Here is a 144,179-nt window from a genome sequence, read left to right as displayed (position 1 = left end):
TCAACGTGTTAAAAAATAAATAAGTACTGTAATATAATAAAAGTTTAGTCCAATAACAAAGAAGACCAGACCCCTCGATGCCTGTGAAACTTTTCTCCCTCGAACAGCACGCTAACGTTACTTCTACACTACAGGCTACACACAGCAATATAAACAACATATCTGCATGTTCTCACATCTAGGGCTGTCGCGATAACCGCAATATTGTAATACCGCGCTATTGACAAGCAAACCGCAGAGGAAAGATAGCAACCGCAGAAACCACGGCAACCGCAGTGTTTTTTTGAGGCTGTGGCCTTCTTGTTTTTTCAATTTGTCACTGTGCATTCAATGTAAAATAAATTAATGATACAATATGGTTACAACTGTAATTTTCTCGCGAGCCGTTGTAGCTTTATGGTGCTTTGTTTGTTTTGAATAGGCCGGCTGAAATGATGGGAGGCACTCGATCTCGTCCCAAAACCTAATGTCACGTCGCCAGTTTGGGAACATTTTGGCTTTCAACCTAATGAAAAGGGTGAGCCAGCTAATTTAGATAAGCCGATATGCAAAAGTTGCTGCAAAAAGGTTCCTGTGACGCAGCAATACATCTAATTTGAGGTCATCGGGACATTCTAAAACGTTTATTTGCGCATCTTCTCAGTTAACAACGGCTCTGTGTAGTAACAGCTGCTCTATGTGAAATCACGCACCTGATGGAATTTACCGCTGTTTAGAGAGCCGGCTTTACTGACGAGATGCGCATAACGATCGGCCGATCGTGATCGGAGCAACCCTAGTACTAATACAGTGATATTAACAGACCAAACTCACTAAACATCATATTAATAAAGTATACTATCTACAAAAAATCAGATGATCCCTGAATATGATTTCAACGCGTTTAATAACACGTTAAGGCCTAAAAAAACAATTTGTTTGGTTCCGGTTTCCGACCGACCCTGTCAATTTATGTGCGACCCAAATTTATTTTATGAGACTGGGGAAGAACGGTCTTTCACACATCGTTAATTAAACTACAGTTTCCTTTAAATGCTGTTTTACACTTAAGTAATCCGTTAAAAACCATTAAGTATTGCATCAAAACCCTTTAACTGTCAATTCCTAAAGTGAGCTATAACTTAAGGTTTGGAAATCGTAACATTAAGAGAAACACGGGGGGAGGGGGGAGTAAACAATATATCGCGGAACAGAGAGGGCACTGACAACATGCTGACAGACAGGACATTAACATTACCAGCTTACTTTTAATATGAAACAAAGTCTCATTTGGTTATTTCACCTTTCAAATGTGGTCATTTTCTAAAGAAATGTAAACAATAAATACCGTTTTGTGGCTCTTGAATGTGTCGAACAGATCGCTGTAAGTTAGATCATCAGTTAAAACTAACTGATCGTCTCTTGCTTCTAGTTAATTTATAGCATCAAAATCAAATAAACCACATAAATGAACATAACAAAGAATGTTGTTTGACTACAAAAAGATGTCTGTACACTCCGTTTTTCAAGTTCAAATCCTCCATGTTAATCTACTATGAGATCGCCTGTCAAACTCCCGCGAAGGCTTTTTGTGTGTGTGTGTGTGTGTGCGTTTTGCGTGTCTATGGCAACAACAGACTTTAAACGGGAATACAGAATCACTGTCGTAAAAGTACCGGTACACACATTTAAAATCAGCGCGCGTGTGTGTGTGTGTGTGTGTGTAAAACTGCCACTGGAGAAAAAAAAATTTAATTAAAAAAAATAAATAAATCCCTACCGACCAATGACCTCAACTGACAACCAACCGGAACCAAACTTTTTTTTTTTTTTAGGCCTAAGCCTTTTCCTCCCATAGAAAACCATCATAAGGCTTAACGTGTTATCAAACAACTTGCATTCATATTCAGGGCTCATCTGTTTTTTTGTTTTGTTTTTTTTTATACATCGAATACTTTATTAGTATAATGTTTAGTGAGTTTGGTTTTTAAAAATCACTGTCTTAGTACATTAAGCCACATTAAGCGTTTTCTTATGACGGTTTTCTATGGGAGGAAAAGGCTTAACGTGTTATTAAACGAGTTGCATTCATATTCAGGGCTCATGTGATTTTTTTATAGATAGTATACTTTATTAGTATGATTTTTAGTGAGTTTGGTCTGTTAATATCACTGTCTTAGTACATTAAGCCATGTTAAGTGTTTTTCACGGTAAGCGTCCAGCACAGCTGCCCCCTCAAGCATCAGGTCGCGGAGCAACATCAAAAAGAACAGCTGAGACCTGCCGGCAGTTAGGAGTAGTTGAAGCCTTTGCGAAATCTGTAAAATACAGCCGTGAAAGTAAAAGGCATAGCGTCAGTGCCCATACCCAAGAGAGCGTGAGCAGATAAAACAGCAGAATGAAGAGGCTGCAAAAAATCATCGGCTGAAATTCATTTTTCCCACTGTCCCACTGCAGTACAGCCCCAATCTTTTTTGTGTTACCGTCATTTTACTGACGACTGCTTCTGTAATCTCAGGGAGTTCAACAAAGGATTCAAAAACACTTGCTCTTGAAAGATTAGCTCAGTGCCCAGTTTATTTGACCAGCTGACTCCATTGAATCACAACCTGTAAGCATGGGCAACATTGGGGTGTGGGGACGGGCAATTGTTAGTCATTGAATCCCTGATCTCAGCCCCACTGCAATTGGAGCACTTTGCCAAGCACTAACTAATCACAGACATATCTGTTGATTTCTTGAAAGCAATGGCCAATCAGAAATATTTTGTCAGAATTCACAAAAGAATTCAGAACTATGGCAATGGGCATATCATTTCTGACACACGCTGAATGCGGTAGACCAATCACAGCAGACTGGGCCATCTGACCAATCAGAGCAGAGTAGACTCAGGAAAGGAGGGGTTTAGAGAGAATGAATCTTAAAACTGCTTCGAACAAATCCTTCGATTTTTTGCAAATCCTTTGCAAATCCTTGCATATTTTGAAAAAACAAAAACATTATTTGAGCTTGCATGTATGTAAAACTTTTGTAGGAGACTCCCAAACAATATTAGGAACCTTAAAGATGGCATAAAAGGGGCACTTTAAAGACACAAGCCACTCTTTTGATCAGTAGTTAGCTAAACTAAAATCTACAAAATATATAAATTTAAGGAGACAATTTATAAATACTTTTTAAACCATAATATAATCAAAAACTAAATGAATAATTTCTTAATGTATGTGATGAACTTAAAAGTCTGTTTTTGTTCCAGGTCATTGACATAAACCGACCGAAAGAACACAATGACTGGACCCAATATAAAAGAGAGGACATTTTAGGAGAAAGGGTTTTCATCTCTGTTCGCTCAACTGTAAAGCTCTGTGTGGACAATACAACAGGACAAAAACAGCCGTGATATATAGCACTCCTGGCATGCTTCACCATTTTCCTGCTGGAAAAAGTAGAGTGTTACTGGAAGCAAGCAACTTTGGTTAGCTCTCAACACTGAGATCTGTGCTCTGTAAAAGGAAGACGCTGAAACAGGACGATCAGCAGAGGAAAACCAGAAGTGGCTACTGGATGCGTTGAGGAACGTCTCTGGCCCTGAACACCATAAACAGTTTCAGACCACATGCAGCGCTGCTTTCATCCTGGCTGTGAAACGGACCTTCACACACCTTCAGAGCCAACTCTTTCCAAAACAAACCACAGTGACTAAACAACGGGCAAAACAACTGTCCTTAACAGTAAATGACCATACTTCACTCTGAATTCAACACAAAGAGCAGTGGGTTCAGTCCCCTAACCTCGCATTTCAACTTCACTTTTGGACAGGAAAATATAGAAGTGTGACTTGCAAGCGTTATTTGATAAAGGGAAGTGTAAAACTAGATTTTCTGAGTTTTCTGAGATAATGTGTTACTAAGAATTTTTTTTAGCACTTTAGGTGTTTTTTTGTTTTGTTTTTTACTGAGGAATGAGTTACACTACCGTTCAAACATTTGAGGTCAGTAAGATTAGGCTATTTCTCAAAGAAATTAATTTTTATTCTGCAAAAACACACGAAATTGATCAAAAATGACAATTCTAAAGTTAAAGATTTCTATATCAAATAAATACTTTATTATTTTACCAAAGAATCCTTTCCATAAAAATATTAAGCAGCAAAAAGGCAAAGCATGTTTATTTATATAGCAAATTTCATACACTATAAATATTTTATAAAAATAAAAAACAAAAAATGTATTATGATATATTTATATATTATGATATATAACTGTATATACACATTATATTCTAATAGAAAACGGTTATTATAAATTGCAATAATATTTCATAATAATAATGTTTCATTTTTGATCAAATAAATGCAGCCTTGGTGAGCAGAAGAGGCATACAACCAAATTTAGATCTTTAGTGTACACGCCAAAGGTTGTTGTTTTGTATGAAAGATAATAATGATGTCTAACATGAAATGACACAGTAAAACAGCATTGTTTTACAACCTAACAAACACTAATGTTTTGTAAGCGACAATCCGCTGATAATAATCTGTAACGGCTCAGCCTGCCACTGCGCTAAACAACTCGACATTACCTCTGTCTGGTTAACATTCAACAGCACCAACCACCCTGCTATGGAAAAACTGAATCAGAGTACAGCCTGAGTCATAACAGGGCTTCAAAACGGCCAGAAATTCATTGTAGTAAAGACAGCCATCAGTGGCATCTCCCAAAACACTGACTCCAGATGCATTCACACCTGTAATAACACCCAATGCTCTTTCACTGCCTTGCTACCAAGTGACAAAAAATGGCTACTAATAACAATAAAGTATCTAATTCTCATTTTTGGAAACCAAGTTTCAAGCAAAATGAGACTGAATGGCATTTCAGGAGACTACTTTAGTGTATTTCTGTCATTCTTAAAGCACACAAACCATCTCGGAGCTGCTAAGTATCTCATTTCATCTTCCACATAAGAAAGTCATTGGGTTTTGGAACAGACACAGGGGTGAGTAAATAATGACAAAACCACAATTTGAGAGATTTAATATGATGAAACGAACAATATAATTTTAAACAGCTGAGCATTATATGGTAGCCTGGCTGCCGTTTTGTGTTTGATGCAAACAGCACATGTCCATGCGCTCGTCTCTGTCGGAGGATCTAATCTGAGCCGCCCACACTGGCAGGAATGAGGAGGTTGACATCATCAGCTCCCACTCCATCCCAAGATAAAACAGACCCTCTTCCTCCTTCAGCAACATTCCCAACATGAAGACATGGGCATTATCGTTGTTTGTTCATTAGAATTGTGAAATTCCCCAAACAAAGAAAAATAAAAGTTAATTATATTATTCTCATACACCGCCTTAAAGGAACCCAAAAATAAAAAATAGCTAAAAATAGTTAGGCAAATTAAAACTAAAGAAAAACGTTATGTAACTTAAGCTTTGAAAAGACAGACAACGAAAAACAATAAATTATAAGAGCTGCATCACACGCATATCAAGAGCATCTCTTATTGCATGTTCGCCATTCCCCATTCAGAAGAAAAAACTAAATTGAAAGGATTTCAGGGTTATAATGGGAATTGTATTGGATAGAACAACAGTAATTCCTATTGGAATAATGCCAAAAACAAAAAGGAACTTTGTAATGGTTTTATGGATAGTATGATACTCATACTGTGCTGCACATTATTTGACAATATTGAGCTGAAGCATGACTTTGCACATTTAAAATCGCAAATCAAAATCGCAATATCTGTCAAAAAAATATATATATATATTTTCCCCATATCGCACAGCCCTAGTACTCACCCTCAGATCATCCAAAATGTAGATGAGTTTGCTTCTTCAACAGAACAGATTTGGAGAAATGCAGCATTACATCACTTGCTCAGCAGTGGATGGTCTGCAGTGAATGGGTGCCGTCAGAATGAGAGTCTAAAGAGCTGATAAATTATTTGTTTACAATGATTTCTGACTTTTTTCACTTAAAATTGCTCTTGATCTGTGCATATTTCTCTCCTGACTCAGATTAAATGGCTTTTCAAGTTAAAAAAATCTTGATGATGGGTTTGTCTCTTTCAAACAAACAGATTTTGGCTTCACAAGAGGTTAATTGATGGACTGGAGTGGTTATTGTTATCATCTGTTTTGACTCATTCTGACGGCACCCATTCACTACAGAGGATCCATTGGTGAACAAGTGATGTTAAACAATTTTTCCAAATCTCTGAAAAATCCGATTAAGAAACACTCATCTACATCTGGGATGGTCAGAGGATGCACACATTTTGGGGTGAACTATTCCTTTGATTGCCGTTTTTGTGAATTCTGAGCACATATTGTGCAAGTAACTATTAATTTCATGTTTAATTTGCTGTATTCTGTATAACTGTATTCTTTTAACAAAAGATGCATTAACTTGCTCAGTCGTGACAGTAAAGACATTTATAATGTTACAAACGATTTCCAATATTTCCAATAAATGCTTTATTTATATTCATCAAAGAATCATGCAAAAATGTTGAGTAAATATTGTGCAAAATAACTATTAATTTTGTAAAGCTTCATTTGCTGTAATTAAACTGTATTATTTATGTATCAGACACCCTGCTCTATCGTCATCAGCCATTGAAAAAACACCAATAACATCTATGATTCAAACAATGTGTCAGCAATCTAAAATTCTATTCATGAGCTATTCAGGAAAATAGCAGACTGAAAAACACAGGAAACAATTCAGGCTAGCACAGTGATCTTAACTATGGCATTCCCTTGCCTTTGGAAAGCATTGCGTTTGCCAAATCCGGCCACAGAGGGAGTCTCTCAGCCTGCTGCCTGCACGCGGGTAACATGTCTACCATCTGCCAGGATCTTCTGCGTAAAGACCTACAGCAGGAGTCTGGAAGACGAGCCGATGTACAAAATGGTGGTGAAGTGCAAACAAAGAAAGAAAGAAGTCAATGCCAGGAAGAGAATTTGGAAAACAGCAAATAACATATTGCAATACTAATGGCCCATCCAAGAGATCACATTCCCAAGAGACAAGTGCCTGTTGTGTTCATTAAACAACACATGAATTCAAAAATTCTCTATCACATTTCAAACAGTTACAGCTACATTGATTTTGTGTTCCCGTTTATTTCCAAGTGAATCCACAGATTGATGCCAACACGCTACTGCAATATGCTAATGCAAAATCAAAGTCTTATACTTGGACGTCCCGCAAGGTTCAGTCTGGTATGAGGCTTCAAAGACAGATATCAAAGAGGCATGTGCATGTACATTTAAATAAACTGTGTCTTTGTCTTTCAAAGGTCGCTAGTAAACTGAATCAAAGGTGCCACACTGGAATAAAATAATCATTATTGATCTGGCCATCAACTAAAATCATTCAATAACAACTCCAATAAGCATTGCTGAACCCACACATAATTTCCACAAAAACTACACTGCAAACATGAGACAGATCTGTTGTGGTGTGGATTTGCCTCGTATCCACAGTGTTACTTGACATATTTCTGATGTGTGAGGTCCAGAGAGCTGGTTTTAATGAAAACACAGAGAGGGCACAGGTCAAGGCAGCCCTGCAGCTCGGCCTGGGAACCACTGCTCTCCAGGAGATCTTCACACTTGGCTTCATTTCTGCTTCGTAATGTCTCATACCAATAGTGCTCCAGGGACATATGCTGCTGCTGTGGTTAAACACTTGTTTTTCCAAGAGTCTATTGGAGAAGTCATGCGAAATCCTGGCCGAATGGACAGAAGGGATCTGGAATGAGGAAAAATCATGAAAAAGTCTGATGTTCCTAAAACATACTCAAAACACTGCAATCTTTTCCCCTGTACTGATGATTGAGCAACAGCTGCTATAAATAAGTCACTATAGGATTTTCTTGACTTTTTTCCAAAATGTACATCAGCGGTCTCAATTCTGTTCACCCCCAAAACTTATGACAGATATGAACTGAAAATTCAGGAATTGCTTTAAGAAGAAAAGCATTGGCTGCTTTTATAGGCTATAAAACATATCCCATAAATATTCGTGATGGCAAACTTACAGCAAACTCACTGATTCTATTTTAAGCCACAATCAACATCCCTTTGTCATTCAGTCCATGCAACTCACCGCACACTTATTCTGAATGTAGTTTTTGCTGACAGTACCAAGTCCAGCCAATAAGCAGCATCAAGATCATAATCGTACATGGACGGTAAACAACTGTCAGGTTATGTTCATTCTTTAATATGCTCCTGCTTCAAAGTGAAAGTCCTTCAGATAACAGAGGTCTTTTCAGGGCACTGAAGTCAGTACGATTAAACTATGCAAAGCATTTCTGGCAGTAGAAGGCCAGCAAAGTTAAACAGTTCAACCTAAAAATCTGAAAGTGGAGGTTTGGAAGATTTCGGGAGATTTTCCCCACCCCGTTACAATGAATAGTGTGTAATAAATAAATAAATAAAAACACGTCAATTTATGGTTTAAAAAAAATAGAGAGAGAATGAAATTGCCGTTGCCAGAAACTAAAAAGAAAAAATAATCCAAAAACAATGTTTCAAGGTTTTACAGGATGGTATATTGGAGTCTATTTGTTTACAACTTATTACTGTGAACTTCATTGTGATATAATGCTAATATACCGATCTAAAATCTGCTTTTACCTTCAAATGTGCTGATTAACCACCATCATTAGCCACATGATTAATCATCATAGTTCATTTTAAACCACCCGTTCATAAAAACATGGCTAATACTCGTATACAGATCATACACATGAAGTCAAAACATCCTCAGGGACAAACACAACACTAAACAAATGCAAAAACATAAAACAGAACGGATCACAAAATTAATGTCATGCAGGGAATACCCTTTCACTGTTTTTTTACAGGTTTTGTTTCCCCTTTTTTGTTAGCTTTTACTTTTTTTCTGTAAAAAAAAAATATATATAGTTTTTAAGTGTACAAAAATAAAGCACCACCACATTTTCATTTCTATGCTGCTTTTTTGATATTTTTGGAGCAGACGCTAAATGCATTAAATACTTTTCAAAGGATCTCCTTTTGTTTTCCATGCAAAAAGGAAAGTTTTGTAGATAAGGATAAGTAAAAGATGACAGATGTTCATTTGTGAGTGGACTTACTATACTAGAAAAATTTGAATCCACTGAAATGCTGAAATATTACAAACACATCTCAGTCCATTTGTGAATGTTATTATTTATCAAATCAAAATGACCATCCATTCACAGTTGATTCTGATTATGAAGTAGAAGAAGAGCATATTAAGACTCAATGCTGAAAGCACAGCTACTGAGTGCATGAGAAAGAGGAAACGGCTTTTCTAAATCGGTCACTACACAAATCTAGAATGAAGCACCAGAGGTTGGATGGATTCAAACTTCAAAGCGAAACAAAGGAGTCTTGTGCACATTTCTGCTGGCCACATAAACACAGCATGATATACAACATACATGCATGGCCATGGTGCTTGAAAAAGTGCAGCTGTGAAGGAGGAAGGACAGAAACTGCAGCGATTGCTCCATCTGACAATCATTTACTTCTGCTCTAGTTCCTCCCGGGTCCTTTTATCGGCCTCTTGTGCGTTAAAGATTTACTGTCAGTACACACACATACGAGCACACCGGACGCTGTAACAGGATTACCGTGGTGAACCCTTGAGAAGTAACACTGAACCAAGCAATATATCTGCCTTGCATCTTGTTTTAAGAATGCAGAACTGTGGAGATTGTCTTAAAGATCTTACTTGCTGCAGAAGAGAGGATTTTGAAATTTGATTAATAGACAAGATAATGAGCATCACGTCACTGACCCACATAGATGTGAGGTAAAAACAGAAAGCCGGCCTTTCAACCGGAACCCAGCTAACTCCATAGTGGTTTCACACGCTGAAGCAAACGTTAGCATAAACCACAAAGCCCTTTCATAACAGAGGAGAACGCACATGCCGCTCAATCTTAAATCCGTGTTTACAGTCATAAAAGTGAGATGGTCACATTAGCTTTTATTTGCTTGTGTTGAATGGCGTTAAAAGAGGCTGACAATAAGCAGGATTTGAGTTTGATGCTAAAACAGCCGCGAGGTAGGAAAAAGAGAGGCAGATGTTGGGGTAAGTGGGTCACAGATACAGGCGTATCGACGGAGTAAAGCTGTCGGCACAGATGTGAGATCTGCCGGACAGACTTAAATGTCAAATGTTACACAAACTGATGTCGCCCAGTAAAGGCTACGGGCCTCCCGCAATATAAACAACCAATCAGCAGGTCTGGAAGCAGAGGAAGCTTATTTGCTTCTAAAATGGTTTCCACACAGTGGCTTTCCAAAAAACAAGAACCATAAAACATTACTAGCTCAAATGAAGGACATTTAGCAACACTGAGATCTAAAAACAACTGTTTGCAAGCAAGAATATAGCTTTGCGGGATTTAATGTATGGTATTTTTCAGACTATAAGTCGCATCAGTCCAAAAATACGTCATGACGAGGAAAAAAACATATACAAGTCGCACTGGAGTAGAAGTCGCATTTATTTAGAACCAAGAACCATATATATATATATATATATATGGGAGGGTTATTGTGTTTAAAACATCGACAACAACCTGTTATCTTTAGTAGCTAAGCTTTACATCATCTGATGTATCACTGATTATTTTCATTCTCTGAATATCCACTGTAACACACAGCAGCACTTCTCAGAAGTGACCGCTGCAGGCAGAAACCACGTCCACAGTATTAACAGTCACTAAAAGCTCTTGATGAAAAACTATTTCTTGTTCTGAATTAAATGTTAAGCCATTCATTGTAAATGAGAGGTGTGAGTCATTTCACAGAGAAATCACATGACGCTCATCGTGGGAACAAAGTCTGTGGCGCAGCAGAAGTGTTGGTGCTATAAAGGGCTATGAACAGGAGCGAATGTGCAGAAACACTCACACAAGAGATTCCTGCTCCTGCACTCGCCTGATTTTAATGGAAACATTCCATAGCACTCTCTCTCTCTCTCACACACACACACAGACACACAGGCACACACCAGTGAAATGTATCTAGAAGATCAGTCTAAATATTTTCTCTCTAGCAGCACATATTTTTTGAGGATGAAAACACGGGTTACGTGGAAGACGCGATAAATTTTTAATTGTGCAGTTTGGCATGAGGAGAATGAGTTTGACTGGAGTGCTTTATTTTCCATTGTTAAATCTTTGTCATATGATCTAACTCGATTGAGCTCAACAGCACTACTCAAGCGATACAAGAAGCTGGAGAAGATTTATTTTTGTTCTCAGTCCACAAATAATTATTTTGAAAGATTTAATTGAACCGGTCCACAATGCTTATGAATCACTTTATTTTTTTCCAAGTAAAACTGTGAGGTGAGTGAATAATAACAATAGAAAAGGTACCGTGGCACTATGGTATCAAATGGTAAATCATTACACAGTACTCCCAAGTAGAGATCGACCGATATGGGTTTTTCTATAACCGATGCTGGTGCCGATGTTTTGAGGTCAGGGTCAGCCGATGGCCGATATGTGCTGCCGATTTTTAGGGCCGATATCTTGAAGTTTTCCCCTTCATTTGCATGCTAAAATGTCACACTAATAATAAGTGGATGCACAACATTTTTAAACTTATCATCATTTATTGAGCACAGACAGAAGTCAATCAGAAAGTCAATCATTTACAAAAAAGTTTAAGAGCATTTATCAAGCAGAAGTTTTCAAGTTTGTTGGAACATAAATGTAAACTTAAATTTAAATAAAATAAATAATATGTTATAAATATGTCATTATTAAAATAAATAAAGTACAGTCAACCAAACATATAAAAGATTACACTGGACAGTTTAAATAGACCGTAGTATACCGGTCCACTCTGCTGTTAAGCCAAGGATGTTGTTGCTCATGTGAAGAGGATGATCTTCTATAAAAAATATTATAGTTTAACATTCAGATACATTGCGAATGTGGAAACATTTGGATATGCGCAGAACAAGACCTGAGCAGTAACCTCCAAATACATCTAGACAAACCTGCGCTGACTCATCCTCGTATGCACGCACGCATGCACGCACTCATGCGTCTCGATCTAATGCTCTGTAAATGCAGGTTTTTTTAAACAAATAGGCCTAGCGGAACACAAAAATTCTAAATCGAATATTTTGCAGAACAGGATCAAACAAAAAAAGTACTGGTCATAATACTTGCATAAAATGTTTTATGTGAAAAGGCGGTTCACTGACTGCGCAGCACAGCCACAAGCACCACAGTTACGTTTGGGATCATTTTATTTTTAATACTAGTGTCATTTGAAAACATTGCAATTGCGTTTTAAAATACAACAACGAGCTCCACGAAACCATTTAAAGAGGCGCATTTAGCGGTCTCCTTGACGGGAAACAGTCAACAAAGTAACATGATCTAAAACGTATGGCGCACTCTCTTCATTTTATCAAATGATCATAATCACATCTATTCATTTTACAGTCCTGCTACTAGCATTTTATTCAGACTAAAACCCCTTTAATTCGGGGGAGCAAAGCTTTTTTTTTCCAAGTGGCTTTGCACATAAAAATAATAATACTGCTGCAGACGCATTTTGCAGTATTAAGGTTATTAACTGATCGTTAATTAAACATCGATCGATCATGGAAATTATCGAATATTGACATCCCTAAATGCAAATGAGTTGTATGGAAACCTGGCTATTGTCTGCATCAACCATTCTTCCGTACAAATGTGATTCACCGTTCTGGGCAGCTCCAGGACAGCTGTCTCTCCGAGCACGGTGCTGTCTGTGTGTGGGGCGGAGTAACGTAGCCCTCATTCACGCTGCAGTGTTTGTGGGAGCCGCTAACTTCTCCACCCCATTTACAGAGAGAAATTCTCTGACTACCTTTATCTCCCAAGGACTGTTGTTGAATCTTCCAAAAGTTTTGGCTTGGGGTCCTTCACATGCGCAGCAGCACTTTCCACCGCACCAATAACACGGGGCTGCCCGCTGACGTGCCTGACTTTAAATCGCCGCTACTAAACACGGATATCGGCCGATGCCGATATATTAAAAAATGACAAATATCGGCCCGATATATCGGTTGACCTCTACTCCCAAGTATTTCAAAGAATAGCATGGTATGACTGTGCTACATGAACCCCCCAAAAAAACTATGGTAATTACAGAGTAGGGATGGATATTGTTTACATTTGATCAAAACTGATACCAATACTGCTTACCGATACCGGTACTGTTATCGATACTATTTGGTGCAAAAACATATGAAGTTGTTGAAATGTCAAGTTATTTTATTACTGCTGAACTTTAGCAACTGTATTAATGTTCTTCAGTCAAGAGCAGTGAGTTATCTTTCTCTGTGCGTTTTATTTTATTAACATTAAAGGAACAGTCACCCGAAAATGAAAATTGTGTCATCATTTTCTCACTCTCAAGTTGTTTTAATTTGTTTGTATATTAAGTTTTTTACGCCATGTTAGCATCATGTCTATTTACATGGCAAACAAGTTCAGTATCATCCATAAGATTTACATTATATAAAACATTTCAACTTAACATAAGATAGAAAATCTAAAATACATTTAAGTGGTACAATTTTTAAATATTCCATGCAAGCATGTTTCTGAATAAAAGCGTTTTCTAGCAGTATCATAAAAATTACAATTCAACAAAATATACTTAATAGTCAAAGGAACTTAACATGAAAGACATAAAGGAGGAACTTCGTCTATTAATAAAAACCCATTAATAAAAACCCAAGTCTTGAATGCCCCAGTATACACCTAGTGAACACAACTTGATCATGTCTTGATTTAAAATTATAGAAGCGACTTCTTTTTTATACTAGGGTTTATTTCATACAGTTAATTATTTTTATTTCCATCCCATTCTTACTGCCACTTATTAGTTATATATAAATTAATTACTGGTTTAAAATTAGAAGGTGGTATTTGACAGGCAGATATTTCCAGGTCAAGTGCATCCCTGGCAGCAGTGTCCACTCTCTCATTTCCAGTAAGTCCAATGTGACTTGGAACTAGGGGTGTGCACGGATAGTCGAACATTCGAATATTCGTTCTGCTCTAATTTTTCGATAAATAAAAATGATATTAGAATTTCGCAAAAAAAAAAAAAAAAAAAAAAAAAAGTTCACTATAAAACCTAATTTGGTCACTTTCTGTGATTTTTTGAAGATGTATGCAAGCAAAAAATAATTAATAATTATTTAATGAATAAGGGGCCGTTCACATATCGCGCCTAAAAACGCGTGGAAAACGCTAGGCGCGCCGCTTTCTCCTTTCCAAAGCGCTCGGGCAGAAGCGCTCCTGAGGCGTCTGCCGTTGCTAAGCAACAATGACGCGCTCTCTCCATGAAGATGCGGAAATTTCAGCAAAGGATAAATGGATTTGCAGCACAAAAAAAAATGCTTTCAGTAGCTCTGCTACTAAATTTATTTCAAAATGGCAATCCATATACAGCTATGATCAGCTGTTCCTTCATCTTGGCTGAGCTTTCAACGTTGTTACGGGAAAGGATGAAGCTGAATGTTTAGTTCTTGTCACATGACCTCGCGGCATTCTGAAAAGTTGAGATGTTTTTAACTCGATGCGGTGTGGACGCTGATTCAATGATTCATTATCAAAGTTGGAAACAGTTCTGCTGCTTACTATTTTTTCAAAACATGTGATACTTTTATAGGATACTTTGATGAATAAAAAGTAAAAAAAAAAAAAAAGAAGCTATTTTTTTAAAATATAAATATTTTGTAATAACAATATACACTACTGGTCAGTAATTTGGGGTCAGTAATTTTTTTTTTCTTTCTTTTTTTAAAATAAAATCAATACTTTTATTCAGCAAGGATGTGTTAATTTGATAAAAAGTGATAGTAAAGAAAATATATTATTAGAATATATATTATTAGAATTTTTTTTTTTTGAATAAATGCAGTTCTTTTTAACCTTTTATTCATCAAATATATTAGACAGCAGAACTGTTTCCAGCACTCATAATAAATCAGAATATTAGAATGATTTCTAATTGATCATGTGATAGACTGGATGTTACATGTGACACTGAAGGCTGGAGTAATGATGCTGAAAATTCAGCTTTGCATCACAGGAATAAATTATTTTTTTTACATACATACATCCATCCATCATCTTCCGCTTATCCGGGGCCGGGTCGCGGGGGCAGCAGTCTAAGCAGAGAACCCCAGACTTCCCTCTCCCTAGACACTTCCTCCAGCTCTTCTGGGGGGACACCCAGCCGGGAGACATAGTCTCTCCAGCGTGTCCTAGGTCTTCCCCGTGGACTCCTCCCAGTGGGACGCGCCCGGAACACCTTCCCGGGAAGGCGTCCAGGAGGCATCCGGAACAGATGCCCGAGCCACCTCAGCTGACCCCTCTCGATGTGGAGGAGCAGCGGCTCTACTCTGAGCTCCTCCCGGGTGACTGAGCTTCTCACCCTATCTCTAAGGGATCGCCCAGCCACCCTGCGGAGAAAGCTCATTTCGGCCGCCTGTATCCGGGATCTTGTCCTTTCGGTCATGACCCAAAGCTCATGACCATAGGTGAGAGTAGGAACGTAGATTGACCGGTAAATCTTTCTTCACCACGACAGACCGGTACATCGACCGCATTACTGCAGAAGCTGCACCAATCCGTCTGTCAATCTCCCGTTCCATCCTTCCCTCACTCGTGAACAAGACCCCAAGATACTTAAACTCCTCCACTTGAGGCAGGAACTCTCCACCAACCTGAAGAGGGCAAGCCACCCTTTTCCGACTGAGGACCATGGCCTCGGATTCGGAGGTGCTGATTCTCATCCCAGCTGCTTCACACTCGGCTGCAAACCGTCCCAGTGCATGCTGAAGGTCCTGGCTTGATGAGGCCAACACGACAACATCATCAGCAAAGAGCAGAGACGAAATCGTGTTGTCACCAAACCTGACCCCCTCCGGCCCCTGGCTGCGCCTAGAAATTCTGTCCATAAAAATCATGAACAGAACCGGCGACAAAGGGCAGCCCTGCCGGAGTCCAACACGCACCGGGAACAAGTCTGACTTACTGCTGGCAATACGAACCAAGCTCCTGCTCCGGTCGTACAGGGACCGGATAGCCCTTAGCAAAGGGCCCCGGACCCCATACTCCCGGAGCACCCTCCACAGGCCGCCGCGAGGGACACAGTCGAATGCCTTCTCCAAATCCACAAAGCACATGTGGACTGGTTGGGCAAACTCCCATGAACCCTCCAGCACCCTGTAGAGGGTATAGAGCTGGTCCAGTGTTCCACGGCCTGGACGAAAACCACACTGTTCCTCCTGAATCCGAGGTTCTACTATCGGCCGGATTCTCCTCTCCAGTACCCTGGCATAGACTTTCCCAGGGAGGCTGAGAAGTGTGATCCCCCTGTAGTTGGAACACACCCTCCGGTCCCCCTTCTTAAAAAGAGGGACCACCACCCCGGTCTGCCATCCCAGAGGCACCGTCCCCGACTGCCACGTGATGCTGCAGAGGCGTGTCAGCCAAGACAGCCCCACAACATCCAGAGACTTGAGGTACTCAGGGCGGATCTAATCCACCCCCGGTGCCTTGCCACCGAGGAGTTTCTTGACTACCTCGGTGACTTCAGCTTGGGTGATGGACGAGTCCACATCTGAGCCCTCAGCCTCTGCTTCTCAATGGAAGACGTGACAGCGGGATTGCTTAGAAAGGTGCTTAGAAAATCGGGCGGCAGTCGAAGGCGGGGGCCTTGACAGCCCGATCCCTGGACACGGAAACTAGCTCTAGGGACGTGGAACGTCACCTCACTGGCGGGGAAGGAGCCCGAGATTGTGCGTGAGGTTGAGAGGTTCCGACTAACGATAGTCGGGCTCACCTCTACGCACAGCTTGGGCTCTGGAACCACACTCCTCGAGAGAGGATGGACTCTTCACCACTCTGGAGTTGCCCATGGTGAGAGGCGGCGGGCTGGTGTGGGTTTGCTTATAGCCCCCCAGCTCAGCTGCCATGTGTTGGAGTTTACCCCGGTGAACGAGAGGGTCGCTTCCCTGCGCCTTCGGGTCGGGGATAGGTCTCTCACTGTCGTTTGTGCCTACGGGCCGAACGGCAGTGCAGAGTACTCGGCCTTCTTGGAGTCTCTGGGAGGGGTGCTGGAAAGTGCTCCGACTGGGGACTCCGTGGTTTTACTGGGGGACTTCAACGCCCACGTGGGCAACGACAGTGACACCTGGAGGGGCATGATTGGGAGGAACGGCCCCCCTGATCTGAACCCGAGCGGTGTTCAGTTATTGGACTTCTGTGCTAGTTACAGCTTGTCCATAACGAACACCATGTTCAAGCATAAGGGTGTCCATCAGTACACGTGGCACCAGGACACCCTAGGCCGTAGGTCGATGATCGACTTTGTGGTCGTTTCATCCGACCTCCGGCCGTATGTCTTGGACACTCGGGTGAAGAGAGGGGCGGAGCTGTCAACTGATCACCACCTGGTGGTGAGTTGGATCCGATGGCGGGAGAGGAAGCTGGACAGACTCGGCAGACCCAAACGTACTGTGAGGGTCTGCTGGGAACGTTTGGCCGAGTCTCCTGTCAGAGAGATCTTCAACTCCCACCTCCGGCAGAGCTTCGACCGGATCCCGAGGGAGGTTGGAGATATTGAGTCCGAGTGGACCATGTTCTCCACCTCCATTGTCGAAGCGGCCGCTCAGAGCTGTGGCCGTAAGGTCTCCGGTGCCTGTCGAGGCGGCAATCCCCGAACCCGGTGGTGGACACCAGAAGTAAGGGATGCCGTCAAGCTGAAGAAGGAGTCCTATCGGGCCTGGTTGGCTTGTGGGACTCCTGAGGCAGCTGACAGGTACCGACAGGCCAAGCGGACTGCAGCCCGGGTGGTTGTGGAGGCAAAAACTCTGGCCTGGGAGGAGTTCGGTGAGGCCATGGAGAAGGACTATCGGTTGGCCTTGAAGAGATTCTGGCAAACCGTCCGGCGCCTCAGGAGAGGGAAGCAGTGCCCTACCAACAACAACCCCGAGCGTTCTTATTTTTTTTAAGTATATTCAAATAGAAAACTATTATTTTAAGTTGTAATAATATTTCACAATATTACTGTTTTTTCTGTATTTTTGATCAAATAAATGCAGGCTTGATGAGCAGAAGAAACTTTTTTCAAAAACATTAAAAATAGTAATGTTTCCAAACTTTTGGTCTGTACTGTATATATAATATCAATTTCACTGGTAGTCCACAGTATGAAGAATATTTGGGTATAATATTTCACAGTTCGCTGTATTTTGCCATACTCGCTCACATAAATGAACTAGTGTCCTGCACCCACCAGTAAAACAATATAATCAATTATACCTGATTTTTAGTTTGACTGTGGATAAATTCTCGTTAAAACTACAAAGTAATTCAATCAAGAGCAGTGAGTGATTAACTTTCATTTTCTTGGATTAACATTAAAGGGGGGGGTGAAATGCTCATTTTCACTCAATCTCTTGTTAATCTTGAGTACCTATAGAGTAGTACTGCATCCTTCATATCTCCAAAAAGTCTTTAGTTTTATTATATTTATAAGAGAAAAATAGTCGGTGCCGATTTTTTTCGGAAAAACACGAACTTCTGGAGGCGTGACGTGTGGGCGGAGCTAAAGAATCACGAGCGCGAGTAGGCTTTTGCGTTTAGAGCGTTTGGAAGTTGTGACATTACCGTGAGGAAAAAAAAAACATCATCCAAAACAAACCATGGCTAACAGTCAGATTCAGCCGTTTTTTTATGATCCAGAATCAGATCACGAGGCTGAAACTGAACGAGAGCAGCAGCAGCAATGACTACAGCAGGACGTCTCTATGTGGTATGTATTGAAACTGTATATATTTGCTTAGCGGTTTTGGAAAATGACTAAGTTCCACTTTGTCATCTTTTTTTTTTTCTTTAAAGGTGTACAAGGTTTACTTGATGTGCTTACGCGCCGATAGCTAAGTCAACAACACAAAAATATTTGAAGCAGTTTTACTCACCGCCTGCGGTTCCAACACACGATCGTGACCCTTTTTCGTTGGGATTGCATCATCCTTAAGAAATAAACGATATGCAAATCCGGCGTCAAACTGGGCCTTGTTTGTAAAACAAGCATCTTCGAAATGCAGGGAACAAACAAAAACACTTTCACAACTCCGTCGATGCTCTGTAAAAATAAACTCCGTCCACTGGTCCCTTAATGTTTTTTTTTTTTTTTTTGGTAATCTGTGCAGGGTTGTCTTGCCCTCGCAACCAAAAACACACTTCTTGACATTTCGCGACGCTCTCGCTCTGATCAGTGAATGTCTCTGCTCCGCTCTGCTCTATGGGAGCGCGCGCTCTTCCGGCAGAAGTGCCCTTAGGACCCATATAAGGAAATTCCGCTCCATCTAACGTCACACAGACCCATACTCAAAAAAAACTTTCCGAAACTTGTGACAAACGTACAACTTAATTTTTTGAAACTTTGTTCATGTTTATCATGGGAATCCAACTCTTTAACAGTGTAAAAAACTCAGTATGCATGAAACAGTATGCATGAAATGCATGAAATAGCGGCTCTCTTGTGCGCACGAACACAGCGCGCGAGTAACCAGCTACTCAATCGAGCTTTCCCGCATCGCGGGGCTGAAGCCAACTTGATGTGTTGAATGCTCAGAGCACGTTATAAAACGTATTTTTAAAATACACATTTCTGTTTTAATAAATGCTCATAGTAAATCATAGCATATTGCCTAAAACATAAGGTAGATACAAAAATAACCAGTGATACATTTGCGACCTCATAAAAATTAGGGTCGCAATGTCATTTCAAAAGGTCGCAGGTTTTTGGTCGCAGTGTAGTTCCCTGGCATACCCACATTCTTCAAAATATATTTTTTGTATATATTTTTTTGAACACAAAATATATATTTTGTGTTCAGCACAAAAATAAATACAAATGAATACATGTTTGGTACAACATGACAGAATTTTATTTTTTGGGTGAACTATCCCTTTAATGACAAGAGGCAGTATATTTAGTACTGTCCCTTTAAGAGATGCATGCACCATTTATCTCTTGCCTGTTTACTTTCACTTTAAACATACTTAACCGTGTTTATATGTAAACCTTTTGACAGGGATTAGCACAATCAGATGATAACTAATATAACTAAATAATCAGGTGCTGTTTGACCACCGTATCAGTGTATGAATGCTTCGGGTGGACGCGCTCTGAATAAGCACATATTAGAACAGCACGTGAATAAAACGTTTCACCGGCAAGGCATTAAAGCACACGCAAATAATGTACTTTTGTGATTGCAAATAAATGCGGTGTCTCGTGAGTGTAACTCTACCGCTGAATTGACATTTGATGTGAATGTGTCTCACGAGTTGCGGTTGGAGCCGCGTGACTTAATACAGTGCATTGATTGAGATGTTGGGTTTTGTTAGTAAATGTTTCATTATATCACTTGTGTTGCCTCCTTCGTTCACAATTACACTACTGCATATATTGCATCTGACACTGGTGTCGCTTAGATTTGTAACGAGAGCCCACACTTTCGAAAGTTTCACTTTTGCTGCGATGACTGACTGCGCACACACACACACACACACACACACGTGCTGGATATCACAAGCACGTCGAGCAAACGTCGGCCACATATTTCAGTGAAGTGAAATGACAAAGCAGCAGCTTATAGTTCATTAACACTGAAGTACTGAAGTAAAACAACGCAAGTATTGGTAACAGTATCGTTTTTCCTGAAGCTTATCGGTACTCCGGTATCGACCCAATTACGTACCGGTTCTCGGTACCCATCCAATACCACAGTACGGGTCAATAAACCACAGTAGGGTCATGGTACTTTTTTGTTAGTGAACACAATTTTTGAGACTGTCTGTATAACTAGAAACACTGTGATAAGCGTTTTTTCCCCATTAGTTAACATTGGTTTATGTATTGACTAACATTTAGCAACATGCTTGTTAAAGTTTAAAGTCACATTTAGCATCAATTTAACATAAAACAACTGTTAATTCTTAAACAAAACTGTAATTTTAAAACAACTTATTTTTTCTGTTAGCTCATGCCCATCACATTTTTAAATTGACAACAGCTAAAAGTAACCTTCCAGTGAAGTGTCACCACACAACGGGTTATTATTCAGCTCTAAAAATAAGCGTATAAAATGCTGCAGGGAGAACACTTTTTGCATGATGACTGAGATGAATGAGTGGATCATGTGTAGAGCAGTGGTATGAATAGCAAGAGATCTGAAAATGATTTCTCGTGTTGTCTGTAAATCATCAGTGTGCTGGCTGAATTCAACGGCTCTGATGTTTGGTTTGGACCTCAAACGCATGCGATACAAAGACATCCACACTGTTTAACGCTCTGATTACAGCGATCATGGTTTGATTCAGAAGCACCTCGGCGCTACTTGAACCGGAAACAGCTCTTATGTGTCGGCTCTGACCAGATTGAAACACAGTTTCTTCTTTTAATGGTTCAGTAACATTCTTAGTAATCAATCCATGTCTAATTAATGGAAATGTTGAATAAAAATGTATCAAAAATAAATAATTATGGTCCTTATGATTTTTTTCAGGATTTACAACTTTATTTCGAAAAATGTTTGTAATCAAACGAATGCATAGTACACAAATTAATATTTTAAAATGTAAATACAACAATTCCCTTTAAATGATGCACTACAGAGGTTTACTGTTAAAATAGGAAATGCAAAAAATAAATGAAAACAAGCATTATGACACTAATGACATACTGTAGTGTAGTACACAGTTGTCAGTCACCTAACCTTACCACTAAAGCGAGCTGTGGTTATTATATGGGAAATAAATATATGTATTTTTATTTATTTTTGAGCCCAAACCCCAAGCTGGTTGAAAAAAGGAGATGTTCTCAGAAGGAATAAAATCACAGTTGATATCGCTGGTTTATTTGTCACACTGCAAAAGGAAGGTCATGTGGAGTGCATTGCATTGTGGGATTCTATATTTTGCATACTTTGCTCAATATGGCTATTGTGACAGCTTGCATTAAAAAGATTCTAGCCAACCCTATGAGATGACAAACACCCTCTCACAAGACTTACAAGAAACAGTTTTTCCAAATGAACAGACGTTCAGGTTTTATATTAAACTGAACACTAACCTTTACACGTTGCACAAGACTATCAGATCTGGTTCTTGAATAAAGAGCCATCTGAGGTGCACATTTGTTATTCTTTATTTAGACGAGAGACTGGACTAAGCGTCCAGCAGATCACAACACATCAGAAAAGAGCAGGGATTCTCACAATGTGATGAACGCTTGGGTCTGTTAAATAACCGAATCCTAGCTACTCATTCAGAGACCTCTTTAACTGAAAAGCTCAAAACCATCCGGTGTAACCTACAGACAAACCCTGAGCAGAATCTTTCCTGATTAAAGCCACACTTGCTGGATCCGTTCCAATCGGTTTGCTCCTGGATGCAGTTAACAGGGATTAGCCACAGAGGAGATGAGCTGAGCAAGTGGCAATAATCTCCCTGAAGCCTTCTTATCCCATTAGCTCCATTAATCACCTGCTAAAACGATCCACTGGACCATCAGCAATCAAACCTGAACCCTGGTGATTTTCTGGGAAAAACCTATGGAAATGCCCACAGGAACCAGAAACCACGAAGGAGCTCTTATATCTTAACTGTTTCTCCTCAACAGCAATGATGTTAAATGGCATTACTTTGTATTTTTCCGAATAATATAATATTTAGGTGGAGAAAAAAGCTTTTAAGATTTTGTGTTTTTCTTAAAACTATAAACATTTTTTCTTTTTTAAGACAAGAAGCCTTTTTTTTATTTAAGGGGAAAACAAGAAAAGAAATCCACGATTTGGCAAGTTTGGAAATCACATTTTTATTTATTCATTCATTTAATAATAAAAACACAATCGGGATCCCCAAACGTCTCCCAGAGTTTTAGAAGAGATCACAAGGTCTCGAATTGTGCTCAGATTTTTCAAGATACCAGTGTCTGCAATCTAATATCAGAGATTTCAGTTAGCCCTGTCACGATAACAACTTTTTGTTGTGTGATATATTACCCTAGAAATAACTGCGATAAGCGATATTATTGTCATTTTAAAATCCATTTTATGCCACTGAATATATAATCATAATGTAAGAGCATAATAATGCAAGGCGGCCTACGTACACACTTCCAAATGACTACAAACTTTACATTTTTAAGAATATTTAGATCATGGAAATTAAGTATTGAAATATTAGATACCTTAAAAAACTGAATAAATAGTAATTATTAGTATTAGTATAAATAGTAATTAAAAAAATAGTCATTCTTCTCAGGCCGCCCACAATCACGGTATAAAAGGTTTTCACAGAAAACTCTAAAGTATAAGAGACTCCTCTAAGGAAATAAAAGTTTTTCTATTTCAAAATTTCATAACGCGTCACTTGGCATTTCTTTGCAATTTTTCAGCGTAACATTTGGATTTAAAATTGTTTCTACACCAAGAAATGTTTTCAGTGTAGTCCATCGAGTGAAATTCTCGGTGTCACTTCTCATTGACATCACTGGATTTCGCTTTGTAGAGCGACAATAAATCTGGCCACATCTAATCAACGGTTTATATTTCTCCTCCATCATCTCTACAAGGTGAAACACCACTGAAACAATGAGAGCTATTTGAGAGAGCAACCTCTGAGTAATAACAGTTTCCTCTGGGTCATTTCTGACGGCATTTCTCAGCATCCCATGACAGAAGACAGCAGTGCACCCATTCATTCCTTCAGCATGATCAGCTTGAATGGGGCCTAAAATGAGAAGAAACCCACAGCAGAGCCTCAAGACTCGTGTGTCCGGACTGATTCAGATCACTACTCTCTCAAAGCCTGTAACAGCACTCAAACACTAATCTGATCTCTCAGTGAAAGGATCCTCTCAGTAATCGCGCAGGTATCAACACAAACCCTGTTTTCACCCACAGAACCGGTTCAGAGCAGGAAGTGATTGTGAAACAAAGACATGCAACGCTGATGAGTCCGAGTGATGTTAAGAGACACAATGACAGTAATTTACTAATTAAACACGATGTGTGAGCAGATATCACGCGTTAAACACAGTGTCCTATTAAAAGGGAGACGGAAATGAAAACATTATGTTTATGAGAGATGGTGGCTAATTTAACGTTATATGCACCCGAACGTTTAAACCTCATATTCGTCAATAATGTTAAATTAATACATCGTGTGTTCATTCAGAAACATTAAAATGTGATGTTTATATATACACACAGTTTTAAACCGAGCATAGTAAACATAACGTTACTCGTCTGGTCAGTCAAGTCTGAGATTAGTTACACGTTATATGGTAAAAATCTGGAGGTGAATGAATATGTACAAAAACAAAACAAAGACAAAGCCTGGATTATGTAATGCTGCAGAAAAACAGTAAAATTGACAGGCGGTGAGAATTAGAAACAAAACAAATAAAAAACCGTCCTCCACGGTTCTTAGCATGATCTGGCTAACAGTGAGGAAGACGCTGAAGGACAAATACAATGTCTTGTACTCACCTTATACTGAACTTGTCCGTTATTTTCCTTTCATTTACGAGGGGAAAAAACCATACAGCTAATCCATGAGGGTTAGTTCACGACTGGAGATACGGAAAAACATTACAAACCTCCCCGAAATGCAGCGCTAGATGCTGGAGAGCCGAAGAAAGCTGCTGCTAGCTGAGCGAGCTAATACATTCTTCACCTCACAGCGACGGAGAGTTTCCCGCAGCTGCTCGGAAGTTTACTCGCTGATACAAAACAAAGAGGTTTCGACGAGACGAGGGAGTTACACAAAAGAGTCCGGGTAATAAAAAAAAAGGGTCATAACAATCAAAAGGGTCGCGGAGATCATTAATTTACATTGAGACGCGGAGGAGCAGAGACTGAAGTGATGGAGCACTCAAGCACTGGACTCTACAGTTGTGCTGATGGGGATGTTCGATTCGCCAGAGAGTCGCTCTTTTGAATCGGTTCTTTTGAATGATTCAACCGAGCTGATTCTCCAGATCGTTCGACATTAAAATGAGATCTTTTATTAAAACTTTGTAGAGATCGTAATTGGTGTAGATTAAACATCTCATGTACAAACTGGCATTACTATTTCGGTAATATTTTTTATATATTATTACAATATATATCATTTTTTTTTAGAACACAACACTAGACCCAGTCACAGTAAGGACACACGGTCAAAATGTAATATTTATTCACTACTCGGTGAATCGCATTCGAATTGTTGAAACGAATCATTTAAACGAACCGACTCGCTCAAATGAATCTTACTTCTCGGCGCTAGTGCTAAAGCTGGGGGAAAAGCACCTGGTCTATTTGGCACCAATGAAGCCCCATCTCAGAGAAAAAAGTAGCAATCAGTCTTTAGTTCGGATATATTTTATATATATATGTTATATATGGACAAAAAACGAACTTCAATATCTAGAACAATTTAATTTACCAGATTAACTAACGCTGACTCATATAGAGTCAAAAGTTGATGTTTGTCTCCATCTAGTGTTCACCTGTTGTCACTGTCGCTTTAAATCGCCTATGACTTTTCAGCGCAAGGATCTTTTGTTGATACGGCCTATTACATACAGCACAAACTGAAGAATTTAGATTTTACCCCTACTGGAATTTTTCGTCTAGTCTATAATAGCATGCGTGTAGTACCATATCAATGTATTTATATACTTTTATTGCATAACGTTGTGGTATATTTAAATAAAAAAAATGAGGCCAAGATAGTACAGCTGCATAAAAGCAAATATTTACATTTATTCAAATCTGTATTTGATTACATAACATGGTAAGTAAGGTTAGAAAGAAAACTAATGATACAAGTGTCATTATTACAACTATATATTCAGAAGTTCATTTTCAGTCCAAAGTTACTGTGAGTTTTGTTCTGTAATAGTTTGTGCGAGTCCTTTACACTGAAAAAACGCATCCTGGCAGGGTTCTCGACCCAGGAACGTCTTCAACATATCCATGCCATCCACTGAACCTCCAGCTTCCAGAACCACACGCCTGTATTCCCTGCCCACCTGTGCATCACAACACACACAAACCCCTTAATTTAAGAGATGACACAAAATCATCAAAAATATGAATACATAATGACAAGATGGTGTCATTTATATCTGTGATTTTTAAATCTAAGAGTACCAGTGTAATCAACTTCCTCTAAACGCAGTGCAGAATCATCCTTCACTATACTACTATGACTAACTATGACACACACTCATTTGCACAACAATTGTATGAACAATTTTGCTCACAGTTAGTTCTATTCCTGTGGAATCTGTTGTTAAAATGAACATGTATTTGTTTTTAGCAGATAATCACTGTCATCAGCAGTTTCACATAACAAACTAACATGTGTATCACCCTTGATTGGAGTCTTGCTACATGTCGTAAACCGAATATGAATGTAGTAACACTGGTAAATCAGTCATGTGGTAACCATCGTCTGCTATTATGACTCAGTTATTGATGATGGATCTCTATTACAATTCACTTTGTCATGTTGTGACAAAAAAATCAAGTGTGAATCAAGAGTTTCTTTAGTCACGCGTAACAATAAAAAGTAAAAAAAAAAAAAACTCAAACCTCTGGATTCAAGATTCCTTCTCTTTTGAAGCGACTGAAGAAGATGTCCATGGAGTAGACTTCACTCCAGAGGTAGCTGTAGTACTGACCGTCATATCCTCCGGCTAAATGACTGAAACTAGCCGTCATATTTGTGCCTGCAGAGGAATTCATGTTGAAATTATGTTAATATTAAAATATTGTAAACACATTATGAACTGACATTAGAACATAACATTTATTTGATGCCATAACATATTTTAAATTACATGAATGAATAAATAAAGCTAAGACAATTTTAACTATATATAGTAAAAGTCTGTGTAAGAATGTAGTTTTTATGACCATTTTCCATCCTCTCTCAGACTTTTAGAATTGAAGAGTCAGATTTTACTGCTGTATCTAAGGGGCTGTTCACACAAAATGTGTTTTTTTTTAATGAAATGCAGAATCAAAGTAGTAATTTCAATAGTTGTGTTTCTTTTTTTAACCTGATCATCATGTTTTTTTTCTAAAAAGTAAAAAAAAAAAGCTGAAAAAAAAGAAGTTGAAATGTCTTTTAGTGAGACATTGCAAAAGATGTGAGTGCAATGGTCAACACAATCGGCTAGACTTTTAGTCTTCTGTACCTTTAAGGGGATCTAGTAGAATGCATTTTTGGGTTTAAAAATGTGAGACACGGCAGTAGAATGAGCAGATAGACTCAATATCTAGAGATGCAGTTTTCTTTTAACTTGATCATCATGTTTACAAAGAAAAACTTTAGAAAAGCAGCACATTGGATTGCAAAAAGGCATTCTGGGTCTGAATGCTCCCTATGTGGAATGAAAAAAAATCGAAGCTCTAGAAAGAATATATTTTATAAGTTAAATGTCTTTTAACTTGAGCACCGTGTTTTCAGAACACCGTGACTAAACGTCTTTTAACTCGAGCGCCGTGTTTTCAGAACACTGTGACTAAACGTCTTTCAATTTGAGCGCCGTGTTTTTAGAACACTGCAACTAAACGTCTTTTAAATTGAGCACTGTGTTTTTAGAACACTGACTAAATGTCTTTTAACTCGAGCGCCGTGTTTTTAGAACGCTGCGAATAAACGTCTTTTAACTTTAGCACCGTGTCTTCAGAACACTGTGACTAAACATCTTTTAATTTGAGCGCCGTGTTTTTAGAACACTGCAACTAAACTTTAGCGCCGTGTTTTTAGAACACTGTGACTAAATGTCTTTTAACTTGAGCACTGTGTTTTTAGAACACTGCAACTAAACTTGAGTGCCGTGTTTTTAGAACACTGTGACTAAATGTCTTTTAATTTGAGCGCCATGTTTTTAGAACACTGGGACTAAACGTCTTTTAATTTGAGCGCCGTGTTTTTAGAACACTGTAACTAAACGTCTTTTAACTCAAGCGAGTTGTTTTTAGAACACTGCAACTAAACTTGAGTGCTGTGTTTTTAGAACACTGTGACTAAACATCTTTAAACTCGAGCACCGTGTTTTTAGAACGCTGCGACCAAACATCTTTTAACTCGAGGGCCGTGTTTTTAGAAGGCTGCGACTAAACGTCTTTTAACTTGAGCGCCGTGTTTTCAGAACACTGCGACCAAACGTCTTTTAACTCGAGCGCCGTGTTTTTAGAACACTGTGACTAAATGTCTTTTAATTTGAACGCCATGTTTTTAGAACACTGTGACTAAACGTCTTTTAATTTGAGAGCCTTGTTTTTAGAACTCTGCGACCAAACGTCTTTTAACTCGAGCGCTGTGTTTTTAGAACACTGCAACTAAACGTCTTTTAACTTGAGCGTCGTGTTTTTAGAACGCTGCATATAAACGTCTTTTAATTTGAGCGCCGTGTTTTTAGAACACTGCAACTAAACTTGAGCACCGTGTTTTTAGAACACTGTGACTAAACATCTTTTAACTCGAGCACCGTGTTTTTAGATCGCTGCGACCAAACATCTTTTAACTCGAGCGCCGTGTTTTTAGAACGCTGTGACTTAACGTCTTTTAACTTGAGCGCCGTGTTTTCAGAACACTGTAACTAAACGTCTTTTAACTCAAGCAAGTTGTTTTTAGAACACTGCAACTAAACTTGAGCACCGTGTTTTTAGAACACTGCAACTAAACTTGAGCGCCGTGCTTTTAGAACACTGTGACTAAATGTCTTTTAATTTGAGCGCCATGTTTTTAGAACACTGTGACTAAACGTCTTTTAATTTGAGCGCCGTGTTTTTAGAACACCGACTAAACGTCTTTTAACTCGAGTGCCGTGTTTTTAGAACACTGCAACTAAACGTCTTTTAACTTGAGCGTCGTGTTTTTAGAACGCTGCGAATAAACGTCTTTTAATTTGAGCGCTGTGTTTTTAGAACACTGAAACTAAACTTGAGCACCGTGTTTTTAGAACACTGTGACTAAACGTCTTTTAATTTGAGCGCCTTGTTTTTAGAACACTGTGACTAAACGTCTTTTAACTTGAGCGCCGTGTTTTTAGAACACTGTAACTAAACGTCTTTTAACTCAAGCAAGTTGTTTTTAGAACACTGCAACTAAACTTGAGTGCCGTGTTTTTAGAACACTGTGACTAAACGTCTTTAAACTCGAGTACCGTGTTTTTAGAATGCTGCGACTAAACGTCTTTTAACTTGAGCACCGTGTTTTCAGAACACTGCGACCAAACGTCTTTTAACTCGAGCGCCGTGTTTTAGAACACTATGACTTAACGTCTTTTAACTCGAGCAAGTTGTTTTTAGAACACTGCGACAAAACGTCTTTTAACTCGAGCGAGTTGTTTTCAGAACACTGCAAATAAACGTCTTTTAATTTGAGCGCCGTGTTTTTAGAACACTGCAACTAAACTTGAGCACCGTGTTTTTAGAACACTGCAACTAAACTTGAGCGCCGTGTTTTTAGAACACTGTGACTAAACATCTTTTAACTCGAGCACCGTGTTTTTAGATCGCTGCGACCAAACATCTTTTAACTTGAGCGCTGTGTTTTCAGAACACTGCGACCAAACGTCTTTTAACTCGAGCGCCGTGTTTTTAGGACGCTGTGACTAAACGTCTTTTAACTTGAGCACCGTGTTTTCAGAACACAGCGACCAAACGTCTTTTAACTCGAGCACCGTGTTTTTAAAACACTATGACTAAACGTCTTTTAACTCGAGCAAGTTGTTTTTAGAACACTGCGACAAAATGTATTTTAACTCGAGCGAGTTGTTTTCAGAACACTGCGAATAAACGTCTTTTAATTTGAGCACCGTGTTTTTAGAACACTGCAACTAAACTTGAGCACCGTGTTTTTAGAACACTGTGACTAAACATCTTTTAACTCGAGCACAGTGTTTTTAGAACGCTGCGACCAAACATCTTTTAACTCGAGCGCCGTGTTTTTAGAACGCTGCGACTAAACGTCTTTTAACTTGAGCGCCGTGTTTTCAGAACACTGCGACCAAACTTCTTTTAACTCGAGCGCCGTGTTTTTAGAACACTATGACTAAACGTCTTTTAACTCGAGCAAGTTGTTTTTAGAACACTGCGACAAAACGTCTTTTTACTCGAGCGAGTTGTTTTCAAAACACTGCGACTAAACTGGAGCGCCGTTTTTTTTAGAACACTGTGACTAAACATCTTTTAACTGGAACGCTGTGTTTTTAGAACACTGCGACTTAACGTCTTTTAACTCGTCCAAGTTGTTTTTGGAACACTGCGACTAAACGACTTTTAACTTGAGCGCCGTGTTTTTAGAACGCTAGGACCAAACATCTTTTAACATGAGTGCCGTGTTTTTAGAACTCTGCGACCAAACGTCTTTTAACTCGAGCGCCATGTTTTTAGAACGCTGCAACTTAACGTCTTTTAACTTGAGCGTCGTGTTTTTAGAACGCTGCGAATAAACGTCTTTTAATTTCAGCGCCGTGTTTTTAGAACACTGCAACTAAACTTGAGCACTGTTTTCAGAACACTGCAACTAAACTTGAGCGCCGTGTTTTTAAAACACTGTGACTAAACATCTTTTAATTTGAGAGCCTTGTTTTTAGAACTCTGCGACCAAACGTCTTTTAACTCGAGCACCGTGTTTTTAGAACGCTGCAACTAAACGTCTTTTAACTTGAGCGTCGTGTTTTTAGAACGCTGCGAATAAACGTCTTTTAATTTCAGCGCCGTGTTTTTAGAACACTGCAACTAAACTTGAGCACTGTTTTCAGAACACTGCAACTAAACTTGAGCGCCGTGTTTTTAAAACACTGTGACTAAACATCTTTTAATTTGAGAGCCTTGTTTTTAGAACTCTGCGACCAAACGTCTTTTAACTCGAGCACCGTGTTTTTAGAACGCTGCAACTAAACGTCTTTTAACTTGAGCGTCGTGTTTTTAGAACGCTGCGAATAAACGTCTTTTAATTTGAGCGCCGTGTTTTTAGAACACTGCAACTAAACTTGAGCACCGGGTTTTTAGAACACTGCAACTAAACTTGAGCGCCGTGTTTTTAGAACACTGTGACTAAACGTCTTTTAATTTGAGAGCCTTGTTTTTAGAACACTGTGACTAAATGTCTTTTAATTTGAGCGCCATGTTTTTAGAACACTGTGACTAAACGTCTTTTAATTTGAGAGCCTTGTTTTTAGAACTCTGCGACCAAACGTCTTTTAACTTGAGCGTCGTGTTTTTAGAACGCTGCATATAAACGTCTTTTAATTTGAGCGCCGTGTTTTTAGAACACTGCAACTAAACTTGAGCACCGTGTTTTTAGAACACTGCAACTAAACTTGAGCACCGTGTTTTTAGAACACTGTGACTAAACATCTTTTAACTCGAGCACCGTGTTTTTAGAACGCTGCGACCAAACATCTTTTAATTCGAGCGCCGTGTTTTTAGAACGCTGTGACTTAACGTCTTTTAACTTGAGCGCCGTGTTTTCAGAACACTGCGACCAAACGTCTTTTAACTCGAGCACCGTGTTTTTAAAACACTATGACTAAACGTCTTTTAACTCGAGCAAGTTGTTTTTAGAACACTGCGTCAAAACGTCTTTTAAATCGAGCGAGTTGTTTTCAGAACACTGCGAATAAACGTCTTTTAATTTGAGCACCGTGTTTTTTAGAACACTGCAACTAAACTTGAGCACCGTGTTTTTAGTACACTGCAACTAAACTTGAGCGCCGTGTTTTTAGAACACTGTGACTAAATGTCTTTTAATTTGAGCGCCATGTTTTTAGAACACTGTGACTAAACGTCTTTTAATTTGAGCGCCGTGTTTTTAGAACACCGACTAAACGTCTTTTAACTCGAGTGCCGTGTTTTTAGAACACTGCAACTAAACGTCTTTTAACTTGAGCGTCGTGTTTTTAGAACGCTGCGAATAAACGTCTTTTAATTTGAGCGCTGTGTTTTTAGAACACTGAAACTAAACTTGAGCACCGTGTTTTTAGAACACTGTGACTAAACGTCTTTTAATTTGAGCGCCTTGTTTTTAGAACACTGTAACTAAACGTCTTTTAACTCAAGCAAGTTGTTTTTAGAACACTGCAACTAAACTTGAGTGCCGTGTTATTAGAACACTGTGACTAAACGTCTTTAAACTCGAGCACCGTGTTTTTAGAATGCTGCGACTAAACGTCTTTTAACTTGAGCACCGTGTTTTCAGAACACTGCGACCAAACGTCTTTTAACTCGAGCGCCGTGTTTTTAGAACACTATGACTTAACGTCTTTTAACTCGAGCAAGTTGTTTTTAGAACACTGCGACAAAACGTCTTTTAACTTGAGCGAGTTGTTTTCAGAACACTGCGAATAAACGTCTTTTAATTTGAGCGCCGTGTTTTTAGAACACTGCAACTAAACTTGAGCACCGTGTTTTCAGAACACTGCAACTAAACTTGAGCGCCGTGTTTTTAGAACACTGTGACTAAACATCTTTTAACTCGAGCACCGTGTTTTTAGAACGCTGCGACCAAACATCTTTTAACTTGAGCGCCGTGTTTTCAGAACACTGCGACCAAACGTCTTTTAAATCGAGCGCCGTGTATTTAGAACGCTGCGACTAAACGTCTTTTAACTCGAGCAAGTTGTTTTTAGAACACTGCGACAAAATGTATTTTAACTCGAGCGAGTTGTTTTCAGAACACTGCGAATAAACGTCTTTTAATTTGAGCACCGTGTTTTTAGAACACTGCAACTAAACTTGAGCACCGTGTTTTTAGAACACTGTGACTAAACATCTTTTAACTCGAGCACCGTGTTTTTAGAACGCTGCGACCAAACATCTTTTAACTCGAGCGCCGTGTTTTTAGAACGCTGCGACTAAACGTCTTTTAACTTGAGCGCCGTGTTTTCAGAACACTGCGACCAAACTTCTTTTAACTCGAGCGCCGTGTTTTTAGAACACTATGACTAAACGTCTTTTAACTCGAGCAAGTTGTTTTTAGAACACTGCGACAAAACGTCTTTTAACTCGAGCGAGTTGTTTTCAGAACACTGCGACTAAACTGGAGCGCCGTTTTTTTAGAACACTGTGACTAAACATCTTTTAACTGGAACGCTGTGTTTTTAGAACACTGCGACTTAACGTCTTTTAACTCGTCCAAGTTGTTTTTGGAACACTGCGACTAAACGACTTTTAACTTGAGCGCCGTGTTTTTAGAACGCTAGGACCAAACATCTTTTAACATGAGTGCCGTGTTTTTAGAACTCTGCGACCAAACGTCTTTTAACTCGAGCGCCATGTTTTTAGAACGCTGCAACTTAACGTCTTTTAACTTGAGCGTCGTGTTTTTAGAACGCTGCGAATAAACGTCTTTTAATTTGAGCGCCGTGTTTTTAGAACACTGCAACTAAACTTGAGCACTGTGTTTTCAGAACACTGCAATTAAACTTGAGCGCCGTGTTTTTAAAACACTGTGACTAAACATCTTTTAATTTGAGAGCCTTGTTTTTAGAACTCTGCGACCAAACGTCTTTTAACTCGAGCACCGTGTTTTTAGAATGCTGCAACTAAACGTCTTTTAACTTGAGCGTCATGTTTTTAGAACGCTGCGAATAAACGTCTTTTAATTTGAGCGCCGTGTTTTTAGAACACTGCAACTAAACTTGAGCACCGGGTTTTTAGAACACTGCAACTAAACTTGAGCGCCGTGTTTTTAGAACACTGTGACTAAACGTCTTTTAATTTGAGAGCCTTGTTTTTAGAACACTGTGACTAAACGTCTTTTAACTTGAGCGCCGTGTTTTCAGAACGCTGCGACCAAACGTCTTAACTCGAGCGCAGTGTTTTTAGATCACTACGACTAAACGTCTTTTAACTCGAGCAAGTTGTTTTTAGAACACTGCGACCAAACGTCTTTTAACTTAAGCGCCGTGTTTTCAGAACGCTGCGACCAAACGTCTTTTAACTCGAGTGCAGTGTTTTAAGAACACTGCAACTAAAGGTCTTTTAATTTGAGCGCCGTGTTTTTAGAACTCTCAAGTTAAAGCCGTTTAGTCACAGTGTTCTAAAAACTTGATGTTCAAGTTAAAAGACATTTAGCAGTGGAGGCCCCTAAGAGTTCTCTATGCAGATAAGCTCTTCTTTGCATGTGTGAAATGAGTGAGTGAGAATGTTCACAGTAAGCTGCTGAATGCGGAGTAGTCGCTGATGTGTTAATGTATCTTAAGCGTGCTGAGTTTGCGCATGTGTTTCTGACCTGGTGTGGCTGGGATTCCCAGGATGTCTTTGCTGTGCTTGGCGAACTCGGCTGCAGTGTCTGCTCTGTCTTTAGTGTGGAGCGTCTGGTCAGCTTTACTGAGAACAATCTGCCTGAGGTTCATCAGACCTGTGGACAAACACACATATACTTTTGTAAAAATGTATCACTTTACAACAAATATCTACAGCATGTATTTAAAGTAATAGCAAAAGCTGTCAGCAGCTCAGAAGAATGTTATGAGCGTAACTGTTACTGTTACTAAAATAACTGACTGGTTACAATACTTGTCCAATGTCAGTAACCAATATTTCATAATATGGCCAATAACCAATATTCTTTTACAAATCTCTACTATTTTTTTACACAGATTTCAGAACTATAAAATCTAAATTGAAATCAAGCATCAAAACATTATAAAAGTATAGTAGAAAAGACTGCCTTGCCAAAATAAACAGAAAGAAATAAAAATTTCTTTTTTTGCATTAAGAAAACGAAGCATATTTTAAGACCATTAAGATTTGTTTGCATTGTGACATTTTTATGACTATGCAAATGAACTCCCCAAACAAATAAGTAAACAGGACAACAATAACATGAATCTAATGAGAATCATTACTTAATGTGATGGAAAGCCTACTGTATATATGTTGCCTATTCAAAGTTCAAACATGTCTTTAGAACAGTGTTTCCCAAACTTTTCCATTCCACGACCCACCTATACAAGTGAAATCAATTTCACAACTCGCCAAAATATTTGAGAAAAAAACAAAAAAAAAACAAAACACAGTTGACATTAAGCCTAATCTTACTTAAAGGTTTGATGACAGAAATTAAGTATTTAAGAAAAATAACCATTTTATTTTAGAGTACACCTGAAAATTTTCACTACTAATATTTAAATTTAAATTTTTGTTTACAGACGTTAAAATATGTAGTATCCATAAAAACGTGAAACAGGCTCACTCCAGTGAACTGTAATCTGCGCTGCTGTGTTTTGTTGCAGAAAATGCATTCATGATCCTTCCCTTGTGTCGGCGAGAAGGGAGCACAATCCAACACTTTTTTAGAGAAGTATAAGAAGCAAAGCAGAACTATCTAAAACAGTCTGGAGATTAAAATTATTGTGAAATAGGTAAAAAAAAATAATAAACTCATGTGTTTCGTTTTAAATAAACAACAAAAAAAAACTGGATGACATTTAGTTCAAAGTTCAAAATCACTCTCACGGACCTTTTCCTGGACTGTGCCCAGCTGGTGGAATGACCTCCCAATCTCAATTCGTACAGCTGAGTCTTTACTCATTTTCAAGAAACAGCTAAAGACTCATCTTTTTCGCCTACACTTAACCAACTAACACTAGCACTTTTCCTTTTCTTGTCTTTTAAATTAAAAAAAAAAAAAAAAACCTACCTATGCATTCTATACTAGACTAACTGAGACTTGTCATGGCACTTGTATACTGTTGTTGTTCTCTTGTTGACCTGACTGCTTCTATTGTTCTCATTTGTAAGTCGCTTTGGATAAAAGCGTCTGCTAAATGATTAAATGTAAATGTAAATGTAGTTCAGGCAGAAATTTATTTTTGCAATGGTTAAATAAATGTTCAGCAATATCTTCAAAAGAAATATTGCGAACTTTTATACATTTTGTTATGTGGAAATGTTTAAATCTTGTAGTTACAATTTATCCTGCGTTTGTGCCCTGCTCACCCTGTACATGTGAAATGCTTTTTACAAACCGTTTCCCGAAAGAAAAAAATGCAGAGTTCAAACAGACGATAGAAACATTTTCGTAACATTTGAATTTTCTGGTGTATGCAATTGTAATAATTAAAACCTTCATAAACATCGGGAAGAAGGAGGCGGGAACCGGCGGACAATCAAATGAAACTTTAATAATCAAAAATAAACACAAAACAGCGCATCAGTCCCTCACGGACAACTGATGTGCAGAAATAAAAAGCAAACATAAACTAAAGCCCAGGCCTGGTCCTCTCTCGTCCTTCACTGTCATCGCTCCAGTTTTATATCTTTCCATCTCCTCCGTGAGACTCGAGACCGGTGGTTCGAACAGGTGTAGTTCATCTCCAATCACTCCACCGGCCTCGCTCCTCGTTCCCACATCCCTCGGCCCCGCCCCACTCGTCACAGCAATCTCATGCAGAATATGGTGTATTGGTGTATGGTGTATGGTGTATAAGTGAGCAAGTTTTTTCTCTTTTAATAATGCGGACCGATTGAACATTTTAATGACATTGCTCTGAGACCTTCACTGTTATTACAACTCGTGTGCGCCCGCGCTTTAAAACACGCAACGCACGCGGACTTTATTGCAATTCGAAAATCACACTAAGGATACTGCAGTTCGTTATTAATGTGGTTGGGCTATATCGTTGTGACGAGTGGGTTCCCGGTTCCCGCCACCTTCTTCCCGTGATTGAGAAGTTTTTAATGTGTTACACCAGTGCCAAAGCCCGGGAGGAAGGAGGGACGCGCTGCAGAAGATCCCTCGTCTCTGTGGTGTATCCACAGTACCATCGAGGGCGAGGGAGTGTGCCGCCGGGGATGCTCGAGGGGGGGCGGACGAACTCACTCCAGCCCACCGCCTCGATGACTCCTTCGGGAAGGAGGCAGGAACCGGCGGACAATCAAATGAAGTTTTAAACACAAAGAAATAAACACAAAACAGCGCGACAGCCCCTCGCGGACGACTGCCGTGCACAAACAACAAGCAAACACAAAATAAAGCCAAGGCCTGGTCCTCTCTCATCCTTCACTGTCGTCGCTCCTCTTTTGTATCCTTCTGATCTCCTCCGTTGTTCTCGAGACCGGTGAGTATCGCAGGTGTCGATCATTTCCAATCACTCCACCGGCCTCGCTCCATTCCCGCGACTCTCGACCCCGCCCCACTCGTCACATTCGTGAACTGTGTGAGTGTGTGTCATTGAAACGCAAATTTAGCTGCAGCCAAGTGACTTTGTGTGACCCACCTTGTTCCATTTTGTGACCCACAAGTGGGTCGCGACCCACAGTTTGAAAACCCCTGTTTTAGAACACACAAATGATATTATATAGATATTTATAGAAATCAAATCGGACCTGTGTTGGCCACTCTAGATGCGATGAGTTTATCCAGCAGGCCGTCTGGGATGGGGCTGCAATCTTTGTAGTGGCGGGACATCATCCTGAGCGGCTCCTTCTCCCAAACCCAGTTCTCTAGCATCTGAGATGGCACCTCCACAAAATCAGTCTCCACCTGCGTCCCACTGAACTCTGCGTAGCGCGTCTGGAACATGCAGGTTCAAAGACAGAGAAAATCACATCTTGTAGAAGCAGTTATATTTCTTATTAATTTAGGATTTATTTTCTTTCAGCATGGTTTCTCAAGACATTTAATTCTAATGTATGTGAGAATAATGCTGTACCCGGGAGCAGAGCTCATGCATGACGTGTCCAAACTCATGGAAGAAGGTCTCCACCTCGTGGTGCTGCAGGAGCGAAGGCCAGCTGCTCGAGGGTTTTGTGAAGTTGGCCACCAAGGCAGCTACAGGCATCCTACGCTTCCCATCAGGCCCAAGACATCCTGGCTGGAGCCCAAAGCATGCAGCGTGACCATACTTACCCTCCCTGAAGAGTAAAACAGAGCAATAAATCTGGATCAGGACTATTTCAGGTCATTACATCAAAGGCCATGCAGAAGGACATGAAGTATTCATCAGATTTCATCTGCATGCTCTTAAGAGACATGTGTCTGTCTAGCTGAAGTTAACAAAACCTGTTTAGCTCTACTTTTATAATATTTATTATTTTATTATTTATTTAATATTTTTATTTGTATCTTTATTTTAGGTTTAGCTATTTTGTTATGTGCTTTTGTCATTTTTATTAGTTTTTTATATTTCTATTTAACTTCTTCAAACTTATTTTCTTTTTTATTTAGTTGGCAATGCAATTTTTCTAATTTTCATTTTTATAAAAAAAACATTTTAATGCTATATTGTATTTTATTTCAAATGTTATTTTCTTATTTTATTTATGTCTGTCAGAATATACTCAGGACTCAGAGGTAAGGTGAATTCAGAACAGTGATTTATTGAGTGATACATGTACAAGTGCGGTGAATCCGTGCTCTCAAGTGCTCGTAGAACCTCCACTGAAGATATACATGCTTCTGAGTGTCACATGGAGGTGGATATCCAGGCAGGTAAGTTCGCTAGGTTCTTGTAACGTCAAAGCCACAATTCAGATCGTTCACAGGCGTTCTCTCAATCCTTAGATGCCGAAGACAGTAACTATAACAGGAGAATCACAGGAGATTTCAGTGACCATAGAATCACCGGTACAGAGTTGATGATCAGCGGTCCTGAGGGCAGCAGAGCAAAGACACAGGTTAGTGTAACACCAAAAGGTGAGTATACGTTATGTCAGGCAAGGAGAGCTTCAGGAGACGAGTGTGAAGAGACTGTTCCTGTTGGAGGCTTGACGCGGATCTGTGGTGTGGGTGAGTGCTCTTATACTGTGGTTGATTGGATTGCGTGATGCATGGCAGGTGTGACTGGTTAGTACTCAGGTGATGTGGATCGTGGCTGATTGGCAGGGGCCGGATCTACCCGATCCCTGACACTATCCCCCTTTCCAGGGTCCGTGCCAGCGGACCTAACTCTCCGACGTCGTGGGGGTCTACCTCTGGGTCGTGGAGGTGGTTTTTCTGGGTGCTGAGTGTGAAAGTCTGTGAGCAAGATAGGGTCTAGGATATCTTGGCGAGGAACCCAACATCTCTCCTCGGGGCCATAATCCTCCCAGTCTACAAGGTACTCCAATCGACCGCCACGACGTCGGGAGTCTAGGATCTCTCGTACTGTGTAGATGGGCTCAGCTTCAATGGGTGGCAACAGAGGTTCTTCGTCAGGGACCGGGTCTGTGGAAGGAATAGGTACAGAGGGGTGATTTGGTTTTAAGAGAGACACATGAAAGGTTGGATGAATCCGATACTGAGCAGGTCAACTTAACCGGTAGGTGGCGGGATTTATTTGTCTCTCTATAGGGAAAGGTCCAATGTATTTAGGACTTAGTTTTTTGCAAGGTTGTCTCAATCTGATATCTCTAGTTGATAGCCATACCAGTTGCCCTACGCTGGTAGGTGGGATGTGGTCTCCTGTGAGCGTCAGCGAAGTGTTGGTGACGATTTACAGCTTGCTGGAGATGTTGATGAGCCTGATCCCACACTCTTTCGCTGTTCTCAAACCAGGTATTGAATGAAAGGACCTCTGAAGGCTCACCGGACCAAGGAAACAATAGGGGTTGGTAGCCTAGAACACATTGGAAAGGTGTAAGGTTAGTAGAGGACTGACTGAAGATATTCTGCCCAAATGAGATAGTGGTTCCAGATGTTTTGGTTTTGGTGGCAAAATGTTCTGAGGAATCGACTAATGTCCTGTATTTTATGTTCAGTTTGTCCGTTGGCCTGAGGGTGATAACCGGAAGTGAGACTAACCATAACATTGAGTAAAGAGAAGAATGCCCGCCATACTCTGGAGATGAACTGAGGTCCTCGGTCCGAGACAATATCCTCTGGGATTCCGAAGTTCCAGAAGACATGCTCAAAGTATTTCGGCTGTTTCAAAGGCTGTGGGAAGAGCTCGCAAAGGGATTAATTTACAGGCTTTCGAGAATCAATCAATGACTACGAGAATGCAAGTTTTCTCATCAGAGGTAGGAAGATCAGTGACAAAATCTCCTATATGAGACCAACGACGATGGGGAATGGGCAAAGGAACTAGTTTTCCGGTAGGTAATTGTCTAGGTACCTTGGTTATTGCACAGAGAACACAACCCCGTATGAAATCTTGCAGGTCTTCGTGCATCCTTGGCCACCAGTACTTGTTCTGTATAGAGGCAAGAGTCTTATTTACTCCGGGGTGTCCTGTGCCAACTGAGGAGTGTGCTTGTGAGATGAGGGCTTTGCGGTGTTCCTCAGAGACGAAGATCTTGCCTTGGGGACATAGTGGAGGCGGAGGTCGTTGTCGAGCCCCTTCCTGGAGCATTTCATCCAAGTCCCACTGGATGGGATTAACAAAGATCTTCGTGAGTAGGATAGGTTCGGGTTCTTCATGGGTTTCTTCAAAGTTATGAAGACGTGCTCGGGTATTCTTTGAGCCTGGATGATAGGCGATTTGCAAATGGAACCTGGTAAAAAAAAAAAAAAAGCCTACCGGGCTTGTCGTGATTGAGTCTTTTTGCTCCCTTGAGGCATTGCAGATTCTTGTGATCAGTGAGTGAGTGTGATCAGTCTGGCCCCCTCTAGCCAGTGTCTCCACTCCTCCAAAGCCAATTTGACTGCCAAGTAGGGCTGGACGATATGGCCAAATTTTATATCATAATATATTTCTTCTTTTCGGTCGATACAATATAATTTCGATATCGGTATGAACAATATAAAAGCCTCAGAAAAACTGCCAATAACGCCCACAACGGATGTCTGTACCTACAATCTTCTGAGGTTAATTCATTTTAAATTAATTATAAAATTATAAATAAATAATAGATTAAAATTAATTTGCCAAGTCTATGAAACCTCCTCCTATAAAACTACATAATATTTTAGAAATAAAAACGGTACAAATAAATGAACGTTCACCTTTTATTTGTATTTAACCTTTATACAAACAAGAAAAGTGAAATAAACATAAAACTCTCAGACTGACCTTATTAATATATTTATCTTTAAACAATAACAGACTGATTATATTATTCTTTACACAAAACTTATTGTAACAAAACTTGTTCTTATAAACCAAAGTGCTTCAGCCAGGATAAAAAAAAATATGAAAAGTGCTCAGCTGCAGAAAAAAAGAGAAAAAGAGTGAGCAACAAAAAAAACACATGTTGCTGGGGCAGGGACATTGTTGAGTGTTGATGACATCCTATGACAGGCTCTAGAGGTTTCTGGCAAGAAAAACAAGCTGGTCTACATTATCTGGCTTCAGAGATGCCCTTTTACATGTGACAATGTTGCCACCTGTACTAAAAACCCTCTCAGAGGGGGAGCTTGTGGCCTGAATGCACAAGTAATGTTGTGCCAGTTGACTTACTCTAGGGAAGTTGTTTTGATAAACTTTCCACCAATCCAGAGGATTTGAGTCATTGTCAGCATGTGGAGACAGAAGGTAGTTGCCGAGCTCCCTCTCAACTGCCTGCTGTGCACTCAAGTTTTCTGTGTCAGTAGTAGTGGTGGGCCTGTTTGAAAAAAAGCTAGCCAGAGAACGCTTTGTTTTCTTGGGTGGTACAAAAGTGTCTCTCATGGCTTCTTCTCTGGACTCCTCTTCCCTGACCACAACATATCTCTCTCCCTTCAGCATCTCCAACACAGCTCTCTCTTTGATGTATTCTCTCTTCTCCTCCTGAGTGTACTGAAGCTTGAATCTTGGGTCAACGAGGCATGCCATGTCAAGTAGATTATCCATGGCTGGGCCATCATATTTTTGGTTAAGGTATCCCATCACTGTTGTCTTTATGGTCCTGGTGAGCTCTGTGTCATCCTCTGCTTCCTTCAGGATGGAGGTGTTGAAGAGATGCATCACTGGTTTTAGAAATTATACACTGACATAGGATTCACCAGACAAGGCATCAGTGAATTCGAGGAGTGGGCTTAGAGCTGCATCTATAGACTCTAAAACATCCACATCTTGCCAGTTAGGAACCAGCGGTCTGGTCTTTCTGTCCTTTGAGAGGACTTCTGTGATGGCCCTTTTCTGCTCCAGAACCCGCTTCACCATTTGTTGACGGGAGCCCCATCTTGTTGGTGTTTCACTGATGAGCTTGTGCTTTGGCAAGTGATACTCCTCCTGAGCAGCTGCAAGGTCCCTTTTCTTCTTCCAGGAGTAGGAGAAGGCAGCCACCTCCTTTTTACAGACCCCAATTGCTCTGTCCACCTGCTTGTCTTGGTTAACTTTCTCTGTAGACAGTGAAAAAAAAAGCAATATATACTTAGAATTTGTATTTACAATTTAACTACAATTTGTCGTTTAATCATATTATTCTTACTGCAAAATTCTTCTGCTTGCATAATTTTTTTTTTTTTACTTCACACTTGATTTGGCAAATTAACATATGTAACAATGTTCATATGTAAACATATGTTCCAATGCCAGTAAAACACCTTTGCATTTAATTGAATGAATTGCTGTATGTATAATCCATACAAATATGTCTTGAATAAAGATTAAAGGAATAGCCTATAAAATCACTTAAATAGGGGGAATAAAATCACCTAATCAACTACAGGGTAAGTATTATAGTTACAACTAAGTACTAATTAAGAACAATGATTTAATATAAACAAAATCAATTAAAGCTGCTGCAGTCCGTAACGTGTGGCGCTCTGCATGCATCTTGTGGAAGAACATTGTAGCCGGAACTACTTCTCTGTTTATGTCTGTGACGAATCACGCAGGTACTCACGCAGGTACTGGGCTACTCCGCAGCAGAGCCGAGCCGAAGTAGTTTAAAATAGTCAGAATATAAACACTTATTATAGTGTACCGTAGTGATTCAGGATAAGACAAAAACACGGTTTGGATATTGGATTCATGATGTACTGGCTCATTATATACATTTTGCTAATTTTTGACCAAAAAGGTTACATGCAGCTTTAACATAACACTACCATTTATATTGCTGTGTATAACTTACCAATAGCAGAGTTCAGTAGATGCCCGAAGCATTGTAGTCTTGTCCATCTGTTCAACTCAGCGGCTTTGATGATATTGGTCCCGCTATCTGTGGTGATGCAGACCTGCCGGTCCTCGCGGAGTCCCCAGGAGGCGAGCGCATCTGCAAGTCCGGCTGCAATTGATTCGCCTGTGTGATTCTCAGGGAAGTAGACCGTCTGAAGGCATAAGCTGACAAGCTTCCAATCTTGATCAATAAAGTGGACTGTCAGGCTCAAGTATGGTTCTGAGGTTTGGCTTGACCACAGGTCAGCTGTGGTCGCGAATTATGACACTGACTTCAGTTGTTCCTCCACTCTTTCCCTAACTTCACCATAAAGTGCAGGGATAGCTGCGCGTAAAAAATATTTTCGCCCAGGGAGCTCGTATCTTGGGTCGATAATTGAAATAATTTTCCTGAAGCCCACGTTTTCCACCGTAGTAAACGGCATCATGTCCTTAGCCAAGAAGTCTGTTACAGCCTTTGTAATGTCTTTATGACGTTTAGACTGTTTGTCATAAGGCATGAATGCAGCGATCTGTGTTTGCTGCATGGGTTTCTCTTTTGACACAACTGGTGTTGGGGATGATGATGGTGGTGTTGTTTGAGGGACAGGTTGTTGGCTTAAACTTTTATGGTGCCTCATGCTTCAGATGGTGGAACAGTGTTCCCGCTGCTAGTCGGCACTACTCTCCGGCACATTTTGCAGCACGCTGAAACCTGAAGTTTATCAGATCTCAGATAGCCGAACCACTTCCATACCACTGAATTAGTCTTTCCTCTCTTATCAACCATTTGGTCTGATTTCTCCTCACTTGTGGAAGCTCGTTCAGTCACATTTGTATTGCGGTCAGGGGCGCTCATTTTGTAGCTAAAATTTGCCGCGTTGGAGATCAGCCTACTACTGCTGTGCTGAGCACTGGTTGCGTGACTCTGCAGTGTACGTCATCACGAAAGTAGCCAATGGTGTTCTGCTCTTTCTGACGGCTGCGCGCCTAATGTCAGTCAGTCACAAATGCTGTTATGTATATTATTATTATAATATATATTATTATATCGAAATATCGAAAATGTGTTTAAAAATCATATCACCATTATTGAAAAAAAAAATAGAGTTCCCGGTTTCCTATATCATAGTTCACTTCTGCAGGAGACAATTTCTTGGAGAAATAGGCACAGGGCATGGGTTTAGTGAAGTTTTCCGGACAATCATGTGATTGGCAGGGGCCGGATCTGCCCGATCCCTGACAATGTCAGATATTTTTTTAATATAGTGAATAAAAATACTTTTAATAGTTTTAGTTTACAATTATAACATCTGGTGATTTAACTAACACATAAGAGCGTTTATGATCATAAAAAAGGAAAAACAAATCTTTTCAAATCTGGTCTGAAAAAGTGTGCCTCGATTGATTGGTTTTTATAAAATTTTCAATGTAGAGTGAATGTAATATCTTTGAAAAATAACTAAGTAATAACATATTTTCCTTACACTCTGAATACACCATAATCATATTATTTTAATCATTATTTATTTCAATAAGGTAAAAAATGTTTTATACATTTTAAAAATATATTTATGATTTGTTTTTTAATTAAAAAATATACTTGTTTTTAGGAGTTGCACCCCAAGACATTTCACAATTGAACTAGCCTTGCCTTCTCATGAAAAGGTAATATTATTTGATATTTTAAGAGACATATTGATGTTGATAAAAAGTAATACGAGGGTCTGCAGGTTCATTGGTTGCACCGCATGACTTCTATTCACCAAAGGTTGAAGGTTGTCAACCAAGGAGATTCTGCTAGTTAGCCAAGATCCAAAACATAACACATGCTGGCCATTTCAGAGCAGAAAAAAGACTTACCTGGGATGCAAGTCCAGGTAAAACTGTCCGATCCCATCTCCAGTCACAGAGTCCAGTACAGAGTAGAGTTTGACGCTGTCGTGCCACACGTGAGCGTCCTGCAGCTGCTTGAACCTCAGACCCAACAGATCCTGATAGATGTCCAGCAGGCCCTCGGTCACCGCCTCCAGAGGGAAGTACTCGATCAGTTTGTCCTTATCCACCGCAAACTTCACTTGCTCCACCTGGTTCATGTAGTAGGGCATGTCCCACGCGTGGAGCTGTCCGTCAAACGCCAAGCCCCGCCTCTCACAGTCAGCAAGTTTGAGTGACAGCAGGTATTCCCGCTCCTGCTCGCCCACTGGCCTCAACCTCTCATACAACTCATCTATTGAGCATGAAATACATTTTAGTTATATAACAGACATGTAAATTCATGTAGAAACTGCAACAAAAGAGCTAAAACACCATGAGCACCTGATGCCTGAGGAATGTGGCACCAAAGCATTAGCAGCAGATACTTAAAAGTGAAGTGACCGCGGATGGACCTTTTGTACCAGAAGAACATCCCACAGATGCTTGATGGCATTGAGATCTGGGGAATCTGGGCAGCACCTCAGACTCAAGCTCCCCAAATCATTCCAGTACAATGTGTTCAGGGAGGCAGTTTCACCACATCCATCAAAAACTACATCTGGATAATACTTAGTATGATTATCAAAGCATAAATCCAGTAAATTGCTTCCATCAACATCTCCAAAGCTTGCACAGACACATACCACTTCCTGGATCATCATTTTTGTTTAGGAGGTTTAGTACTCATTCAGAAGATGTGTAATAGCGCCCCCCAGTGTATAACAGTGAAAACACAAAGGTGTTAAAACTCGTCAATGGCGGGGAAAGAGTTAATATTTGTCTATTCATTTGTATTACATCAACATAAGTAAACTGCCCATCACTCCAAACTTAACCTGTGCGTGGCCTGAATGAAAGTGCTGGTCCGCAACAGGAAGAACCCAACAAAAAGAGAAGAGACATACCAAGAAATCGAGCCACATTCTCAGAGTTTTGGGCCACGGTCATTTCCAGCACGTAATCAGCGTGACTGCTGAAGCCCAGGAGTTTGGCTAGCCTTGCACGCAACTCAATCAGCTGCTCAAGAATAGCAGTGTTCACCTGGAAACAGAACATGACTTTTAGGATTCATTCTAGGAATCACAGGATTCAAAGTCTCTGAGCTGAACCTACATCTTTGCACCTGCTGTGAAAGGCCATCTCCATCTTCCTCCTGGTTTGGGGAACGTGACATCTTTTCATCAGGGGGAAGTAGTGCGGATACGCAAGGGTGACTTCATACCGCCCATCTTCTGCTTTCTCAAGACCGTTCACGTAGCTTTCTGCAAGACCCACTTGAGAAAGGATGGAGGACAACTGTGTCTAAGATGAATTCTCTACAGCAGCTGTTCTATCAATGAAGACCGTGCTTACCGAGATCTTCCTGCGAGAACAACACCACTGTATTTTCCTCATTCAAATTTTGGTTGAAGTCAATGGAGAGTTGACTAATTTGCTTGGAGATTGACTTGATTTCCTGAGTGAAAAAGACAAAATGATCTGTACAATTTCAAGGACAGTAAGGATATCTCTACTTGCTCAGTCAGGCCACGAGAAGCAAAATGACTTTAAGATAAGAAGTCTTGTTTTCTGAGAAACTGATTAATGATTATTTATGATTAAAACAAGAACTATGTGTCAATGGGGTCAGATAAACCTTAATTCAAAGGGGAAACTATTGACAGATGATTGTTCTCGTTTAAAGCATAAACACACTTCATTTCTCATAAAACAAGACTTCATGTCCTATTTGCATCTCAAATAAATGTATAAACAAATGTAACTAATTTATATGTATAAACAAATATTTTATATTTATTTGTATATATAAATAATGCACATTTATTATTTTATATTTCTTAGAATGATTGGAACAAATATTATTATATAATTTAAAAGAAAATTCAATATAAAGTTTCTTTTTGCAATAATAAACCCTGTTTTCTGTGTTAATAAATAAATAAATGATAAAGCAGATGCTTTGGTGTTAATTTCTATAATAAGGTGAAGTTACACACCAAAGAGTTTGTTCAAATTCAAGTATGAGCAATTGAAGAAGAGACACTCTCAAGATTATATGTGACACTGGACCACAAAACCAGTCAGTGTCAGTTTCAAGAAAAACAAAGACATTTCAAGACCTGAAAGCTGAATAAATAAACTTTCCATTGATGTATGGTTTGTTAGGAGGACAGAATTTGGCCGAGATACAACTATTTGAAAATCTGGAATCTGAGGGTGCCAAAAAAAATCTAAATACTGAGAAAATCACCTTTGAAGTTGTCCAAATGAAGTTCTTAGCAATGCATATTACTAATCAAAAAAAGTTTTGACATATTTACAGCAGGAAATTTACTAAATATCTTCATGGAACATGATCTTTACTTAATATCCTAATGATTTTTGGCCTAAAAAAAAAATCAATTATTTTGACCCACACAATGTATTTTCGGCTATTGCTACAAATATACCCCAGAGACTTAAGCTCCAGGGTCACAAATGTGAATTCATCCGCACATGCAAAACAAACCTACTTCTTGTATATCCTTGGACAAGTGCAATCCACTCCGCTTCCCTAATTTAATGAGTCGTCCCAGGAATCTTTCAGACTCAGGCAATAAATCACCAGATTGTTTTTCCTGTAAAGATAAAGTGGGAAAAGCTGAGCCACACACTGTGAATGCCTGCTGCGCTTCTGGTAACGGGCCAACCCTACACTCCATAGACCTGACACATGTTTCCTGTGAACGGGACACAACGAGGACCGTGAGGCCTCCACACTGACCTTCAGAAGAAATCTGAACAGCCCTGGAGAGACGACAGAGTCAGCTTCTCCCAAGACAGACTTCCACTGAAATGATCATTTCGGTTTGTGAATCAGCAATATGAAACGGCTTTGGATAAAGCCTCAATGGGCTCGGCCAGCACTGCCAAATGCCTCATTTTATGGGCACCTCTGAAACCGGACCTGACGCCAACTCACCACATGACTGTTTAGTACCCAGAGATTAAGCTCTTCATTTATGAGTGCTGACAGACCTAATATTACCCTATATTAATGACCTCCAATCATAAAACAACAACACATGTGCATTCATTCAAGACAATCGCCCAATAAACTAAGCAGGTGGTAACAATATTAATGAATAGGGTTAAACATTTAAAAATACTGGTTTATATTAATTTTGTTCCAAACCCAAAACATTAGTTCATCTTTGAAATACAAATGAAGATCGCACAAAAGCATGCATACTTGGACGAAGGGCAAGTCTACTAAAAACACAATTGCTGTATATGAAGAACAGATATAATTTAGGGTTGCATTCACATGTAAAGCTTATATGTTTATCTTTTAAGTTACATTATATTATAAATATTGATCTATGCACATGCACAGAGCACATCAAACGTGCGTGCTAACACACAAGAAACAACGAGTTTTGTATAAGCCTCATTACAGTATGTCAGGTTTAAGCTGCCGTTAACCATATTTATTTATGAAGGTTTTGAAGTCCTGCTCATCTGACTGCTCATCTTTTAGCATATTAAATAGTAGAGAAGAACACATATTTAGAGGTTAATGCACACACTCAGACACGTTCAGCAGTGTCAATCTATGCTAATGATGTCTCTATTTTGTTTCTATGTTTTGCCACGGGATTTACATCCCGTGGTAACTAGGATTTACACAAGCTCCAGTCTGGATCCAGAACACCTGAGAAGAGATGATGCTGACCCTCAGAGGACCCCAGATGATGCTAACCTTGAATCAACAAACAGAACTAACAATTATTGCTACATGTGTGACTGCATCCTATAATTACTATTAATTAATAATATTGATAGTTCATCATCTAGCTGACTACGTCTTGTATTATTATTATTATTTTTATTTTTCTAAAATCCTGTCAAACGTGCACAAACTACTAGCTACTACTAAATATTGTAGAAACATAATTTTCTGTAAAGTTGCTTTGTAATGATTTGTATTGTAAAAAGCGCTATACAAATAAACTTGAATTGAATTGAATTGAATCAATCACATGGAAGGCATTCCTGTACTCTGTTCACTGTGCTATGAGTAAAATAGAGTAAAATGAAATAAAATAAAAGAAGAATTATTCTGAATATTTGTGTGCCATAACACAGTAGTTATGGTACCTGCAGGGCTATCAGTCTCTGAAACACGTCGGCCCTCATGTTCACTTCCACATCGAAATCTGACAAGCGCTTATCAGCCTCTGTGCTCGCCAACCTCACCTCTTTACATGGAGAAACATACTGAGGAAAGTCCAACACATGCCGTGAAGCTGAAACAGAGCACAGAACAGTGAAACAGACGCAGATGACTGAACTTCACATTAATGTCATGCATGGCATCATCCCAGCGGGCACCACTCACCTGCATACTCTGCTTTTGCGTCTCCAATGACTTGCAGTGTATTCTCAAAGCACACCTTCCCGATGTCCACCGAGCCCACTGTGTCATAGACTTGCTTTATCTTCTGGATCAGTGTCTGTGTGTGATGTCTGATCTCTTCTGGGCTCAGGTCCCATCGGAGGCTGTTGTTCTGCTCAGCTGATCCATATTGAAGTGTCATCTTGAGCTTGAGCATGGACACTTGTATGGGGCTTCATGCAACTTCAAAAAAAGAAATGCTACACATTAATATGCATAATACTGAAAGAAGAGAAAGCTGAGTGCAGTGGACGCATGCTGTGGATGTTTTCCGCGCTAACGATGGGCTCTTTCACATGTCTTTCAAACAGGGAATGCGAACCTGATCTGCCTGTGCTACACTCACACTAGTTCACATATGCAAGTTGCATTGCCTAGTTTTCAGAAGATAACCTGACTAAAACCAGATATCCTGTCATATTAGAGCTTTGTAGGGTAAGACAGAGTAAGTCCGTGAATTTATGGTTTGTCTACATGAGTCCAGTCGCATTCATGCATTCAGTTTATTATAACTAGTAATGGCAACCCAGTCAAACCGCATGATAAAGTGTGTTAAATAACAGAAATCAGACTACCTTCTAACCGCTCGAGTCACAGAAATGCCGAGGTTAAACATTGCATGCCTATAGAGTCATACGTGCAAGGTGCAAAACTTGGGATGCAACTCCTACCGTCGCACTCGACTGTTATAATATAAATCATAACTACTATAACTACGACGAAGGCTTGGCTTGTGCATGTGCATATTAATTACGTAAACCGACGTTCACCTGAATGCGCATTCTGATTGGTTACAAGCTAGGCGGGAGCTCGTCAACTGGCGAATTACTGAACGCGGTGAAAGATTAGCTTATGAATATTAAACGAGTAGCAGTTGCATGATTGTTATTTTATTTTGCACGTATATCACATAAACAACAAAAGACGGGGTTTTCATTAAACGTTTCATGCTATTAAAATAATTTAGCCACAATTTTTACATTTATTTATTATTTATTTTAAATGTAGTTTGATTTGTGGTTCGTAACCCTCCCTGCTGAAACCTGCCCCAGCTTAAACAGGTTGGCTGGTCTTTAGCTGGTTTAAGCTGTATGTAGAAGTGGCCAAAAGCCCTCTAAAATCAGTTATGAGCAAGCTGAAACTAGCTAAAACCAGCCAACCAGCTGAGGCTGGTTTTAGCGTTTATTTTTATTAATTTTTTTAGCAGGGCTGTAACAAAAAACAAGATAAATCATATATGTATTAACGCCTTTAGATAGTAGAACTATTCGAGTTCATAAAATTCATAAAATCTTTGTAGTCCATGAACAGAGCCATTTCCGGCGCGGCGGCGCACGCGCATCAGTCTCCGCGAGAGTTCATGTGGCTGGAACGAGCGCTGCGGGCACTTTCTCCAGGTAGGTGGGCGGGGGCGCGCACAGCATCCACAAGACTATATATTGATGTTATTGATATTTTCCGCTCGATGTGAGATGCGGGGCTCTTGAAGAGCACGCAAAGGATTCTTTCTGATCTGTCCGATAATTAAACTGCGACTGTCTTCAGCCATTGCTCATCCTTCTGCAATCTCTTCTGTGCAACCCGATGTAAACATGATCCATCTGTGATACTGCTCATCTACACTTACCGGGCTTATTGTCCCAATTACACGAGATTAAATCATAGTTTACATTGTAGATCAAATTCAGATTCTTGTGTGAGCATTACATCATAACTGCATCATGTGTTCTGGCTGTTGTTATGTAAGGACATGAATAACAGACTGTGTGTGTATTACAGGTGCATGATACTATTTTATGTACTCTGCAATGTGTCCCAGAACAGTTTTCTGTTTCAGATTGTGACCGCTTTAATAATAAGCAGAAGTTTATCAAATAATTGATAGGTGAATGTTATGTAACTATCCCCTGCAACAACATGCAGCATGAAGTGTATAAATGTGCTTGGAATTTGAAATCTATAGAGTAATGTATATACAGTATCAGTAATGCCGGTTGCCTGATTCAGTTAAAAAATGATCTTTTCCAGGATCTCTCAGACAAAATGGCAGTGGAAAAGCGCTTGGCGTATTCTATCGTCCAGTTCCTGAGAGATCAGACTCATTGTGGCTCGCTGAATTCAGATGAACAGGAGAGTCTGGAAGGTGCGTCAGTGTCAGAAATCACCACACGTGACGCCACACCCTTCACTTTAGTGTGTTATTAGCATCTAAAGTTAATATAGTAAAGTTAACGTACAAATATACAAAACTGTAACTTCATCATTACAAATATGTGATTACTTATACATTTAAATACATTACATACCTGAAAAGTTTCAAGAGAAATGACATTATATGTGAGTTTATCATAAATTCAGTACAATTGAACCAAATTTTAAGAAACAATAGAAGTAATAAATAAATTACATGTAAAGATGTATCCCACACACATGCCCACTAGTTTATTTTATTCATCTACCAGCATTGTCTAAAACTGTATGAACATGCGTTACAGGAGCATCCTGTAATATTTTCACATTTTTGTGATGTAAATGAAATCTAAAATATATTTTTTTGTAATAAAGTGAACTAATGAAGTACTAGTATACTTTCATAGGTAGCATTATGAAATAAACAAATGTCATTTTTTTGCATAATTTAACAAAAGTACAGTTTGATTGGAAATGGCTATATATTAAGTAATATTAATCTGTTATTACACATCAAATGTCTAATATTTCGTCTGAAACATGCTCTTCACTGACCCTGCACCAAGTACACTAACTTTAGATATTACATTTACATTAAGTCATTTAGTAGACGCTTTTTCCCAAAGCGACTTATACAGCATATATACAACTTACTTAGATATCAGTTTATTAGTGACAAAACCGTTTGTGAGAAATGACATCACAACACAACGTTTCCATACATTGTTTTGAGCATGAGCTGCCCTGCTCTCTGGATAGAACGCCTGCTACTGAACACTCATTGAAAATATGATTACATTATTCTCCTTTATTTACAGTTGCAGTCCAGTGTCTGGAGACCACCTTCAAGATCAGCTCCAGAGACTACCATCTTGCCGCCCCTCAGCCGCTGAGAGAGATATTCCTCAACTCCCTCCTCAAAGTAACTGCACTGATTACACATCAACCTGTGATCTTTCATTATGCTGATTACTGTTGGTATAATTCAGCATATTATACAGCAAGCAAGATTTCGAACTGTTGTTCAACAGAATGATATCGTTGCACTACCCGAGACGTTTCCATCTCCAGAGGACATCGAGAGAGCGGAGCAGCTGAAAAATGAGGGCACGTCACACTTTTCCTTAAACACTTTCACAGTCAATTCAAATAGAAAACAAGGCATCTGTCATCACATTCGCCATTGTAATTATGCTCTGTGCATCAAATGCCTTCGTCTGTCTCTGTCAGGGAACAACCACATGAAAGAGGAGAATTACAGCAGTGCTCTGGACTGTTACACAAAAGCCATCGAGCTGGACCAGAGAAATGCGGTGTATTACTGTAACAGGTGAATGCGTTGAGAGTGTGTCAGTCGTAGACGTGTGTTAATATGTCGGGTGTTAACGGCTGGGATTGTTCTTCTCTCAGGGCCGCGGCTCACAGTAAACTGGGACACTACACCGAGGCTACGGGGGACTGTGAGCGAGCCATCGCCATCGACCCGGCGTACAGCAAAGCCTATGGCAGAATGGGGTGAGATTACTGTGCAATAACTGTCTGTGTTGTTTTTGTTAACTAAAACGACTTAAAATAGTTTGCATGAATTTGAAATAAAGCTGAAATGAAATAAAATGTAAATAGTAGATGAAAAACATAAACTTTAAAAAGCATTGCAATGGCAACTAACTATAAAAGCAGTATAACAAAAAAATAGATATAATAAAATTATCACTTAAAATAAGCTTTAGCTTTAAAAGGACTAAAACTAAAAGTGAAATGAAAATATTTTACAGCTGAATCGAAATCCAAAAAAGAAAACATACTTAAAATGAAAAGTGAAAAATAAATGAAGATAAAAGTTAATTCACTAATACTAGAATATAAATAATACTAAATGTACTGATAACTGTCTTTTCATTATTTGTTGAATTCATATGATTTTAAAAAGCCATGCAATGTTTTAGGATTCATTTATAAGTATTATTTGTCCCATAAAGTAAATTAAATTTATGTTCAGAAAAAGTTTCATTTTCAAAAGACTTCAAATGAATTATTATTGTTTTTTTTAATAATATTTGGTTTTGTTCTTGAAGATCTGCATCAACAACACTATTAATAGAATATGTATAGAATGTGATATATAAGAAAAACTGGGTGCCAGAAATAGCAACAGCAAACTTTAAAAAACCATTTCATGAATCAATCTCATCTCGTTGTGACTGTACTTTTCCTTTAGTATTGTTGTTTAGCTTCCAGTTAGGAACAATTATAAAGGAGCGGGCGCTTCCTCAAAAGTACTAAGATTCATTCATGGAATCATTAAAAATGATCAAACGAATCAAAATTAGAATCATAATTAGTACATGCCAATCAAGTTATAAAAGTGATTCTAAAATATTCCTCCCACTGTATATCACAGATATGAATTTTACAAAAGATGTTCTTCTGTCTTTCATCTCTTCATGGTTCTAGATTGGCACTGACTTCCATGAGCAAGTATCCCGAGGCGATCTCTTATTTTAACAAAGCTCTGGTGTTAGATCCTGAAAACGACACGTACAAATCCAACCTGAAGATAGCAGAGCAAAAACAAAGAGAGGCTTCCAGCCCTGTGAGTAGAAGAAGCTGCAGAGGAAATATAGATCATCACTGTAACATTTGATCCATCCCATTAAGAACATCAGTCTATCTTTGTGTTTTATGAGTGTATATTGAGTGTCCCAGTTGAGTAATTAAATATGAGAGCTAGCCAGTTCTGACTCCTAACGTTAGCTTGTGTATGTTGTGTTCTCGCAGACGGCCACAGGACTGGGCTTTGACATGGCCAGCCTCATCAATAACCCCGCTTTCATTAGCATGGTATGCGCAAGTGGGTGGTTTCACATTTCTCTGTTAATAGTATTTATGAAAAGGGTCGTAAATCGCCCCTGCGAGCCCTCTTAAATCTGTCTGGAATGAGTTAAAGGGCCAGACGGCTGGAGGCCTGAGGGTGAGCGTGTGGTTTCTAGCACACTGCAGCACTTTAGAAATTGGGACACATTCATAAAAAGAACTCGCACAATTTTAAGACCTAAATGCACAAAGTCTAAAGTTGGTATAAGTGCTTCATGGTTTAGAGGTTAGGAGCAGCATACTTCCATGCAGTACCAGCATATAGCGTGTTTACTGTGCACACCATGCCTTTTTTTTCTGTATGCATGGATGATCTTCTACATTCACCTAAATATGCAGGATGAATACTGTGCAGAATACTGTGTCCCATAATGCAAAGCTTTCGAAATGAACTTCTGTTTCTAATTTGACTGTTAAACCAGACGAACCAATCATCATTTTTGTTCTTTTTTGACCAACTATTTACGTAATCAAACTGCCGAGATTTAAGACTTTTTCAATGCAAAATTGTATTGATAAAATGACTTATGAATTATTTGTATTTTTGTGGTGATAACTGAAAAGTGTTTATCATTGCATAATGCATATCATTATTTTAGAAAACTGTAGGCAGTATACAGTATATAGTGTAAATATTCGATACAGTATGCATTAGGCTAGTATTAATTTATGGGAATAGCAGAATGCTGAATAAAAGGCTGTACATTTTCATTTCTTTAAAAAAAAACTATCTTTTGTATGTTAGTGTATATCAGCTAAATGTTTATTTGGATGGTTTTTAAGCTAACAGAAACAGACTTAAAAACACAAAATTATTTTAAATTTGATGTTCATACCCACTTTCTCTTTTCTCTATAGGCTGCCAGTGTGATGCAAAACCAACAGGTGCAACAACTGTGAGTTGACATTAGACGCACATTTGTGGTGTACCTTTCCATTTAGCGGGATAATTCATCCAAAAATGGAATTTCTGTCATTTCTGGAATTTACTCAAATTCAGAAGAACATGATAAAAGTAATCCACATGAAAAGAGAAGATTAATCCAAGAGTTTAAAGCTTTTATTCACATACATGAAGCAAATCAAATACGTTCAACAGAACTCAACTGTACTTGCTTAAAGTGGAGAACAAATTACCTTGGTTTTTTTTTTCATGCATCAAGCACACACAGCTGAGCTTCTGTTTAATCACTGAAAGTTAGTATTTTTTTTGATGAACTATCTTGTTTAACCAGCTAATATTACAACGGATAACTCTTAACATAGGTCACACACACACACTATATTTGTAAACCCCTCATGACACAGTGTGGTTGATGTCCTAAACCAGCATGTCGGGCATGATGTCTAACGCAGTGGGGGGACCTGCGGCCGGAGTCGGGGGATTATCTGACATATCCAGTCTCATCGAAGCGTGAGCATCTTCTCTTTGACCTTTGATTGACTTGACACGTGTTCAACAAGTAATAGACTGCAGCACCAAGCAGAATTACAAACATAGCCTGATGTTTCGACGTGCCACATAATCTAGGACTCATGGTTTGAGATGTGTCCGTGTTTCTCTCAGTGGACAGCAGTTCGCGCAGCAGATCCAGCAGCAGAATCCAGAGCTGATCGAACAGCTGAGGAACCACATCCGGAGTCGCTCGTTCAGCGGCAGCGCAGAGGAACAGTCCTGATCCCAGCAGGTCTGAGACGACACACTCATCCTGCTTTAACATCTATAGACTCACATGCAGTCCTAGTGGGAGTAAACACACTTGTTAAGAGCTGTGCTGCTCATGTCGAATACAGCTTGTGACGTTTCCAACCCAGGGTTATTGTAAAAATATGCCTATACCTATACTGTTCTGCGAAACTCCAAAAACATAACTATACATACAATTCACTGCAGCAGTTTCTAGTTGATCTGAACACTAAAAAGCCATGCAATATCATTTTGCAGAAATATCACCACCAGCGTTTTTCCAGTGAGCCTGGGTTGACCATCACACTGTAAATATATTTAATGGTCAGGATTTTGGTGTTTATGCAACCGTTTATTCTGCAGAATTAGGAAAACTGTGAATCTCTGTCTTCGGGTCTAGACAGGATGAAGAACTGAAGGAGGGCAGGAGAAGAGTCGCAGGTGCAATCGTTTAAATCATTTCTTCTATTCTACTCCGACCCAAGATAGAGGACATGGCACTTTATATGGAGGAATCAATCACCTTATACACAGAGAACGTTATCTTTATACCCAAGTCAGGTTTCTTTGTGTTTGTGTGTGTAGATAATGTTTCAGTCCTCTCTTTATGAATGTAGCTGGTAATGACACATCAGAGTTGAGTTTATTTTACTAAACGAATGATTGATTGATTTTATTTTTGTGCCTATTATTAATATCTAATTACATTTTTAGGGATGGTTCAGTCCTAAAATGACAATTCAGTGTTGGTAGTAACTTCGTGAGGGCGAGTAAATGATGACAGAATTGTCGTTTTTGAGTGAACTATCCCTTTAACTCATTCTCTGATTATTTTTTGTTATATATTCTGTTCGTTTTAGGAACAAGAGACGTTTATGTGTAATATTCACTATATCAGCTGCTTCACCAGTCCTGTTTGTTTAGTCGTTTGATTCATCGGTAATGACAGCAAAGTATTGCTATAATAAGCATATTCATAATCTCACTGTGTGCAGTTTTCTTTTGCATGCTCCATAATCTGACACTTGCAGTCAGATGAGTGATTGAAGCTTCTGTAATATGCTTAGAAAACAGACCAGTATAATGTTTTTGTCAAAAAATAATGTTAATAAATGGGTCTTGAAACAGTGTCCTTTGTGACAAAACATGATATCTAGTTATTGTATAGAAAACACACTACATTAGCTGATTTTTAATTGACATTTTATTTACATTGACATACAGTTAAAATGATGATTAAGGGCTTTAAAAATGACATTTTAAAACAACACGCTTAAAGGTAAAGAGCAGAAGGTGTTCTATTCATAGATGCAGAAGAGATGGGAGTTGGTCCATTGTCACAGACAGTGCAAAGTGCCTGAGGGGTTTTTCAGCTCTCTGGACTGGTGTACGGACACACCACACACACCTGTGCGATGTCATCGTATTCATACGTCCTCTTCAGGAAGGTGTCTGTGAGCCTCAGTCCAGATATGCTCTTAAAAAAAACAAAATATATACAGCACATTCATTTTAGCTTTTAAAGAGGTCAAATGCCACATGTAGAGAAATGTGTTGATTCATTTGAATAAATAGTAAGGATGTAGCGATAATGTAAATAACTAAACTGAAATTTAAAAACAAGTCCCAATTCAAATAAATAAGTAACAAAAATAAATATCTTCACATAAACAAAATTAGGCTTTGTCTGTGCTCTTTCCATTTAAAATGAGAGGCAACACCCGCATTTTAATCATGATCCAGACAAAGATGCCGAGAACGAGTCAATCGTTCGTTCGTTATCTGGCTCGGCTCGGTGTTCATCTTCACAGCAGTTCAGTCAGTGTACTGTTTGAGTAAATGAATTACTCCGGGATATTGGTTTGTTTGAACTCAGAGGGAGTGTCAGCCACATTAAAAAAGTTAACAGCTTAAGTCATTTGTGGATTAATGCTTATTGGAGACGAGAACCGTTTCAAACGATTCAGTTCGATTTGGTGAACTGGTTCAAAAAGATCCGGTTACATCGAATGATTCGTTCGCGAACCGGATGTCACAAACTGCTTTGTTTTGAACTCTCTCACACAACAGACACGGAAGAGAAGACAATGCTGAATAAAGTCGTCGTTTTTGCTATTTTTGGACCAAAATGTATTTTCGATGCTTGTCACATGGACTACTTTGATGATGTTTTTCTTACCTTTCTGGACATGGACAGTATACCGTACACACAGCTTCAATGGAGGGACTGAGAGCTCTCGGACTAAATCTAAAATATCTTAAACTGTGTTCTGAAGATAAACGGAGGTCTCACGGGTTTGGAACGACATGAGGGTAAGTTATTAATGACATAATTTTCATTTTTCGGTGAACTAACCCTTTAACTTTTAGTTTTTGACTCAGCTTTATCTCCATGAAAAAAGTCGATTGATCACGTCTAAGTTTCCCTTACCTGTAAACCCTGGACGGAGGACAGTAGTTTGAGAGGAATGGAGAGGGAAGCGTTGGGGCTGAGTTTCCCCAGCTGTCTGCCGGACACCCCACACCAGTGAACGGAGCGAGTGTTACACATCTCCAGCTCCAGATCCATGGTCCTCTCACTGACAGGGAGCAAACCAGCCGTTAACACGACAGCTTACACATCGAACACACAGACAGACGCACAGCTCACCTGCAGTTTGTGATTTTACAGGTGATGTCGAAGGGCTCCTCTAGACTGACCGTGTCTGGGATCAACTCCAGAGAGAGCCTGACGTCACCGTAACCAGGAGCCTAGAAGAGAAGATCTGAATCAATCAGTGTCAGGGGAACACACAATCAGATGACTTTTTCAGGACTGATGAAGTAATTCATCTGATTAAGTATGTTGAATGCTTGCAGCAAGTTTTCTTTCTTTTAAATCCAGACTAAAGCAGGCGTACCATTCTCTGGAGCTGGCTGGTCTGTAGACGTCCTCTCTCCCCAAGGTTGGTTTTCCACACAATGTCTAGTTTGCCAATCACGGTCACCCCCTTGATGACCCCGGCCTTCTCTGCAAACTCTGGCTTGGGCTTCAGACAGTACAAATACTGCCTCGTGTCCAGTGGCTGCAGATACGACATCTTCCCGAACGTTGACTCGCTAGAAATAAAAGAAAACGTAGTGCATTACGCCAACAAGTGTGTTGCCGAATGAGGCCAGTGCTACAAATGTAAACGTTACCTCTCATTGTCCGAGGACACACTGTTGAGCTCAGTGACGTTGTACATCATAGAAGGCTCCAGAGAGACTTTCTCCATGAACATTGGGGATGTAGTGATGTTCTGGATCTGTGCCTCTAGAAACACCTCATCGGTCTGGAGGGTCAAAGGTCAAGAGCATCAAATCCGACCAGCTGCTGACATTCAGTTATTTACTCAGCCCTGCTAAGATCTCATGCAGTATTGTACTGCTTGTTCGTTTGTATTTTATACACAATATCCTGGAGAGATACTTTACTTGAAGGGCTCAACATTAAGGACTTAATGCATGTGAATTATATTTACCATTTAAGTATGTGTTCATAATATCACAATCAATACGACAATATTTGAATCATTGTCGTGTAAAGGTCTTTGAATGTGGCCCGTCAAATCAAGCTCTTCAGACAAGCTCAAGTGAAGAGAGCCAAATAAAGCAGCTGTTTATACAGTTGATCTCTGGAAAAAAAAAAAGTTTAGTAATATTTGGCATTGGTAATACAGGTGGAGGTTAGTTCATGCCTGTGGATCGATCAACAGCACCTTCTGGCAGAATGATTTTGTTATTGCTACAGCATGAAGCAAAGATCCCACGCCAAGCCTGGTTAATTCACTACCACCAACAAAAAACTCTTAACACCATTACAATTGATACTACATTTTTCTGGCATTGATTTAAGTGTAAAAAAATACTTCTCCCAGTCAAAAATTTTTTTTTAAAAAAAAGAGAGTGAGTATGTGTTTTGAGAGTTGAGCACTGGTCAGATGAGTGAGCGGTGGAGCAAAAGCACTGAGAGGAAACAAGAAAAGGAAAACAAAAAGAAAAAAGTATTTCTCATCTCACTTTCAATTTAATTTCTTTTTCGAGATTGTCATCATTATTTGTCCAATTAAAAAATGCTAACTTTTTACCACTAAATGAAAATGTCCAATTAAATACATCTTAGGAGATTTTTCATGTTTAAATATCTTGGTTATATATCTTTCAGGCTATTGGTTAATATTAATAAAACATCAATAGCAAAATAATTATTTAGGACTTTTGAGGTAACTGTTGATGGTAATGCAACCTTTCTAAAATCTTGCCAAAAGATAACAGTAACTTAGTGCCACTGAAATATTGATCTGTAAAAGGTGATGGCGATAATGTCAAAAAAAATTATGAGTTTTACTAATGATCTGGATTTTTGAACATAACCTCATATTTTCCGAATATTGAATATTGAAATACTTTTCTCATGTTTTCCCCATGCTTTACTCAGAAGAAGGAAAGAAGCAGGTTATGCTGAAAAAAGAAAATAAAAAAAAGGTTGGAATGAGAAAGAAAAACAATTACCACTGAACTGAGGTCACTCTAATGGAGGAATAAAACACAAAAATAAACATTAGAGAAGTGAAGGTTACATGCACCAGAAAATGACAATGTCAGTTTTCTTCTTGATGTAAATGTGAACAAAAACAAATTATGAATGAAACAAACACACACTACTTACAAAAGAGATATAAAATGAAAATGTATAAAACGGGTTCTTAAAAAGCATAGCCTCACTATAAATTATTTCATTAGCAGCGAGGCAATGCAGAAACGAAGTATGAACATGAAAATAAAAACCTACAGTAAGTGCGTAATTTGCTTTTGCGTAATTCTCTAAATGTTACAAAAACACATACAACGGCTCAAAATGGTAAAAGTAAACTCACCTCAGCATTGTAGAATTTGGTTTTTACATCTAGAGGCTTGAGAACCTGGTTCAAAATAGAGTTGAAACTGAAGTTTGATTGTACCTCAACAGAATCCATGTCAAATTCTATTTATCACACAACTCGAGACTGTTTTCAATGACGCAGCTTCAGGTTCTTCAGTACAACACTCTGCTGAGAATCTCCTGGAAGCACCGAGCAGCATGACATCTCATGCTCGAGTTCAAATGTCAAGCTTTAGTGTAAATTAAAGTCTCAGCTCTGCGTGAAATGGTTTGGCGCTGGCGTCCAATCACAGCGCAGACTGACTCGACGGAGGAGGAGGAGATGAGCTCACCTGAAACTTGAAGAACTTTCTGAAGTACAGCTTCTCTCCGGTCTGAGTGGTGTAGCTGACGGCACAGACCAAGCTGGAATCAGATGAGAAACAAATATGGTGAGGACAAGTACTTAATTATAATTTGATTCATTAATCCAGTTAACATGTAAACAGTTTCTACCCAGCACTGGCTTCAACTGTACTTTTATTTCAGTTTTAGTAATATTAGTACCTAAAACCTAAACTTATTTTCTTCAGTTTCCCATTTAAGATTTTAAAATTGTTCAAGGCCTTTCATTTATTTGTATTTTATTTAATCTATTTAAAGCACTGAAAAATGATTTTTGCTAGTTTTAGTTCAATAACAATATTGGACTGTGGAAGACTACTTCCCCAGATCATTATTTGCCACTGTTATCATACTGATATCATATCATTTTAGACGAGTAGAATCTATGATCTCTGATTCAGTTCGTCTGCTGGCTTCCATGACTGCATTAAGCGGTGTTTTCCACTAACTGGCAACCCATGCGGTCACAATATTATTGGGTAAACTGTAAGTGGGCGGAGTCACACTGACACATTCCGACTCGGAACGCACATTTCAAAATAGAATAACTGGCTGAAGCACTGTTTTTTTGGAGAAACAAGTTATGGGAACTTTGCTAATGCATTATGGTATTTCTATGCTGTAGTACAGTCAAAAAATTACACACAGCACCTTTAATGCGAACCTGCATTACATTCCTAAAGGCTTAGAAAGTTTAGACCATCTGAAGATACGTACATGTGTGTCCCGATCTCCTTGACCTCGTGATGGATGACATCATCAATGCAGCACTCAGGCTTGAGCTCTGAAACAGCAGAGTTGGAAGCAGATAAGTTTAACCTCTGGGAGCTCGTCTGCAGGTCCGCCTGAGAGATAGGAGAGGATCATGGGATAGCAGTGAGACATAACAGCTGCAGGAGATCCTCTACTATTCACACGAGCCGTTACCTTCACAAGAATATCTTTGACCACTTGATTGCTGTCGTTGTGCACGCTGATGTAACTGGAGAAGGTCTCGCCAAGGAAAATATTTCTGTACAGGAAACAGTGAGAATGCATATTTGGAATCGCTGGAGCACGGAGAGATTCTGGCACTTTCCACGAATAGGACCTGAGGTGCGTAACCTGAACATAATGTTGGTCATTAACCCCAGGAGGTCAGGCGAAATACTACACGAGCTGATTAAGTTTCTATTCTGTCATGTAATGTTTGTGATTGTTGTAACCTGTTGTCTATATACTTGATGCGTGTCATTTTGCCATTTTTGGTGACAACTAAATGTTAATTTCAACATTAGCGAAGATATTAAAATCAAAAATTGTTATTTCATGGTCTTAAAATAAAAAAAAATGAACTAAATTAACAATAATTAGTTGTATTTTATTTAAGTAATTTAAACAAAGATCAACAAATACTATAACAAATGCATTGCTCGTGGTTAGTTACTGCATTATCTAATATTAACTAATGTAATTAATGTTAACAATTCTAAAGTGTTACCCAGAGTTCTAGCATTATTCATTTATTTTGCTAGAAAACTGAAAAAAGCTCTGATTTGGGGTTTGGAATACAGTCATTTGATGTGTAATGAAAGTTCATTTTGTAGAAGTGTATTTAATCAAACATATCTAATAGTTCTAACTACAAATAATGCGGGTTAAAAAGTCATGTGATACCAAAGAGTACCATATTTGTGGAAAGTGCCATGAATGAACTCATTAACAAATCCAAAAATAAATCTCAAACTTTTCGGTTATAATCATGCTTGTATAACTAACATAAGTAGATTTTATTAAACAAACATTACCCAAAGTTCTGTGGCAGCGTGAGCATTTCCCCGAGGATCAGTGTCTCTGCCCCCTTCACGGTCGATGGATCGTCTTTCATGAGTCGTACAAACAAATCACCTGCAGACATGTGATATGCTGAGCTCTAAAACCTCCTGAGTGACAGACGCTCTGAGATTTAAACATCTAAATCAATAAATCATTTTATTTGTGCATTTTTGAGGCATAGGCAGCTATTTCTGACGTGTATGTCACAGGCCATGGTTTGTCAACATGCATAAAAATTCCAGATGTATAACATCTCCTGTACGACAAATATAACATCAACATCTACAAATCATCAAATTATGAGTAATAGCCAAAGTAACTGTTTGCCAGCTTTGTTTCTGCTGAATATTTGTACAAATTAAAAGTATTAATTTAAAATTAAAATCTCATTCATGCTGATTTATAGAGGAACATACTTCAGCCCTTTTATATATAGAAGTGCCCCTCAGAACTGTCATAGTGACATGTGTTTCTGGAGCGAGGCTGAGAGAGATCTCCTTTCAGAGACGCCGGATACCTGCAGCTGAAGACCAACATCACACGCTGCTGATCTATCACAGGCTTTACTGGGACGGGAAAGCTCAATACTGGACTCAGCTGATGTGTTGCATTACAAAAACTAGCAGTAACTAATACTGCAGACCAGAGATGCCCAAAACAGGGCTGAAGGCAAAAAAAAGGCCAGTGATGGGCTGTGATTTCGTGCCACATCACATGAAAAGAAAAGAAACATTCCATGCATGGTTTTATTTTTTTTTTGTTTCGAAATGTTGACAATAAGTGAATGTTATTTTTAAAATGCATTTTTTTTTGTTTATGTTTTTTTATGCATTTTTCATTTTAGCCCTTCATAGCGAACCGCTCAATTAATGAATTCTGAAATTAATTTCTTTACCAATGCATCAGTATCCAGTTTCATACAATGTGTTTTGTTCAGATGAGTGATGAAATCCTGGTTAATGTCGTGTGATTGGGTGGTACCTGGAAGGTCTCTGTCCTCACACGTCACTGGCATGTTTGTAAAAAGCGTAGGTTTGGTCAGCCGCATCACTGGATGGAGAAAGATAAGACCGTTAATATGAAATCATTATAATACATAGATTTATTTAAGGTTGATAAGAGTAACAGTAACAACTTATATAGACACAAATATGTCATATAGTTAGCTTCTTGTGTAATTTTAAAAGCTTGGTTGAGTGATATCTTCAGTATAATGTTAATATCAAGATAATTGTCTTCCTGAATCAATATCTCTGTGAGTCCGCAGCTATAAAGCACCAAATTACAAAGATATAATAATATTTCACTGTGGCCTTAGGATTGTCTGCAGCGTTTAATTATTTTAATTACAACTGAGTATATTTAATCAGTATGTTTCTAAATGTAACGCAGTATTTAATCATCTTGTCAAGACTTAATACTCTATTATCATTTTATTTAAAATCAGCATAAACTTTTATTCAGTACTACAATACTACCCTGATGCTACTATTGCAGTACAGTTGTCTTTAGTCATTTAGTTCAAAAAGGAAACCTGGTGACTTGTGTAGCACTTGCTGTATGAACACAAACAGGGATAAAACTGTGGATGCAGACATGATTAGAAAAGACTAAATGGTCTTAAAATTGTCACAATTGTGATCTTCATGGTTAAAAATGACACCAACTGATTCATGCCTCTGCACTCTCTGTCCTAAAACTTACTGATTTACACCAGTGTCTCTAACATACTAACATACCAAGAGTACAAACATGAAGAAAAAAAAACTAATATTGGTCTTCATTAATTTTATTCACAAGACATTAAGCGCAAGAAATGATGCACAAGTTCAACCCAGAAGAGATGAAGATGAATCCTAAACTCCCCAGAACACAGTGCTTGTCTCTCCTATCATACAGTACTAGACTCATTATGTGCATCCCAAATCACACACATACACACTCATGCACTATTCTATGACATATAATAATGCCAGTAGTGCATTCACACTGAAAATTTCTTAAATAAAAAGTGCACTTGTTCTTTGGCTTTAATGGCGGTTGGCAAAACAGCTTTGGTGCATTTCTGCCATCTACTGGAGTGGAGTGTGAAGCGTTGATGTAAAAGACCGGGAAAGAAAGGGTAAAAAAAAAAAAAATTGAATTCTTCTAATCAAACTAGATTTCTTTTAGATTTTCTAATAATGCTTTAGTCACTGTTAAATGACCATTCAGCAAGCGCTTCAATGTTAACTTAACTTCCTCTATGAGCGGAGATCTTTCTTCATTATAATCAGCACGTTCATCTGTTTATTTGTGGACTGTGGGTTTGCTGCCAGATCCTTTATTATGTTTACTAGTTTTAAAAAGTGATTCAGTCCAGTGTGCCCAATACAGAGTCGTGATATTAATGAATCATCCCTTCTGTAGCCACAAACCTGTCTCACACTTCCTACCTCTTTATTTATTTCATACGAGTCCATAACTCTTGCTTCAGACTTGTGTGCCTCTAGAAGCTTGCGTTCTGCAAGTGAACGTCGCTTGATTGTGCCATCCCAAAGAAGCACAAATTCACTTTTACGGACTTTTAAATTAAATGTTCCCTCCTGGTGGAATGACCTCCCCAACTCTATCCGGACAGCTGAGTCCTTAGCCATCTTCAAGAATCGGCTTAAAACACATCTCTTCCATCTTTATTTGCCCTCTAACTTTAACACTCACTATTCTAATTCTATTCTTAAAACAAATCTAACTACCCTTCTAATCTTTTTTTGTGTGTGTATATATATATATATATATATATATATATATATATATATATATATATAAATATAAATATATATATATATATATATATATATATATATATATATATATATATATATATATATATATGACCTCTAACACTAGCTTGCTCTATTCTTTTTCTATTCTATCGCTTTTCTTTTTATTCTATTATTTAAAAGCCCTTGCTAGGTGTACTGTGTTTAAGCTAACTGTGACTTGTTATAGCACTTATATATCATATTGTTTTTGATTGCTTCCATTGTCCTCATTTGTAAGTTGCTTTTTAAAAAAGCATCTGCTAAATGACTAAATGTAACTCTTGCCATTTTTTCTTAATTACCTTTTTAACTAACCACTTCGTTTTAGCCTATCCCAGAGGTACACTCATTATTGAATACCTTAGTTTTTTTTACTTTTCGGATAAAAAGTTAGATGTTCTTCACTTATTTTTGAAGTCCAGCTCTGTACAGTAATGATACTCTTGGTTATTAATTGTTTCCAGTAATTGCAGATCAACTAATGACTCCTCCAGAGAGATGAGGTGACGTGCCGAAGGGGGAGGGGCTATCAGACTCCGATTATGAACGACAACATAACCTGATATAACCGTATATAATACATACACTAACGTTACACGGTTTAGTGCATGGTACATCAGTGTAGAGTGCGTCATTTGGGACGGATCTCTTAAAATACTGTTTGCCTGATGATCCAGATAGGCACCTGTCATTTGTTTACTTCAGGACAACGATCAAAAGACTACTAAACACACATACGTGATAACAATAAACATGTACTGTGCCTCAGATCTAATAATGATTCGCAGCAGGTTTGAGACACAGTCCATTCTGCTCTCTGATTAGCATTAGCAGCTAGCAGGGATGAGCACCGATACAGCGGCACTGCAGCGATGTTTATGACTGAATGTACACTCGCAACTTCGCTCAGACATTCAGCTGCTCTTTCGGTTCTATAGCAAGACATGTAAACACTTGCAGTACCTTTCAGTGCGAGCAGATGCTCTTGTTTTGCCTGGTTCACCTCCATCTTGTCTGCTGCACTGTACTGACCTTTGACCTGCAAATCAGCTGTTCACGGCGAGTACAGAGGGACAAACCGCGTTCCAGTCAGCGAAGAGCGCGTGCAGACTGACTGTGATAAATCCACTGCAGCTGGACTCCACAAAAAAACAAATCTTCTTTTAACATTTTATGGTGATTATTTGTATAGCATTAATTTTACCTCTATCCAACATGACTTCATTCAGTGGAGGAAAATACAAAAGCTCATATGAAGAAAAGCTAAAATCAGTTTCTTTAAAAATGATTTGATATTGAAGGGTTTATTTAATCAAATTCGAAGCATTTGCGTTATAATGTTAATCATCTTTAAGTCCTTGAGATGGAAACTTTGCTTTATCTCTGGCTAACCTCTGAAGAATACACAGCACACAACATAAGATTCAATATAAATATGTATAGTGTAAAATAAATATTAATAATCGAGTAAATGCATAGAGAGGAACATAAACTGCACCCCTAGTTTCCTTCATCTATTCAGATATCCCTAAGAAAGCTTGTAAAACTTTCAGTGGGATTCAAAGGGTCACTTCCCCTTTAATTTAAACAGGATCACAAAAGAATATATTGTTGATCCAAAAATAGAAAAACAAAATAAAAATTTAATTTTGTTAATAAAAGGAAGCCTGCTCTTGTTAAACCCGTTCGTTATCTTGATCTTATGGAAGAACCCTGTGACATTACAACAGTAATATATTTGTCTTTATTTTTATGTTTTAACGTATTATTTTATGTTTACTTGCATGTCATGTGACCAGTAAACAACATGACAGTACCATGAACGTGTGAAGTAGTTAAATTATTGAAATTATTACATTTATTTAACATCTGAGGGATTTGGCTGACAAAAAAAACACACACAGGCATAATATATTGCATGCGTTGTGTGTGCACAGTTTTTGGCATGTTTTTTGACATTTTGTTCTAAATTCATGTATTTTCTACATTCTGTGATAAGAAATACTTTTTTCTTTTTCTTTTTCTCTTTTAAAGAAACATACGTATAACAAGGATGAGGCTTGGACACGCAGGACTGAACGCATCAGTATTTATTACTGGACTACATGAGAATGGTTTCCGTGAGTATTGTGGGGAAAAGGAAACAGTAAAGCAGGTAATATGTTAAAAATATGACGAAGAAAGAAAGGAATTTATCAGAATCTTAAATAAAAAGGGAAATAAGGATTTGGAGTTCTTGTTAGGATATGAGTTTACTAAAGATAAAATACATTTATAGTACATGAAAAAGCTACGACAGACTGTCGCAAACGGGTTCTCTTACGACAGCCGTGTGGACTTCAGATGCCGTAAAGTGATTTGTCTCTACACACATGGGTAAGTGTGGAAACGTGTTTCATCGTTTTGTTGAACAACGAAATTTTCTCTTTTTTGGATACGAAATGCTCCAATATTGTATATGTGTAACGTTTCTTAGACTACATGCCTGTCAGTAGTCTAAAGCTACTGTATAAGTCACTGTAGAAGCGTAAATCGCCGTTACTCGGTTCTTCGCGAGGAGTTATTACGACACGAGATCTCGACACGAGTCTCTGATAAAAGCACACGTGTAACTTTTCAGCTTCTAGAGTTACAATATACTATATAATCAAACAAAGCTAATTAATAATTTGCAGTCCAGTATGGAGACCAAACCGAAAAAGAAGTCGTTTTCGCCCAGAGACGGGAAGAAACCATCATTCAAGCCGAAAGGTAACTACTTCTTCTAGTCTTGTTTTTTATATCATGCAGTAAAGATCTCTAACTTGACTTCATTTTCAGGTTTGTATTTGTGAATGTAAAGAATCCACAGTGCAGCAGGCTTGTATTGACTGATATATGTCTATAATGTGTTAATATATGTTTGTGTTTATCAGGTAAACCAGGAGGAAAACCTCAGGGCAAACGACCATTCAAACCTCACAACACTGACAAAGCAAAGAGCTTTAAAAGATCAGCTGGAGATGGAGGACCGCGGAAATTCAACAGAAAACCAGCAGATGGAAAGTTCACAAAGAAGAGAAAACACCCTGGAAGCAAAGATGAAGAAGGTACAAACATCAGGATGATGTGTCCTGAAGCGCCCTGTTTGAGAGACATTATTAACAGTGTGTCGTGTGCTTCTTCATGTACTGATTCATCAAAAGCACTTTCTTTGACAGGCCCTGAAGGGAAGAAACCTAAATGGGGTGAATTCAAACAAAAGAAGAAAGAGTTGAAGCAGAATCGCCAGCAGAACGAGAAAAAAGAGAGTTACCAGATTGTCAGCAGAGCAAAGCAAGTGTGGGAGATTGTAAGACGGTAAGCATTTCTGTTTATTGCAAGTGAGAATTTGGTATATGGGTGTTTCTTCAGTTTGGGGCATTTTAAGCCCATTCGACCCTGTAGAAAATTAACTGAGAAAAAGCTGATAAAATACTAAACTCTCAGCAGCTACTTTGTTTTTAACCATCATAAACAATTGTCATTTCCATCTAGGGTTGCTAAGAGGTGAAACATTTCCAGAAACTTTCCAAAAATCCCTGGAAAATTCCAAAATTTCTCGAATGTTTCCGAAATTTTTGACATTTTCCACCTTTTTTGCAACCACATTTCTGTCGCTTTTCAAGTTACAGTTCATTCTGTGTTGGAAATGAATAATAAACACATATACGTTCAATGAATAATAGTTAAGAATCGCAGCTTGATAGGAAATGATGCAGCATAGAAATATTGCTCATAAGTAATATTTGTTTGTAATGTTTGTTTCTTAGTGCATCACATCTCATTTCATCTCAAGCTTTTTCACTTTCCCTGTCTGTTAGTACAGTCTTCTTGGAAACCAAGTTTTTGACAGTAAATATTGAAATGGTTTATGTGTTTGGCACTTTCTATAAAATACATTTTTTAAATTTCATTATTAATAAACAAATGCATAAAATAATTTCAAGACACTTCTAATAACAAAAAGAAGTCACAATAATTTAGTTTGAATAAGCAAAAGATGCCATCGCTTCTAACAAATAAACAAAAATAATTCTAACAAGGACATAATTGCAAAGGTTGCACTCATACAATGTGTTTTGTGAAATACAGGAAAGACTGTGACAAGCAAAAAAGGGTCAAACTGATGAAAGAACTACAGACTCTTGTGAAGGGCAAAATTAAAACAGTAAGTGAAGATTATTTATGCTCTGAGTATTCACTGTTTGTAGTGATCTGGCAGTATTTTACTGTAAAACACTGTTGTGCTCGTCTTTTGTTCACTAGATTGCCTTTGCTCATGATTCCACGCGAGTGCTTCAGTGTTTTATTCAGTTCGGCAGTGACCAGCAGAGACAGGAGGTCTTCGAGGAACTCAAAGGTCAGTCTTCTCATCAGTTCAGTGAACCTGAAGTTGTGTGACGTGATCGTCTCTCATCATACTCTCTACCTGGATGTTTGTCTTTCTAGAGCACATCGTGGAGTTGAGTAAATCGAAATATGCTAGAAACATTGTGAAAAAGTTTCTAATGTATGGGTAAGTCACGTCCATATTTCAGGAAATTATAATGCAGTAATTCTGAAAAACATGGGTTGAATCACATTCTTCTCTAAAAGTGTTTGACTCCGAATGATGAATGTGTTTTTCTGATTCCTCCTGTAGGAGTAAACAGCAGGTGGGGGCAGTGATGTCGGCTTTTAAAGGGAACGTCAGACAGATGCTCAGGCACTCCGAGGCGTCTTCAGTAGTCGAGTACGCTTACAACGACAAGGCCATCCTGTCCCAGAGACTCATGCTCACCGAGGAGCTCTACGGAAACACATTCCAAGTCTGCAAGGTACTCCAGCTCGAGCTGCTGGCTTCATGAAGAACATGACAAGATCAGTGTTTGGTGTCTGCAGTGATGGTGAGAGCGTTTTCTGTTATTCAGTCCTCAGTTTGTCCAACGCTAGAGAAGGTTTTGGAAGCAAATCCAGAGAAGTTAGACGGCATCATGGATGAAATGAAGCAGATCCTCACACCCATGGCTCAGAAGTGAGTAACTTTTAAAGCTGGCTATTAGGAGTTGTACTATTTCTTTGTCTTTCTACAGTAACACATTTTTCAGTTTCCTTTCATAACTGTCCTCAGTTTACTGGAGACTTATTTTCTAGTCGCTCAAATCTCTACCAGCTAACAGTTTTTTAACTGTCTCAGTACATAGCCTCCTACTGCCCATCTGTGCCTGTATGTGATGATATAGAATAATTTCTGCGTGTATTAATGCGTTCCGCTCCCTCTGTAGGGAGGCCGTCATCAAACACTCGTTGGTCCACAAAGTTTTTCTGGACTTCTTTGAGCACGCTCCAGCCAAACAGAGAACGGTGAGTGTTGTGACCAGCGGTGAGCACTCGTCTGATTCCTGTTGTTTCTGTCTAAAGTCTGTTTGTGTGTGTCCTTCAGGAGATGATCGAGTCCATCAGAGAGGCGGTGGTGTACATGGCACACACACATGATGGAGCCAGAGTCACCATGCACTGTTTATGGCACGGCACACCCAAGGCTAGCTCTCCTTTAGACATGCTGTTTTAGACAATTCAGGATCGCTAGTGTTTGCTGTTAGTGTGACGTGTTTTATGTCTTTTTACAGGACCGAAAAGTTATAGTAAAAACATTGAAATCATACATTGCCAAATTTGCAATGGTAAGCTGCCTTTCTTATCTGTACAGTCTATGAATGGGTGAATCTCACAGTAGTCTGGATTATATGTATATATATATATATATATATATATATATATATGTATATATATATATATATATATATATATATATATATATATATATATATATATATATATATATATACACACATCTTTTACTGCCCAGTTTATTCCGTGAAAATACATTAAGCTGATCAAATATAACAGTAAAAACATTTAAGTTTTTAACAAAAATATTTTCTTTTTTTTCTGTATTTTTACATTTTGGATTTTTTTTTTTCAATTGCAGAGATTGGGGGAATTTATTATATCATTTCTGCTTTCATTAGATTTTTTTTCCGGGGGTAATATGACCAGACATATAATTGACACATTTTGTGAGATTCACCTAAATAATGCATTGTGACGTTTCAGTCCATCCAATGTTTTAAGGCAGTAAGAATAAGACATTGATGTATTTTCAGGGTGAATATGCTCATCTTGTACTATTGGCTGCATTCGATTGCATTGATGACACCAAGTTGGTTAAACAAATCATCATCTCAGTAAGTGCGCTCTAGTTTTCTCTTTATTAGTTGGTGGTTTATATGTTATTTATTATTATTTCTAATATTTGGATGATTAAAGACATTTTTTTGTCTTTTTTTGCTCACAGGAAATGTTAAGTTCCTTATCTGAAGTAATTGGCAATAAATCTGGTAAAAAGGTGTTGCTTTACCTGCTGAGCCCGAGAGACCCTGCCCATTTCTTACCTGAGATCATTCAGGTGCTTGAGAAAGGTGACGGCAACGCACACAGGTATGAGAAGATGTCCTCTTTTCTATTGACGTGTACTGCATTTGGGTCATAAGAGCCAACCACAGTGTCAGATGGAAAATAAAGGATGAAGAAGTGTACTACTGAGTGTGTCCTCCTACAGTAAGAAGGATGTGGCGATCCGGAGGAAGGAGCTGCTGGAGGCCGTGTCTCCTCCTCTGCTGAAGTACCTGTGTGAGAACGCTCAGTCTATGGTCATGGATAAAGCCTGCAGCGTGGCTGTGAGTGACATCCTGGGCGCCGCCATCGGAGATCTCAGACCTGCCATGGAGGCAGTGGCGGCTCTGGCAGCCGGACCCCTCACACCGGGAGGAGAAGATGGCCAGGTGACTCTTCTACAGCTCTCAAACCTAATGCTGGGAGATCTGCAGTACTGTCAGCAATACCAGCATTAGGGCTGTCGCGATAACCGCAATATTGTAATACCGCGCTATTGACAAGCAAACCGCAGAGGAAAGATAGCAACTGCAGTGTTCAGTTTTTTTTTTTTTTCTTTCTCTCGCCGCCTTGTTTTTTCAATTTGTCACTGTGCATTGTGTTAAATTAATGATACAATATGGTTCCGACTGTAATTTTCTCGCGAGCCGTTGTAGCTTTATGGTGCTTTGTTTGTTTTGAATAGGCTGGCTGAAACGATGGGAGGCACTCGATCTCGTCCCAAAACCTAATGTCACGTCGCCAGTTTGGGAAGATTTTGGCTTTCAACCCAATGAAAAGGGCGAGCCAGCTAATTTAGATAAGCCGATATGCAAAATTTGCTGCAAAAAGGTTCCTGTGACGCAGCAATACATCTAATTTGAGGTCATCGGGACATTCTAAAACGCTTAACGTGAAAAACGCTTAACATGGTTTAATGTACTAATACAGTGATATTAACAAACCAAACACACTAAACATCATATTAATAAAGTATACTATCTACAAAAAATCAGATGATCCCTGAATATGAATTCAACGCGTTTAATAACACGTTAAGCCTTTTCCTCTCATAGAAAACCATCATAAGGCTTAACGTGTTATTAAACGACTTGCATTCATATTCAGGGCTCATCTGTTTTTTGTTTTTTTTTTATACATCGAATACTTTATTAGTATAATGTTTAGTGAGTTTGGTTTTTAAAAATCACTGTCTTAGTACATTAAGTGTTTTCTTATAACGGTTTTCTCCATCCATCCATCCATCCATCCAGGCGTAACGTGTTATTAAACGAGTTGCATTGAAATTCAGGGCTGATCTGATTTTTATAGATAATATACTTTATTAGTATGATTTTTAGTGAGTTTGGTCTGTTAATATCACTGTCTTAGTACATTAAGCCATGTTAAGTGTTTTTCACGGTAAGCGTCCAGCACAGCTGCCCCCTCAAGCATCAGGTCGCGGAGCAACATCAAAAAGAAAAGCTGAGACCAGCCGACAGTTAGGAGTAGCTGAAGCCTTTGCGAAATCTGTAAAATACAGCCGTGAAAGTAACAGGCATACCTGCAGAAGTCACGGACAACCTCCGCGTCAGTCCCCATACCCAAGAGAGCGTGAGCAGATAACGAGGAGTGCATCGACTCCAACGTGAATCCACTGTCCTGGTGGGCCAGTGGTGGCGCGATAATCAGTCTAGAATTCCGCTGCTGTCCAAAGTCGCGCGCAAATACGTGTAATACATGTTAGAACTCTATGATTTCTTTAAAAAAAATTTATTGGAAAACACATGTTCTTGTTGCTGTTTGGCATTTAACAATAAACAAAAATGTTTTAGGACCCACTTTATATTAAGTGGCCTGAACTACTATGTACTTACATTTTAATTAATAATTTAGTACAATGTACTTATTGTGTACATACATGTTTTTACATTGTACTTATATTTAAAAAAAAACTACGTGTAATTACATCTGTATTTAATTTCTGTAATTACATTTATAATTACACTGTTGACCCATACTTTACACCTTAACCCAGGGGTTTTCAAACTGTGGGTCGCGACCCACTTGTGGGTCACAGAATGGAACAAGGTGGGTCGCACAAAGTCACTTGGCTGCAGCTAAATTTGCGTTTCAATGACACACACACACACAGTTCAGTCTAGGGCTGCACGAAAGTGACGAGTGGGAACGGTGCGAGGCCGGTGGAGTGATTGGAATTGAGCGACACCTGCTCGACTCACCAGTCTCGAGAACCACGGAGGAGATCGGAAGGATACAAAAGAGGAGCGTCCGTCTCCCCGGCAACTCACTCCAGCCCACCGCCTCGAGCATCCTCCTTCGCCCTACTCGATGGCACTGCGGATTCACCTCAGTGCCGAGGGATCTTCGGCAGCGCGTCCCTCCTTCCTCCCAGGCTTCGGCACCAGTCTAACACATTAAAAACTTCTCAATCACGGGAAGGAGGAGGCGGGAACCGGGAACCCACTCGTCACAATGATATAGCCCACCAACATTAATAAGGACTGCAATATCCTTAGTGTGATTTTCGAATTGCAATTAAGTCCGCGTGCTTTGCGTGTTTTGAAGCGCGGGCGCGCACGAGTTGTAATAACAGTGAAGGTCTCAGAGCAATGTCATTAAAAGGTTCAATCGGTCCGCATTATTAAAAGAGAAAAACTTGCTCACTTCAATACACTATATTCCGCATGAGATTGCATACACCAGAAAACAAATGTTACGAAAACGGTTTCAGGTAGGCCATGTTCATTCATTTCTATCGTCCGTTTGAGCTCTGTGCACTTTTTTCGTTCGGGAAACGGTTTGTAAAAAGCATTTCACATGTACAGGGTGAGCAGTGCACAAACGCAGGGTTAATTGTAACACTACAAGATTTAAACATTTCCACATAACAAAATGCACAAAAAAATAATGCAATACTCCTTGACGTATCATCTCTTTTTAGAGAAAAATTTGCCAAAGTTCAGAAATCTTTTGAAGATATTGCTGAACATTAATTTAACCATTGCTAAAATAAATTTCTGCCTGAACTTAATGTCATCCAGTTTTTTTTTTTTTTGTTTATTTAAAACGAGACACATGTTTATTATTATTTTTTACCTATTTCACAATTATTTTAATCTCCAAACAGTTTTAGATAGTTCTGCTTTGCTTCTTATGCTTTTTCTAAAAAAAGTGTTGGATTGTGCTCCGTTCTCACCGACACACACGGAAGGATCGTGAATGCATTTTCTGCAACAAAACACAGCAGCGCAGATTACAGTTCACTGGAGTGAGCCTGTTTAACGTTTTTATGGACACTACATATTCTAAAGTCTGTAAACAAAAATTAAAACTTAAATATTAATAGTGATTTTTTTCAGGTGTAGGCCTACTCTAAAATAAAAAGTTTTTTTTTCTTAAATACTTCATTTCTGTCATCAAACTTTTAAGTAAGATTAGGCTTAAAGTAATATCAACCTTTTTTTTCCTCAAATATTGTGGTGGGTCATGAAATAGATTACACTTGTCTAGGTGGGTCGTGGAATGGAAAAGTTTGGGAACCACTGCCTTAACCCACCTTTAAACTTACCCATACCTCCAACCCTCTCCCTAACCTTACCCCTGTCCCACCTCAATAGCAGCAAAAGTGTTTTACAATACAATATGAACACAATAAGTACATTGTACTTATTTTTTTATGTAAGTACATAGTAGTTAAGGCCACCTAATATAAAGTGGGACCATGTTTTAAAACATGTCTCTCTCTGTCAGTTAAAATAGCAACAATATATGCTACATAACTCAACGATAGAGCTTTGTATGCAGCAAAATCAGGATAAATTAGGTATGTTAAAAAAAATGGCGGTAATACCGCATATCGCGCTATTGAGCCACCCATAATAACCTCAGGGGAAATTTCTTAACCGCGACAGCCCTAACCAGCATTAATGTCTTACTTTATAACAACATCTTCGTTTCAAAAAATGCTGGATACATTCATCACACAAAATGTTACAAACTAACAATGAAAAATACTTCTCAAAATATATGGACCACATCTCAAAAGATGATTAACTACTTGCTTATTAGCATGCATTATTAGTACTTTTAAAGAACATATTAATGCATTATTCTGCATGCCCATATGTTTGATCACTTATCCACCCCGTACATACGAAACTCAACAACTACTTCACTAACTATTAATATGCAGCAGATTAGTCCTAATTAATAATGAGAATCGGTCCCCTGTTCATTTTATTTAATGGACCTTAAGTAACGTGAACAAACAGTAAACAGTTGTATTTTTATTAACTAACATTTAAAAAGATGAATAAATACTCTAATAAATGTATTGCCCTTTGCTACCTAATGTTAGTTAATGCATTAACTAATGGGACTTTTCTAAAGTCTTTTTTCGTATAAATATTTGGAACATTACAGGTTTTTTTTTTTTCAAGCTAATGAATGAATAATTGTGTTTCCTGTAGCTTCATATGGCAGAGCACCCCGCTGGTCATCTGGTGTTGAAATGGTTGATCGAGCAGGATGCTAAGATGAAGGAGGCAGAGAGAGAAGGCAAGTACAGAAGGTCAAACCCTGACACACTCGCGTCACGGACTCACAGCTTTGGGCTAAAAAGCTTGATGGGAATTTTGAGGATACTTTTAATTTCCTTTTTAATTCTTAGAAGTAATTTTCTTTATGTACAGTACTAAAAACAAATTGAGCAGTGTCCCAATGTGAGCTGATGTTTTACATCATGTCCTGCCTTGTTTTATTCGCCAGAGCGTTTCTCCAGGATTCTTCTGCAGAAGGTCGGGCTGGAGAACCTCAAGACGTGGGCTTCAGTCAACCGTGGTGCCATTGTTCTTTGTTGGTAAGTTTATGACCTCCACAAATGAACGGATCTAAAAAATAACTAAATACACTCCCTTTTATGCTCTTTAGTATGATAGAAACTTGCTTTTTAATTGGTGGTTGTAAACATAGCACAGCAGCCATTGTTCTGTGAGCGCTGGTTAAATACACTGAGCACACACAGAAGATGTGCAGTCATTCATGTTTAAAGCCCCTACTTTAAAAAGCATCCAAAAGCGCTTATCCTGTGACATCCCAAGCTCTCTATCGCAGCAAATTTGCTGCTTTTCCATCAAGCTGTCTTTTAACGCACGATTATTAGCTGGAGGAATTCCTTACAGTGAGCTTTAGGTTAAGCACATCTTCCACATTCCTGCTTCATTATTCTGTGCTGTTGTCTGTATGCTAATAAAGGACTAAACTCTGGCTCCCAGCTGCCACTGAAGCAGACAAGCCCTTGAGTTACATGCTGCAAAGGATTATGGGTTCTTTCCACTCCCCGTCTCAGCCTCGGTCTTTGTGCATGACCTCTTATAATCTTCCTAAGACTTTAAGCAGTGAGAGATTTGTTTCTTTATATTTTTAGCCTGGACTGTTTGTTTATTCTGATGTCATTTTCCCACCAAATATATATAAAACTCAACCCCCTGCTGTATGCAGAGACACGTGTATCGTACGAGTGGATCTGTGCATTGGTTGATTTTATTTGATTGAAGTTTCAGCTGCTTGGTTTTCATTGTTTTCACAGCCTTCTCCAGAGTGCAGATGAAAGTGTTGCTGAAGAAGTGAAAGTCATGCTGAAATCCATCCTTCCTGAACTACAGAAGGTCCAGAACTCAAAAGGAGTTGAGGTTCTGCTGGAAAAGCTGGCCTGATCTGCCAAATCAGTTTTGTTTTGTTAGTTTATTCTTTCCTTTGGAATTTTAATTGAATTTATATACTGATGTATGTAAATACAGAACACTCACAAACATACCTGAACTTTCTTTTTTGATTTATTTTTATTTGTAATCTTATGAAACCATTCAAGAACATGTCCAGGTTATATTTCGCCTTAAAATGTATTCAAGACATTTTCGTGAAAATTAAGCAAATGATGTAGTAATGTGGATAGAAATGCTATTAATGCATGATTTTTTTTTTGTACAATTAATATATGCTGATTAAAAAAAGCAGGAAATGTGCTTAATTTTTATGAAATTGCCAACATGCAATAAAATCATAAGACGTATGTTTCGTTTTATAATTGTTTTGATTTTTGAGGTGAAATACAATCCAGACTTTTCTCTCTGAGATTTGTTCATAAAGTGTTCCAATTTCATGCAGATTCTGAATGTCTTACTTTTAAAGAATATTTTAGGTCAGCTAGTATTTAAATAATAATAGTAATAATAAAACCTTTCTTTTAAAGAAAAAAAGGATAGTTTCACCTCAAAATAAAAATTCTAGACATAAAATAAAAAGGTATTTTTGAATATGGAGGCATGTATGCATGCTTGAAAATTAATTTTGTTGCCCTACTCTACTTCCATCTGTCCTTGGGACTTCAATGATCCCCAAGGATTAATCTTTCATGGATTATCAATGCCTGCATGAACATGCTTTTCAGAGTGAATTACATTGTAGTTACATTCTTATGGATGTCACAATGGCCACCTTTTATTAAGTTAACAAGTTTGGGCATGGTGCGTAATTGTCACATAACACAAAGCTATTATAGTGAGGATGACGGTTCTGAATTTCTTTTAAAGCACTGTATGTTGTTTGCAAAATAGCCCTGCCAATACAGAAGTTCATCAAATCTCTTTGCAATCTGTCCTGCTCAGAGAGCTTCCACAGGAAACCAGTTGATGTAAATCATAAATTGGCTTTTCTTTATTAAAACTTCACACATGTCTATACAAAATTATATATATATATATATATATATATATATATATATATGTATTGAAACGGAGCTTGTGCTCAGCCAAATGTTAAAACCTTCAACTAATTATTTGAAGTAGTGTTTGTCTACCCTGGATAACTTCCTTTTAACATTACCCATAATATTAGCAATGGTTATTTTTAATGACACTGTTATAAAAAAAAAAAAAAAGATTCCTTAAATTAATAGCACTAAACAAATGATCTCGTACAATTAAATTGTGCCAATGCAAGTATTTATTAATGGCATCCTTGTTAGGGCAACCTAAATGCATTGATTCGTTTAAAGAAATTACTTTTGTTTATAGTACAAAAGTTCCTAAATATGATTGTATCCAGCAGTACAAAAGCAAGCAGTGGCTAATTTGTTTGAAGACCGTTACTTAATCGGTCTAGTCAGTATGAATTTTTTGAAAAGAAGTCCACCAAGTCCATGAATTAAAAATCAGTTCACTTGTGGAAAGAGTAGGTCAGCACCTGGCAACCTAAAAACATTCTGAAAACTTCTTTGCAGCCCTTTTCACAAACCTCACTTTCCCGCGATTCTTTAGAGAGGAGGTGTATTCATAGGCTTTCAGCTTTGAATAGTAGTCTGAGAATTTATTGAACAGGATGGAGATTGGCATGCCGTTGAGAATAATTCCAAATGAGATGCACGCAAATGCAAAAATCCTGCCCAGAGCAGTCTCTGGAAACATGTCGCCATAGCCCACAGTGGAGATGCTCACCTGTGGAAGGAATGCATGAGGAATACTTGAGTGTGCAAGTATAATTACACAGTTGGCAAGTGACGCACTGCTGTATTCCAATTGGACTTATCACAGATGTGAGGAAGCATTTGATAGCATTACAACAGAAAGACTCCAGGCAGTATGGCTCTGACAGTACTTTACAGAAAGAAAAATTTATATGAAATAAAAAAAATTGGAAATATACCTTGTATATACAATCATAATCTTAGAAGTTCTGAGACGGCCCTACTGCAGGACACAAGATCCAGGGGGTGAGGTTGGATCCAGATCCAACTGCTCCCACCTTCCATATCCCTAAACCTACCATCTCCACCGCCTGGATGGATCTTGCGTACTGCAGTAAGAGGCCACTGGAAGTTTTTAGAGGGCCATGTACATCCCAGAGTATACAGGTCATCATCCAGTAGCATGATGTATGTACTAAAGCATCACTGCATTATCACTTGATACAATCGCTTAGGACTACTTATACAAGGAATAAACTTGAAAAAAAAAAAACATACTTACAGCTGCCCACCACCATGCATGTGGAATACTGGTGAAGTTTGTTTGAGGCATATCATGCTCTACGGTATACACCATGGCAGAGAAGGTGAAAATTCCCATTGCAATGAAGAGGAAAAGACAGCCCACTTGTTGGTAACATTGACGGAGTGTGAAGCCAAAGGCTCGAAGTCCAGTTGAGTGTCGTGCTAGTTTTAGGATACGAAATATTCTCATGAGACGCATGATGCGGAGAACTTGCCCCACTTTACCAACCCGTCCTACGGTCTCAATATCGCTACCATGCTTCCCATAGTCTTCATTCTCGAAACACTCTAGGGCCATCTGAAGATATAATGGAAGGATTGCAATCAGGTCCACAGCATTTAGCACGCTCCTTCCAAAGTGTTTGAGATCAGGTGTGGACACTAGCCGGAGCAGATATTCCATCGTAAAAAATGCAATGCACAAAGTCTCAACATACTCACAGTAGGTCTTCCCGCTCAGCTGGCCGGTGGTCGTCTTGTATTGCATTCCCTCAACCGTATTGAGAGTCATAGCCACGAGTGATACCAGCACGAAGAAACTGGATGCCACTGCCATGAGCTTGGCTATGACTGAAGAGAAGGGCTTCTCCATCATGTTCCAGATGAGGAAACGTGTATGACCGAAAGCCATATCCTGAAACAAGTCCTCATGCTCCTCAGTTTCCACCTCTGCCTCAAGTTCCCGTTGTATCTTCAGCTGTTCATTGAGTTCATCTTGCCGTTCCTCGAACGAAATGCGACAGCAGCGATGGGTGTTCTTGATACGAACACCCCAGTAGTTGATCTCCTCCAAAAAATTGCGTGGGCACAATTCATCTTTAATCCAGAGAACTCCAGTCCTATAGAAGTTGAAGATGTTGTGGAAGATGTCTGGATCCCTGTCAAAGAAAAACTCATTGTTCTGGACCGTGTAATCATCACAGAGGTCAAGTTTCCTGTTGTGGTCAGTATACGTTGCTAGTCGTCCAATTCTTGTCTTGGGATATTTTGCTGCTACCCTGTAAGAGATCTGGTAGACCTTGCCTCCAACGTTGATGTTCAGCATGTAATTTTTATTTTTAGAGGAAAGTTTACTAGGAGTCGACATCAGTCTATCCTCTTCTTCGTCATAATACTCTGCATAGATGTCATATATATCCTTACTTAATTCCTGCATCGAATTCCATGGTTTTACCCATTTGTGTTGACCGAAAGGAAGCTCAGAGTCCTCTGGATCCTTGGGAGCAAGGAATGTGACCCCAAGTTTATAGTTAGGGAAAAGGCTTCGCCTCCTGCCTTTAAGCTTGTTCATGGTGCCAGCGTCCTCTCAGCTTGGCAGATGCACAGGTTACTGGGGGTGTAGATGCATTAGATGCCTCTAATACCTCAGAGACAGACCCGAGCAACAAGGAATCAGCATCGCCTAATATTGCTGACAGCGAGAATCTGAGTGCTTAAACCTTTAAATACTATGATCCTCTTCCAGACTCTTTACCAACCCTGATGTCTTTCATTGCTGTACATTCACCAACCTCCAGCAGAATATGAGGATATTACACCATCTGGCTTGTAAACCACAGCCACACTGGTTCTCAACTCTGGTCCAGGGGACCCACTGCGCTGCAGATTTTGTATGTCTGTCTTATACGACACACAGTTAATTGAGCTTTCTCCTAATGATCTGAATCAAGTGTGTCGAATAAGGAAGACCTACAAAATGTATGGTGGGTCCCGAGGACTGAAAATGAGGATCACTGATCTACTAGTCTTTTGACATACACTACACCAAAAAACGTGAAATATGCATGAGAGCCATTTTGCAAAGGGATGTGACACATTAACCACACACTTTTGTTTGTTTGTTTGTTTTTAAACAAAATAACTCTTCCCCCCTTGCAGACATTATTTTCTCTGATGATGTGTACTTGGACTAGGGCAGGGCATTAAAACCTCCCCTTCATCAACCCTTCATTCACATGAGATCCCAGCAATACCAAATGCCAACAATCCAATGAAATGCAGATGGTGAAAATTAAGTCCTTCATCATTTTTTCTTGTTCGAGAAGCTGCTCCACTCGGATATACATCACAATAGGAAAGAAAAGCTACTGGAGAGTTCAGAAGTTGTAACAAGTGTTTTTTTTTGTTGTTGGAATAAAGTGACGTTAGGCAGTTTAACTTCTCTCTAACTTCCAAAGACAGGACCCAATTTTTATTTCTGGTATGAAAAAATAAAAAAAGCAAACACATTAAGCCAGGAGCACATTGTATTATCTACGATTATACCTCTGATTCACATCACGGCCAAGACTTCGGTCAGAGCCATCAACCCGCTCAAAGCAAATTTCAGACACTTTTCATAGGTTAATATTTATCACAAATGCAATGGCCATTGTGAAGGTCATAAGACTGCTGAATTTGCCGTACAAGAGGAGAAATCTTTTATAGTCCCTGTAATCAGTCTCAGACAGCAAAATTGTACTGTGAACTCATCTGTAATTGATGTTACACCTGCAGATTTCAGCACGTTCGTGCTGCCACTGTGAATTTGCAGTTATAAATATCAGTTTGCATCATGATTAATTGACACCAACTCACAATGTTGGTGCTTAAGGAAAGTCTAAAGTTAACTAGTAATTCTGGAATTGATGGTAATTGCATGAGTGCATATAAATGCTATCATTCTGATCTCAGTGTAACATTACGTACAGGCAACCAGAGTTTGAGTACGCCTCAAATCCTGCCATTACCCTAGCATCAAACAAGCGTATAAAAAAATTAAATATTCAATACGCAAGGTTCACTTACATTTTGACCAATAAAGAAACTTTAAACTTTAATTTTATTTTAGGTTTGTAAATGTTTCCTTTTCACAATACAGAGCATTTTTGTGTCCCCTGTACACTGTTATAAAAGGTCACAGAAACGGCACACAAACATACAAAATACATTTTCCTCTACCCTGGTACAGTGCCCAACCATAGCAAAATTGTCTCAGTCAAATGTATACAATCTTATTTACAGAGGAACATTTGATCAAAGTGCTTGAGGAATCCTGATGATGTTTTCCAGAGAGTGATATATACAATGTTTTACAAATGTTGTAACCGCACTTTTTTCCTAGAGCTTTTTTAAACCCAGAAAGACACACAAACCTTCATAATAATGCATCTCTGGGAAATAATGTTCAATAGGAAAACAGAAAGAAAAAACGTACATCTTAAAGACCTGGCCATCTAAAATACGCATTTTCATTTAAATATTTCAAGCATCCACACACAGTACTGGCCATCTATAATCTGCGTTCTGGGTCTCCAGCTATGCCGTCATCCTTGGAAGTAGGAATTAAGGCTGTTGAATCATCTTGGGGCTGTTATGGTGAATGTGAAGGTAAAAACTCAGGCCATGCTCAGTGTGAGCAGAGGGCAAATATTTTCTCCTACCACAAATGACATACTCTTATTGAAAAGAAAAAAAAAGGAAACTTGTAAATGCACTTTAGAAGGCAGCTAGTTGTGAAACCGTTGAAACGGCAGCAGTTGCCATTGGTGCCAAGTGGCTAATAAATAAACTGAAGCATTATGGGTGCTTCGGTTATGACAAGTCATCTTCTGTGTTTACCATTGAAATCTGCAAGAAGACAAAAAAAAAATTAAAGGGGCCGTTGGGAAAACTAAGCATCTGACAAAATGAAATCAGTGTCTGGCATAAAATAACTGCATTATGGTATAGCAGAGATCCATATTTCTAATGTTCGTAACAATGAGGTAGATGACAAATCTATGGTTTCACTAATCTGAAACCACAGATAATGATTATGCATTACTCACAGCAGGGTATGTGTGGCCTACAGAAGCACCGTGTCTGCTGATATCAATATTGAGGTCTTCCTCTGTGGTCTTCAGATATACTGGATTATCGAAGTTCATGCTCTTTTTATTTTTGATCTGCCAGTTGCGCCACATTAAGTAACCACCCACCGCAGCCATTGCTAATAACACTGCAGGCAAAGAACAATGAATTGAATAATTCTATAACAACTTGACAGTAGGTACAGTGAAAATGTTCCAGCAAATACGTAAAAGTCACATCATAAAGAAAAATGTCCTGACTAAAGCGTTTTTCTTTCCTTTGTGACATGCCCAAACTTCCTGTTTTGATATTTTAGTTTACCTAAAGATTAGTCAACTTTTAGAACTACACTCACTTACAGATGACTCTGAAGCTAAAATGCATCGAAAACAGAATGATTTCTTGAGGTCTATAAATTGTTTCAATTTAAATTAAAACCAAACACAGATGTTTAGATCTTTAACACAACTGTGAACAACATATTACAGAAGCAATGTACTTACACACAGGTAGAACAGCCCAGGCAGCATCAGATCCTTTGGCAGATGAATTTACTTCATGTATCGAGGTGCTTATATTTACTTCTGATGGTTTAAAGAAAAAAGGATGAAAAATGTAAGCGTAAAAGACTATACAAAAAACTATATAGAGGGTCAGCAAAGCAAAATAATCTTTGAGTAATGGTGTAAATTAAGTTTGGATATGAGGGTGTGAGCAGACAAGCAGTAACAAAAGGATGAATGGAATTTCTTAAACATATTAGATCTACTGTTTCCAGTCTTTTTGTTTAGAATGGGTAGGTTTTTCTATTCTAAATGGCAGTGTTAAAGACAGATTTCATTTCAGATTTAGATTCAAATATATTGGAGGCAACTAGGCCTTACCAGCCCGAACTGGTTCAGAGGCAACCTTCGACATTGCAGATGCTTTAAAACAAAATTTTGTTTATGAGTATAAACACTGGAGGCTTCCTTTCCATTTTTCACATAATGTATTAGCATTTTCTTCATCAAGATGCATGCTACAAATAATCCAACGAAAGTCAATGATATACAGTAGGTTAAAGTAGAACAATCAGTAGACTTACAGTAGTCATCTAGAGTTTTAAGCAGCAGATCTCAGTTGCTACCAGTAGAAATTCAAGAAATTCAGAAATATTTAAATACCTCACAATATGTGTTCCCAAAATCTCTCAGTAGAGATTTTAACAAGTTAGCCATCACACCTAGGGATGCACCGATATGAACATTTTGGCCGATACCGATAACTGATCATAATTTAAATATGAAAGCCAATAACCAATATGTTGGCTGATAAATCTAAATCCACATTTTTACATAATTTTTGAGAGCCTGATTACCAAAAACGTCTCATCATTAATAGGCAGTAAAAACTTCAACAAAGCAGCCTTACAAATAAATAAAATAATGGTTAAATAATGGAAACAAGTTACTGGACATTACTTGCGTGTAAAAAAAAAAATTAGGCAATAAGGTGATGGAGTGTGTTGAAAGAGGTCCAGCATGTAAGGACTATAGCCAGAGATATGTCTTTATTAAGAGTATTTGGCATTTCCAATTAATGTAGCCCTGTTATTTTCTGGCTATTATTATTAGGTTACTTTTATTATTAAATTAATATTAATTAATTTGTTTCGCAGCAATTTACTAGCACATCACTGCATAACTGACACGCTGTGACTCGCAGCCTGTGAGGAAAATAAAAAAAATTAGGCTATTAGCTTAGGCTGCTACTCAATGAAAATGTTTTAAAAGTTTGCACGTTGCTTGTATGATATCCGATGGCTCGCCTTCACGGTTTAAAACAGAAGTAGGCCATTTCCAATATTGCAGTGCACCCGTGCTACAACCTGAATAGTCAAATGTGTCGCGGACACGCTCTTGGATCTTCCTGTAACTATGCGCTGAAACACGGCAAATAAACCTAAATAATCACAACTTTTTTATTACGGTAATATTCTCTTTATAATATTATGTTTATGACTATTCCCAAAGTTATTTATGTTGTGCATTGCTGTTCAATCTGTGTGTGCTAAAGCTGAAGAACTGAATGAACACCTAAACTGAAGTATAGTTAATGCTGTAAACTGCTGTTTTCCAGCAAACTGAAGCACTCAATTAACCCTCTATAGGCTAAAGCTTAACCAAACGCATTCTATATGAGAAAAATCTGTTTTATATGCATAAAAACAATATTACAACGTACAATTGCACAAGAGACTGTAAATGCACAAGTGAACTTAACTATGTTAGTCGTGTAGATCCGTTGTGGATGCCCTCTTCCCTTCACACGCTAAAAAGACGGTCGAACAAAGGTTCCCTTACATTATTTTACAGTAGCTAATAATCTCATTAGAATATGACAGACTTGCCCTGCACATGTTGCAGTTCACTGTTCATTTTCTTTTTCGAAGTGTTTCCAATTGATATTTCAAGCAATTAAAAACCATCATGGTGAACAGTGCGCATCTGAAGTGTCTCTGCAGGAAATAATGCATAATTTATCGGTTTCAAGATATCGGCCAAATTCTCTTATCAGATCGATAACGATAACAGAAAATTTACATTTATCGGCTGATATCGATATGGTGACATATATCGTGCATCCCTAATCACACCCATGCCTCAGCGCAGGCTTGAAGGAAATGTTAACATGTGCCGCTTCTACAGACTTCAGTTGTGAAGCTAACTATGGCGGGAAGCAAATCAAAACAAATCAATCTCCATGCACATGCAGTTAATATTCTAGTAACTGCTTTACCTTTGGGGTGACTGGGGTGAGGGGTCACCCTCCCTACATCTTGAGGTATAACTTTAAGTGCCTCTGTCATAAGAGAGCAATACAGAGCCACAGCAATAAAATTACATTCTAAGAATTAAGGAACGCGAGTCTAGCGTTGCAGTCAAAACATTGGCCAAAGATGACCATCAACAATGATTCGTGAATGACATAAAAATGGATGACACACACACACACACAAAATGTAACAAAGGAAATGAAAGCTTGATCAGCAATGCATTGATTTATGTTACAAAGAGATCATTACGTGCCTGGTCTGCAGCGCAAGCCATCTGAGGTGAGTGTTTGACCTTGCGGACAAACACAGGTGAATTTAGGAGAATGTTTGTTAACTTGTGGAGCTGGCAGGCACATGAAGGAACAGCCTCCATTCTCTATCTTCTCGTTACACCAGTTAGTCCCTGTTTTGAGAAGGCAACAAAACCTGGTTACTGCCAACATCTCTATACTATTCAAAATAAAATGAAAATTCTGTCAATAATTACTCACCCTTGTTCACCCTCAGGGCACAATTAGAGATTTTAAATTCAATCCGGGAGGTTTTTGTTCTTCCATTGACAGTAGGGCTGTGCAAAAAATTGAATGCGATTTTCATGTGCATCTTATCAGTAAAGGCACTCCTGTGATTAGTAGTATATCTCCAGCACGTGCGTTCAGGTCAGGATTGCCAGGTTTTCAAAACAAAACCCGTCCAATTACTTCTCAAAACTAGCCCAATCACATTTCATTCCGGGCGATAAAATAAAACATTTTTGGCAGGGTTCCCTTGGTAAAATTTGCATTTTATGGGCTAAACATCATGTTATTTGTATTGGGGTTGCTACGATCCGCGGACATTAAAAACAACTGCAGATTTGCCAACACTGGTTGGCCTGTACTACACAGAGCCATAGTTCACAGAAAATCCACACAAAATAGATTTCAAAATCAGAGGCAATTCTTTGTCGATTTTGAAAGCGATTTTGTGTAGCTTGTCGGTGGACTATGGCTCTGTGTAGTAAATGCCGCTCCACCTGAACAAGTGTTGCCAAGACCGCGGTTGTTTTTCATGTCCATGGGTTGAAGCAACCCAAATACCAATAACGTGATGTTTAGCCCCTAAAATGCGAATTTTACCAAGGCAACCCTGCCAAAAAACATGCCTTTTAACCCCGGGACGCAATTTTTATCGAGGGACCTCTTGGAAAAGTGATTTGGCTAGTTTTGAGAAGCAAGTGGGTGGGATTTGGCAACCCGGGATTTTGGAAACCTGGCAACCCTGATCTGAAAGCACGTGCTGGAGATGTACTTCTAATCACAGGAGCGCCTCGCATCCGATTTTTTGCACAGCCCTAATTGACAGCCTAAACAACTTCCTCTTCAAAGGCCCAGAAAGGTCATGGAAGTAGTCCATGTTATTCCAGTGGTTCAACTTGACACGAGAGCATGATTCTGTCAACACAACACGCATCTGTCGCAATGCTCTCGTGGACCGGAGAAGAAGCAGCTCTCGTGAATGAGCGTAGGAGATTGAAGCCGAAGTGAAGAAAATGTTGAATATAGTCATTGTTATTTTTTAGTGCACAAAAATCATTCCCTTCACTTCAGAAAATTAAAGTTGAACCAGTGGAGTACCATGGACTACTTTCCATGACCTTTCTGGACCTTCGAAGTGAAAGTTGCTTAGGCTGTCAATTAGGGCTGTGCAAAAAATCTAATGCGATTTTCATGCACATCTCGTCAGTTAAGGCGCTCCTGTGATTAGAAGTACATCTCCAGCACATGCGTTCAGATCAGGGTGTCAATGGAGGAACAGAAATCGCTCTGATTTAATTTAAAATATCTTTAGTTGTGTTCCAAGGATGAATGGATTGTAACAACATGAGGGTGAGCAATTAATTAATTTTTGGGTGAACTGTCTCTTCAAGTTTTCTATTCCTACTACAAGGTTGTAGCTTTTGAGTCACAGATTCAGCAAAACATTTATAAATAGAATTAAAAAACCGCTGTTTGAGTCATGTGGGTTATTGCTTTTGTTTTAGATAATTTCGGGACACACCAGACAGCTGAATTAGCTCATGGTACACAATGATGTCTTGGGGTTCGTTGAGGTTGCTGGCCAGCAGAGTTACATTAGATCCTGTGAACTTGTTTGCGCCATAGATGGCCTCATTCTCACCATCTGTCCAGAACACTCGATCCTGGGATGGGGTAAAACAGTGAGATAAGAGAGAATTGTAGCTGTAGTTTTAGTTGGCAGGTGTGATTGATCTACTTTGTGTACTGTACCTCAAAAACAGTAAGGGCAAAAGGGTGGGCCAGGTAGTCTGGTGACTGCAACACCTTCCGACGGTTGTCTCCATTCAAGTCTACACTGCAAAGCATGTGCAGCTTTGAATCCACCCAGTAGAGTCGGCCCTTTATCAGATCTACAAGACAAGAGTAATGGTCAGGGGATAATTCATGATTCTAGATGGTTGTTAGTTGGTCACACAATGCCCAAGTCAATAGATCCCACCCCTAATTCTTCTGGAGGGCCACAGTCCTTCAGAGATTAGAGTTTAGCCTCGTCCAAGATATTCTTTAATTTCTCCCGTTTGCATCGTTATTGTCCAAATGCTCTCTCTGAAGTCCAAATGCTTCCCAAAAATCCATAAATGTTTAACTCATCTCCTGGAAGGGCCAGAGTCCTGCAGAGTTCAGTTTCAATATTGCTTTTACCACAGGAAGCTGTGTTGAAACAGGGTTTGTACCAAACACTGCAGGACCGTGGACCTTCCGGGGCAGAGTTTGACTTATCTTGCCCTAACCTCAATAATAGCAACTGACTTGAGCACTATATGAGCAAATGCCACTAACTTCTGGAAAGGGAGAAGGATGCCCTTATTGCAGGTGTAGCCAACTCTTCTCTCTGAGGTTTACCATCCTGTAGAGTTTAGCTCCAATCTTAATCAAGCACACCTGAAGTAGCTAATCAAGGTGTATGTGATTTTTTTTTTTAAATAACTGGCAGACATGTTGGAACTAAAATCTGCAGAAAGGTAGCCCATGTAGGAGAAGGCTATTTGTGCCTTATTGGTTCAAGTATTGTCAAAAGTTAAGTGAAACATCACGCTAAACTTTACGCACCAAGAGTAATTCCATTGGGCCACTGAATATCGGTGTCAACTAGGACCTGTCTGTCAATCCCGTTCATTCCAGACTTCTCAATCTTAGCTGGCTCACCCCAGTCTGACCAATACAGGAATCTGTAATTGAAGGGCAAAGATGAAATTATCTGAACTTTATACTGGCTCAAACCAGAAGACCACTTTTAAAAAGTTTTAACTGAGCAAATCTGAAAAGACTGGAAACTTTTAGAAAGCAGTTGAAATGTTTTAATACCCAATGCAACTGAATTACCCTGATAGAGGGTCTACAGCAATAGAGGCTGGTTCCTTTAGGCCGCTGTTAAAGAGCACTTTCCTCCTGGTCCCATTGAAGTTGGCCACTGCTATACTCTTACTGCCCAGGTCTGACCAGTAGATGTTTTTGTAAATCCAGTCCACTGCAATCCCAACAGGCATCTGAACATTGTCAATCACTTTTGTATGACTTGCCTCCTGCTTATCCAATACTGTGCTGTGGAGGAAAAAGCACCAGGCAAGTATGCATTTTTAATGTCATTCAAGGGGTTGGGAGGATAGCAACCATTACTTAAACTTATGCACAAATTCCTATCCCTGTAGTACAGTGGTTTTCAATCCTAGTCCTGAAGACCCACCGCATTTTGTATGTTTCTCTTAACACGCCTAATTCAGATCAATAGCTCATTAGACTCCATTAACTCACTGAGTGTGTCAGATAAGAGAGACATACAATATGTGCAGAGGGTCCCCAGGATTGAAAACCATAAGCCAAAAGTTTTGAGAATTACATAAATATTGGAAATTGGAAAAGTTGCTGCTTAAGTTTTTATAATAGCAATTTTCATATACTCCAGAATGTTATGAAGAGGTATCAAATGAATTGCATAGTCCTTCTTTGCCATGAAAATTAACTTAATCCCAAAAAAACCTTTCCACTGCATTTCATTGCTGTCATTAAAGGACCTGCTGAGATCATTTCAGTAATCGTCTTGTTAACTCAGGTGAGAATGTTGACGAGCACAAGGCTGGAGATCATTATGTCAGGCTGATTGGGTTAGAATGGCAGACTTGACATGTTAAAAGGAGGGTGATGCTTGAAATCATTGTTCTTCCATTGTTAACCAGGGTGACCTGCAAAGAAACGCGTGCAGCCATCATTGCGTTGCAAAAAAATGGCTTCACAGGCAAGGATATTGTGGCTACTAAGATTGCACCTAAATCAACAATTTATAGGATCATCAAGAACTTCAAGGAAAGAGGTTCAATTCTTGTAAAGAAGGCTTCAGGGCGTCCAAGAAAGTCCAGCAAGCGCCAGGATCGTCTCCTAAAGAGGATTCAGCTGCGGGATCGGAGTGCCACCAGTGCAGAGCTTGCTCAGGAATGGCAGCAGGCAGGTGTGAGTGCATCTGCACGCACAGTGAGGCGAAGACTTTTGGAAGATGGCCTGGTGTCAAGAAGGGCAGCAAGGACCCACTTCTCCAAAAAAAAACATGAGGGACAGATTGATATTCTGCAGAAAGTATAGTGAATGGACTGCTGAGGACTGGGGCAAAGTCATATTCTCCGATGAAGCCCCTTTCCGATTGTTTGGGGCATCTGGAAAAAGGCTTGTCCGGAGAAGAAAAGGTGAGCGCTACCATCAGTCCTGTGTCATGCCAACAGTAAAGCATCCTGACACCATTCATGTGTGGGGTTGCTTCTCATCCAAGGGAGTGGGCTCACTCACAATTCTGCTCAAAAACACAGCCATGAATAAAGAATGGTACCAAAACACCCTCCAACAGCAACTTATTCCAACAATCCAACAACAGTTTGGTGAAGAACAATGCATTTTCCAGCACGATGGAGCACCGTGCCATAAAGCAAAAGTGATAACTAAGTGGCTCGGGGACCAGAATGTTGAAATTTTGGGTCCATGGCCTGGAAACTCCCCAGATCTTAATCCCATTGAGAACTTGTGGTAAATCCTCAAGAGGCGGGTGGACAAACAAAAACCCACTAATTCTGACAAACTCCAAGAAGTGATTATGAAAGAATGGGTTGCTATCAGTCAGGATTTGGCCCAGAAGTTGATTGAGAGCATGCCCAGTCGAATTGCAGAGGTCCTGAAAAAGAAGGGCCAACACTGCAAATACTGACTCTTTGCATAAATGTCATGTAATTGTCGATAAAAGCCTTTGAAACGTATGAAGTGCTTGTAATTATATTTCAGTACATCACAGAAACAACTGAAACAATGATCTAAAAGCAGTTTAGCAGCAAACTTTTTGAAAACTAATATTTATGTAATTCTCAAAACTTTTGGCCACGACTGTACTATCCTATACAACTTTGCAAGTTCAAGTTAAATTCTTCAGGCCAAGGCAACGGAGAACGAGTGTTTACCTAAAAATCGCCTTCTGCCCCAGGTCAGCCCAGAATATCATCTGCTGAATGAAGTCAGCATCCACAGCCACTGTGTTCCGTAGCTGCTCCACAATCTGAGTATATTCACGGCGCTCCAGTCCTAGTTTACGGATGTCTCTTCGATTTGTGAAAATAAGACAGGGCTCTTTACCTAGAAATGCAAAAAGAGGGACACCATAAATGCTGGAGTTCAAAGTTATCAGGTGCCCATACTAAAGTAGAAAGAAAATTTCTTGAGTTTGCCTACAGAGATCTTAAATGAGAGTGAGAAAGCCCGTCTAACCAGCTCCACAGTGCCATGTTAAAGGGGTAAAGATGCATGTAAACATGCCATCAGAGGCACCTTAAACTTTTTCATTGTCCACTGGCATTCTTCGTTTATTGTGCATTACGTTTTCGGTCACACTTTAGTTTGGGGACAAATTCTCACTATTAAAGTTCACTGTTAAAGTTATTCATATGATGCAATTTAAATTTTCCTTTTTTTCTTTGGAATGTTACAAGCTGTTAGTAAATAGATAAGGTCTCTAAAGTTGCAAAGACTTAAGTCTCAAACCCGAAGAGATATTCCCTATAAAAGTTAAGACTCGTCCACGCCCTCCTAAAACGCCTTGTTTAAACACGTCCCCCCATGTCTACATCACTGTGTGGGAAGATTTGCATAACACCGCCCAAATTTTCACACAAACAAAGTCAGCGTCACTTTGATTCTCACTGTAGTATTGATGCTGCTGCCACCATGTTGTGGAGACGCAGTTTCTCATTGTTAAAATGAAACTACTTTGTTTGGCCTTCAAAATGAGTACACAACTAGAAATCAGTGGTTAAGTTGTATTTACAACACTGTTCCAGAACAGTTCAACCCAAATATTCAGATATGTGCAGCACATTTTATGGAAGACTGTTTCTTGATCCTGGGAAGGCTGTACACAAAGCTGCTTCTATAAAGTGGGGCAATTCCAACGTTGCAAGGACAGTCTGGTGCTTCTGACTCACAGCCTGTAAGTTAGTTGACATATTAAAAAAAATGTGCCAATGACGATTCAAATGAGAGTTTTGAGCAATGTGGAGTAGCGCTTGTTTGTCGTTTCACCGATCACAAATGCAGCCATGGTTTAAGTAGCGCAATACGCAACCGCGTAAATTTGACCCATTCACTTTCACAGTCTCTGAAGGCTTATGTTTGTTCACTTTTCAGAGCACCACCAATCAAAACTATTACACTTGAAGAATAACCTAATAAATTAAACTCCATTCCACATTTTAGCTACAGCCTTGACTTCCACGCTGCTGCTTCCTCAAATCCATTCTGCTTGCCTCATTCAGAGTCCATATAAATTAAACTCCATTCCATGTTTTCAGTTCTCACACCTGCTGCACTCCCACGACACAGCAAGATAAACAAACCATCATAGCATATCTGCTGCTCAGGTGGGTCTGGCTCTGTGCTCACATAGGCTACTGTCACTAAACAAGCTGCTTTTTAACTGAATGTGCATTATTTGTTTGCCTGTTGCTTTTAAAAGCATATAGTTTTTGTTTCAGCTTTGAAAAACAGTTACACTTACAATATGTTGCACCCACCCACATTTTTGTTGCTTCCAACGCCCATGCATATCATACAGAATAAGCCATTAATATGTGCTTTGTAAGTACCAATAAACAGCCTATATGCTAATAATATGCATTCTAATAAGCAACTAGTTAATAGTGAGATTTGGTCCTTAAACTAAAGTGTTACCAAATTTTCTATAACTTAACGGTCCATCATCAATTATTCCTTACTTGTTTGGATGGGAAACCCAATGTTAAAACAAATCACCATTTGTTGAAATCACCAAGTCAGCCAAGTTTACTTGACAAGCTCTTACCTACAGCCTTGCACACTCCGGTGGTCGGGTCCATCTGGTAGCCTTTGTGACACTCACATTTGTATCCTCCTTTAAGATTTATACATATTTGACTACATATACCAGGGTTGAGGCACTCATTGACATCTGTGGAGAGACGATCATAATCTTTTGTTCCGGTTTAAGAACATTTACAAAAGACATTTTCAGGACCCACAATAATCAATACTTAAGTCATTTTTCTGACTACATATGAGCATCATGTGTGGCTATTCATACCACCACAGGTCTTGTGATCGATGAGCTGGAGTCCTGGCATGCAGTCACATTCATAACCAATGGTCAGGTCACGGCAGATGTGTGAGCAGCCTCCGTTATTGAGCAGGCATTCGTTCATATCTAAAACAAATGGTGGATGGCTGCGTTACAGACTTGGAATATCAATGTGGAACATTCACAGGAGATGCACTGATGTGACATGCTCAGATTTACATAGATCAATAATTTAGAGGGGTTTCACATAAAGAATGCATATGAACCCGTAGGGTGATGTGCTAGAGAGTAACTAAACCCTAAACCAACTTTTTTTAGTTAATGATCTATAAGAATGGGGCTTTATTAGTGCTGTTCATTGATTCGAGTAACTTTTTTGACATTTGAGTATAAAGTGTTTTAATTCTACAATATATGGTGTAAAAACGTCTGAGTGCTGCCCTCTTCAGGTTGAACGGTGGTTACTGCAGTTGATTTTTCCTATTGGATGTTGCCGTGGCAAGTGACGTAAGCGGTGGCAGGTGACCACGCCCCTTGGTACGAGCTACCACGCCCTTGGCAGTATAAAACCATCTTTTTCTGTCAAAATCACTGTAGTGAGTTGGGAGTTGGAATTGCAATTATTGAAAACGACCAGGATTGACTATTATAGCATTTATTTAGCATAGTAATTATATAGTTATTTAGATTATTTTTATAACTATGTAGTTAATTAGCATAGTTTTTAGTGTAATGTTAGTATTGTTAGAAGCACAGTTAGTTAGTAGGATAGTATTGCATCAGTTAGGATAGCTTCAAGTTGGCGTAGATTTATCTGTATTTAGTACAGTGGTCAGGATGGTACGTAGGTGTAGTGTTGCTGGTTGCATGCACTTGGCCTGGAAGACCGCGAGTTCCCGTCTAGAGCTGGAGTGTGCAAAGTGCATTTTACGCGGGATTGTTCCTCCATTCTCCAATGGAGGTGGAAATAGGCTTCTCCACACAGCTCGCGCTGAAAAGCGACGTGGTGCGGGACCGCATTTTGAGCCAGCGGCTCGAATTGATAGGAACAGACACCTCGACATCCTCCACTTCAGGTGAAGGTGGGGGAGAAAAGTCCTCTACTTCAAATGATCGCTCTGTTGCAAAGCTACTTGCGTCATTACAGTCACTCTCCATTTTAGCGTCTCTGACAGCAGCTGTCAATCAATCTGTCACTGTGGGTCTCAGGTTCACGCCGCACTCGCTCAGCCCCACCCTAGGTTCGTCCCCTCTATCTCCGCTGTGATCTGCCCACTTTTCAGCATTTTTCAAATATTTCCAGTGGGTAGAGTCAGGCCTTGACCAGGGGTTTAGTTACCCTTGGACATGGTTTAAAAACATGGAGTGTGCTACTCCATTGACTCCATGCTCCCAGTCCCAGAGGCTAACAGAAACTAAAGCATTGTAATGAATGGTTTCAAAATCACAGATGTGCAGAATGTATCCAAAAGCTGGACATCAGACTGCTGATGATGCACAGCATAGAGGGCCAACTTTGAAAAAACAAATGCAGCCATGATGTAGAATGTGCCACATTCAAGACAATATCACTTAAGGGTCTCACTGAATGAAACAACAGCAGAAATTCTGATCAGTTCCAAGGTGACCGATCCGAGTGACTGAGACGGTAAGTCTGCAGCCAAACACGAAAATGGTTGAAAATAAGATCGGATCCCAATTTTAAAGAATTAATTTTCTTGGTTTGGAATGAAAATTGGGTGAACTATCAATTTAAACCCAGACAATGGAACTTTTTATTACTTGATTCACATTGTGGCCTATAACAAGTGTCTTTTAAAGAGGTCTCAATTGTGAAAACATCCTAAAGAGTGGAGGAACTCCTGTATAGCATCCCTCTTACCCGTGCAATGGTCCGTTCACATCCCTAACATATGGAACCATTTAAGCAGCATTTAGGTCAAAACATACAGCTTGAAACAATTTACTCAATTCACTCAAAACTTTCAGACTCAACAACCCTCTCTAAGGGACTACTGTTATGGTGTGAACTAATGTTTATTATACTGCAGGTTCACCCTCTTAAAGCACCCATGATGCTTTAGTCTGCATTTAACCAAGTCAAGAGCACTACACAAGTTGACAACTGAAAGAATTTAAAGCAAACCGTTCTTAGACGAAAGTTGACCTAAATTTAAAATGCTTGCTGAGGTCATTTTACTGAATTGTGATTGCTTTTAATTGTTTGTTTATTTATTTGCATAGTGAAATGAGATAGTTTTTTCCGTTTTGTACCCATTTAATCATCTTTAAGCAGCCTTAAGATTTCAAGGACAATTTAACTTAAAAGAACTGGTAACAAGTTAGGAAGTGAAGTGACATCCAGCCAAGTATTGTGACCCATACTCAGAATTCGTGCTCTGCATTTAACCCATCCAAAGTGCACACACACAGCAGTGAACACACACACACTGTGAACACACACCCGGAGCAGTGGGCATCATTTATGCTGCGGCGCCCGGGGAGCAGTTGGGGGTTCAGTGCCTTGCTCAAGGGCACCTAAGTCGTGGTATTGCCGGCCCAAGATTCAAACCCACAACCCTAAGGTTAGGAGTCAAACTCTCTAACCACTAGGCCACAACTTCCCACTACTTATGGAGATTTAAAAACCTAAGCTTTCTCCATTTATACTTCACACTTAAGTCATAATTGTTTGACTTTATAATTGGCTAATTCTGATGTTGGGGGAAGTTGGGAATTATGCATTAAAATAACAGTGAAACTGTAAAAACCATAATTACACTGAAATAAATTATACACGCAACACTTATTTTTCATGAGCTGAACTCAAAGATCTAAAGACTTTTTCCTATCTAAACAAAAGGCTTATTTCTCTCAAATCTGTCTAAATCTGTGTTAGTGAGCACTTCTTTGCCAAGAAAATTCATCCACCTCACAGGTGTGGCATATCAAGTGGCTGATTAGACAGCATGATTATTGCACAGTTGTGTCTTAGGCTGGCCACAATAAAAGGGCGCTCTAAAATGTGCAGTTTTATCACACAGCACAATGCCACAGATGTCACAAGTTTTGAGGGAGCGTGCAATTGGCATGCTGACTGCAGGAATGTCCACCAGAGCTGCTGACCATAAATTGAATGTTCATTTCTCTACCATAAGCCGTCTCCAAAGGTGTTACAGAGAATTTGGCAGTACATCCAACTGGCCTCACAACCGCAGACCACGTGTAACCGTACAGGGCAGAGGGCAGACAGCATGTATGGCGTGGTGTGGGTGAGTGGTTTACTGATGTCAACGTTGTGGATCAAGTGGCCCATGGTGGAGGTGGGGTTATGGTATGGGCAGGCGTATGTTATGGACAATGAACACGGGTGCATTTTATTGATGGCATTTTGAATGCACAGAGATACCGTGATTAGATCCCGAGGCTCATTGTTGTGCTATTCATCGACGATCATCACCTCATGTTGGAGCATGATAATGCACGGCCACAAGTTGCAAGGATCTGAACACAATTCCTGGAAGCTGAAAACATCTCAGTTCTTGTGTGGCCAGCATACTCACCAGACATGTCACCCATTGAGCATGTTTGGGATGCTCTGGATCGGCGTGTACGACAGCATGTTCCAGTTCCTGCCAATATCCAGCAACTTCCCAAAGCCATTGAAGAGGAGTGGACCAACATCCCATAGGCCACAATCAACAACCTGATCAACTCTTTGCATATGAAGGAGAGGTACAGTTAAACTGCACATTTTAGAGTGGCCTGTTATTGTGGCCAGCCTACGGCACACCTGTGCAATAACCATTCGGTCTAATCAGCATCTTGATATGCCACACCTGTGAGGTGGATGGATTATCTTGGCAAAGGAGAAGTGCTCACTAACACAGATTTAGACAGATTTGTGAACAATATTTGAGAGAAATAGGCCTTGTGTACATAGAAAAAGTCTTAGATCTTTGAGTTCAGCTCATGAAAAACGGGAGCAAAAACAAAAGTGTTGCATTTATAATTTTGTGCACTGTATTTAATTCTGTTAGGTGAAACCAGCAAAGCAATTACACAGTTCTAAGAATAACCCACATTAACATTTTCTTGACCCATACAATATATTTTGTTCAAAGCTTTGTGTGCACCGATAACCCTTTTTAGATTTATACAGAAAATGTCAAAGCTTTATGAAAATCTTTAGTAATGAAATGAACAGCAAAACACTTGCACTTACTGCACTCTTTGATGGGTTCATCACTCCAGTCAGCACAGTCACGGACCTTATTACACACTTTATTCATCTCAATGCACTCTCCACTCCGACACTTGAACTGGTCAGGACCGTCACACTGAGTTACTGAGTGAAGAGACCATGAGAGCATCAATTTCTGTCTATAAAACATATCAAACTCAAAAATCTATTTGAACTAGTCTAAATAAGCATCTATTGATCAATTGGTGAAAAGTGACCCAAAATAGGGTGGCAATTCTGTTCTAATAAAGCAAATAATCATAATATCCATGCATAGTTAGGATAGCTAAATAGCCTTAATTAAAATGCCTCCCAGTTTTTGGTTGCTGACATAGTTTGTTCTAAATGAGTCCATTAGTAATATGGCTCATACTATACTTCAGTATTTGGACAAGTGGTTTGCTCTATGATTTATGCTTGTTGATGAATTCTTAAAAGACATCTGCCATTAAACGGTGTACTTTTCTATTCCAGCCTATGTCACAACCTTGCATATTACCTGGCCTGTTAAAAGTAATATTAAAAACTTTCTTGGATCTTAAAGATATTCGTTACTTTTCCAAGTAGAGCATTCTGAGAAAATGTTTCAGTTTAACAGACTCACAGTTTTTGCAGTTGATTTCATCCGTGCCATCTTCACAATCTCGGAATCCGTTGCACTGTCGGCTGCCATGTATACAGCTGCCGTCATCACACTTGTACTGGTCGGGCCTGCAGGTACGGGCAGCTGGAAATGACATGGACAAACAGAGACCTGCTAGTTTCCATGACACACAATATACTTCAGCCATATATTCCAAAAAATAAATAAATAAAAACAAAAATAATAACAGTAGCTAAAATATGCACAAAAACAGGTCCTGTTTCAATTAGACAATATATTTCAGACAGATATTCCAAATTAAATGAAATTAAAAATAATATTAAAATACACCAAAAAAAAAAAGAAAAAAAAAGTGATGTTTTCATGACATATTTATTCCAGCCATATAATAAAACAAAGACAAACAAACATATAAACCCAACAACGGAAATATGCAGAAAAACCCAACAACTAAAGTACGCAGGAGAACAAAACGTCTGGTTTCCATGACAAACAATATATTCCAGCCATATAATCATAAATATAAAAGAAGCTAAAATAAACAAAAGGTCCTTTTTTAGTGTCACAATATTACACAATTTCAGCCATTTATTAAAAAAAATTCGAAAACTACTAAAATAGGCAACAAACAAAGACAATATAAAAAAATATAAAAAACTAAATATGCAGAAAACAAAATGTGTGTTTTCCATAATACACAATATACACCAGCCATATATTCCACAACAAAAACAACTAAAATATGCAATAACCAAAAGGTCCAGAGCGCTTACGAGATATACAAGCCATACATTTCAAAACAAAAAGCCCACCCCAACATGGAACTTACAGCAGTTTTTCTCGTCGCTGCTGTCCTTGCAGTCTGGATCCCCGTCACAGCGCCACTTCCTGTGTATGCATTCCCCAGAGCCGCATTGCATCTCACTGGTTGAACACTTAGCTGGCGGTGTGGGGTTGCGGCCGCAGCGCTCCGGTGACTCATCCGATTGGTCCTGGCAGTCCACATCGTCATCGCACAGCCAGCTTCTAGGAATGCAGGTATTATTCCCACACGGGACTTCACTCGGGCCGCAGGAGGAAGGAGCACAGTCCTGTTCGTCGCTGCCGTCCCCGCAGTCATCCTCACCATTACAGACGAAATTACGAGACACGCAGCGACCACTGGCACAGGTGAACTCCAGAGGGGCGCATGTAATGTTACCTAATAATATAACACAGGAAAACAATGCATGGGCCTGTAGAAATGGATCGACGTATGTTTCAGGAATTCAGAACAGTATGGACATATGCAAATAGTTTCTCTGTAAATTTCTATAAACTATAGCTTTAAGTATGCCTCAGTTTACCCCAACAGCTGTCTACTTGTTTTCTTGTATGAATCAGTTGTGTTATTAACAAAAACTTATTATTAAACAAATAACTGTCAGTAATTGAACTTGAGATAAGTAAACTTGACAATTAGAAACATTGCCTTTGCAACTGACTGAAATAAGTTTAAGTGAACTGAAACTGAAATAAAGCCAAATAGAAATATATATGCCATGGCTGGATAATTTCATGTTTATAATCATGCTGGAGTCCTCAAAATTGTGAATATGAATGGGAATATACTTCAGAAATATTTTACTCAGAAGAATTTCTAGGGTGCCAATAATTGTGTCCAACGTGTTTTTGAGAAAAACATTCATTTCATAATAATATTTCCCCCCATTTTAAATTCTTAATATCCAATGAAAGGTTAGCTTTTTTTTTTTTAATAAAAGATCAAAAGTATTAACAATGATGATTAATTTCCACAGCCACCCTTGATCACATTTACCAAGGGTGCCGATATCTTTGGCCATGACTGTATATAATAATAAATATATATATATGAAAAGCTTAAATGGCTAAAATTTAAAAAGTTAAGATGAAAACTATAGAGAAGATAATATTTTATAGAATATTAAATCTTTAATATTTAAATATTGCAAATAAAATGAAAACACTGGTATAAATTCAATATATAAACATTTTAATTTTATGTATACGTTATGTTTATGTATATTTTATGCACAAATTTACTTTATTTCTTCAATAAAACACTTCCCAAGAGTGGCATTAGGACATTCTTAGAATATGCATTACAATGAATATTTGGTATTAGAACGAATGAATAAAATAAATGAGTAAATAAACTATGCATAGTTTAACTATATATTTGAATAAATGATTTATATATATTTATAATATATTCACATATCCATGAGACATACTTTGTACTGGAAGAATTAAGAAATTATAGTAAAATCCCTCACTTCCAGACATTTTTGTGTGTTTTGGCATATTTGAGCATAGTTTAAACTACTAGAGGGGACACAAGAGTATATTACTCTTTTGTTCAGGGCACAAACACAGACGTACTTGATTGAACTGCCCTATTCTAGTCTAATTCAAACAGAGCCTAAAAGAAACAATTGCAAAATAAATAAAAAAAAAACATCATCTTAAGAGCTCTCAATGACTCTCGATTTCCAAGGATTGCCTTAATATGCAAAGAAGCAGTAGATGAGGCAAGCAAAACAGGAACTGAAATTGATTGTAGGAGGCGGTTGAGCTGGTGTTGTGTCTAGTGACTCACCACAATTAATCTCGTCCTCTCCGTTGTCGCAGTCTTTCTCACCGTCACACTTCCAGAAGACTGGAATGCACTGCGTGGAGCCGACGCCACAGCTGAACTCGTTCCCTCGGCAGGTCCTCGTGTCTGAGGAAGAGCAGTCAGGGCCACACCACGTCATTCACCTTAATCGTCATCTGATTTCACACACAACCTGGTGAACCAAAGCATGCTCAAGCCAATAATCCTGAAACTAATCTTCTTGAATTATATCAGAGCTCCCCAGAATGAGCTTTCAGGTGTCATATTTGGTGAAATAATCAATTTTAAGTGCTAGACAGGCTAAGCATAAACAAACATTGTTTTATTGCACGAAATGGGTGTAAACCTTCACACAGAAACAACCTTTCACCTGGTCTTAACAATTAGGTTCAAACATTTACCCCTTTGGCAATCCTCCAAGACCTGCAGTGGTTAGAAGACTCATAAATGCAGTGGGAAAATTCATAGAGGAGGAATGGTGCTATAGCCTATTCCTATTGCCTAATCTTTGATATTTTACATTTAAAACTCAAAATGTACAAACATAACATCCTCATGACCAAATGCAAAAGCTTAGAGTACAGAAGGAAATATTGAATGTGTAAAAAAAAATAAAAATCTTGAAAAGATCACTTGCGCATTTATAGCCACCCGTGTGCAAATGCTCACACATTGTTGGTCCCTTTCCATTTTCTGCTGACTTACTTTCCAACAGCTGGTCAAACAAGACTTGATTTAGAGAGCTGCCATGCATATCTGCACGTACACCGATTCTTCTGCGCTGGACTGTAGAGAATCTACAGCCACTGTACTTTATTAAACCAATAGATCTTTTTTTTTTGAAAGTGCCTCAAACCCTTAATTTTCAAAACTTTCATTTAAGGACATGCTGCAAAAGATGAGGAGATACAGATGTGCTAAATATAACCCACGGTTGAGATAAAAGACTCTCGCTCAAGTTAAAAATAAACCGGTCTAGCTTTGAAGGTAACTAGGGATTTACCATCCTCTCAGACAGTTCATGCAGTGAACACGTATATTAACTCACGACACATGTCGATGCTCTCGTCTGAGCCGTCCTCACAGTCTGGTTCCCCATCACACTGCCATCTCTTGGGAATGCACTGGCCACTGCGGCACACGAAGTCCACCTCTGCACAGGTCTTCCTCACTGAAACAGTCAAGAAAACAGAAACAATATTAAACCTACGCTTCAGTAGATATTAGCATGGTCTCAAGGGGAATGAAAAACAAGCAATGCAAAATAATGTATATGCAAGAGTGCTTGCACATGAACCCAAGGTATCCGAGCTGAGATTTAGAAGTGCTGTTTAAGAGCTTGAAATGCTAATTTGGCAAACGTTTGACCACTTAAGAAGCAATGTGCGACGCAATGTGGGACTATTTCAGGAATTCTTTAGATTTTCTGGGCTGCCTGAAGTAGTTCAGAAAACGGTGTCGTTTACTCGCTGCTGCTGTATAACTATTGTTTGAAACAAACAAAACAAAATATAAATAAATAAGAATGAAGATAGATTTTTGAACAACCTCATTTAGCCAAAAGTTCGTTTTTTTTATTATTATAATTTATACTTACTGATCAAAATGAATTAAGTAATTAATAATACAAACTGATTTGGCCAAAAGTCTATAAGATTGAAAAAAAAATTTATTTAAAAGAAATTACTTTAAATCAGCAAGGACAATAAATTGTTCAAAAGGGATAAAAAAAAAAGGGTTAATTCTTTTTTTCTTTTTTTAAATAAGATTTTAAACTCAAAGAAACCTGATAAATATTAAAATATCCAGTTTCCACAAAAATATGACAGCACAGCTGTTTTCAACATCTGTTTTCTTGAGCAGCCAATCATCATATTAGAATGATTTCTGAAGGATCATGTGACACTGAAGAAAATTCAGCTTTGATCACAGAAATAAATTATATTTTAAAATATGTTACAAAAGATAAGTGTTATTTTGAAATGAAATAATATTTCAATATTTCATATTTTGATCAATTAAATGCTGCACTTTAGGCTACCGTATAATGTCAGTTATTCCCCATCTACTTTGGCTCATATCTCTTAAAAGTAAAAGCAGTAACCTCTCTGCATCTCTTTCCTCCTGTCAACATTTCAAAGTGTCTGAGTGAGGTCTACCATGACCAGCACTGCTCCATAGGCCTGTGCATTTTTGCTTAATTCAGCACTAGATATTGATTTAAAAGAAAACACTTCAATCCTAGAGAGGTGCTTTAAGACGGGCGCTCTCTGAATCCTACAGCATGGAGTAAAGAGTAGCTCCCTCCCATCTCAGACACATTCTCAGTCTCTTCATGTCCTCTCAGAGCACAAGTGCATACTCTGAGCAGGAGGCCTCCTGAAGACTGAATGGCTATAGGAGACAGAGCAGTGCAAACCGACAGGGCCGGCATTCTCAACACAGAGCCACTGCTGGGACACAGTGAAGTGCTGCTGGCTGATTTCTGAAATGGAGGCAAAGCACATTCTTTGTTTTGGGTTTATTTTTATATCCAATGTAAATGCCTGCTCCAGCTGCATTTTCCAGGTTTAAGGTTTGTGGTACAACATTTACCCATAGAGTCAACAAGAAATAAGATATTAACCTAAAAATCTTTTTTCAATAAATATGCTGCTCAGAAAACATTGTGATCTTTCAGATCATTTTTATTGCTTGATATTTTTGTGGAAATGTGATGCATTAGTATTTAAAAGCTTGCAGTCATTATGATTTAAAAGCAAGGACACATTAAAATCGAACAAATTAGAAATTTATGATATTAAAAAAAAAAAAAAAAAAAAATCTATTTCAAATAAATGCAGTTCTTTTGAAGTTTCTTTTTTCCACAAAGCACCAAAAACTGTTTAACACATATAATACTAAGAATCTCTATTAATAATGAATCACTGATGACAATTGATAAAGAAAACTGAACAAATCATATCAGAATGATTTCTGAAGGATCATGAGACACTGAAGACTGGAGGAATGATGCTGAAAATACAGCTTCACATCACAGGAATACATTTGATTTTAATATATATTCAAACAGAAAATAGTTGTAATATTTCACAATATTAATTATTTTTTTAGAAGAGTATAATAGAAGCATAAGTTATATTTATTCAAAACACTAAATATTTTATTGCTTTATAAAAGTCCATGGTGAGATTGCAGCAATAGTAATACTACTACTACTAATAATACTGATAAATCACCTAATTATACAAAAATAGATTAACTGTATGATGTCACATTGGTTGCAAATTGCAAGTACTTAGATACACAGTAATTGTCACAATGACCTCAAGAGAAGAAAAACAGATGATGCCACTGTCTGAAACTTAATAGCTGGTGTTGCTGTTGGAAAAATAAAGATTAACATACTAATTTAGTTCATATTTGTCAATTATTTTATTCTATATTTATAAGGAGGTACTGGCCTTTCAGAGATAACGCCCCTGAGTAAAAGGTGAAGAGGCCTAAATGGGAACACTTGGATCCAAAAAAAGACTCCAGCTCATCATATCTGTGCCGGCCCCCATTTGTAATTTCTCTCGCATCAATGACCCACTTAGCACGCCAATGAGTGTTATAGATCACCTAGCTGGGAAAATCTTTACATATAAAAACTTGGTGTCCGATCATACTATGAATGAATGTCAAACAAGCAGCAATACATTATCAATATTTTAATTTAGCTGCGTTTTGTCCAGCTGCAAGCCAATCAGTTTGTGTCTCCATTACGACCGATTACCCAAGAGTTACATCAGCTCTGGAGATCAAGACTGGTTTAACAGCGGATAAGGGAAACCACACACTGGCTGGTAGGTGTGGCTATTCTGCCGAACATCAAGACAAACATGCCCACACATCAGAACAATGACGAATGTTGTGCTGTAGAGCTGATGTAATTCTCAAATGACTCTCTTTGAGCTCATACACACCAGTGCACACAGACTCACCGCAGGACGTCTCATCGCTCCCGTCCGAGCAGTCCAGGTCACCGTCGCATTGCCACACAGACGGGATGCACCGGCCGTTCCCACACTGGAACTGAGACTGCTCACATTCTGTTCGGGAACCTGTGAGGCAGAAAGAGGCGGCGCCAGTGGCTTGTTACAGTCAGTCTTGTAAGGACTTGATGCACGAAACTGGTCCAATTTTCCCCAATACTGAGTTCTGTATATAAACAATGTCCCACATAGAAGTGTGTGATATTATTGGTCACATTTTCAGGGATTTTTTCTATAACGATAAATATATACTGAATTTCAGGGGCATATTAAATGCATTCTAACAGGCTACATAAAGCAGACATGACATGTTTGTTTTTTGTAAAGGGAGCAATATATTACGTAAATAAAACATTTACAATGCTATCATATACAATGTAGCCACCCCTAATCCTGCATGAAAAAAACAATTTTAGCTTAACATCTTCAGTTAAAATTCTCGCTCTCATTCCAGATTACTGTGCAGAGAAATCAGTCATCTGCTCTCAGGTTCTCTGTTCTGCAGCCGATGACTCAAGTCGTGAATGGTGGAATTACCGAAAAAGATACCAAGTCCCCACTCACTTTTTTTGCGCTTTTATTCAAAAAAGAAAAAAAAATTATCCAACCACTTGGCCTTTAACCAATAAAATATTATTAAAGCAATATATATAATATAAAGGAATACACGACCCTTTAACACTAGTACTCCGTTCTGTTTCTATTCTAATTACTTGTTTTCTTCTAATAAAAAAAACAATTGCTACCTGTACTGTTAACAACCGAGATTTGTCGCATCATTTACATATTGCTCTTTTGTTGGTTTGATTGCTTCCATTGTCCTCATTGTTAGGTTGCTTTGGACAAAAGCGTCTGCTAAACAGTGTTGGGTTACTGATTACTACTTGAAGATTGTAATTTGATTATCAATTACTTTACTTTCAAGTTTGAAAACATATCAAACCTAAAAATAAAATAAAAAATGTGATCACAGAAGGGAAAGACTGGACCTCGTGTTGGTTTCATACAGATTAGACTTTGTTTCAGAAAACTTACTTCCGATAAAACTTAATTTAAAAGTAGACACTTTCCATAGATATGTTTCTCAAGTCTGTGTGTGAAGTATTCGCTGGGTTTTGGTTCAAGTGATGCGTTTCAGAAAGATTTCACAGAGACTGAGACGGCTAAAAGCGCACTCTGTTTTCTTTATTTTACAAAAGCACAATCTTTTGTTGATACTGTGAGTGTACTAGGCTTGCCACTAGGGCTACATGATAAATCGCATGCGATATTTAATGCGCATCTAGTCAGTTAAACCGGTTCTGTAATCAGCAGTAAATCTCTACACGTGTGCTGGAGCAGCATTAACTACACAGAGCCACTGTTCACTGACGAGCTGCGCAAAATATGATCGTGGTTTGGCACAGCTTGTCAGTGAACAACGGTTCTGTGTAGTTAATGCTGCTCCAGCACACATGTAGAGATTTACTGCTGATTACAGAACCGGTTTTACTGACTAGATGCGCATTAAATATCGCATGCGATTTATCGTGCAGCCCTACTTGCCCTACTATAGATGGTGTTGACTGTGATACCGGTGTAAAGCCGCAACACCGGTTACGGCACTTGCCCACCGAAGAACCGACACCCACCGTTGTTTTGCCGAATGACAGTCACACCACAGATCAGATTTAATTTCTCCAGTGAGGAGAGCTGACTGACAAGAAGAGTGAGGTGAAACAGACAAGACGATGGTGGATGATTTAGTTTCGAAACAAAAGCACACGTTTGTCAATATTTTGGATTTTGAAAAGCCTGTTGACTTTTGCCGTTTATCGAAGGTGATTTTGGAAGTTTTTGTTACAAGTACATACACTACAAAGCATTTATAATTTTTGTTTAACATCAGGCTGTTTAAGAAAAAATTGGTTTCTATAAACAATGACTATTGGAAAACCTACCAACATCTATCAACTACGTCATTCTATCTAGCCAGACAAAGCAGTAGTAGTGGTATAGATTTTAAAACCATGTCAGTATCTGAGGCCATCTTCATGGCAAAAACTTTAACAATGATCATGATAGCTGTTCGAAAACCAACATTATTTTTGCAATTCTGTTCAGTGGTGTGGAAGTTCTCAGTAATGAATTCGTGTGAACAGACCAACATGACAGCCAAAACATTTTGAAACGTCCCTGATAACATGACCTAACCGCTCATGTTTGTATAATAATCTGACTTGAGAGTACATGGCTTCATCAGAGATCTGAGCAGTTGTTGTTATGTTGGCCTTGTTGGAAGGTCTGACTGAATGCCATCAATAGGGTACAGTATGAATGGTATGGAACTTAGAGAGGCACATTAACTGCAAATCGGATTAAAATAGTTTTTGGCAAGACTAACAGTCTTCAATTACAGTGTGCATTAGATATGGAAAGAGTGTCTTTTTAAATTTACACCATCTACACCATCTTACACCATCATTTACACCATACATAACCTGCAAAACTGAATCACAAACTGCATTTCTTCTGAATGAAACAATGTGGTCACTTCATTCATGGGCACCAATTTCCCCCTTATGACATGTGACGTTAGCCAAAGTCAGTCGCTCATGTCATGACAGCCATTCAGTCTAATCAGAACAGTTCGAGATCAGTCCCAGCTGGGACAGAAACATTATCAAAGCTAATTAACCCTCTAATACTCCATCAACCTATTCAATGACAAAACGGCATTCTAGATGCATCTAAACTAGCTATGAGCTTTAATTTGTGCGTCTTACAGTTTCAGATTCAAGTTATCAGGCTGTGCAAATTAAAAAAGACAGCTGTTCTTGACCATGATTGTTTTTGAGAATCTTGTCACAGCTGCATTACTTCAACAAATGTTTCAAATGATTGACTGCTGCATCATCACTCATCACTTAGCATCAATTAATTCAAAAGGCAAAGTACAAATAGCATTTTATATCATGAGATATATGTATATAGTAATACAATAACAAATATATAAAATCAAAAGGCATATTTTGGCACATTTTACCAGTTTATAGATGCTTTAAACTATACGACCGCAGTTTATGAAAGTTGTGCTGTTTATACCAAAGCATCGGCCAAACAAGAAAAAAGCCACTAACTCAACTGAAGAGAGCATTGCAAAAACCATTTGGAATTTAAAAGTAATTTTGAGGTTTACAAAATGCTGCACTGACATCTGTAAACACTCCTTAAAGAAAACATCAGTTCTGAGACTGAGTTTTTAAAATGAGAAGATCTCTTGCAACATTTCAGCCTACTAAAAGAGACTGAGCTTTGCAGCTTGCCAAAGGCCCAGAAGCCTCATTTTCACATGCGTGCAAATAAAACATTTACCACAAGACTCCCAAAGCTCTGATTCATCAGAATATCTAATCTTTGCTTCATCAAACAGATGGTGAGAATGCAGTAGGGGCCTTAATCTAAAGCACAGCTGGACCGTTTGGAGCAGCCTGACCTTAAGACTCAAAACAAAACCCTTCCCAACTCAGCACCACATGCTCCCTTGAGAAATCAACCATATGAGGAAAATAAGTAGTATTTTCTTTAGATAAACATGTATCCTTCCCAATCACCTCAACGCTACTAAATGCTTCTAAACTGTCATTAAGCAAGCGTTTTTTCATACATTTACAGTACCTCTCGTTACAAGGTCAGTCCCTGGTGGAGTAAGCTGAGGCCAAGTACTTTGCTCAAGGGCACAATGGAGGCAGGTCCTGGAAAGCTCTGCTGGGGTTTAAACCAACAACCTTTCAGTTACCAAACCACTTTCTTTAACCACTAAGCCACTCAAATCTAGTTGCACTTGCAGTTAAAGCCTAGATTACGAAGATTGCAAAAACATCACTAAAGTTAGTCACCTATACAGATTGTATAATCTGAGATTCCCAAAAAAGAAAAGAAAATTAGATTTTAAAACGGCATCAGCATAGTCGGATTTCTGAACAATGAATCACATGAGATGGCTCTTATCAAAAAATGTTCACATGCATTTGACAAAACAAAATATATTTATTAATTTTAAGGCAAAGAGGGAAGTAAGCAGATCATACAAAAAAATGTAGAAATGAGATTCACAAATGAATCTCCAAAAACACATTTTGCCACGAGTAGGCCATGTTTCTTGTGGTCTGTTTCCTATGACACATTCTTTTTAGGAAGTTAAAATCCAATGGAAGTGGTTATACTGATTTAACTAGTATTAACTAGAATAAGTGACTTGACTCAAAATGAACTCCAAAGAACTGTTGTGCACAAAGTGAGTGAGAAATGGGGGATTTTACAAATACGTCATTCATATGACAACATTAAACGTACACAATACCAGTTCTGTTGTAAACACTATCTGAATGAATATAATGTTTAATACAATAATCTAAAAGAATCGATGAACCATTAAGAAATGGGAATCGTTCAGAGGAATCAGAATCGTTAAATTCTTTAATGTTTACATGGGGTAGTAATTAAACAAAATCGCTCAGACAGAACGCAAGAACGCGTCATAAGTAAACGCTCGCTCACACCGCGCTCCGTTCAGCTGATTTTGAACGCAAGAACGCGTCCTAATAACGCGCTGCTTAGACGGCAGACTGTGTAGATACCACGTATATAAAATCATTAGCAAATATAACACAGCAACTCTTAAAAGCAGAATACATCCCTTAGCTAATAAACAGGCCGAACGGACCGCTGCTGGAGCAGGCGTACATACGCGTTTCATACGCGTTTCACACGCGCTCCAACCGGAGTCACCTGTTTAATCAACGCAAACACACCTCGTTTCTTTACCGAGAGAAGAGCCGTGTGCACGGATTGAGATATCAAACAAGCATTTTAAATGAAAGAAAAAATAAAAAAAAATACACGAAACGATTTGTTGTAAAACAACAGGCCTATATGCATATAAATAAATGAACAGAAGCAGGCGGTGGCGCAAAAATGTTCGAAACGAACGATTCTATTTTAAATAAAAAGAAGAAATCACATATTTGAATTAAAGCGTGGGGAAATAACACCATCAGTAATGTTTAATTATATGGTGGATGGCTGTAAGGCATTTGCGAGGCCTATAGTCTACATTTAGAGATGTTAAACATCCAACACACTTTCTTCTGAAAGATCCACACTAAAACATGTCCTCTGCAGATATTAGTAAGATACCGAGCAGGTCAGTTTATTACAAGGAAATTAAACTCCTCTGAGAATTAGAACGCAACACTGTAACACAGAGGTTCTGAGAACGCGGCATTGTTCTAAATGATCTTCTTCCCATGGCAACCATTGTTATCATCCTCGTTCTGAACACTCACCGCGCGAGAATCCACACAGCTGAAGACAGACAGACAGAATGACGAGCCCTAGAGTAGACGTGACCATCTCGCGCTAGAGCTGGACGCCGTGCTGTGTCTGTGTGTCTGTGGCCTCGTCCCTGATAGTGTAGCACAGCCGATACGTGTTCGTGGGACAAACAGAAAGCAGCGTGATCCACGGGCTCTTATCTCCTGAAGACAGTTCCCGGGTCAGTCTGTGCACGCACGCGAGGCGCTCGCGGAGCCGCAGTCCATGTCCTAATTGAATGATAGCGTGAACCTGCGGCGAATAACCGCGCCACTGCCGAACACAGGCGTGTTCTTTCTCCTTCAGCATGTCATTTACACACTGTTAACCCTTTCTGTACCACATCTTCCTCTAAACCTGCCTCACACGCGTGGTGCTGTCTCTCCGTGCATAAACGAGACAAACTAAGAAAAATAAATAAGTAAACATATAAACAGAGTCATCATCCTCATCCACAGTCCGTAGTTTCATAGTTTATGAAGTGTTTGGGGGTTAGACGATCTATATCTTCAGTACTAGCCTATATTAACTGTTAAAATTAACTAATTATAGAAAATAAAATATTTAGTTGTGGTTGTTGTTTATTAAGTGCAACAAAGCACAAAACAGAAAACAATTATTTCACTATCTTAAAAAAACAGTGACATGGGAGAACGTTGTTGGCTCACACAGAAAACTACAGGATAAGACAAGATGGTTCTCTCCAAATTGGGGCCTTGGATTTTACTTCATAATCTGAAAAGTGTAAGCATAAATGTTTCAATTTCAAAAAATGTTTACATTTCATATAACCCATTCATCCAATTTTGATATATGAGAAATTTTTATTCAGCGAAAATACATTGCACTGATCAAAAGTGACAGTAACAACATTTAAATTATGAACAGTATCTATGTCTGTTTCGCAAGTGTGTTCTTTTGAACTTTCCATCACACATGTATATTTCATAAGAAAATAAAAAAATACAAAAATGAAGCAGCACAACTTTTTTCAACACTGATAATAATGATACATGTTTCTTGAACGTCAAATCAGCATATTAGAGTGATTTCTGAGGAATCACGTGAGACTGAAGACACCGCATCATGGGAATTAATTATATATATATATATATATATATATATATATATATATATATATATATAAACAGTGCTGGGTAGATCACTTACAAACTGTAGTCCATCACTGATTCCAAATTACATAACATAAATTGTAGGTAGTACAATTTACACAATTTAACACAATTTAACAGATCAGCAGGAATTTTGCATCAATCCGCTGGGTTCATTCGGAATTCTTTAAAGTACTTATAAAATCTGAAATATTCTGCTTCATTTGACTCCGCTGATATGGTCACTTTGATCAGAATAAAGACATGAGGGACAGTGTATCAAACATCATAGTGGTTCTTCTTTCTGAAAACAGGATAACGTGAACAGGAGCGCCTCTGTTCCCAGACCAGAACACACACCGGAATCTTTCACGCATATTGATCCCTCGTTCAGAGCAGATCAATGTTCCCCGCAGAAGCTGGACAGATGCGAGTGCAAGCACTATATTTACCCTGTTCATGAATCATCAGTCCTGACATCTGAGTCTTCTCTTCTCATTTGATCTGAATGCATCTTCACCTCCTCACACCTGATGAAATATATTCAGCTTTATCTGATGTGGTGGTGCTTTCTAAGGAAACATCACTAGTCCTAGTGAAAGCTGGGGTGAGATGAACCACTTTTGCCTGATTTTATTATTGTGATTAGTCCATTTATATAAAAAATATTTTCTTTAAATGATACATGTAAAAAATCGTGGCATGTAAAACACTGTTAGTTTAATGCACAAAACATTACTTGTCAAAAGTTTATACAGTAATTTCGTGAAATGTTAATACAATTATAAATAACAGTTTTCTATGTGAATGTTAAAATGAAATGTATTCCTGTAATCATTCCTCCAGTCTTCAGTGTCACACAATCTTCAGAAATCATTCTTATATACTGATTTACTCCTCAAGAAGCATTTATTTGCTCTTCCCTGGATTCTTTGATGGAAAAAACTTTTTAAAGTTAAAATGTCACTTACCACAAACTTTTGAATGGTACTCTGTCATGGTCCCTCTATAATATTTATTTATTAATTTATTTAAACAGCTATTTATCCCAACTTTTGACAGCTAGAGTATGTTATTTGACTTACAAAAATAACTTTTTTTTTTAAAAAGTAAAAATTTCCATTGATGTATGGTTTATTAGAAACTATTTGAAAATCAGGAATCTGAGGGTGCAAAAAATACATAAAAATCTAAATCTAAATACTGAATAAAATCACTTTTAAAGTTGTTCAAATGAATTCTTAGCTATGCATATTACTAATTAAAAATGAAGTTTTGATATGTTTAAGGTAGGACATTTACAAAATGTCTTCATGGAACATGATCTTTGCTTAATATAATTTTTGGCATAAAAGAAAAAAAATTTGACCCATACAATGTATTTTTGCCAATTGCTTAAAATCTAACCAAGCAACTTAAGACTGCTTTTGTGCTCCAGGGTCACATTTATGCTCTTTACAGGAAGTCCTGCTATTACAGCTCAGCTTCCAACTTTAAATCCTACTTCTTTATAATCATTTATTTAACAGCCTCACTTTAAAAAGCTCACGCTGTTGCATATGAAATCTCTGCCTTAATCATAAGCTGTAGGTCGAACATGTCGACTTCAAAATAGCTTTATGTATTTGTAGCTACAGTATAGACTTACTAAAGAACTACTGGACTGTGGACTTAAAATAGTACAGGAAACATACTGGCTTGAGACATTGAAATCCTCTAGCCATTAATTATGTAATTTGTCAAATAAGCTTTTGTGAAGCCTTCAATGCACTGCTAAGTTTGGTTTGCCATAAATTATATAACAGGTTAGCAGAATATGAGGCCATCTGGAGTTCTGTCTTCATTTTCAAGAGTTATATCGACCACAGAAACAATACAAACACAATTAAAGGTAGTTTCTGAAAGCATTCAATTTTAGCATCATCTATAAATATACTTCCCATGTATATGAAACATTGATTTGAGGTGGAATTATTTAATTATGTAAGAAAAAGTCAAGAAGAATTTCATATTGTGTTGTCACTATTCTTATTCATTTGCATATGTAAATAAGAAGGTCTTTTCCAATTCTAAATTATTTGATTTATTTTTTATGTGTATTTAGTTTAAAAGTGTGTATAATTTCCCTTCACAACAGTCTAAAGTGTACAAACATCATAATATCCAGTTATTAAATGACTTACATAATGTAAACTATGATACAAAATTTGTACAATAAAATAATACATATAACTGAAATATTACAGTAACATTCAGGCTTTTTACAATGAAATGTGGTTCAGATCCATCATGTGCAGCACTTGATAACAACGATGATGACATCGCATACATGAATATTGGGACATAAATATTTAACAATAAACTTTCATACAGCTGGCTGAACATACAAATCAACCAAAAAATATGTTGCATAAAAATTAAGCGTATTTGTAGATTTGTTATTGAATTCTTACAAAAAATAAATAAAAATACATAATAATTTCAATGGGTTTTCTTAATATCAGTATTGTACTTTTTGCTTTTTATTATTGTTTATTATTATTACTATTTTACTACTTTTTTTTACTATCAGCTTGAATAAAAGACAAAAAAAAAATACTATCCAATATTTCTCAATTTAAATGATATTTAAATAATATTACAATAATGCATTACATAATTTTGTCATGATGCAAAATGCAATAATGAGACAGTAACACAAATCCTAATGGTCCTAAAATTAAACAAATTTTTCCTTTAGCGATAAACAATTTCAAATTTTTATAGTTTCAATGTTAGTGGCATCAAATCAAAACACTTAATAGCAGTTGAACTAGATATCTCAGATAAACACACCAATAAACAAAACAAACAGCGATTAATCACATGACATGTCAATCAGTCAAGCTGCAATATATTAACATATGCAGTGTAGCATGTGTACTTTAGACTTGCTGTTCAATACTGTTCAGTTCACTGGATATTTGTCATTGTGATATTAAGACTCCCTTCTGAACACTGGACTTAAATTAACAGTTCATTAGCACTGATTTATTCATTGATATTGCCAGTGCTCAGGTGTGATGGAGGTGTTCACCAGCAGGTGGCCCAGGACCAGCACCAGCTGTTGGGGTGTTTCAGCGTGGGACAGGGGCCCGATGTCACCTGGGTGGGACGTAGCCGAAGGGTGTATGTAAACAGAGAGAATAGTTGGGCATTGAGTTGTTACTGCTGGGCAGTGGGTTGATGTGATAGTGTTCAACCAGGACAGATAAAGACGGGAAAGTCAGATCTGCCTCCAGATACACCCGCTGGTCCTGTACATGTAGAAACCAGAGGGCAAAAGAGAATGAGTTCGATCTGCACTGAGAAACTGTAGCATTTCCTCAACATTCGATAGCAGTGCAGGACAAGTATTTACAAAACTACCAGTCCGAGGTTTGTTCAAATCCCTGAGTGATAACACAATCTCGCCTTTGTAGAAGCCTCTAATGATGTTAATGTTACTAAGAGCATGCAGTACATCTACTGTAGATAAGGTCCATGTAAAACACTGACCTCCTCAAAGATTCGATAATTTCTGGCTTTATTTAAATCCATGTCCCAGACAACCAGCACCTGTGTAAAATAGAAAAAAACGAATCATGTAAACACATATAAACACAGATACATTAAAAAAAATTATCTTATGTAATTATATATAATTAATATTTTTAAATTATTATTACATATTTGGAAATAAAAAAATAAATATAAATAAATAAATAAACATATAATAACCCTGAATATGTATATGAAGTTGTCTGTACCTGTGATGTTTTTCCCGTTCCTGATTTGCGGATGCAGTACAGACCGTTCGGTGGGCAGGTGTATGTGTCCTTAAATAATCTGTAATCAATGAGTGAAGACACTTTTAGCAATGCTAGATCAGTCACAAATTAAATCTGCCCCATCAAGCAAAAACGGTCCATTCCACTAGAGGGCAGCAACAACTATCATTTTCATATACTGCATGTGACTTCAAATATTGTGTCGGACAAAGAAACAAAAAAGGGTTATAATCACTGTTCTAAAGGATTCAGGTTCTTTATTGTGTGTACCCCAATGTGTATGTTTCACAAACAATGCATCAGACCATTAATTGCTACGAGTAACCAAACTTCACAAAATGAATAATAAACACAAATACTTTTACCTTTCGACGTTAAAGGTTTCCATTGTGTCCACGAAAACAGAGGGAGGCAAATTCACCTGATCATAAACAAAAGTGACAAAATGCATTATTATTGTCACGCCAAAACCAGGTCAAAGGTTAGATGACCCTTTGTTTAAAAAAATAACTTATCTTGGTAAATGTTGCAACAGCAAAACAAAATAGTTAGACTGAGAAATCATGTCAAATCCTCCACAATCTATTTCGATTCAGCAAGACATTGAGGAAGTGACTCATGGTTTCTGCTTCAATAGTCAGAGGAAAGTTTATAAAGATTTTTAACATCACTCCGTAAAACACTCAAACTTAACAAGCTTAAGCTCAAAGAACTGAGATGTGCACAACACATCCTTCAGCTGCACTTCTTTCTTTCTTTCTTTTTCTTTCTTTCTTTCTTTCTTTCTTTCTTTCTTTCTTTCTTTCTTTCTTTCTTTCTTTCTTTCAAAAAGTAAAAATATGTTTTTATTAAAAATGAACTAATCTGTTTCCACAATATCAGTGTGTTAAATGGATGTTTTCCTGAAGTAACTTGAGTTGAACTCAAGCCATATCAGTAATATTACAGATGATGTGAACTTACATTTTCATAGTCCTCATCATCTGAGTCTTCTTCAGTTTTGCCGGGCACTCGTTTTTTTAAAGGGTTTTCTTCAACAGAAGAACGAAAACTCTGTCCATCCGGTGATGCTCTTCTGAGGAAAAGGCACAGACAGTTTGTATAAATAACGTACCACATCCAAACGAGAGAAGTGTTCAAATTCAGTTTCTTTAATTCCAAAACTTAATAATTATTTATCACAATATATATATATATAGGTATATACCAGGTTAGCTCAGGCTTTAAAATATCAAGTATGAATTTCCAAAAAACTTAATATTTATGCATTAAATTAATTGTAAAAATCTTTTGCCTCGAAAAGTATTTAACAGAATAGGCTATCATATAAAATATGAATTCAATATTAAGCTGATTAAACCACTGTTATAATAATGATTAAGATGTGTACGCTCACATGTATTCAAAGGTGTAACTAATTCTTGTTTGGTTACACCACGTGACATTTTCAGAGTCATTACATTTCTTGAAAACGAATAACGTTTTTCAAAACCATATGAAACCAACATGATTTTTTCAATGTTTTATGCAAACACTGTATATGATAAGACTCTTTAAGGATTTGTAATAGTCTGCTGCTGTGGTCCTCTCACATGTGTGGTTTAGCTCTCTCTCACATGTGTGTAAAAAGTTATTCTAGTTAAAGAATGCAGTTGTTGTTCTTTTTTTGACAAAACAGGACTGAGCATGAATGTATTTAACCCTTTCAACAGCAGCCCTAAATACATTTCATAGCCATAAAAGTCTCTGCGATGCAACTCAAAAAAACCCGAAAGCAGACACAGATCTCAGTGAGGAGAATGAAAGACTCTTACTGGAGCGAGGGTCTGCTGGGTTTGGGTTTGGTTGGTATCGGAGGCTTGGGTATCTGTCCGAGCGGCCTGTTGCTGACAGAGCCGGACGGGTGAGGCGAGACGGGCCGTGGGCCAGGGGTGGGCTTCTCCCCCAGGTGCGGTTTCGACGAGTTCAGAATCACTCTCTGCAGGTTCTCAACGATGGGTAAAGTAGACGCCGTATTCCCAATCAGAGAGGCATTCGGCTTCCTTTCATAAGCAGGCATTGTGGAAAAGGGGCCTGACATGGGCTTTATGCTGTTTGGAGGGGGTAAAGGAGGCATGGGGCCAGCGGGGGGTCTGTTTGACAGGTGTACGTCGGGTTTCTCTAGGTGCGGGGCGTACGGCAGCGGCGGAGGAGGGCCTTTGGCTGTACAGGGCGGCTTTTTGAATGGAGGGGGGAGCGGAGGCAGCGGTCCTTTTGTGAGACGGTTTTCTCTCGGCTGAACAGGAACAGGGGGTGGAGGATACGTTGGAGGAGGAACCGTGGGTTGACCTGGAAAAACACACCAAAAAGTTCTTCCACTGTGTGGTTATAGTGCTAAATATTCTCAGTGAATCCGAATACAACTATAAAGGTCTCGAAATGTGACAATCACTAATTTCCATCCATTCACGCTTAGAAAACTATCAGTGGCTTCAAGACGGTCACCCTGGAGGTGTTACCTTTCCGGGGTAAATAAGGTACAAATATGCATCAACTTTTGTACCTTTTAGCTTTGTGGCAGCCTCTTACATGTTTTTTTGAGGGGTGAAGAAATGAAAGAAAATCATGCATCTACCTGCTGACACTGGCGATCCATCATCTCCATCGCTGTCTTCATCATGCATCATATAATCTACATGAAAATACATAAGTTAAGTCATGCACAATGCACAGAAAATAAGTCAAGCATATTTTTTTATTGTATTTTTTTTGTAACGTTTTTATTCACAGAGTAAATGTATTTAGTAAAATAACAACAAGTAGTGCTGTCAAACGATTAATTGCTATTAATCGCATCCAAAATCAAAGTTTTTGATTGATGACACATGACGTGTGTGTGCTGTGTTTATTTATTATGTATATATATATATATATATATATATATATATATATACAAACACACACACATGCATGCACATGTAGGCCTATATATTTCAGAAAAATATTTTTTATATACTAAATATATTTATTTATAATATAAATTATATGAATATAATTAAAAACATATAAACATGTAAATATTTCCAAAATATATATTGTATGTTTGTGTATTTATATATGCTTAATAAATATACACAGAACACACTTATATATATTGCAAACAAAAACTTTAACTTTGGATGATATTAATCGCAATTAATAATTTGACAGCACTAAATACAAGCCTTTTTTTTAAGAAGGATATTATAATTTTATAATAATTATAATTTTGGTAACACTGCAATAATGAAATAGCTAATATTTCATCAAGATATGCATTAGCTAACATGAACTAACAATTATCAATACACTTTACAGCATGGCATTTTCTTTATTAATGTAAGTTAATTAAATTACAGTTGCATTCATGCTCAACTTTTTACAGCAGTTATTAATCTAACTAATAAAACTTTCAATAAGGTTCCATTTGTTAATATTGGTTAACTAAGTGAGCATTAGTTAATTTGAACAATTACTAAAACATTATAAAAATCTAAATTTGTATCTGTTAATTTCATTTAATGAACTGTATATACTTTTCTATAAACATTTTATAGACACATATATTTTAAGACCCTTCATGTCTGGCACTGTTCACCTGCTTCAGGATCTTCTTCAGAAGGACTGATCTCCAGCGGCTCCTCTAACTGGCCATATAAACTCTCCGAATCTAAATCATCACTATTTAAACAAGAAAATTGAGAGAAAGGGGACTCAGAAGACAGTTAAGAATCTCAATGAAGAACTGCATTAACAAGCAGTGATTTATAAGAAAGAGGAAGAGGATACAGCCGTACAAAATTCCCAAGAACTTGAAGGTAAAACCATATCGTGTAAGAATAATTTATATCCAGTAAATGCATTTTAAGTGGTTTTAAAAGCTTAATTGAAAATACAATCACATGTGTTATAAGTAAAACATGTATTTATCAGTGACTGAGCATTTCTATGATGTTGAATTAATGTGAGAAGACAGTAGGGTTTACCTCGGAAGAGGCAGATCCCTTTTATCATTATAATAGTTGATTTCTTTTCTTAAGATCCGCATCCATTTCTATAAGAGATTAAATAAATGCACATTGAATTTTATTTCTGCAGTTTTACTTTCATTAATCCTTTTAGTTGTGCAGTGCTATTTGACATGCCTGCAGCGTGATCTCACCTTTCTCTCATCCTCACTCGCTGCTGAGAAATACCACGTACGGTGTCTCTTACTGAAGTGGACGATCTTAAAAGGAAAAACGTTGCTGGATGTTGTTTCCTCTGCTGCACGTAAGACTCTGCCAAGCAAGACAAACAATGGTTATAAAAAAATGAAATAAAAATAATTCATATATATTCATTTAAATTATTTAAATTAATTTAAATTGCACACTGCTATGCAAAAGTTAGGGGTCTTTATATATATATATATATATATATACATACATACATATATATTTATTTCAAATGTATTCAAAATAAAGAAATAGTGTGCATTAATATATATATATATATATATATATATATATATATATGTATATATGTATATATATATATATATATATATATATATATATATATATATATATTAATGCACACAATTTCTTTATTTTTAATAAATTCATTGATAATAATAATAATAATTGTAAAAATAAATGTTTCTTGAACAGCAAATCAGTATATATGAATGATTTCTGATGATCATGTGACACTGAAGACTAATGCTGAAAAGTCACAGCTTTGATAACAGGAATAAATTAGATTTTAAAGTATATTACAATATACGGGTTATTTTAAATTGTAACAATATTTTATAATGTTGCTGTCCTTAATGTATTTTGGTCAAATAAATGCAGCCTAACAAAAAAAAAACTTAAGAATGTTTTCCATCACTACTGTTTTTATTTGTTATTATAAATAATTAATATCTAGGGTTAATGATTTGAACAAATCCTCCTGTAAAAGTATTTTAAAATGTACTTTAAACAACAGTTTTCCTGAGACACACGGCATGTCTCATCCGAGAACTCCCTGTGCTCTGCTGTATTAATTCAGAGGGCTATTTTTACCCAACCACAGCAGGAAAAACTCATGCATAATAATTACACGCTCACCATATGGTGCAGTGAACCTGCTGAGGGAGACCTACTGCAGGAATCGAAACACTTTCCACCGCTTTAACTTCATGGAAAGTATAACATTAGACAGAACATACGACAGTCACGCAATTGTTGCTCTTTTATGTACAGGAAACACATATGCAGGACAGTCTGGTGCAGAATCGAAACTCTTGCGCTTAAAAAAAGGCCACACGAAGAACACAAAGCTGTGGACGGGATGTGGTCTGTGAACATGCCGAGATGGCCAATGGTAACTTAACATACGTATTACAAAACTGAGCATGGAGAGGTGGGCCACCGAAACTTTCTATGCCTGACTGATAACAGATGCATCAGAATCTCATATGAACAGACGCAGTGTTATAAAGCTAACCAGTGAAAATAAGCAACAGAAATAAGCAGCTAACAACCAACCTGTTGTAGCCATTGAGTGAAAATGCTCCTTGAGGTGCTGCAGAAGTACTGCTCTTGAAATAGTAGACGCAGCCTTTGTGGATTATGATGAAGCGAAGAGGCCCTGTGAAAGCGGCAGAAACTCAGTATATGTCTTTCCAAGCCACATTAAACAGCACAATAGTTTCAGCACACAAGCAAGTGTTTATAATCGTTCGGCGTCCATTTCTTAAAAGGAATATTCTGTAGCAAGGTTCAATTTGTTAATATTTGTTAATGCATTAAGCATTATGAACAATGAACCGCATTTATGGATCTAAACTTAATATTAATATATACAACCTGAACTGTTTGAAATGTTTTAGTATGTTAAAAAACAAATGCACATGAACTTTACAACACTTTGGTTAAGTTTTTTTTCCCATTAGTTAACTACATTAGTTAAAGCAGAAATGATTATAGCTGATGTTAATTTCAACATTTACTAATACTGTATTAAAATCAAGAGCTGTTTGTTAAAATAATTTAATAAACCTGAGCCAAAATTAACTAACAGTTGTATTTGTATTAACTAACCTTAATAGAGATTAATAAAGACTGTAACAAATGTATTGCTAGTTGTTAGTTCATGTTAGTTCAACGGCAACTAATGGAACATTATTATAAAGTGTTAACAAAGTGGTTTTTCCATTGCTACTTTATGACACCTAATGCATATCTAATGATAACAAACTGAACCTTACAGTAAACTGCAGAGAATATTCCAGACTAGTCAACATGAAACAGCATTTGACTTCCGGAGTAAACTTAATCAGCAGTAAATTACTGAAATAACTATAATAATTAGAAATATTGCATTACATATAAGATTAGCTTAACAGCTATTTATCTACTGGTTAACATCTGTATAAACTGTCCTGTGAGTTGGTACTACTTTCTACATGGATGAACTACTTCTGGTTATGCATTAATGTCATAATATCTGAGAGTATTCCTTTAAAGGGGAAGCTCACACCAAAGTGAAAATGTAGTCATTATTTATTGAGCATCATATCATTACAAACCAGCATGAATTTATGTTTTGCACTGAACACAAGCCAGAATTATGCACAGAATATCTCTGTTTGCACTCAGAATGAAAGCCAGTTGGGTTCAAACAACACTGGACCCTATTTACTTTCATTGTATGGACCAAACCATTTTTCCAAAATATCTTCTTGCATATTCTACAGAAGAAAGTCATACTGGTTTGGACCAACAGTGAGGGTGAGTGAATGAAAGAATTTTCCTTTCCCCCCATTCTTTTTATTTATTTCTGACATGTTGGTGTTATATCCTTCACTTGGATGTTATAAGTTGCACTTAGTAAATACAGTTGGATAAAACAAAAACTGTCTCTGCTTCATTTTAGACTGCAAAGCAACAAAATGTGATTATTTTAAAGCGGTGATTCTTTTCTGTACCCACTGAACATATTTAATGTTTTGTCTGTTGACTGATGAGCCGTGCAAAACTCACATTTCATCAGACTGAACTGGCTGCCCCCTTTCTTGTGCAGATATCCAGATGTGGAGACCCCTCCCGGCATGGTGAGCAGGTTCTGAGCTCCGATAGCCCTCATGGGAATGGGCCAGGAGACCGGCGTAGCAGCCATATTTCTGTAAGCAACAAGATAGGTTTGTTTTTGATTGCCAGTATATGTGTTAGCCTCATACTTGACGATTACCCTACTTCGGGGGAAGTGCTGAGGTGTCTTACTTCATGATCACCATGCTACAGGAGGTGAAAACATTTATACGACCACCCAGAACTCTCTAGTAACCACCTCGCAACATCCCAACAAACATCCAGAATAACAAACTACCAGAAAAACTCCAGCCAAATCACAGATGAGCTAATATTCAGTCTACAATAAAATACTATTTGTTTAAAACTATTCATCAATCTTAAAATCGAAGGTTCTAAAAGAGTTTTTTTCACAGCGATGCCACAGAACGCACACATACACACGTCTTCCACTTCACTGTGGTAAACCTACAATTATGTAAAGAAAAGAAGGTTATGAATGGCAGCAGATATGCGTAGTAGCTCAGACGACATATTTTTCTCAATAAACATCAAAGTTTATTATTATCCGAGATCTTGAGATCAGACTGATATGCTGTTCATGGGCGACCATGGGTAAACCTCAGACCATCAGATTCGTTTGTCAGTAGGCTATTACCCCATTGTGATTTTTATTTGTATGTTTTTAGACATCACGAAGAAGGTGGTCACTATCAATTTGCTAAATTGCGCTAAACTCATGTACTGACTTGTCACTTTCACATCCTCTTTGTGTTTAAAACCAGGCTCTTACAAACTATTCTAACACAAACTTTAGGGGAAAATATTTTTTTAAATAGAAGGATTGAAAGAGTTTTGAGAGTGAAGTTTAGTGATGGTGAAGTCATGCAAACCCTTCATTTATTGATTGTCTACATTCAGCTTTTTACTTTTGGCGATTTAATTTATTCTTTAAAATTCATAAACATGGTGTTCAGGTGTGAAGATTATCTTTTTTTTTCATGATATCTTCCTCTCATCACTGGAGCACTCTATACACTTAAGGGCTAATGTTGGGATACATTGAAAGAAATATAATTAATATTACATGTACCAAAGTGCTAAACTGGTCTCTTTGAAAAACCATGGTTGGTAAACTTGGATATATGAACCCTAATTTTAAAAGCATTTAAAATAATGTTATTTTATAAAATCTTATAAATCCATGTGAATTGTGATACATTTTATAATTATGCATTTTTCTTATTATGTCAAGGTCTAAAATATTTCATTGGATAAAATTGTGGGTAAAATAAATATTTTTAATACTTTTAATACCAAAAAAATCCCAACTGGAAAAGTCAAGAGGCCTTTGAATATTTTTGTGGACGTCGTTGGGCCTTGGAGGCAAAAAGGTTGAGAACCACTGTGCAAAACTAAACGACAAAAAACCCTTCAACATCTGAACAGATAATACTGGAACCAGACATAACAAATCACAGACCAAACTAATTTACTAAAGTGAGAAAACTCAGTCAAAACACATAAACGATGGAAAAACACAACAGCCATCCAAAAGCATCAAATACAATCACAGCAACCCCAACCAAATTCATGCTTAAGATCCACAATTTCTACATAGCATAGAATATGACAACTTAACAGTATTTTGTGATCATAAACACCACATAATTGTACTTCACATAAACAACCGACTCCAAACAAACTTCTCCAAATAACCCCCATGCGTCCCATGATCCCATACACTTACCTTCTGCTGACGCATCTTCTGATGCTCTGCACAGCTTTACTCTCTCTCAACATACAGCCAGAAGAGACCAGAGAGCATCAAGAGTTTGTATCACCACAGAACTCACAATCTGACTAAACCTTGAATCTGACCAGCACAAAGAAAGAACCGGAAACCCTACATTTCCTTTGGAAAGTTTTAGCCCCTCGAGGGGGTTATCTGTCAGCAGACACAGACGGGAACGGAGGACAGTCCATCTATCACTGGGTGGAGCAGGGAGATTAGAATCCCACAGGACAATCCTGACCTGAATGAGAAGTGTAATGGTAGCATAGTGCATCTCATCATGACATCATAATATCCAACCAAAGAATTACGGTCCAGGAACGTGCTTGTGACAAAGAGACGCTATTCTTAGGAGTTAAGTAGAAGTTTAGTGTGGCACTGTCAGCAAACGCTCTTGACCTTCTTACAGACTGCACTTCACGGAAATCAAATGACCAGCAACATCATTCAGTGTAGGATCTGGTGTTGATGTAATGAGGCTAAAACGAGTCTGCAGGGGATCTCTACTAGCAGACTGTCTGTTCATCTCTGTTGCTCAATGTTTCCGACCATGATTGACATCAGGTGTCATTTAACACAAGTTAGAGGCGAGTGTGTTTTGTTGACACTTGTGCAACTGAATATAATTATGTTTCTTTTCTTTTCTATTTTAAAGTAGTGTTTCTAAGCCAGCATCACTATTACTATTTAAACAGTCCAAAGTATGAAAAAAGTCATCCTACGCCATTTGCCATGAAAATAATAATAATAATAATAAAAATAATAAAAGTTTAAAAGTAATGCTTCTAAAATTCTGGCATGCACAACATATCTTCCTTACACATATTAATCATTATTTTCACATTTATTTTTTTATTTGGTTTTAAACAAATATCATGAATTAACTATATGAATAAATAATTACTATTGACCATAATACATAGCAATTTCCTATGTATCTTTATATAGCTTTATATATATATATATATATATATATATATATATATATATATATATATATATATATATATATATATATATATATATATATATATATATATTTGTATATATTTGTATATATAGTTTTCTGTTTTATTTTTCAACCTGTTGGTTACACCACATGGATTTGATTAGTCAAACAATAATTTTTTCAAATATTTATACGATTTTAGTGCTTAAAACAAAAGAAAGAAAGAGCAATACATTTTTTATTCCAGATTACTTTAAATGTAATGCCTCTAAAATTGTCATGTAATGTATACAACATACATACATATTTTTCATATTTTTCATACATACACTTTTCTACACATTTTAATAATTATTTGCAAAAGTTGTTTTCCTTTTTTTTTTTTTATTAATTATTAATCAATTATCATAGATTATTAGGCAGACAAAGGTTTTCAAATACGTATATTATAAGTATTTTTTCTTGCCTTTTTAGTACTCAATATTTTGAAAGTTTTAACATGCTTTATATTTACTATTTAGTTTGTTGTGTATTTTTTAGACATGCACACACACACACGCGCATGCAAACATGCAAACAGATGTTTACTTAGCTATCTATATGGGGACATTGCATAGACTTCTATTGTTTTTATATACATATTTTAAAAAAGATAAAATACTTTTTTACCTATACCCACTCCTACCCCTAAACCTACCCCTCACAAAAACTGAAAACAAAAAAACAAAAACGTAGTTTATTTGTATACCAGTTTTACAAATGAGGACGTCCCCAAATGAAGGTTTTTTAGCGATTGTTGTCAGGTTTTGGTTACTTTTGGGTTCAAATTTGTCCCCAAAATATAGTATATATATAATATATATATATATATATATATATATATATATATATATATAAACAGTAAAAAATGTTTACAGTGTCCTTGTTGTTGGATATGCAACTAACCCTAAATCAAACCCTAATCCTAACCCTATTGTAAGAGAACACCTTAAAATAAAGTGTAACCAAAAAAACTAGTCAAGTATTCAAGTGTTACTCAGAATGACCCAGCAGTGCCGTGCTATTGCAAACAAACACATGGGTGACTCTAAGCTATGAAGTATTAATCTTAAAAAAACACACACACAGACAGTAATCGGACAAAGGATGGTCATGGTCATAGAAACAAAAACTAAAAAACAACACTAAAAAAAAAAACAGGGTGGGGTGGGGAAGATTTCAGCCTTGTTCAAACAACTTCCTGATCCTGTTGTTAGAAACATAACTCCAAGTGTTGATAAGCATGAAGAAGTCAAACATTTACTTTTGAAAAAGGATGAAGAATGAAGAGTGGACGTAACGCACCAGAATGGAGCCACATGGTTGTGGTTGTAGTATGGTCCACAATGCTTTTGTAATAATTTATAATAATTTTCCTTTTTTGCGTGTGTGTATGTGTGTGTTTGTGTGTAAAATAACATACGAATACGAACAGAAATTTGGGAAATGAAGAAGTAAATATGGAAGAGGTTCTTGGAGGCATTCACCAATGCACACACGACCACAATGTTCACTCTAATGTTCCCCCTTCTTGAAAGTACAAGATTTCAAGTCAGCCAGTCCACAACAAGAAGAAGAAGAAGAAGAAGAAGAAGGAAACTGAAACATATTTGGCTTTCTTCCCCACCCAAATTGTTATGATGACATCAGTGGAAATGCTTTTTTTCAGAGGCAGTGCAAGTTAGTGCACTTTGATAAAAAATAATGAGTAAAAGTGTATTCTTTGGAAGGGCACTATTCACAATAAGACTAGGAATTTGTGAAGTGAAAAGTATCAATTTCCACTATGAAAGCAATCGTAGCTCAGTGGCTTGTCAGCGTTTCCACACAAGACTGCTTAAGACATTTAACAATGTTTCCATCCACAATGACCAGACCCTGACCTTCTCTTTAGATGTGGCTGAGTATAATAATAAACTGTGTCCTCACTCTTAGGTGATATAACATCTGAGAGGTGTCTGTCACACTGTACTGACTTACTAGGCAAAGTACAGAAGCTAAAACCTTCAGAGAACTACTACACCAACAACAAATCAACAGATGAAACCATTCGATAAAACTGTAAATATACTTTCCCAGCGTTTTTAGCCTTATTAGCCGACATCCAAAATGACCTAAATTGAATGCTGAAAGTTACTTTAAACTGGCTGGATAAAATACCTCATCAATTTGACTAAAAGAAGCGACAAATGAATGTCAGTTAGATTTTATAGTAAGATGTCAGTTGTCCAGTTCACCAGAGTTAGCGAGGCTAGCAGCTAGCCAACATATTGACAAATATCTTCACTTAAACTGGTGTTTCAATTGAAGTTTCTAACTCAAGCCAAACCCGACTACGGTTTTGTAGTCTGCTTTAGTCTTTAGTCAATGTGTAAGTCCCCAGTTAAATCTAGAACAAGGTTTTAAATGTCATTAGCACAGCTGATTGTCACATTAAAACACATGTTAAAACTAGTCCACATATTGTATGGTTAACCATATGTGGGAAAAGTCAGGTTTATTAGGTGCTTCTGAGCATGAATGCATCAGGATTTGTCAGTTTAGTGGCATGCGATATTATCAGTAGAGAAAGTAGGCTATATCTGTACATTTCACCAGATCTATGACATAATTGGTACTTGTCCGCTAATTCTTTCTAATGTTTTCTGTACAGCTGTTCACAGATGGCTGGGTCTGGGGGATTTTCCACGCTGGTCTTTTATGGTAATATAAATAAAACAAACTCTTGTCTGTCACTGACCATGTCAAAAAGACAGCCTCTTTCTGTGGAAATGTTTGGTCACATTGTAACATGGTCTATTATTAATATTGCATGAATCACAGTTTACACACTGAGAAAAATTTGGCGTAGAAACAATTTTCACTCAGAAATTGCTAGTCGATTTCACAATTAATAGACACATGATGCATTTAATTAGACAGTGTAATTTTGAAGCGGAAAGAATGAAATAGTATTGTAAAAAATACTCCAATAATGGTTCTATTTGCAACTTCAAATATTATTATTATTATTATTATTATTATTATTATTATTATTAAGACACTGTGCACAGTCGCTTTAAACCTAGATTAAATACCTAATAAATACCTTACATTTTTAAACCTTTTATGCTAGTACAAAAACACGTTTATACAAGATGAATATACTTACAGTCTATGATTTAAATAGCCTTTACACTAATATATAAGGACATATTTTAGTAACACTTTATATTAGCGAAGACATTCACTATTAAGGGTTTTCCTTCAATAAACTCCTAATTTGCTGCTTATTGATAGTACGTATGGTAGTTGTTGTAGTAATTCAGGTTAGGTATTGGGTAGGGTTATGGTATCAAGAATATGCAGTTATTATTTCGGAGTGTCTATTTACACTAAGTGCAAATAGTCAACACTATAAAAGTCTCAACACTATAAATGTGCACTTAGTGTACATAGCCTCTATCGTTAATAAATATCCCATTTTCACTTAGTGCAAATAGCTGCTGCCTTATTATTTTTGCTCTGCACATACCTCCTTCTTTCATTTCCTGCCATCTAATATGTGCACATCACTTCCAGAAACAGAAGAACTGCTTTAAAATAAAACAGCAGATGATAGACACCTGTAACACAGCCTCCATCAATGGCACATGACATCTGACACCTACAAAGGTTAGATAAAACAACACCACAGTTTCTCAGTCAGTTGGATGCGCCCCCATATTCTAATCTGTTCAAATGCATGAGCATCCAGACTGAAAAGGTCATGTAAACACATTTTACATGAGGTAGGAGTTAGGCGGTAAAGGTGTAGTGTAAAGTACATCTTGCGGCCTTGAATGTGGCAGGGATTTTCCCTGCAACTCAGTGCAATAATGAGTATGAATGAAAAACAAGTACATTTTCTTTACATTAAATCTAAAGCTTATCTAGAGTCAAACTACAGATTATATGTTGGCAGCACGCATAAGCAGTGCTGTATTTTGTGGGCACCATGTGGGTGCGCTTTAGTCAATCACCACAAACTAGCCACGTTTTTACTGTACTTCTTAAAACCGACGAGAAATCACAAGGTATCCCATTTACTTTTTAGTCTAGCACAGTACACAGTAGTCCACAATATTGTAGTAACCCTCAAATTTGAGGGAATTACATTGAAGTTTAAACAGAAAATAATGGCAAAATACTCTTTTGAACATTGAGTCAATGTCAGATTATGGATTTCTAAGAGGACTACAAAAGCACCAAGGTGAAGAAACCCGCATACTTACTTTTTACAGAACTCCTGGATGCACATCTTCGCATGCGCCTGTTGCAGATGAGCAAAGGAGCGCTTATTTTTCACTGAAAGAGCCATTGGTTCTGGCTGGTGTTCGTCACCATGTTCTCTGGTTGATGTGTGGCGTACAGTCGGAAGTTCGAGTTAGTTGAGGGTTCAGGCACGACTGATAGAGCGGAGACGGCCTGTGATCTCAGACTCATGCACAGTGCAAGTCATTTCCTCTCAGGGCCCACTCTGGCATTCTCTTTTTCTGTGTCACGAAGTCACTTCCTTTTGGTGGCTGTATGGACAAACTGATTGGCCGAAGTTCTCAGTATTTGAATTCACTGACAGGGACTTTCCACCTCTTTTAACATGAAATGACGTAGTCAAGGCAGCTAGTCTGGCAAGCTTGCAACAGCTATGTTGACTCCTAGGAATATCTTGTAGCTTGTAGGCTTCTACGTTCATTCATGAAACCAAAGACTACCAAAACAGATGTATTCTGTGTGAAGCTTCATAGTTTCATGATTGAGAGTGAATAGACAGTCAGTATCCCTATTAGTATCGCTCATATTAAGGTTAGGGATTTAAACAAAAAACTATTCTGAAGTACTAAACTTTAATGTGTAACTCCTTGCTACACAAATGTGTCCTTTTACTTCTCTAAAGAATCAGATTCATAATTGTCACAGATATGAGCAACAAAATCCCAAAACCCCATGTCAAATCTTGGTCAGGAAAGGCTTTGACCAATCAGCAAGCACCTAACAACTACCAAGAATTGCGTTGCACTTCTGTATCTTATTCAAATTATGTATAATGAATAAATAAATAAATACTTTACATTTTGAATGCCAACAGTCATATAGGGTCAAGTTCCTGAACCAAATTCAGGTGCTCCCAAAGGTAAACAAAGCGTTTCCTTACTTCCTTTTTATAAACACTGTTGCCTGTGTAATACAGACCAGACTATAGTAAGTCATTACACATGACACACAGCTGACCAAATGTGTAATACAATCTTAAGCAAACGTTTTTGCATCAGACTTTACATAGAATTACAACTAATTCAGTTACCTCAGTTATTCGTCAAGTCTAGTCAAATATAACGCTTTTCACGAGAGACATGGTTTCAAAGCTGCTTTGCAGGAAATCATGATGTTAATGTTTGTAATATCTTAACTTCTTCAGGACTGATTAGAGCTGGGCAATAATATAGTTACATGTTGCGATAAAAGTAGGCCTATATATTGTGAGTATACTCAAATTTATATAAAAATCGTTACATTTTGCGACAAAATCAAATACGAAGCAGTTGAGATTGTGTTGAGAAACTTTCAAATAGAAACACAAATACTACATTTATTGTACAAGAGGACCCAACAGTGTCTAAAATATTTATTATTATTTTCTTTAACTCCACTGGTGTATATCCGCTTATATGACACCTAAAACCATCCAAATGATTTTTAACCGATCCTCTTTAAACTGTACTTCAAAACTACTGAATAATGACGGAATTATTTCAACTACAATAGTTTGCCATAGAAATAACAGCACTGGCTCTACGGCCTTATTATGACGATAAATCCAGATTTGGTTTCATTTAAGAAAGGAAAGTGTAGCTTCTACAACATCCTCTTAAAATAAAAAACAAGCAGAAATCCCCTGAAAGAGGATGCAAGCTCGAACGAGTTCCTTCTCTTTTTCATCAGTTCGGTGGGATGTACACAAGTTGCATCGCCTCTCCTGATAACAACGATCAGTATTTTAAGTCAAAAGCAAAATCGCTAAAGCAACAATTAACAGAATAGCATGCATCATGAAGATGATTTTGTTTCAAATGAATAAAAGGACTCACCCATTGAGATGATCTAATGGAGCTTCGCCTTGTGTGCTTTAAGTCAGTGGTTAGTAGTGAGCAGAAGTCCACTTCCTCTCTGCTGCACTTGAATATGCTATTTATGATCCTCCCATTTACAACTCTGTCTTTGTTCTGTTGCTTTATCAAGAGCTGGTTTTAATGCCACCCACTGAATATCTTAACACATTGCTGAGCGTATGCATGATTCTTTGCACTGCAAAATTATTGCACAGTTTCACATATTCAGCATACAGTTCCTTTTTTATTTCTTGCTAATTAAGTTCAAAGGAAAGTCTTGTTCTAATGGTGGTACGTATCTAGGAAAACTAATGTTAAAACCATCTTTTACAGGCAAAAATTTGTTATCCTGATGAAGCAATTATATTTTAATTTTCTGAATAAAATGCCAGTGGCTGCAGGATAGCTAAAGTGTAAGTGTCCAAGTTTTCACTATAGGTTTGGGATTTAGTTATGCATAAATAAAATGCTGCGAGACACTTAAAAATAATTGACTGTCTATTCACATTAAGTGCAAATAACTTGTCTTTTCAGCAAAGGATATTTACACAAACTCCACTCACCTTTGTCTGATTGAACCAGACAAAATTACAAAAGAAACAGATAGCATGGTACCATAAGTAGTGATGTGGAGAGAAGAACAGTGGCTTTAGCTTTTGATGGGACTAAGACGGCTTTAAAGAAAATATTCAAAAAGTAGTAATAAAGTGTCTAAACATACAGAGAAATAAACAGGTTTAGAGGTGGGTTATAGGGAGAAGTAAGGTCCCAAAAAGGTAGGAATTTGATCAATACAATTATATAATCTAATAACAAATGTGTTATTAAAATTGTGTTCTAGACTGAGTTGCAAATAGTATATACTTCCACTAAATATAAATAACTGCTAGCATCTAACTATTACTTACACTTACACTTATCTTACTTACTATCAAAAAGCCACAGTTGACTGACAAACAACGCAAGCCCACAAACAAAGGAAGTACTACAGAGGCCGTGTGGTTGTAAACTTCCAGCAAGTGGCAAGTAAATGAGCACAGTGAAGTGAAAACTGACTTTGAGTGTCTTAAATGTCTTTTTTGTTTGTTTTCCATGTACCTCACCACCATCTTCCACCCACACGGGGCTATTCAAGAACATCTGCATAAAGAACCGACACGAAAAACAGAACAGAAAGAATATTTTGAGACAGATTAGCAGGTAAAAATTACCAGAATAGTTTTATATAAATAGTTTTTTTATCTGTTTTCAGTCTCTATGCTTTCTAACACAAATTTTATAGCAATGAAGAGTGGAAAACAATGAGTCAAGACCAGTGCCACGAACTTTCCATTTTCAAGCCGCATTCACAACAACTGAATAGAAATGCTGCAGAATGCAGAATCAGCAATGTATTTTTTGTTACTAAACTTCACATTGCTGACCATCACATGATTTCAAGTTTTAGCACACTAATATAATTCCAGCTAACGGGGAACATTCTCAGATCATTCTGGCAAGGTTCTCTCAGCGTTACGAACAAACATTTGTCCTGTAACTTGAATGTTTGTTCAAAGTATTTTGGTGTTTAATAATGTTCCCAAATGGTTTTTAAAAGTTATTATTAAGCTATATATAAGTCAGCACTTAACCATAATTAACAAAGAATATCATATGGTACATAGACTAGTAGTTAAAGGCACTTAATATAAAGTTTATCCCATGAAATCAAAAAAATTGTGAATTGGTTATTAAAAGATTGTTAATCTAGTAAGAGCATATGATTGCACCATTCACTGAATGCAAATGGCACTCATTTCTTTGTCTTCTATCTGTATCCAGACAAAATATAGACAGAGGCCTTCATTCAACTTCATGTGTGATATTCTATTCTTAAAATACACTACTGCTCAACATATTGGGGTTGGCGGGATTTAGTTTTTTATGTTTTTGAAAGAGTCTCTTTTGTTCATCAAGGCTGTATTTATTTGACCAAAAATATAAAGAGTTTCATGTTGAAAGGGTGTTTGTTGTGAATATTTAGATGAAGTGACTTTATTTACCTCACAGGAAGCATTTAAAACTGCATGGCCCCCTGCAGTGGGAAATCAACTCACCCTCTTATAAAAGTTGACCTAGTTCACATATTTACACATGTTGACTTACGTGTTTAAAAAGCATAAGCTTATTAGGTTTACATTTAAATTTTATGAATTAAATGCTTACATATTTTGGAATCGGTCTCTAAATGTTTGTATCTCAGGGGATGCGTCGCTCTTTTAGGGGTGTAAATCAAGATATAAAAACCTTTATATAGACTTTGTGACTTGTGTTTTAGAAAATCAAATCTTTTTGTACTCTTGACAAAACACCTGAAAGTCAAAGTTCCATATTTGGTAACTGTTTAGTAATACAAGTGATATTGTGACAGAAAATTATTGATTTGTGACGGAAAGCTGCATCAAACCACATTTTTTTGTGATATCAACTTTAAATTTGAAACATAGCTTGGTTAGACATATGGCTTTGATTTTATAGCAGTTCTAACATATTTGATCAAATATTTATTTGATATAAAACAAAATAAAAATAGTATACTACATTATCTTTACTGTAAACTTAAACTTCTATAACTTGTTTATGCTTTTTTTATGCTTTCACTTCAGCAATAATCTGCTATGTGTCTTCTTTAAAAAGAGACCAACCTTAGGTCTGTTTTCCAAAGTGTTATAATAAATAAACTAGTGTTCTGTTTTCAGTGAATTTATACCCCTAAAGGGGTGCCATATCCTGGGGGATACAAACATTAAAATCAAAAATAAGTGTTAAGTTTTTGAAAAAAAAAAAATCAAGAAATTTTATTATTTGAGTCCCAATAAGTCTCTTTATGGTTCTGCCCTTTTTTAGGGTTAAAATAACTGTTTTGTATTTGAATGTATGGTAAAATGTAATTTATTCCTGTGATCAAAGCTGAATTTTCAGCATCATTACTCCAGTCTTCAGTGTCCTTCAGAAATCATTCTAATATGATGATTTGTGTGGTACATTTAGTTTTTTATTATATGATTATTATATTTTTATTTATTTATTTATTTTGCTAAGCAGGAAGTTTAAAAGAACATCGTTTATTTGAAATAGATCCTTGAAATACATCCCTGCTGTTTGTATCAGTAATAACATTAAAAATAATACAAATTAGATGGACGTACTTTATGAAACTAGTTCATTCAGAAATTGTGCGATTCTCTTCTTCTAATCTTTTTATTTTTTCTCGGAGCTCTCATTTTTGAAGCTTGCTTAACAGAATATGTTGGGTGAAATAGCGGTCTTAATAACACAAAGTGATTTCCAGGTGTGCCCTTCAAAAAAGAAAAGAAGAAAAAAAAGCCACATCACAGGAGCCCTTAACTTCTGCGGATAATGAACATCAAACACAACTGAAGTATAGGTCTTGAAAGCAGAACCACTATTTACTCTCTATTAAAAGGAGTTAAATCGCAGCAAAGGCACTTTGAGTTCAGGAGGTAAATACAAACTGATCAAATGCATCTTCTTTGATGAAGCCTCAGTCAAGAAGAACCTTTCCTCTTTAATCTGGTTTTTGATCTGTTTGCTTTGTACTGAATAACTGTATCATTCTATTGTTTTGAAAGAGATTCAACAATCAGTGAACTGTTGTGCAGAGGAAGTGAATGTGTCCGATGCAAGTCAACCCACATCTCAATGTGCGACTGACGCATGTCTCTAACCCACGCATCTGCGACTGGTTTCTATTATTATCTCCTATTCAAAGGAAATATTTACAATGACTCAAAAGACCTGCTTTTTCTCAGATAAATATGGTGTCAATAAAATAATAATAACAAGGTAATTGCAATCCAAGTCCATCTTATGTCTTAGCTACCTCTATAATTTGTAAAGAGAGAAAACTTGGGATTTCTAGATTTATGTTCAAACTGTCTGCAAACATTTTAACAAAATCATTTTATTTATATAATCAGTTCCCATTAAACTGTATTTGTACTGGGAATTACTGTCAAAACAATGTGTCCCAAGACATGTCAGGCAAGCTCAATACTTGATGACAGGAATCCACTGCTTCTTGTTCTAGTCAATGACTCCACCTGCTGTTAGAGATACAACAAACAACAACCTATGAGCACACTTGACCTTCCAAGCACAAAACAGAGACTGTTTTCTGTTAACTAACTGCATTTTTACCCTCTTTAATTGTTTTTATTTTAAACAATAATTCACCAAAATTGTACAATGTACTCACCCTCAGGTCATCCAAGATGTCGATGAGTCTGTTCACTTGCTCACCAGTGAATGCTCTGTAGTGAATGGGTGCCGTCAGAATGAGTCCAAACAGCTGATATAAACATCACAGTAATGCACAAGTAATTCACACCTCTCTGGTCACTCAGTTAACATCTTGTGTGTTTCTAAGAAACAAGTCCATTATTAAGAGGTTTTTAACTGCTGTTTCTGTCTAAAAATATGAGTCCTATAATCTTGCTTTCTTCACTGAAAAAGTAATCTTGTCTGAATAATGAGAAAAATATGCAAGATCAAGAACGGCTTACATGCAAAACAGTCCAAAATAGCTCTAAGCAGTTCTAGATTTGGTTTCTCTAAAGTCCCTTTTTCCTGAGTCTACTCTGCTCTGATTGGTCAGATGGCCCAGTCTGTTGTGATTGGTCTACTGTGTACAGTGCATGTCAGAAACGATACGCTCTTTGCCATAATTCTGTATTTTGAATGCTCGGTAGAAAATATAAACATCTGTTATTTATCATGCTTACAGGCTGTGATTCAGCTGTCAGCTGGTCCAAATAAACTGGGCACTGAGCTTATCTTTCAAGAGCAAGCGTTTTGTGAATCCTGCGTTAAACTCTCTGAGATTAGAGAAGCAGTTGTCAGTAAAATTATGTGTTTGAAGGCGTGTGAAGCTGATTATGGCCAGCCAATGAGGAACATAGGTGGGAATTATGCAAATGAGTTACCAGTGATGTGTAGCCATCACGGAAGTGGGATTCGAATTCCTGACGACTCGTTTCGACTGTTCGGACTCTAATCTTTTTTTTGGGAGACAATAACTGTATTTATTGTGCAAAAAAACAAAATAAGTCATGGTTATTGAATAATTCAGTCACATAAAATGGTAGGTTTGTCTAACTGGAATTTAAAAAGTAAGACTGATTACCACTTGGCTAATTGCTACTTGGTCAAACTAGCTCTTAAGACACAGTAGTCTTAACATAGTGGCTATGTTTACGTAACTGACACCAGTCTTGATTTTGATTAAATTAGTACTTTGCAGTTCAGATGAATTGCAATAATCAACCAAAACATGGTTGTTACATGAACATTTTTATTTCCATTTACTTTTCTTTGATTTTATACTGCCAATTTAACTTACTGAAGTCTCTATCTGTGTACAAATAAGATAAAGAAATTGCAAAATTATATTTAAGAATGATTTTAATTACATTTTAATAAATGTTGCAATAAGACTGTTGTGGGGACAGTTTGACTTTGTCTATGTACATTGTACATATATATATATATTATCATATGTACATGTTACAGTAACTGTTAAAATGTGCCCGGCTCTTATTATTATTATTGTCTGAATGTGTTTCTTCGTCTGTTTGCTCACATTGTTTTGAACTATGCAGTATAACTGTGTGTTGCGATCAGGGTCATCACAAACATGGGGACCTCGTCTCAATGTGTTCCTTGTCAAACTCCAAAATTAGTTTATTTTTAATTAAAACTACATAAATATAATCTAACTGCACTATGGGGAAACCTGTACTGCAGTCTGGACTGCCTCTTAATTTCAGAGAGCCCAAGAAGGCCTTAATTACAGCAATTTGCTGAGACATCAACACCTTTCCTTTATTTCAGGTCAACTGATGCAGGTCACTGTTTCTCCACAGTATGCTCTCAAACAGAGATATGTTGTTAATTAACAGACAGAAGACCACTGATCATTAATTTGGCACAAGAATATGGATGATATTACTGGAAGAGAAGGCAATAATTAAAAAGAAACAAGGTTTTGTTGCACTGTGTGAGAAAGCGACAGCGCTGCTCTATTGCTCCCTCCCCAGTCCTTGTAAAGTCCCTCAAACAGACATTTTACAGGCTTCACGTCTCTGACAGGAAATGGGAAAAAAGCATGTCACAAACCCCTTCCATGGTCACCACTGAAAAATAATGAACTACCTTTAACTTTTTCTCAAGAGCACACCAAAGCTTCTGTTGATTTAACAAAATATTACATCAGAGGACAATTATTATATAAGTCAGATTAGGCATGAGTTATTTTTAGACAGTTATTATTATTAAAATTATAGAATTGTATTATATTCATGAATTGTAAAAAAAAAAAAAAAAAAAAAAAAAAAAAAGTATTAATTTCAGTAACACATTTTTTGAATCTCTTGACCAAAACGTTATGCTCAATGGTTTATTCAGAGATATTACATATTTATGCCAGTAGGTGGCAACAAACGAGTGCCTTTAATGTGCTATAAATGAGTCATTGATGCAAAATGCAGTGATTCTTATACTTTATTAAAATTTGCTTGTCTACAAATCTATCTGACACATTTTCTTCATAAATGACAACAAAGTAGATCTATTTTTACTCCATTGTGTGAACTGCTGAAAATGACTTTTATAAAGATATACAAAGCGTCAACAATAGTCTAAAAATACATTTCAGATGGCTTGCATCATTGTAATATATTGTCACATTTAAGCATTTATTACTGTGGTCAGGGGCATCACTAGGAATTCTGGGCCCTGTGCACTGTATTGCTATGGAGCCCCCTCAAAAACACGTTCACGATCTCAAAATCCTCTCGGCCCATCACCCTTTTAGACCCGGACTGTGATATACGATATATCACGATAACGAGCACGGATGAGAAGCATGCGGAACGAGTGAAGGAGACGAGAATGAAAATGCACATTCACTCTCGGACAGCAGGTGGCACTGAAGGAACAGCAGAAATACAGCTGTTACCCTGGAAACCCAGTAAACAAAGATGATGCAATATTCTGTTTCTGAACAGGATTTGAATGATTCAAACAGCCATTCAAATTCATTGCAGCACTGAATAGGCCTACTAAAATACTCAATTCATAACACATTAACATCATATTTTTTTAAACAAATAATAATAACTTCAGTAACAAATGTAGCTATTGCTCATTGATTTTAATGCATTCATTAAGGTTAACTAATGAGACCATAAGTGTTACCTATTCTTTTGCACTTTAATCTGTTTGAAACTTTAGTTTATACATTTTTGTGTAATGCTTTATTGTATATATATATATATATATATATATATATATATATATATATATATATATATATATATAAAACCTGTTTCATGACACTTTTCGCAGAGTTTTTCAGTTTTGTGATAATATCGTATACCGTGATAAAAGCTTCAGCAATTACTGCAACATGACAATTTTATACCGTCACATGCCTATTGGGAAGTTTTTATCAGCTGTTTGGACTCTTATTCTGACGGCACCCATTCACTACCATTGGAGAGCGAGTGATGTAATCAACATTTCTTCAACTCTGTAAACATTGTTTGGTAGCTGATTACACAAAACGTAATTTAAAACAATATGACTAAAGCAATGAAGCAAACTAGAAGATATGTCTCTCTTATACTCAAGCATCAAAATGAAATACAGTCCCATGAAAAAAACATGTTACATTGGTGTTTTAGGAAAAAAGAGTGCAGAGGAGGTCTTGTTACCAAAAATAACCCAAAAAACACATAGACAGACCACACTCTTTGAAAACACCACACTTTCCTGACCTTTCTTAAATCACCAGCAGCATGTGGCTGACAAGCTTGGCACAGTGGCCCATGTCAAAGCAATGGGCGTCACCCCAGTCGTGACCATGTAAGTCCACTTCCTCCTCAGAGAAGGCTGAACTCAAGCCGATCTCGCAGCCTCCGTGTGACTCTGTAATTACCTTTGAAGAGGCCCAGTCATGGGTGAGCGTTGGCGGAGACAAACCAACACCACATGCAGCTTCCAGGAAGCTTATGCTACAGCTTTACCCAGCTACAGTGTTTAGAGAAAGGACAGGATGCAGGAATGATGGGTAATCGTCGGGTCAGGGCAATGCATAGATCATGTACAGTAGGTTTGCAGTTGTCAGTACGTTTGACTGTGCTGAAGCTCTTTGGGTCAAGTGTGACAACTGTTTTGATTGGACAGATAAATGAGAATTTTATGAAAAATCTTGCATTAGATGAACAAATGGACTTTAAACAAACTTCTGCCCACTATTATTGACATTTCTGTGGTCTGCTATTGTTTGTTCGATTCTTTTTAGAGTTGTTTGTCCAACAGAGGACAGGCTATATTATTCAAAGCAAGTGTAACAGTAGAAAGGATTTTTTAAAATGTATTTATGGAATAGATTTCTGGGTATACGCCTATGCATGATCTGACTTATAACCATGAATATAAAAAAGCCTAGCGAAAACAACAGTTTTAAGCTTATACATTATGATTTAAAAAAATATTTGATATGAATATGTTTAATATCCTGTTCAAGTTTGACATGTTAACATGGAAATAAATTCATGCTGGGTAACAAATATCATCAGGTTTTTGAGAGATTCTGTCATAAAGCAAAATTAGGAGCCAAATAATTTTGTGTTATAATTAAATTTTTATTAAAACCTAGCATCTGAATCTTAATTATATGAATGGACCAATGCCTTGAATAGATTGTGTTATATCCTTAACATCTTACACTATAAGCATTCAACATTAAAATATTTTTTATAAAAATCTTTATCTAAACAGTGTTTTTAGATATTAACAATTTCAAAATTTGTTATGAAAATAATTGATGTAAATTTTTCTGAAACTTCCTCTGTCCAACTCCTATTATTTCCACCACAACAAGCAGCTTTCCCCCCAGATATTTTACTTGGTTTCCAATGAGACAACAGTGTATAAAAAAGAAATTAAAAAAGTAAACATGACCAGAACAGTTCAGATTTTTTTCTGCGTCAATACAAATTGAGCTATAATTTTGTCAAATTACGCAAATTAAAATGTAATTTAATTGTGTATATTTAGGATGCACAAAATGCTAGTTATGAAAGCAAAGCAGAGAAATAGGCAATTTATTTAAGAAGAAAAAAAAATGTTTAAGATGTCATTTCCACCACAAAATGGTTTTGCACAATACATGATTTAAGATGTGGGCAGAATTCTTCTAAAATATATGTGACCATGGACCACAAAAACAGTCATAAGGGTCTTTTTTTCCAAAATTTAGATTCATACATCATCTGAAAGCTGAATAAATAAGTTTTCCATTGATGTATGGTTTGTTAGGAGGACAATGTTTGTCAGAGATATAACTATTTGAAAATCTGGAATCTGAGGGTGCAAAAAAACAAACAAACAAACAAACAAACAAACAAACAAACAAAAATTCTAAATACTGAGAAAATTGCCTTTAAATTATCCAAATTAAGTTCTAAGCAATACATATTACTGATAAAAAATTAGGTTTTGATATATTTACGGTAGGACATTTACAAAATATCTTCATGGAACATGATCTTTACTCAATACCCTAATGATTTTTGGCATAAAAGAAAAATCTATAATTTTCCATAAAATGCATTTTTGGCTATTGCTACAAACATACCCCAGGGACTTTTTTTGTGCTCCAGGGTCACACATATAGATAGATATGTTTGTGTGAGTGAGTGTGTGTGTGTGTGTGTGTGTGAGAGAGTGCTATATATAGTTTTTAAACATATAGTGAATAAAGCTCATAAAACATGTATTCTCTCTTCTATAGTAAAGAATGAGCTCAATGTATCATTTATGCTTTTAGAGTTATGAAAACTGAGCATCACCTCTCGCCATAGGCAACACATTTTAAGCAGCAAAAAACCACTACGCATTTAGTTATGTTACAAGCAGCCAAAGTATATGTCACACATACACACAAATTCCTTCCAGTGTGCCAGTTGTCTTTAAAGTTGCAGCGCAGTGAAACATGTTTTCTCTCAGACAGAAAACGACTCCCAAACTAAACAGACAGCTGTGCCAGAGGTTTAGGGAGCTGATTTGTGTGGTGTGGGGCTCCAGCAGCTAGTTGTGGAAGATTTACAGTCGACCGCAACAGACTTCTCTTGATGAACACCCTTCTCCCACACGCTGCCCCGGCCAAGAGCCTTTCGCTGGCCTTTTCCCCATGTTATTCCTAAATATAGACAGACTTATAACACACTCATACACAAAGTGATTTTCATGCCTAGGACTTTGTCCGTTTTATCAGATGACAGTAAAAAATGTAAGTCGATCAGTAAAGTAATACCACTCTTTTCCTCATTAATCTGCATGAACTTAAGTTTCATAAATCTAGTACAAACTGGTGGAGGACAAGTTATGTATTCCACAGTTTAATGGTTATTTTTAGGAGTTTGATCCATTCCCTAACCGTAAGTATGAGCAATAGTAATAGTGACGCTTGACTTAGTAAATACCAGTAATGAAAGTTCACAATTAGTTTGTGCATGTCTGAAAAACATGTTTGGTGTTGGAGGACTTTAAGTTTGTTTATATCTTCTTCAAAATTCCTAGAAATAACGGGAAAATATTTCCACACAATGGTCTTGAACATGTTTTTATATATTTGCTCATTTGTTTTGTCAAGCCTTTGAGGCTCTTGCAGTGACAAACATGGTCTGAAAAACATATTTTATAAGGCCAGAACTTGTTTTGTATGCTCCCTTCACTGGTATTGACTTATTTGAAACTTTCCCTGGCACATCCAGAGATAATCTTTGATACAGAAATATCATTTGAACCCTATTCCTTGAATATTGTGCACAGGCTAGTTTTATCTAAACTATACACAAGTTGGGCAAATTATAAATATAACAAATTATAAACATCATAAATATTTCTTTTGACTGTTAAATCATAAACAGCAATGCCTGACAAACGTAAAAATATGTTACATTTAGTTTACAAAATTATAAAGAATATGCAATAAAACTTTATTTCCTTTATTGCAGGAAAATATGTTTTCCAGCAATAAAACAACACTCTGTACTATTACTATTATTACACTCTGTAATATTTTCTTTTTCATAACAAGCATGCAGTTCTCCAAATGTTATTTGAGCTTCAATACATAATCATAATCTATAAAGCATCTGAAATGGAGGTCAGCATCCTATATAATAAGTCATAAAATTATAAAGCTATGAAGTAATAGTGGACATTTGTGTAAGTCTTCAACAAGAGATCATAACTTTTTAAAGATCTCTGAGGTCTCATTCTGCTGGGAATTTCCATTTTTCTCAGTTGTTCCATTGGCATTCTGATATGGACTTTATGACTTCTATTCTGAAAACGTTGTCTATCTGG

The 144,179-nt window shown here is 37.8% G+C and overlaps 8 protein-coding genes across 18 annotated transcripts in view; 2 read left to right on the top strand and 6 right to left on the bottom strand.

Annotated features, from left to right (window-relative positions):
* LOC132132630 (erbin-like) overlaps positions 1 to 24,923 on the bottom strand; it is a 90,053-nt gene extending 65,130 nt beyond the window's left edge. For both annotated transcript variants that reach the window (XM_059545071.1, XM_059545072.1), the window contains exon 1: positions 24,618 to 24,923. The gene's annotated coding sequence lies outside the window, so the exon portion shown is untranslated. The remainder of the gene's footprint in view (positions 1 to 24,617) is intronic.
* A 930-nt stretch (positions 24,924 to 25,853) lies between these two features.
* On the bottom strand, positions 25,854 to 50,211 carry nln (neurolysin (metallopeptidase M3 family)). Of its 5 annotated transcripts, none has more exons than XM_059545165.1 (13): positions 50,078 to 50,211; positions 49,446 to 49,675; positions 49,205 to 49,353; positions 47,578 to 47,682; positions 46,418 to 46,520; positions 46,178 to 46,338; positions 45,970 to 46,105; positions 44,951 to 45,317; positions 37,799 to 38,000; positions 37,473 to 37,659; positions 34,372 to 34,500; positions 26,712 to 26,848; positions 25,854 to 26,146 (listed from the first exon to the last, which is right to left on the bottom strand). In XM_059545165.1, the coding sequence occupies exons 1-13, from the start codon at positions 50,116 to 50,118 to the stop codon at positions 25,991 to 25,993; spliced, it is 2,103 nt and encodes a 700-aa protein (XP_059401148.1). In that variant the 5' UTR covers positions 50,119 to 50,211; the 3' UTR covers positions 25,854 to 25,990. The 5 variants fall into 5 exon arrangements, with proteins under 5 accessions (XP_059401148.1, XP_059401152.1, XP_059401150.1 ...); XM_059545169.1 differs by having other exon boundaries at positions 50,174 to 50,204; XM_059545167.1 differs by having other exon boundaries at positions 49,446 to 49,685; positions 50,086 to 50,192.
* Positions 50,212 to 50,765: 554 nt separating this feature from the next.
* On the top strand, positions 50,766 to 57,378 carry LOC132132670 (small glutamine-rich tetratricopeptide repeat-containing protein beta-like). 2 transcript variants are annotated; one of them, XM_059545135.1, is made up of 11 exons: positions 50,766 to 50,899; positions 51,531 to 51,645; positions 52,511 to 52,614; positions 52,724 to 53,022; positions 53,103 to 53,207; positions 54,147 to 54,285; positions 54,471 to 54,533; positions 55,425 to 55,462; positions 55,897 to 55,980; positions 56,134 to 56,254; positions 56,658 to 57,378. In XM_059545135.1, the coding sequence occupies exons 2-10, from the start codon at positions 51,546 to 51,548 to the stop codon at positions 56,243 to 56,245; spliced, it is 1,044 nt and encodes a 347-aa protein (XP_059401118.1). In that variant the 5' UTR covers positions 50,766 to 50,899; positions 51,531 to 51,545; the 3' UTR covers positions 56,246 to 56,254; positions 56,658 to 57,378. The 2 variants fall into 2 exon arrangements, with proteins under 2 accessions (XP_059401118.1, XP_059401119.1); XM_059545136.1 differs by having other exon boundaries at positions 56,654 to 57,378.
* A 61-nt stretch (positions 57,379 to 57,439) lies between these two features.
* On the bottom strand, positions 57,440 to 67,271 carry trappc13 (trafficking protein particle complex subunit 13). Of its 2 annotated transcripts, XM_059544901.1 has the most exons (13): positions 67,123 to 67,271; positions 64,337 to 64,405; positions 63,328 to 63,427; positions 62,468 to 62,552; positions 62,258 to 62,385; positions 61,489 to 61,561; positions 61,152 to 61,196; positions 60,787 to 60,804; positions 59,434 to 59,567; positions 59,154 to 59,352; positions 58,904 to 59,004; positions 58,685 to 58,832; positions 57,440 to 57,730 (listed from the first exon to the last, which is right to left on the bottom strand). In XM_059544901.1, exons 1-13 carry the CDS (start codon positions 67,166 to 67,168, stop codon positions 57,623 to 57,625), a joined length of 1,254 nt encoding a protein of 417 aa, XP_059400884.1. In that variant the 5' UTR covers positions 67,169 to 67,271; the 3' UTR covers positions 57,440 to 57,622. The 2 variants fall into 2 exon arrangements, with proteins under 2 accessions (XP_059400884.1, XP_059400885.1); XM_059544902.1 differs by lacking the exon at positions 60,787 to 60,804.
* Positions 67,272 to 68,459: 1,188 nt separating this feature from the next.
* pum3 (pumilio RNA-binding family member 3) lies at positions 68,460 to 78,430 on the top strand. Its single transcript, XM_059544509.1, has 17 exons — positions 68,460 to 68,535; positions 68,835 to 68,910; positions 69,075 to 69,248; positions 69,360 to 69,498; positions 70,273 to 70,348; positions 70,447 to 70,540; positions 70,630 to 70,696; positions 70,823 to 70,997; positions 71,091 to 71,194; positions 71,445 to 71,523; positions 71,603 to 71,701; positions 71,790 to 71,843; positions 72,327 to 72,407; positions 72,518 to 72,660; positions 72,782 to 73,004; positions 77,088 to 77,476; positions 78,206 to 78,430. Exons 2-16 carry the CDS (start codon positions 68,841 to 68,843, stop codon positions 77,313 to 77,315), a joined length of 1,806 nt encoding a protein of 601 aa, XP_059400492.1. The 5' UTR covers positions 68,460 to 68,535; positions 68,835 to 68,840; the 3' UTR covers positions 77,316 to 77,476; positions 78,206 to 78,430.
* Positions 78,431 to 79,602: 1,172 nt separating this feature from the next.
* On the bottom strand, positions 79,603 to 82,203 carry LOC132132196 (potassium voltage-gated channel subfamily V member 2-like). The gene is made up of 2 exons (XM_059544510.1): positions 80,643 to 82,203; positions 79,603 to 80,111 (listed from the first exon to the last, which is right to left on the bottom strand). The coding sequence occupies exons 1-2, from the start codon at positions 81,954 to 81,956 to the stop codon at positions 79,869 to 79,871; spliced, it is 1,557 nt and encodes a 518-aa protein (XP_059400493.1). The 5' UTR covers positions 81,957 to 82,203; the 3' UTR covers positions 79,603 to 79,868.
* Positions 82,204 to 83,467: 1,264 nt separating this feature from the next.
* Positions 83,468 to 112,112, bottom strand: LOC132132958 (very low-density lipoprotein receptor-like). Its single transcript, XM_059545584.1, has 20 exons — positions 111,802 to 112,112; positions 106,424 to 106,543; positions 103,486 to 103,608; positions 102,420 to 102,542; positions 100,629 to 101,000; positions 99,800 to 99,922; positions 99,178 to 99,300; positions 94,959 to 95,078; positions 94,701 to 94,826; positions 92,809 to 92,980; positions 90,698 to 90,916; positions 90,425 to 90,543; positions 89,585 to 89,724; positions 89,355 to 89,496; positions 87,568 to 87,717; positions 87,278 to 87,340; positions 85,381 to 85,422; positions 85,000 to 85,080; positions 84,475 to 84,644; positions 83,468 to 84,274 (listed from the first exon to the last, which is right to left on the bottom strand). Exons 1-20 carry the CDS (start codon positions 111,866 to 111,868, stop codon positions 84,239 to 84,241), a joined length of 2,631 nt encoding a protein of 876 aa, XP_059401567.1. The 5' UTR covers positions 111,869 to 112,112; the 3' UTR covers positions 83,468 to 84,238.
* A 3,591-nt stretch (positions 112,113 to 115,703) lies between these two features.
* LOC132132693 (SH3 domain-binding protein 2-like) lies at positions 115,704 to 132,851 on the bottom strand. 4 transcript variants are annotated; one of them, XM_059545176.1, is made up of 13 exons: positions 132,720 to 132,851; positions 123,782 to 123,921; positions 122,285 to 122,387; positions 120,931 to 121,048; positions 120,755 to 120,822; positions 120,367 to 120,449; positions 119,365 to 119,421; positions 118,565 to 119,078; positions 117,714 to 117,825; positions 117,116 to 117,171; positions 116,730 to 116,808; positions 116,479 to 116,538; positions 115,704 to 116,237 (listed from the first exon to the last, which is right to left on the bottom strand). In XM_059545176.1, exons 2-13 carry the CDS (start codon positions 123,915 to 123,917, stop codon positions 116,082 to 116,084), a joined length of 1,542 nt encoding a protein of 513 aa, XP_059401159.1. In that variant the 5' UTR covers positions 123,918 to 123,921; positions 132,720 to 132,851; the 3' UTR covers positions 115,704 to 116,081. The 4 variants fall into 4 exon arrangements, with proteins under 4 accessions (XP_059401159.1, XP_059401157.1, XP_059401155.1 ...); XM_059545174.1 differs by lacking the exon at positions 132,720 to 132,851 and adding an exon at positions 130,866 to 131,219 and having other exon boundaries at positions 117,714 to 117,822; XM_059545172.1 differs by lacking the exon at positions 132,720 to 132,851 and adding an exon at positions 130,866 to 131,218.
* Between the last annotated feature and the right edge of the window lie 11,328 nt (positions 132,852 to 144,179).

The sequence above is a fragment of the Carassius carassius genome, chromosome 49 (assembly GCF_963082965.1).
Source record: "Carassius carassius chromosome 49, fCarCar2.1, whole genome shotgun sequence".
NCBI lineage: Eukaryota > Metazoa > Chordata > Actinopteri > Cypriniformes > Cyprinidae > Carassius > Carassius carassius.
The sequence above is the reverse complement of the archived record's forward strand: the minus strand, read 5'-3'. Positions and strand labels throughout refer to the sequence as shown.

What these genes read in the sequence shown, in the direction of transcription:
- nln (XM_059545165.1), bottom strand. Translation starts at nt 50,118, where the DNA reads ATGTTTAACCTCGGCATTTCTGTGACTCGAGCGGTTAGAAG. An exon ending in CGCAAAAGCAGAGTATGCAG is followed by an intron (nt 49,354 to 49,445) that starts GTGAGTGGTGCC and finishes GCTCTGTTTCAG; the next exon opens with CTTCACGGCATGTGTTGGAC. An exon ending in AGAGACTGATAGCCCTGCAG is followed by an intron (nt 47,683 to 49,204) that starts GTACCATAACTA and finishes TTATCTTTACAG; the next exon opens with GAAAAACAATCTGGTGATTT.
- LOC132132670 (XM_059545135.1), top strand. Translation starts at nt 51,546, where the DNA reads ATGGCAGTGGAAAAGCGCTTGGCGTATTCTATCGTCCAGTTCCTGAGA. An exon ending in TCCTCAACTCCCTCCTCAAA is followed by an intron (nt 52,615 to 52,723) that starts GTAACTGCACTG and finishes GTTGTTCAACAG; the next exon opens with AATGATATCGTTGCACTACC. An exon ending in GCGGTGTATTACTGTAACAG is followed by an intron (nt 53,023 to 53,102) that starts GTGAATGCGTTG and finishes TTCTTCTCTCAG; the next exon opens with GGCCGCGGCTCACAGTAAAC.
- trappc13 (XM_059544901.1), bottom strand. Translation starts at nt 67,168, where the DNA reads ATGGAGGTGAACCAGGCAAAACAAGAGCATCTGCTCGCACTGAAAG. An exon ending in GAAAGTTCTTCAAGTTTCAG is followed by an intron (nt 61,197 to 61,488) that starts GTGAGCTCATCT and finishes ATTTTGAACCAG; the next exon opens with GTTCTCAAGCCTCTAGATGT. An exon ending in CCTCCGTCCAGGGTTTACAG is followed by an intron (nt 57,731 to 58,684) that starts GTAAGGGAAACT and finishes GTTTTTTTTAAG; the next exon opens with AGCATATCTGGACTGAGGCT.
- pum3 (XM_059544509.1), top strand. Translation starts at nt 68,841, where the DNA reads ATGGAGACCAAACCGAAAAAGAAGTCGTTTTCGCCCAGAGACGGGAAG. An exon ending in AAAAAGTTTCTAATGTATGG is followed by an intron (nt 70,697 to 70,822) that starts GTAAGTCACGTC and finishes TTCCTCCTGTAG; the next exon opens with GAGTAAACAGCAGGTGGGGG. An exon ending in TTAAACAAATCATCATCTCA is followed by an intron (nt 72,408 to 72,517) that starts GTAAGTGCGCTC and finishes TTTTGCTCACAG; the next exon opens with GAAATGTTAAGTTCCTTATC.
- LOC132132196 (XM_059544510.1), bottom strand. Translation starts at nt 81,956, where the DNA reads ATGAACAAGCTTAAAGGCAGGAGGCGAAGCCTTTTCCCTAACTATAAA. An exon ending in ATGCATGGTGGTGGGCAGCT is followed by an intron (nt 80,112 to 80,642) that starts GTAAGTATGTTT and finishes TTCCTTCCACAG; the next exon opens with GTGAGCATCTCCACTGTGGG.
- LOC132132958 (XM_059545584.1), bottom strand. Translation starts at nt 111,868, where the DNA reads ATGGTCACGTCTACTCTAGGGCTCGTCATTCTGTCTGTCTGTCTTCAG. An exon ending in GAGCGATGAGACGTCCTGCG is followed by an intron (nt 103,609 to 106,423) that starts GTGAGTCTGTGT and finishes TGACTGTTTCAG; the next exon opens with TGAGGAAGACCTGTGCAGAG. An exon ending in CGATCACAAGACCTGTGGTG is followed by an intron (nt 94,827 to 94,958) that starts GTATGAATAGCC and finishes GTCTCTCCACAG; the next exon opens with ATGTCAATGAGTGCCTCAAC.
- LOC132132693 (XM_059545172.1), bottom strand. Translation starts at nt 130,951, where the DNA reads ATGGCTCTTTCAGTGAAAAATAAGCGCTCCTTTGCTCATCTGCAACAG. An exon ending in TCACTCAATGGCTACAACAG is followed by an intron (nt 121,049 to 122,284) that starts GTTGGTTGTTAG and finishes CTTGCTTGGCAG; the next exon opens with AGTCTTACGTGCAGCAGAGG. An exon ending in CGAGTGAGGATGAGAGAAAG is followed by an intron (nt 120,823 to 120,930) that starts GTGAGATCACGC and finishes AATCTCTTATAG; the next exon opens with AAATGGATGCGGATCTTAAG.